The sequence below is a fragment of the Drosophila grimshawi genome, unplaced genomic scaffold (assembly GCF_018153295.1).
Source record: "Drosophila grimshawi isolate 15287-2541.00 unplaced genomic scaffold, ASM1815329v1 contig_1377, whole genome shotgun sequence".
Taxonomy (NCBI): Eukaryota; Metazoa; Arthropoda; class Insecta; order Diptera; family Drosophilidae; genus Drosophila; species Drosophila grimshawi.
Window position 1 is genome coordinate 10,630,473 of NW_025062900.1, and position 124,761 is coordinate 10,755,233.

Sequence of the window (124,761 nt, forward strand, 5' to 3'; positions counted from 1 at the left end):
GTGAGTTTGGGAGTTGGGGTTGGAGAGTGAGTGCTACCCGTTCGCACGGGGCATGAATGAAACGGCATATCCGATCCGCTAGTGGGCTCTGGGCCTGGCCTGGCGTGGCCTGGCCTGACCAACAACTTGGCCATCACTCCTCGAGCGAGCTGTGTAAGCTGTGAGCTCTTGAATGAATTTAATTTGAGATGATTTGTTGATGGTTTCGTTGCGCTGATTTCTTGCTGACTAATTTAATGTGATTTTTAAATTGCCCCAGCCGCACAGAGTGTGTGGTCACAGTGAGAGTGTGTGAAGGGGAGGGAGGCGAAGGGGCTGATCGGCTGCTCACTGAATAGTTGAGACTCATCTGCAGATTGATTTGATCGCCGTTGTTGTGTCGTTAGTCTTGATGAGCAACAAGTCTACAACAACTATTTCTGTTCCATACCCTTAAGCTATCGAGTAAGTTAGTTAGTTGAAGAAAACTAGAAAAGTCGAATCTTGTCTGCATCAACTGCTGATCGATCGATTTAACCATATCTGTTGAAGAAATTCAATTAAAATTCTAAAAGATAGTATTAAAAGCGATGGTTAATTTCTTTTTTAATTTTTCCTGTTATTTATATTATTATTAAACATATACACAAAGATTTTACATAGCTTATAAGAAAATATAATACAAATAATAAAAACTGGGCCCATAAGTCAGATAACTGCTAAACTCAATTATAAAATCCGAGTTATGGTTTGCATTTCTACATTTTATTAATGTTCTCTTAATACTCTAATATTAATATTATTGTTTTCCTAATTACTAAAAACAAAAAAAACATTTTGGTGCGATTTTTTTTGGAGTGTGTTGCGCACAATTAAAATTTTTATTATTGTTTCTGTTGGTCCTTGTCAACGCCTTTCTCCAGCCTTCAAGCTATATTTAGTCAACATTTAGCACTACGAAAAGCAAAAAATAGTTTCGCCCATTAGAAGCTAATCGAAATAACAATCGACGGTTGACCTCTGCTTGCCCCTTTGCAGCACAGCTCCCCGCACTCCGCCCACTACACCCCTCTCTGTTTGCAGCGCTAACGAGTCGCGTTCTCATTCTTCTTTTTCTCTTTGCTCTTTGCTCTTTTCTGTTTTTTTTTTTTATTATGTTGCACGCAGTTTAATTCGCAAATCAAACAGCCGCCGGGCAGCTTCGCAAATTCGCGCATACATAAGTAAATTAAAAATAAATTTATGTTTCAGGCCAAAGGCGAAAAAAAAGGTTCCACTCGGAGAGGGGGGAGAAGGGCGGGGAATAGGAGGAACAGCAGGAGCAGAAGATGTGTGTAAAAAGGGGGCAACGAGCACTGAATGCAAATCCAATTAAAATCGCCTAACTTGCCACAAGAGAGAGGCAGAGATACAGAGAGAGAGAGAGAGAGAGAGAGAGAGAGAGAGTGGAAGGAAGTAGGGGAGAGGGAGCAACTGGCGCTAAGCCGTTAAGCGGCACTGTGCGCTGATTTAAAGCACTGCGGGGCGTGTTTATTGATTAAATACAAATTGCATTCATTCATCATCACGAGGAAGCAGCAGAAAGCAGCAGCAGCAGCAGCCGCAGCAATTAAATTACACTTTGTTGTGGCTTCGTTCCTTTTTCATGCCTGTCATAAAACACAATTAAGCGCACAATGCACAAATTTTAATATTCATTCAAGCTGCGCGCCATTTTCTGCGCGCACAAGTTGGCAGGCTGGCGAAATCTACGCAATCTGGCAACGCTAATGATTGGCAGCACTGTGTTCAATCGTAATTTAAAAATGTTAATATCTTAAGCGTTCAAACGCATACAAAAATATATAGAAATACAGCGCCAGTGCTGTAATTCTCAAAAATTAACAATTAGAATCAAGCATTTAATTTTATACATATTTTATACACATATACGACATTAAGCGACCGCACATAAATGTCAAACAGTTGGCGCGTAATTTAAATACAAACTTCTACAAGCACAGCGCTGTTAAAAGCTCGTACTCAAAACACGCGCCAAGAGCACACCAGTGCTGTAAAACAAGCTCACAATGCGTGCGAGTGGCACCACGAGAGTGACAAAGAGCGAGATGCAAATATCGACAACCTTCCAATGGCAACGCAAAAGTGCGCGCGCAAAGTGCTTGCTGAGTCATGCTGCTCGCCTGTTACTATTCCGGTCTAAATCTAAATGATGCTGCTCATTGCTCTAGTTTATTTATTTGCTGGCTTTTGTGCCCCCTCCCAACCCCATTGGAAGCGCTGGCAATGTGAACTGGCGACGGAACGTGGAGTCAGTCAGAGAAACCCCAAAAACTCGGCTCAACTCTCGAGTCGCATTTGGATGGATTTTAAGCGCCGGTATACACACTCATACAGATGCAATAATTGAACTCGTGAAGCACCCGAAAAATCAAAAGCGTCCCAATTTCAAAGGCCGCCATCTTTTTTTTTTATTTGCTTACTTATTTTTTTTTGTTTTTGGACATGCGTTGGTCGCCGTCATCGTTGCACACAATTTCAATTCATGGACTCTAATGAACAGGCGAACAGTCGAGGCAGCAGGCAGCTTTGAGAGATTTCTCGCCGCGACTATTCACTCGTTCGCCGTTTTCATTTCGAATGAGTGTGAAGAATAGCGCAAGAGTGTGTGTGTGTGTGCGCGCGTACGTGTGTGTGTCTGAGCAGGCAAAAACATTTGACTGGCCAAAGCTTTGCCGTTGCTAGCGCCAATAAAGAAAAAAAAAGCAGTGTAGAGTGGGAGAGTGACTCACATGCAATTTGAGAAGCTAAAACAAAACCACTTGTCGTAACAATGAGCTTTTTTTCGTGTGTGTTGTGGCGCTGAGTGATGTGTAATTTGAGCTTTAATTTTCAGCAAGCGGTTAAGACAGAAATATTATGCTGTTGAAATTTTGAGTTTGGTTTTAGCAGCAAAAAATAGGTATGACACTTTAATGAGTGGCATACATGTGTGTGTAGCGCATTTTTTGTTACTCCTGCTGAGTTTGGGCCACAGGATAACAGCAATTTTAGCGCACATGAGCACAAAACAACCAAAAAAGCCAAATGTGAGAGGCACTCAAAATACAAACACAAATACAAATTTGTGTTCCGCTCATGACTTTTTCAAGCTGCCTGCTGCCAAACTATAAGACACACACGCATTGACACACACAGACAGAGGCTGACTGATAGATAGATAGACTCGCACACAAACACACGAGAGCGAAGTGAGAGTGGCATGCCTGGAAACCTGAAAAAATCCTTGAACATATTGATAAACCAGGAGTGCAGTAGCCGGAGCTGGCTGGCATTGCACTCCAAATGCCATGGCAATAACTGGAATGACTGCTATATGCGACACACTCCCCACTGCCCACTTCCAGTTCGAGTCTGTGTTGAGCAGTGTTGAGCAGCGCAGGTTCAGGGGCCATTAGAGAAGTGCACTCCAAGGTTAAGCAGACAAAGGAGAAGCATACACACACACACTCAAAAACACGCATTCAAACATAACCTCAAAGGTTGACTGACACTTGCAGCATTTGCTGCATTGCTACCAAAGATTCAAGGACGTTCACTTTGCATTAGAGATGAGCGCGTGTTGAGTCGCGGGTGCTTAGAAATACATATACCAACAATTTCTATATATATAATAATTATATTAATATATGTACTCGAATATTTTAAAACTTTTGGACTTTTTTCAGTGCACAGAGCTTATTGAGTTTACTGTTTGAGACACATCTGAAGCAGAAAAATTTAAGAAAAGTCTTTGGATTGGATTGTGTTTGGAAAACCGGAAATTGGAAAATATGTATGTTTTTATTTTTATTTTACATAATACTAATACAAATAATGAATAATGACTAATAAGTGCCAATGTCTTATTAACGAGTACAAGCCTAGGCCTTCGAATTGAGCTGGAAAAAATATAGTTTACTTCAAGTAGATTATGGAGCTAGCAGGAATAATCCTTAAAAATGTTGAAGCGCATATTATACTAATCTTTGTTAATATAGAAATATTCAAAAATGTATGTATATTTTTGAGCCATTATGTTTTTTTTAAAATGATAATTTAGATGCGCTTGCAACCCTGCCAAAACAAGAATGTGGCTCAAAGAAAAATGTCAAAATGAAATAACGAAACAATATACAAATATACAAACATCTACATGCATATGTATGCAACCTATATATATGTGTGTGTGTGTTTGTTTGTTTATGTGTATGTGTGTGAATAAGGAGACGAGCCGACCAGCGACCCTGGGACCACATTGAATGCAATAAAAAAAATAAATGCTGCTCGTATGTAGCTGTGTGTGTGCTGCTTCTCTTGTCTGTCCCAATTGTCCGTATGTCGCTTTGTTGTTGAATTCTGCTTCCTCTTCTTCGTTTTGTGTGGGAAAATTCAGGCCGTGGGAATTACATGTGAAATTTCGATGGTGCGCTCGAACAGGCGAAAAGCAGCAGCAGCAGCTAAAAGAAATCATAAACAGAACCAGTAAGCGAAAACAACAGAACAGAACATAGGACAGACAGAGAGAGAGCGAGAGAGGCGGAGAGAGAGAGAGAGAGAGAGCGCGCGCATAAGGCGGACGACACAACATAGCCGCAGCATATGTACTTATGTATGTGTAAGTTTGTGTGTGTATAAATGTCCCCCTCTCCTTTTTAAGCGAAATGTTGAGCGAGGGAGAGAGGGTGAACGGTGCATGGCCTGCATTGGACTGTTGAATTACTCTCACCTCTCTCTCCCACACACATACACTCCCGCTGTGAAAGGGCTGTCGTGTGGAAGCGAGAAAGCTGTATTGCCCTTTTATGCTGCTGCTGCTGCTGTGCAACATTTTGTGGCAATGTCAACGCACAGCGCACAGATTTTAACAGAACAATTTGGCATGGGCGAACAGCAGTGCGAGCAGCGTCACAAATAATCATGTTGCACGTTGTGTGTTGCATGTTGTGGCACACACACACACACGCACATACAGATGATAATAATTACTTTAGTCCCTGGCATATCTAAAATGGGATCCATGATATTTTAGCTAACAAAGGGCGCTCCGACTAAGCGCCCGTAGGCATCGCTTGGGCAGAAGGTTTCGATTCGATTAGAAACTGCAACAGGCCAGCAGCAAAATGCAGCAAGCAGGCAACAACTGTCGACTCCGCCAGTGAACCAGGCAGCCAACAAGTCAGCCAATTCAGCCATTTCGAAAACCGGGTCGCAGGCCCTTTGCTCTGGCTAAAACAAAGGCGGTAAGGGAATTTTATTTATAGCCCTGGCAAAAGAGGAGAATTGCGCCAAATGGGATAACAGAAATGAGGAACGTGGTTGTGCCTCATAGGATTCTTTCTCCAGTGTATATGCATATGTCTATATATATTTACTTGTATAGTTATTAATCAAAATATTTATGTGGCTGCAATTCGAGAATGCCTTTTATCTATGCGGGATTTTTATTTATTTTCCTATTATTGCTGATATTCGCAGTTATTTTCTTTACGGTATATTTATATATTTTATTGCTATATTTATATTTATTTATTAATATATATATATGTATATTATATTTGTAAAGGGGATGCAATGTATACAGGATTTTTACTTATTCATTTGCTAATTGTTGAGATTCCAAATTATTTACGGTTTCACATCAGTATTCGGGCACGAGGGCCGTCTGGTCAAAATAGTGTACCTGGTGCAATGGATATTTCGGAATAAGGTATTCCATTCGTTGATTACGCCTTAGAGCACATTCCAAATAGTCCCGCCATTGAATATTCTTCTTCACGTGGCACTCTTCGGATCTGCCTCTGTTGTAGAGCTCTTGTCTTAGATCCATATAAATATTGCGACTACTGATAAAATTTGGCACTGTCAGCCGCTTTGTATTGCCAATGATTTCTGGTTTAAGATATCTAATCACTCGGGGAATATTGTATACTGTCGAGCGACCAACGCACACCGTTTCCAAATTCGTCTTGCTATTAATATGTAAATATAAAATCAATTAATAAAATTCGAAAAATCTTTAGATGTGGAATTTATCTAGAGGACAAGCTTTGACCACAAATTGTTTAAATATTTGATAATATTTTAAGTAGCTTTCTCAAATGATAAATGTTAAGAGGGAGAAGAAAATATCAAATTTCCTTAATTTATCTATTTAAATCTACAATATGGTTGGTATTCAGTCTGAAGTACTATTATTCTTCAATTGTGTACTAAATTTCTTAAAGATCTCAAGTTCTTAAGTCCACATGGAATACGAAGACTGCGGGAGTTCTAACTCCTTTGCAATTTCTAACTGCGGTTTTCTTTGAGTGTATATAGAAATATATAAACATATACGTACTCTGGGATGTAATTTGGTACCGTTTGTAATCGCAAGTCATTTCTAAAGTGCCTTGCCCTGAAGTGAATCGGTGGGGATAGACTGATAGCTACTGCTTTGTTTTTCTCATTCAGCTCTGCCCGCTTTTTATCGATTTTCGTTTCCTTACTTTCCTCCTTTATTTGTATGGGTTTCAAATTTGACACTTGTTGTTGCTGTGGATAAAGTTGGTGGCGTTGCTGTAATACATTTAATACCGATTTTGATATCCCTTCTGTTACTGAAGTTTGCTCAGTTTTGACTGCTGCTTGTTGTGTTGGGACTGCATCCGGGTTGCTGTCCAGTGTGGCCAACTGCAAGAAACGAAGAATGTCGTTTTGAAAAAGACAAATTTTCGCTTTGAACCGAAAACCTACAATAATAAGACAGGCGACGCTAAAAGAACTTAATAGTTCACGCTTAGTCATACCTAAAACATTTACCGACAACTAACAATTTGTGTTCGGAAAACTGTTGTTATATGTATGCACTATTGAAGTTTGTGGAAAAGGGATTGGGGTTTGAGATATATCAAGAATGTATCCTTTTTTGTTAATATTATTATTCGAAGTTCCATGTACGTTAAACTCCCATTTGCAATCAGGGCTGTGGACTTTACATAATAAAGTTATTTTAGACTGGCCTGCATGTGAGAAGCAGAACGGTATCTCTAAAGATCCCAAATGTTTTTTGATTAACTTGTCAATGTATTGAAATCTTGATCATCCCACGACATTTCTCTCAATTTTATGATAAACTAACACGCATTTTTGTTTGTTGTATTTGATTTTATTTGTTTTTAATAGCCGTACACAGATATCCAGCTAACTGAACTTTATGACGCAATCTGTAAAATGGTTGGGCTACTTTTTGACCTGCACTCCCATCGTATTATTCACTCTGGTAACAGGGCCAGTTAGCGCTACAGATTTCAATTTGAATTTGGACATCAATGGAGATGGTTTTGAAAATGAGTATCTCGAACATGGGCACGATTTCAAGCCCCTATACAGCGAGTATGTGTCGAACTACAACGGTAGTGATCCTATCAGTTACAGCACCATGGGTCTTGGACCAGCATACGAATTGGTACGCATTGTATTTGATAATCTCTTTAACGATAGCCCAATCGGTAAAGGTAGGTGTTATTGTTATTGTTATAATTATTAATGATGGAATACCCATCCAAAAACCTCTGCTCGCTTCAGGCTATTTATCGGTTGTGAACGGCAGCAACATAGTCCTAGGCAAGAAGACTGTAAAGAATGAATGGTTGGATTTGCTAGACGAAAATAAATTGTTTATAATCGTGCTCCTCCCACTACTCGCACTTATAATTATCAATCCGTTCATTGCGTAAGTAAAAAAACTGTTGTAATTGCTTAAGTATTGACTTATGTAATGATTCATGAACAGGCTCTGTTATTGTTGCTTCTGCTGCTGTCGTTGTCGAGGCCGTTGTCATCCGTGTGCCGAGAAAACAGATTCTAGACGTCGGCTATTCTGCAGTATTTTGCTGATATTCCTAACCCTTGGATTATTGTGAGTGATATATATATATATATATATATATATGCATATGAGATGATGTATACTTAATGTTAATACCCATAGGATTGGCTTACTCATTGCATTTCTGGCCAATAAGCAGATTAATCGAGGAATGTCCGATATAACCACCAGGCTGGAGCGCTCTGGCGAGGAATCTTGCGCCTATCTGCAGGATGTTTCGAGACACATCAACCATTTGCTTGTCATCAACTATGATGAGATGAAGGATCATGTACTTGAACAAGCTTCTGGTGAGGAAATCTTTCTTTTTCCTTTCTTGTTTGAAAAAACTGTCCTTACGTTGATTTATTCGTCAGAGGCACATAAATATTTATTGTTGGATCTTGCTGATGTTTCTGGTAGCAGTAAGTTAGCCGAATTGGAAAGAATCTTGTACAACATGAAGCAGGCTAGTATAAAAATGAAACTAGTGGAAAAGCTGCAGGAAAGATTGCGATTCATTGGCGCCACGCTGCGCGATGGTAAATTATGGTCATTAGCCCGATAAAGAAAACATACTCGAAATGATACTGTTCACCTTTGAAACTAGGCATCCGTGGCTACAAGCGAAATATGATTCGATATTATACAGTCTTATGTGGTATGGAAGATTGTGTAGCAGCTCTCAAAAAATCTGGCCTTCTGTCGTGGGATACTTCAAAGTGCTTGCACTTAGATTTGGTATGTGAAACACATACACTAATATAAAAGTATTGTTGACAATCTCCCAGCAATTTTGAGTTAATCACAAAATACTCAATGCAAGTTTTTGTATTGAAGAACTTATGTCTCATAGAATTGAGATAAGAACTTGGAGTATGATTTAATATGACCACAGTCATAATGATGTTATCCCAAAATATTCTTATGTTCTGAAATTTTGAATCTTTGTTGACAATTTTTAAGAGTACAACATTCTCAATTATCAATTAATTCGATTAATTAATAGAGTATTCTTGCAGTTACCCAACTCCACAGTCTTTTCGGAAACTATGGAAAAGGCATTTGAAGAAAATTTGTACAACATACCCCAAATGGGCATACAGCAATTCTCGGCAATTGGCGAACAACTTAGGCAGATAATGGCTCCGATGATACCACCGCTGAGGGATAAGCTCATGAAAGGCACTTTTCGGATCAAGATTGAAGAGGAACACATACGCAAACATATCAATAAGGCGATTAATGAAATTTATATGAGATCACGCAATGCTTCAAAATCATTTGATGAAATTCATAATATGTTCGGCTCCAATTGGCAGCTTATCAATATTATTGTCTGCTTACTTCTACTAGCGGTAAGTAGATCCATCGACTTGTAAATATTTCAGATATGATTGGTAAATTTTGTTTTGATGTCGACTGCTTTACCATCTTATTGATTAGTTATTGGAATTTTTTGTAAATGTTACCTTATCGTTTCAGATAATTATCTTATTGATTACGGCGATAGTGTGGGGTATGTGTGTGCGTAAGAACAATGTTGGGTACAATGCTCTGTTAGCGTAAGTTCATTTCGCTGACATTCTTCGCCCTCACCTTGAAAATATACCTTGCAGGGCCATCTTATTAATATTTTGCGCATTCTCGTTTATAACGCTCGTTGGAGTGTTCTACTTGATGGTTGGCTTGGTCACGTATCTGGGTGCCTGTCAATCGGATAGCGCCTGGACGAGAATCAATATGCGTGACTGCCTTGAAAATGAAACCATTTTTGAAATGCTCAAAAGAAATAACATATATAATGTGGATGATGTGAAGGGCATCCATATTTTGAAAGAATACGACGACGACGATGAATTGAGTTGGCGCGGTTTTAAAGATGATCTGTCCAAAATTTCGTTTATAAATAACGAAGATGTGACTAGACTTAATCAAGTACTGGAGCCATTATTTCCGTATCACAGTAACCTATATACGAATATTATGTGCAAGCAAGTTGCTGTACCCGATTTACAAAACACAGCGAATAGTCAGTATATAACCGGCCTCAATATTATGTATGGCAAGTACAATGGCAAGCCAAAAAGAATGTGGGGGGGAGTGTCTGGCTTAATATTTTCGAAACAAGACCTCTTGGCATATGCACCTATTGAAAGAGAATTTATCACATTGGTTGATCGAATTCAAGACAAATTACGCGAAATCGATTCACTAATATTGGATAACAGCCACAACTTCAATGAAACCATTCACCCAATGATTACAACCATTCAAACTTCACAGCAGTACATAAGAGAAAATGGCGTGGAGTTTCTAGATACGGCTGGTAAAAATGTAACCGATTCGCTTATCGGTCAGATGGACCTCTATTTAAACATGGTGGTTACTGAGAGCAAACTGAGAGTTGGTCGCTGCAATCCTTTGGCCGATAAGTATCGAGGCGGTGGTGATTTCCTCTGTCGACATCTGATCGATCCCATTGTAAGTAGAGCAATTCATTTTCCGCTCAAACCAAAAAACAAAAGAAACAATAAGAGATTAGTTCAGTTCGAATGTTCAATCTGTAACACAGTTGCATTTTTAAGAACAGTCTAAATATTTCTTAAATCAAGCATGATTAGTCGGCTTAAGATATAAAGTTACTATTTTAAGTGCTTAAAGTGAAACAAAGCCACTTTCAATTTAAAGTGCATGTTATTAGCGTGTTTTACTTTGAGTAAACAAGATACTAAAACATCTCAGCTCCAATGAGTAACTACTACCCAACCAATTACAGAACGCCTTCTGGCTGGGTGTCCTGCTTAGCGCCTTGCTGCTTATTCCGGTTCTGTTTGTCGCTCACCGACTCCTGTGCATGTATAAAGTCTATACGCCTCCAGTTCTACATTTGGTGAGCGATGATGCGTAAGTATCTAACCACATATCAAAATTTTTTATAGTTATATCTAAATCGAAAACAAACTCCTCAGCTGTCCGGTCTGCACAGGCCTTCCATATGTACATAGGCCATTTACTTTAAGCGGTGGTCAAGAAGCTCCCAAACTCGATGTTAAACCAGTGGTCAGTCCCAAGAATAAGAAGGAATAACATTTATTTTATCATATATCAATATATATAGCCGGTTAACGGTCAAATCTAAGTCAGATATTACTTTGTAGGCAAATTAAATGACAACAAACATTAAAGGTTAATCAATGTTCATTTTTATTATAAAATCAACGAATTCAAAATTATGTATAATGAAGTTGTGCAAATGTGTGTGAGTATAAATATGCTTAATCAGTATCAAAATCCGAGCAATTTCCTGACTTCTTATAAACCATATGCATATCGAATTTGTTTAATTTGGTTGATAATTTCCCCGTTTACCGAAACAGTTTTGTCTTAATATTGATCATCAATCCTGGATTCCAATTTCTTATATCAAGTTGAGCATTTCTTCAGGTGAAACTTCAAGTTATTTTTTAATAATTATTTTAAGTATCTGATCAATTGTCTCGTAGCGGGCATGCTCGTATTCCTGGTTATGCTTCTGCCAGTGGTTGCGCACACGCTTCCAACGTTTCATATTGTCGGCCAGCAGCTGCTGCTTGCTGGCTCCTTCTAGGTCCCAGTTCTGAGTGACTGGCAGCGGAATCGGAATGGGCAACATATCCGTTTCACGTGCCTTGGGCATGTGCTTCAACACTTTCAGTTCGCCGCTGCGCTGTTGGGCGAGAACCTTTTCGGCATCATCCTCATGCTCTGGCATGACCATGGGAATGGAGGAGTCTCCGTTGGAGTTGCTGTTCTTCTTGGTAGAAGCGCTTGCATTGAGCGGCAGGTTAGAGACCCAGTCGCGACTCATGGAATACAGAGATCTTTCATTGCCGTGCTGGGACTGATCCAAGCGGCGCTCAAACCAAGGCATCACGCTGTCCGGCCGGGACGAGGATGGGGATGCCTCAGCAATGTCCACGGTTTTTTTGGACAGCAATCGTTTGGCTTTGGAGCGACGTGAACCAGGCGATTGGTCATCGGCTGATGCTGTTGTCGATGAGGCAGCTGATGATGCTGCCGATGATGTTGCACTAAAGCAGGTGGTAGCCTTTTGCTCTGCTCGCACCTTGAAACTCATAAATGTGGACATGAAATCATGGTCGACTTCCAGCTTGAGCTTTGCTTCCTCATTGGACGCTGCCTCGTCTTCGAGCTCTTTTTCTGCGTTGGGCACTCTTTTCTCTTTGGGCTCTGCTTTCACTTTGATCTCTACTTTCTTCTGGGGCAGAGGCTGGGGTGCATCTTCAGCTGCAGAAGCACCAAGTTGTAATTGCTTTGGAGTCACTTTCATGCTGCTTATTAAAAGAATTCTTCACAATTATCTTTTGTAAAATTCCAATTTCAAATGCAAATTTAATTGATGTCAGAAATGGTTATCGATTAAGGTGACAAGCGATTGTTCGATAATTTACAACTGTCTTTGCTCCTATCGATTGCGAACTTATCGTCCTGCTGTTATGCTAAATGTCATCTGTTGCGCATATAAGTAAGTATATACAAATATATATTCTTGATCTCAGAGACTTTATAAGCTAGGGACATCAAATTTGATTTCTCACATGTTTTATAATTGAATTAAACCCCATAAGCACAAAACACAAGTTTCACATAAATTATACTAAAAACACAAAAAATCAAAGGTATAAAAATTATACAAAATGGACGAAGAATATCTTACCTTGGAAACGGAATCTGAGACAGAGCCGAATATCGTAATCGATCCGGATGGCAATAGATCCATAGCATTTCCATTGCCACAGCAGGAGGATCCATCCATTTGTCGCGATGAATTCCTCAAGATCATACTGAAGCCCTACGAGCTTGTCAGCGAAGTGATGTATGATGTATCCACCCGGAGAGAGACGTTTCAAATGGAATCGGGTGTAACAGCCGAGGGAATGGCCATAATGAAAATGTTGAAGACACAACGAAAGGTCGTCCTTGAGGACGCTATCGTTTTCCGACCATCGCTGACATGGGAGGAGAAACAGATGCTATACAAAAAGGTATTGGATCAGTTTCAGAAGTCAGCCATCGAGTTTCTCTCGGTACGGCTGAGAAAGCAAATCGACACCATCATGCACATATGGCCGGGTGAAAGTGAGGAAATACCTCACAAGCTATTTTACTGGTCGCTAGAACATTTTCAGCGACGTCAGAAGGTCAATCAACTCTATCTGGAGGTGCTGCCCATTGAGAGAACCCGAGACGATCTGGACTGTTCGAAATTCTGCACAGATATCAAGGAAATTAAACGACTGCTCGCTGCAATCAAACTGGACTTTTCCAAAGGTAACGATCTGTGCAAGAGTGCCCTTGTATTGCTAGAGTGAGTATTTAGTTTCAACTGTTTAGTTTCATCTGTTTCACTTTACTGTGTTTTCCTCTTGTCATTTAGCGAATCGAACTATGAGTATAACTCAACGTGGGTATCGGAACTAGATCATCTGCGTAACGCTCACCAGGAGTTGGCGCTAAATAAGTATGTGGATATCATGCGAAACAGCTCTGATAGCGGTGCCAGAATGTTGGCCGATAACGATAAGGCTGAAGGTGAGCTATGAGCATGTTTGTATGTGATTCATAATTGAAGTGGTTTCACTTTACTTCAGCTATCATGCACATTGAGACGCGATATCGTATCAAATGGATGCGCTGTGCCGGGGAGCAGCATCTAATGTGGTTGGAGGCCAAGGAGAGCACATTTCAGAACGAGATCGAAGAGCTAAAGCTGAAAGTCAAAAACGATGAAGCCACATTTGCTTTCGTCGACTTCGTATATCAATATCAGATAGACAATTATAGGGCATCGATAGCCATATGGCAGGATCAGCTCGATGCGGATCTTGAGAAAGCCGAACTGGAGTGTAATATAACTCGAAATCATTGGACTAAGGCTAAGGATGATTTGAAATTCTTTAAGGAACAAGTCGAGATGTTCAAAGCGAGAGTGGAGGAGGTCAATGAACTGATTGCCGCAGAGGAACGTGAAAAATTACGATCAAGAATGTCCTCAGTGAGTTTCAACCATTTAATCAGCTGATTTGCGAACTTATATTTTGTCGTTTCTTAAGATAAAGACCGATAGGCGTAAGTCATCGATGAAGAAGAAGGGAACAACGGGCCAAGGCAAAAAGAAGAAAATTAAATTTGAAGTCGCGAACTAATCAACTGTGTGTTGGCAACCAAAACAAACCCATAAAACATACAAATAAACAAGAAATTCATAAACCTCCAACCCCCCATTATCCAAAATTGCCCACTGGCTGACTGAATCAAAATCAAAGTCATTGCTAAGCCAAACAATTCACAACAACTTTGTATGTACAAACATTTACCAAATGCATTTGTCAAAGCCAGACGGCATAAATATAATTGCAGCTGGACGTGCTTATACCCTGTACCCATAGAAAAGTATAACAAACATTGTGTAGCCGCTAGCCAAGAGGGTATCTCGTCATCGATCAGTAAATTCCGACTGTTGCTATGAAATTGGATTTGTAATGGAACAATTTGGAAATAATAGCATATTAAGTGTTGCGCTTCAACTTGAACGGAGAATGGAGAAATAAATCGAGTCGATTTATTCCCTAGTAACGCCCACGTGTTTAGGGGCCCCAATTTGAGTTTTATGTATCGTTATTTATGCGCCTGGCAACTGGTAGTCGCTTAGCTTTTAGCATGTTTAGCCATGTTGCCAGGCTGTTGCCAGGTATTTATGCTTGGCAAATAGCGCGAATCTGTAGTAGACATTTTTCACAGCCCCAAATCGGAGCTAATAAGTGGAAATATTTTCGAGTTATGCCAGCGAATCTGCGGCCCAACACAAATGGCAATTCGCCCGAGGATTGGCATGTCTTTGAGCTCCTATGTGGAAAGGCATCGTTGTCGACATCGTTGCCGTCCTCATTGCCAATGTCACCGGTACCAGCAACAATCGCTGCACGCTCCAATGTTATGGTAAGTCTCGACTGGATATTATAACCTGCCTGCCCAGCCCTGTCCCACCTTTAACGTGTTTGTCTAAAATTAGTGTTTTTTGGCGAGCTGCACTCAAATCGTGTGACAAATTGCCATATTTCAAATTACATATACCATAAGAGACTATTAAAACCATCAGATATATTTATGTGTGTTGTGTGCCTGGATTTTTGAAATGCTTTCCTTTGGCAAATTGAACACTGTATGCATATTTTCGCAGTGTTGCTTATCAGCGAGCAAAACTTTTTGGAAAACGTTTTTCCTTTTTATTCGTTTAGTTGTTTGTTGTTGGTGTGAAATTTATGCGGTTGTTAGGGCTCCAAAGTTGTTGTTTTTGTTTTATGTTCTTTGTGCTGGGGCAACTATTGATGGTTAAATGCGATTTGCATAAAATGTACATGCACAGTGGTTAAAAGTCAATAGGGGTTTGGAGAGTATTTAAAAGTGTTATACTGAAATTTTTGGCAATTGAAGCAAAGCTGTATTAAGTGTATTAAACAGACTAATATCAGACACATATATATATTCAGGAATATATGGTGTAAAGCAAAGTCAAACTTGTGAAAATTGTATTGATTTTCAACAACAGTTTAGCTTAGACAAAGTTAAGGCAGTGGAAAGTTTGGACCTAAAAAAACATTCAACAAGGTTTTTGGCAAAAAGGCCTCTTTTCAAATTTCAATCTATTGTTAAAGAGTGCAAACAACTATCTTAAAGTTATTGCTTGTCCAAATCGCTTGATGAAAGTGCTGAGCTTTGGTTACTTTAATTTCCGGTTTTTCTAAATTCGAGATCATATTTTTTTCCGAGTGTAGCTTTTGAAGTTTCCAATGGCTGTGCGTTAATTAGTCAATTTACAGTTCAGGTTTTACAACTTGCAAGCCTAAGCAAAACTTGCACACCTCATTTTCCGCTTCCGGTAGAAGAATGCAACAAAAAAAAGAAAAAGTAAAACTAAACAATATTGTGGCCTATGGAGCTCTAGACCCATTTCACACTGTGCATGAGGAGGCCTCTATTTGCACCTGTATATCGAAGGGAGTTCTCCATATCATTCCTTGCGTGCGTTCGTTTCAATTGCATTTTGCCATGTGAATGACCCAAATAACAGAAAACAAACTGAGAAAAACTTGGAATGTGTAAACTACCTAATAGAGCTCTTCCCCCACAGAACCCTTCCATCAGCCCCTTTTCACAATGCCATTGAGCTCGTTTTCACTTATGTCGCCGCCCTGCCAACCCACCGTCCACATAAAACAAAAATAAACCCCCCAAACTCTAAACTCGAGCATAAATCAGGAGCCCATTGCGGGTATATAGAGTGTGTATAGAGTTGTGTGGCTTGTGTGATGTTATGTTGAGGTAAATTCCCAGTTGTTAGGGTGTTGTCAATGCCCCATCGCTTGCAGCACGAGACCTGTCCACGCCCCAGGCTTCAGTTGGCTTCGAGCGGTTTTGCTGAGCAGTTCGGTTGGATTACTTTTATTGAAGAAGAGAAATTCATTTGTGCTTAATAATGCCCAGTGATAATCATCTACATCACCATCATCTGGGACTCAGTGGTGGTCTATCGCCACATCATCATCATTTGGTACGCTATGATAATAATTAGCTAATTGGAGTCAGCATTGTTGGGCTGATTAGATCTTTGAATGGAAATTTCAGCTTGATCTCTGCTAATGATTTCAGAATATTTAGGACAATAATTCAATCAATATGACAATAAAATCAAATTTATAATTTAAGTTCTTCCTTTTTGCATTTAACACATTTAAGATTCTTTACAAAATTGTTAGCATAATATAAAATAATTACTCTAGACAATATATATTTGCCCTTGTTCAAGCTGGTACGAGAATATAGCTATTATTTTAGATCCATTCCGGAATCTCTACCGGTTGGACACCTTGCTTTATTTAGTTGTTGCTTCTGTTTACAGCTCGACAACTCATGTGGCAACACAGGGATTACAGTTACAGAGCATCATCACGGCATCGATGTGACGACAACGTTGCGCAGTGAATTGGCTGCGTTGACCTACAAAAAGGAGCGTCTAACCAGCGAGGTGAGCTTTGGTAGACTTTGCCATTTTAATCTATAATTTATCTACTTATATGTATCTCTAACTGCTTCAGCTAGCTGAAACCCGCGGCGCATTGTGTGGTCGCGAATCGGATGTGGAGAATTTGCGAGCACAGGCAGCACGCCAGACGGCGTTGATTGCGTCGCTGCAGAGTCGCCTCCAAACGGCAGAGAATCGGGAGCAGTCGGTGCAGGCGCGTTGCGACAACACGATACACACCGTGCAGCGGGAAAAGCGTTGCTCGGATGAGCGCAACAAGGAGCTGTTGTGCAAAATTCAGCATTTGGAGTCGCATGCCGCCACTGAGGAGGCCCAGAAGGAGCAAGCCAAGGGCCAGCTGCACGATCTGCTGCGCCGCTTGAGCGTCTGCTTGGGGATGGATGTGTGCGAGAGCAATCCGAATAATCATGCGACGCCAGAGTGTGTTGTCTCCCGTACCGAGGAGGTGATGATTGAGTTGCAGCGTGCCAAGGCCAAGGTCACCTCCACCTGCGATACGCTCAGCTCCTGTGAGAACGAGCTACTCAATCTCAAGTCGCTGGCGAACATTGAGAAGCAGCGTCTGAGTGCCCAGCTCGACGGTGCAGGCAATCACAATCATGAGCTGGAGGGGCGTTGCCGACAATACGAACGGGATTTGCAGTTGCAACGGGATCGTCTAACCGAATCGGAAATCAATGGCGAGAAACTGAAGGAGGAGCTGCGTGGATTTGAGTCGCGTTGTCATCGTCTTCAAAACAATCTGGATCGCATTCAGTCGGATCGTCTGCAGTTCCTGCGCACACTCAGCCATCTGCTCAATGTGCCCGAGCCCTGCGAGACTCTGATCAAGGACAAGCTGCGAGAGCTCCTCGGCGAAAATCAGGCAATGCAAGCGGTGAGTTTTTGAACGAAGATAATAATAAGAAACTTATGAGGGAGAAGTAACATACTACGGGGTTTCTGAGTGCAAGCTTGACCAACTAAAATCATTATCACTTTTTCGCTCTTGCAGCAAATGCATTCACTGCGTGATCAGCTGAGCAACGAGCACGAGAAACTGAAGGAGGCACACGAATCGACGGAATGCCGCCTGCGTTCGGGCGAAGCACAGAAATGTGAGCTGTCGGAGAGACTGGAGAAATGCCACGCTGAAATACATACACTGCGCAAGGAACATATGGGTCTGTCGGAGTTCCTGCAGCGACTGGCAGGTGCACTCAACTGGAGCGAGTGCTCGGCACCACCGGCTCTGGGCACCGATACAAATCTCATGGCGGAGAGTCTGTTGGAGCGTGCCGAGCGCCTGGCGTCGCATTGTGAGCATGAGGTGGCTGTTGTTATGGACAAGGGAAGCTGCTGCGATCATCATCATCATCATCAGCATCATTCGGGGCATCATGGTGGTCAGGGCAAGCTGCGTCGCGAAAGATCCTGCCACGATATACCCCTGAAGGAGAGCAGCAGCGTTTACAATTTGCAGCGTCGCGTTCGCGTTTTACGGGAGCAAGTGCAGCGTCGGGATTTGCATTTGGAGCTGCTGCGTCGCAAGCTGGCCATCATTGAGGATGGGGCAAGGGGCAAGTGCATGTTGCAGGGGGAGCGTGATGAGGCTGTTTGTCGAGCCAAAAAGGCCGCCAAACAGGTGGACAAGTTGAGCGCACAGCTTGCCGATGCACGCTCCCAAATCGCTGAGGTCAAGGCCCAGCTGGCGGAGGCCGTTGAGTACAAGATCACATCGTTGGAGCGGGCACGCAAAATCGATGAGTTGACCACACAGATCTGTGATCTGGAGGATGAGAAAACCCGACTGCTCTCCCAGCTGAATGCAATGAAGGAGCGGTTGAAGTCCTCCTGCGAGTCCAATCAAAATCGACGCTGTCGCGACGAGGCCTTAATCAATGTGAGTAGACGAAAAATGGTCTGATAAAGTATCCAAAGGATCAGAGTATCTTCCATATGTCCATATCTTTGCTAATCCTTTATCTATATCTTCTCTTCTCCTCTCTCAGTCCTTGCGTGACGATGTGAGTCGCCTCAGTGCACAGCTTTCGGATGCAAACCAAAGGCTCTCACATTTGCAATCCTTCCGCACTTCGGTTGCTCGCACTCTGCACTTGAGGGATCTGCCCGAAACGGATTTGCTGCATCGTTTGCAGGCACTGTGCTCAGCCCACCAGGAGTTCACGCTGCTCTCGAAGCGCTTTGAGACTGCCTCCCCAGTTGGGGATCATCCATGTCCGCGATTTGATGATCCTGTGCCGCCCTCTAGCCACTGTCGCCCACCGCGTGATCTGAGTCCAAATGCAACGCATCATCATCAGAGTCACGCCCACTCTCATTCGCACTCGCATGGCCACGTCCATGGGCGGCAGCAGCAGCATCAGCAGCACAGGCAGCGCAGCAAGAGTCGCGATAAGCGTCTCCACGACGAATGCTTTGATTCGGATGTGCATCGATTGCATCACGGTTGCAAGGATCAGTTGCTGGGCAATAATTCTGGTGGCAGTTGCGACGAGGATTACGACTTTAAAAGCAAATATTGTTAGTCCGACAGTTTTTCGATCCTTAAATGTATATTCCACATTTTTGATAACCTACTTTAATAAATAATAAATGTATTTTATGCCCAGAAGATCTACAATTCCATTCAGATATAATAGCTTGATTTACAGTGACTAAATCAAAACAATGTTTTTCTCATATCTCCAATTCACAGTGCTTGATTTACGGTGACTACACAAAAAAAAGGGTTTTCCCCTTAATATCTTCAATTTCCAAAATCAATAGTCAAAGTCATTTCGTGGTGTATGTCTTTGCTAAGAGTGTGCAGCCCTCACCGCGCACGCCACAAGGCTGACAGCTATGAAACGCCTTATTTACTGGGTTCAGCGAAATCGCACACCTTAAATGCTTACTACTAATATATATGGGAAACGCATTTTCACAGCTGTTAAATGGGGAAAATAAATCAAATCAGAAACACGCAACACGTTTTTACCACCGGCGCCAGCAAATTTGCAATTAATCAAAAGTGCAGCAAGTTTGCTGTTTTTTTTTTTGTTGTTTCCCCTGTCATATCAGTCGCTGCCAGTCAAGATGCATTATTTTGCATGTTAAGCGAGAGAGGAGCATTTGCTTAAATTGTGCAAATTACACGTGAGTCCGCAGAATGAGCGGCCAGACATCGGTGCAATGAACTTGACTCCACAGATCGACCCGCTTGACTGGCTGGCAGACAGCCAAAGGGCAAGCGGGGCACGGCCAGATTCGATGCACTCAGTCAGAACGCAGTCGCGGCAGAAGAATGTTGGCAAAAAAAAAAAAAAAAAAAACCAAAAAAAAATGAAAGAAATAAGCATAACCAAAACATGCTTTCGGGCTGCAGTCGCCCCATGGCCAAGTCTCATGTGCTTGCCACATATGTGCCTACATATGCTCGGTTACTGATCTTCGCACACACACACACACACTCACACACACACATGTGCAGAACATTCCCAACTTTTGCCCGTTGCCTTCCCACTTCCCAACTTGCCAACAGGTTTGCTCTTTGATCTGCGTCTCCTTTTTTCCCATTACGACTTATGATCTCACACACTGACACACTCACTCATACACACACTCACACACACACACACACATACATAAATTGTGCGGAGATTCGCTCATTAGAGCTAAAGTCACTCAGGTGCGGCAAAAGTCTTTGGGGCAAATAGCTGCTTGCTAGACGACGATGAGCTCATGGCAAATCTTGTGTGAAATTTGATTGCAAGCTCTTGATTACCAAGATTTAATTGTTTTTGTAAATTATAAGTGCTCTTAAATTTTGCCCACTTAGTCTCGAATGAATTCTATAAGTAACTATTTCAAAATGAAGAACTTTCGGTTTCACATGGTTTTATAGATATGCAAATAATAATTTAACTAATTTCATTTCACAATAATTATTTTTTTAAATTAAATACTGTAAAGGACAATAAATTTCGTTTTTTGGAAATTTCCATATTTAAATAAAAATCAGTAATGGTACACCAAACTTTTTATTTATTTATGTAAAGATATAAAGATATTATATATAAAAGCAATTTATTTTAAGATTAAGAATTAACGCTTTATTGAAACCCTCATATTTATATATAAGTGATTCAAATGGAGTTCTTGGAACATCTAGATTTGATAATTACATTTGGCTGTGTATCCGTCTAAAAATACACAAAATCAGAGCAGCAATCGCAAACTTTAAACAGCAATAATCTTGCGTTAATTAAAGTATGTGTTTCTATTTTGAGTTGAAATTGAAATCTTTTGGGGTAAGCAAACTAAACTTAAGCAAACATTTTTCTAATGTAAATTGAACGGCATAGCTCATTTGGTTGTAGACACTGACCGAAAAAGCAATATTTGCTAAACGGAAAATGAGTAATTGGCATTTCATGTACGAAAACTTGTCAATCTGTTTATACAATATATACATATATATCTATATACTATGTGCTTAGATAAGAGCAAAGACACGTTCAATTTGAGTTGGCTTGATTCTGGCTTGCATATTTCAGCATGTATTAAAATGCAAATGCAATGCAATGCAATTTTGCCTGTCCGGTGTCCGGTATTGAATGGGGCAAGATCCAGGTTGTAGTTTCTGTTGCCATTGAATCACTTTCGAACGTGTCAAAACTGCCAGTCGTGGATGAGGTGTGGCACTGAGTCAAACTAGGCCAACGTCCACCGACAAATGGATGTGCTATAGAAATGGAAATGTACCAGCATACATACATACAAACAATACACACACACACACACCCATACATACAAATATGCGTGCATACAGACAAATACATAAAAATGTTTCGTTCAATTTGTCTTTTGAAAAATTCTTGGGCAGGCTTTTAACGCCTTCGCATTTACATTTCTTCCAGTTGGAATACTCTGTAAATTATGTTTCGCTTTGATAGTTGTACAGTTTATGTAAATAAATGGTTAACTACCAATTTATCAGCTAAGTATTATTGCTTTTCGACCTCTTTGCAATAAAAGTTAAAGAAATCTTGAACACAAAATATTTCTCAACCGTCTCAAATAGGAATCGCTTTCAGGGGTATTTGCAGTTAAGTGCCACTGCGATTTCAAGTTGTCCTAGGACTGTGCAAATATGTGTCGACATATGTCTAAGGTTACAGATGTGTTTTTGTTGCCTTTCGGTGTGTTACGTCAAATTGTTGACAGTACCAAAACACGTGTTGGAAAACTGTCGTAAAAAAAAGAGAGCGAAGCCTTACCTTGAAGGCGGCACATTTTCTTAGCTTGGCTTTTCTTTTGCCGATTTAATGGTTTTTCAAACAAAACGCGCAGAGGCAGCGGCAGCAGCAGTCGCCAAAGAAACCCAAACATCATCATTAATAGAACTGAGTGTGGGGGCCAGAGCCTGACTTGCATTTTGATTTCAAGTCAAAAGCTGAAAGATGTTGTTGATGATGTCGATGTCGGTGATGATGGTAACGATGATGATGTTGTTGATAAGGCATGCGACTGCCTGGGTGTGGACAGCAGCAACTTTGACATTTTACTCGCAGATATTTGATTACATGCTTTCGCACGGATTTACTTACGTTAAACGCACAAAGCAACACATTCCCCACGCATCACACTCAGAGAAAATCACTATAGTTGCGTAAATCTACAGTTGCAATAACTTCAATCTGTTTTTTAAAGAACATAATTTGTTAAAGTCATCAATCAGGATTATTCATTTTAATTTTCGGTATATAAACGTTTGAGAAACTTGCTACTTTAAAATATACAATTTTATGAGCAACAAATAGTTCTACCAACTTAAAATATAAAATATTTCGATCAACGTAGAATTAAATAAATTATATTGGTCAACTTTCGTGCATTTTATAGTTATTCTCTCAGTGTAAAACAGCGCACATCAAAGCAATATACCAGCAAACTTCCGTACATTGTTAGTTGCAACAATTAAGCCGCAGTTTTGTAGCAACTTTACTAAATTTATCCAAATGTTTGCGGCTTTGTTGGCAGCACACCCACACATACATATATACATATATGGAAATGACATATTATATGGCATCAACAGTGAGCCACACTCAGTAATGTTGAGTGTAGCAAATGCAAATAAATTGTACAAATTTTCAGATCATCGGGAAGCCAAAAAAAAAAGGAAAAAGAAAAAAGAGTTTGAGCGATAAATTTCCAGTGAAACGGGCCTTTTTGGGGGAGGAGACTAGATTTGGGAATCACTCTTTGTATACTGTAGCTATTATGCATTAAATTTCGATTATTCTGCCTTAACCTTGATGAGATGCAAATTTATATAAAATGTCATACTTGCTTCACACTTAATGTCTGGCTGCAGGCGTGAACCAACATAACTCAATTGCGTTGACGGGAAATGTGAAAAATGTTGAAATTGGTTGAATTTGTCGCAACACGAAAAATGTGTAATAAATGTGCAGAATAATGGCATTAATAAATGACAATATACACAAAAGCATACAACAATAAAACGACCATAAAATGCAAGCACATCCATAATAGCCTTGTGGTTGACCGAGCCACCAATCCAATTCCTCTTCCCTACTCCCCACAGCACTCCTATTCCCCCATTGGCTGAGGTCGCTCCTGAGTGCCATTCGATGTGTCTTAATTAGCATAAATGGTCGGGCACTTATGTACATATTCCACATGACCCCTGCACCTCTCCCCCTTCCTCGATCAGCAAATGGAGCTGCTACATTTGGCGGTGGCAGTGTCACATGATTTAAATACTTTTATTGCACTTGCGGCATTCAATCAACAGCAGCAGCACCAGCAGCAAAGGCCACTTGCAACGATTTTCATAGCACTTGAATAATTATAGGGGCACTTTTTACTCTCTGTCCTTCTCTCTCTGTCAATTGTAATTGTAATTTGTAATTGCTGGCACAATTAAAGGGAAATGATTTGGAAACAACGGATAAAAGTTCAAAGAAAACCATAAAAATATAATAATTATAGCCAACTTCAACAGATAAACTATTCAAATTACAAAGTTTTAACTTTTAACAATTTGCAACTCTTTAAAAAAAATGCCTTCGAACTCTTCTCCAACTCGTTAGCCAATTGGCTAACACACATTTCTTAATAGAAACATTTATACAGACAGATGAATACGTAACCAAAGCAACATGCAACATGATCTACTCACCTGCAGCAGCAACGAACAAATACAAATTATCTTCACTTTATTTTCATTTCTTCAATTTATTTCGCTTTGAAATCGACGCACATTGCAAGGCAGAAAAAGCCAATTATGTTGTAAATCACATTTTGAAAGATGCTTTGCAGTCACTTACAATTTAATTGCTTTATTTTATATTTTATTATTTTTTATTTTATAGATCTCTAAGAATCTGCAGTGGCAAACAACTCCCATAATTAGCATTGATTATTGAGAAACTAACAACAATTTTGCAGTTTTCCTTTGATTGGCTTTGTTTTACTTTTCATGAGCCCAGCCTCTAAAAGATAAAAGACAATTATTTTGTTTTTTTTTTTTTGTTCAGCTTTATTTGTTTTTGACATTTGCAATTAATGCAAGTAATGACGATTAAGAAATACATAAGTTTGATTTGTTGAATGTAATGCTTAGAGCTATTTACATACGATCCGCATGCCTTATAGCATTAGTCATAGAATATATGTAATATATATGCGTAATATATGTATGTATTATATTTGTATGTACTATGTATGCAAAAACAGTTAGTAAAATTTGTTAAGAAACAAGCTTAGTTACAATGTGGTCTTACAAGATGGCCTATAATGATGTATGAACGCAGCAAATGCAAAATAGTACTAACAGACATTTGATAGATACAAACCATATATCATATATGTATATATATATATATATATATATATCAATATATATTTATATAAATTTCATGTATTTTGACGATATTAGAAAACGTTATAAAACTCGCTCGCTTATTGATAATCGTTCGAATTATCTTATAATTATTGATTCTCACTACTTTGTCGTTTATATTTATATTAATGGTATTTTTACGATTTTTTATTTTAATTTTTGCAATAAATCTAGGAATATAGACGCCCAAGTGGTATCACAGATAACACACATACAGCTGTGCGGTAAACACACATATGCATAACTTAGGCCTAAGTGGCGTTTTAACAAATATTAGATACAAATACATTTCAACTTCTTCAACTCGATGCACAATTATTATTATTTTTTTTTTTAAATTTTTCTCTAATTGCTTTGGTTCGAGTTAAAGAAGCTCAACTGTTGAACTAGAACTACATATATATATTATTAATTTTATATTCATTTTGTTAGCTTAGGGGGGACTGGACTTTTGATTTTGTGTATGGGAATTGGTTGGTTGGCTAATTCTGCCACCATAGGGCGCTCGTGTTCCAGATCCACGCGCCCGACCCTGATCAACGATGCTGTTGCTGGGAATTGATGGGACCAAAGGCCTGCATGCTGTAGTATCGCTCACTGTCCTCCTTGACCACGCTGGTCACATGATGGAACTGGCATGGATGCGAGATTTGCGATTTGGGCGGCAATGGTGCCGGCTTCACTCGCTTCTGTTTCTTCTGCTTGCGCCCGGGCGCTGAGAGGGCTATGTTCTCCGGATCGCTGACCAACCGCTCCACATGCTGCCAGAGCTCACGGGCAGCATCCGTCGAGTCGAAACTGAAACCGATCATCTGCTGATGATTGCTGGACAGGCACATCGTGTGGAATGAGGGTCCAGCAATGCGATAATTGGATAGATTATCGACACGATCCGACCACAAGGCAAAGCACGAGCCGCGCTCCGCCAGCACCAGGGTGAGCCTCGGAATAGATCTCGCCCGGGAATTGCCCTTGTCATGGAGTATGACTGGAATGCCTGTGAAAACCAGACGCCAATCGCCATCATTGCCAGTGCCCTCATACAGATTAGCTAGAGCGCCACTGACAAAGATCTCGGTGCCGAGGCCCGCAAAGAAACTCTCCACCTGTCCACGCTCATACTCTGTCAGATTCGTGTTGCTGCTCGTGTCTGTGCTAATGGTGTCCGCATCAATGTCCGAGGCATTGTACAGCGATGTGGTGCCATGTGCGCTGCTCCGCTGTGCCGAGGATTGGGAGTGTGCTGACCAATCCTGGTGTAGGATGAGCTCATCCCGCTGCTCCGAGGAGGCGGTGCCCTCGCTGGACTCTGATGGCGGAGCCGAGTCGCTAACGGAGCCCAAACGGCGACGTGTCTGCTGCTGATGTGACATCTGCGAATGGAAAACAAAAAAACAAGAAGGAATCAGACAACTAAATTAGATTTCAAGTGTAAAAGCTTTTCAATTTCATATGTTGGGGTGCTTCAAGGGTGCATGGTGGGGTTTGGGGATTTACTCTGGCGGTTTTTGCCACTTGGCACATTGCAAAACCCTAATGCAATGGATTTTGTTCTTCTTACACCCTGTAACCATTATGAATTGTTAAGGAGGGTATCATCTAAGTTGAAAAGAAAGCCATCTTAGACCCGCTCTGGTATATATATTGGAAGTTCAATATTCAGATAAAAGCTTAATTTTAATTTTCGATAGTTCGCACATCGATAAATATCGACCTTGAAAAATTAGAATGTCATGTGAAACAAATTGTTACACGAGGGTATCTTCTAGTCAAGCATTCTCCAGTGCAGCAGTCTTACTTGTTATTGTTTCAGTTGTTACTGTTGCTTTTGCAATCAAAGTTGGCTAAAATAAATTCCCCAGCACGCGCTTTTGGTTTTTTGGCTGCACTTTCTGCACTTTAGTTTCAGCTTTGGTTTTTCTGTTTACTTTTTTGTTGTCGTTGCTCTTGTTTTAATGGTCGCTCATCTGGTTAGCTCAACTGGAAATTATACACAATCAATTTCCGCTCCAAAAACCGTAAACAAGCTATAAAATGTGTTCAACAAATAGTTGGCAATCTATTTAAGCCAATTGAAAATTGATTTATAAATTCGCCAGCCAATTTGAGAGCATATCAACAACACGAGGATAAATCAAATTTCTTTGAGCTGGAATGTAGTGTGTAAATTGCTTACGTAACATAAGCAGAATACTATGTTTCTTCTTTAATTTGCGGTACTACGCTGCGTATGTACAATATCAATATCACAAACCAAATTGAGCTGAATAAATTCAATTATAATGGCTGAGACTTGTGTAATGAATTCAAACAATTTGAATACAATTCGTTATAGAGGCACATAAAAAACCCCTCAGAGATTAATTGAAAGCTTGTTTTCATTAAAGCAAGTTATTTTTAAAAAAATGTGACTGGGAAATACCCGTTCAAAATCACTCGATAAAAATGAATTGCAATAAAGGAGATTTGCATTTAAGATAACTGAAATTTTAATTAATAATATGTAAAAGTTCCCCGCTCCAATTTTATAACGAAATATAAATAAATTTAATTTAAAGTTTTAAATTCGTATATGCACAATATATATTTTGTCATTCTGGTCAAATTCAAATTCAAAGTTCGACATCAAATTAGTACATTTTTGGAAACTTGCCTTCTCTGCAAATAATGCAAAAACGCTGGAAATTGAATACCTAATGTTTGTATCAAATTGCCTACGCTCCAAAACCGAATTGCTAATGACTGAAAACGAGAAAATGCAGTCAACCGCAACTCTGCAAACTCTCCCAAGCCCCTCTGCCCACCCTCAACTTCTTTAGCACGTGGACAGTGGCACGTTTTAATTAACGCCACAAATTGCTGGTCACGATGTAATTAAATTATTTAAATTGCTAATTTCCAGCAGAAAGTGGCGATAAACAAAAAAAGCTTTAGCGCTAAAATGGAAAGTGCGAAAAAAAACCAAATAAAAAAACTTTTACTTTAAAAACAAAATTAAAGCCAAGGCATAAATAATAATAAATATGAACCGAGACGAGAAGGCACCAAACAAAAATGCTGTCCAACATTTTTCGACACATTTTCACGGAGCAGGATGCCTGTGGCAAAGGACCCACCGGATACTGTGCGTCGTTGTGTGAATATCTCGCATCCGTTGCGAGTGCCATGGCACACTTTTAGGCCAAGTTGGCGAACACAAAAGTTGGCATAAAGTTTGCCCGAGGAGCTGCAACATTAACGCGGTTATCTATAATTCACACGCACACACTCGATGCCAAGGGGGCGCGAGCGAGAGGATGGGGGTGGACTGAAAACATCTTGCGGTGATTTCTGGATGCACATTTATTGTGCCATTATTTGCCAAGTCTACACTTCGAGCTGCTCCCCAATGTCTTGCTGTCTTCTCTTTTTTTTATGTTAGTTCTTTTCTACCCCTAAAAAAAAAACCGAAAAAGACACACAAAAAATATCTTACGAGCAAAGATTAATTGCCTCGACTTGCGGGTGCTCGGTCCAGGCAAATATATTTAGTGCCGAGATTTATTGTTGCTTCATTACATGCGCCACCCCCCAAAAACCCACCCACGGTCCCCATCCCCATGGGTTGGGAGTAGCGCCTCGGGGCCTTTGTCTGTTGCCAGTTGCAACATTGGGTCTAACAATTAAACAAAGTTCTGTCTGCGCAGGATGAGCTTGACGTTTTTATTGTTGTGGCAGCTATCGACCAAATGAATATTTAATGCCGCCGCCTCTGCCAGCTCAACTCCCAGTGGCCTTCAGAACATTGATATAACAGCAAGTTCAATGTCAACCCATTTAAGCACACACAGAAACGACTACACTCGGTGCCATGTGGCGTATACGCAATATTTGTGCTGCCAACGCTTTTATTTATAGCCAATAATCGAAATTCAACTCAGGGTCTACGTTTGTTATTTATGCTCATTATAACCAAATAACAGCTGCATACAGTACGCTTATATAACTCTTGATTAGCTAGTCGTAATGGCAAGTTGATCATTAGACAGAGAACTGCTTATTAAGTCATTAGTTCTAATTTTAACTTAATGTTGCAATTTGGTGGTAAGCTGGTTTGGATAACATACTTTAAGATTTAAAAAAAAAAATCATTACTTTAATAATAAATACGATTACTGTATCAAAAATTCAAATTATGATATTTTTGAAACACAAACTTTAAAGCTTTAATGCCCTTAAAGTGAGTATTTCAAATCAGTTTCATCGCTTTATTATCCATAACCTAACCAAATGGAAATTCGATTAAATAGGTCGAACTGTCGACTTGTATATAGCTTTGTAATGATTTTGATGAACTGTCAGGCGTTCTTATTCCATTTGACAACATGATTGAAATTGACAGTCCAAGAAGCAACAATAATGCCAGCCAAATCACAATAAGTAAACAATATCAACAGCAAAATTTGAACAAATTTTGATGTGAAAAGCGAATAAACCAAAAGAGAGAAAATAAAAATTGTTTTCTTTTATTATTACTCATGGGGCTTTTAGGGCAGGTCAGTGAAAATGTTGGGCATGTCAGTGCCAGAAAACAGAAAGACAAACAGAAAGCACACACAAATCAAACAAATTGAGTGGGTGCACACACACACACACACACATATATATGTAGCAAATAACATTTTCCAATTAGAAACCGTTGCAAAGGGTGTGTCGCATATATATATATATATATATAAAGAAAACTTGGATCCGAGGTCAGCTGGACAGTTGGCCGCTATGTTAATTTCAGCCTGCTACTTTTCATAGCTCCACATTGGCATTATGAAAAATTGTTCAAGTGCAACATAAATGGCAACAACAGCTACAAAAGGTGGCATAAAAAAAGAAACGTGCTGTGATTTAATTTTTTGTGACGTTACCAAAAGGGGGAAAAAATTCAATTAAAATGCACAAAGCCAACAACGTCTCGCCGAGTGCACACGCCCCAGGTTCACAGAACACCTGTACCCCCCCACCCTGCTGCATTAAATGGTTGGCGGTGTGTGTATATGTGTATATGCTCACGTGTGTATATCAACAAATGCTTAAACTTAAATTGAATTTGTTATTAAACCAATTTCGTTTGGCCATAAAGCAATTTGCATGCAAAGCTGAAGCTGCAGTTATACGTCTCCCACATCTCCCACACCGCCCAACACCTCATCATCAAAATGCTAGTCAAAAGTTGACATATCCGAATCCAAAAACATCTCTATCTGCATCTCTTTCTTCCTCATCACTTTCTCTCTCTCTCTCTCTCTCTCTCTCTCTCTCTCTCTCTCTCTCTCTCTCTGAGAAATGCGCTGAGTTCGCATCACAAATCGCGCTGCTGTCACCGCACAAATTCTAAAAACCGAAACGACGCTCAAGTTGGCAGATAAAAAATTTTGCGACGTTGCTCATACGACGCATTGTACACCCTCTTGCCCACTCAATCTTCCACCCCCCGCGCCGCCTAATCGGTCTGTCTGCTAACCGAAAAATTATTCATAAGAGGCAAACGCAATGTTATTTCGCATAAACATGCAAATTTCGCACCATTGTATTTGCTAGCTGTACCAAAGGCTACATCCCCAGCAACCCCCGTACCTTACCAACTAACCCCTCTCTTACCCCTACGCACTATGCTGCACTTGTGCCAATGAGTAATTTGCATATAAATACTTTTTGCCATTTCGGATGCCCTTTGTTTGGCTCCGAGGAGGGACTTGAGTTTAACATCCCAAAAAAGTTTGTCGACAAATATGCATATCTAAATACAAAACTGGTGGAAAATGAAATGCTTCGATAGTTTTGTGCCTTAAAGTAATATTCTGTAGAAACACCGAGAGACCTTGTATAAAGTAGTTAAACACAAGTTGTATTAATAATATCGAGTTTGCATAACAAAGACTCTGATATTTGTAGTTACAATTATATTGATTTTCTGTCTTTGTAAATTTATAAAGATCTTATAAATATATTTCTTAAATTTTTATTGTATATATATATTATATTTTCTCTATATTTGCATGTCAAAACTTTATATTCAGTTTTAAGTGTATTTAGGCTTTAGCATTGATATTCTTTATATTTTTGTTTTGTTTTCATTTTCATTTGCTTTTGCTGCTGCTGTTTTATATTTTGTTTTCTGTTTATGAACTTCACAACGTTCTGCTGGCATACTAAACAAAAAATGTACACAAAGCGACGCCATTGTTCAAGACGTTGACGATGATGACGAGGTTATAGGTAAGGGTTGGGGGGTTGACAAAGGGGATGAGGGGTTGAAACGTGGCTGTCAAGTAGCTGACTAATATTTTTGTTAACTTGCAAATTGCTGGCATCGCCAGAAACAGCTAACCGTGTGTAGCACTCAGCTCCCATGGCGAGAACGAATACAAATATGAGTGTGAATATGAGTACTTGTGCCGAAGTCATTCATTCAGCTTGCATTTGGGGCCTGTGCCACGTTCTAAGTTATGACAACGTTTTAATAGCGTAAAATTCAACGACATTTTGGAAGAATACGTAATGCAATTCCTCAGAAACAATCAAGAATAACAATACCAGAAAACAAAAACAATCGCATGTTTTCTATGGTTTATTTCCCAGTATGGTAATTATTAATTTTGCGCTTGTGAGAAATCAAACGTAACGAACACCGACAAAAGCTATTTTAATTGAAATATTAAATGACACGTGCATGGAATAATAAACGGAAAACACTCAATCGGTGCGATTGTGGGTGTCTATGAATCACTGCAAGTGTTTAATTAACTTTACTGTTTATTGAATAATCATAAACCCACTGCTGTTGCTACGCTTGGCTATAGAATTGTAAGCAATTAAATGTTATCCCAAATTACGCAGAACTATTTATCACAATTATTATAAGTAATATGCGCAATTCTTGGACGGATAATAATTATTATTTTTAATTATTTTGCTTGTAAATCAAAATGCGTAGTCCATATTTTAAGCAGATCTTTTACGGCGATAAGTGTTGAAGTTTTGAAAAAGTCGCTCGACTAATAAATACCAATGATATTATTTGTTATAGCTTGTATCACATTTTGTCTAAAAAATCGATTTTGGGTGGATTTCAATTTGAAGATTCTTTGCATTAAGCAAATATAAATGTGCAAATCCTGCTCAATCAAAATCACTTATAACTTGGTCAAAACGTAATAAATTTTCTCAAGTAACAATAATATTACATTTAAATTTGATAGCACGATCTACACTCGAAATTTCTCATCTGAGCCTAAGCCTAATATACCCCATAAAAAGCATTTGCCTATCAGCATTAAAGCCACAATAAATTTTGTAAATAAGGAAATGCGATAAGAAAAACTTAAATTGAAATCTTTATAATTTGTCTATAGAAAAGTCGCACAAAGAAAAAAAAATACTTGAAGATTTTTCAAGAGTTTCTTTATATTTGTTGTTATTGTTGTTATTCTATTTTGTTAAGGGCTCTGCAATTTTGAGTAATTGTTTGTACACAACTGCCAAGTCATTGCGATTACATGACTGAATGGATAATAGCTTATCGAGGGATAATAGAAGAGATGGTGGGGACAAAGCTAGAGCTTTGAGGAACTAGCAAGAAGCTTGTGCGAGCATTCAAGAGATGCGATGACTTTGGCAATAGCTGAGTGGGTAAAACTCTAGAGTGTCTTAGCCACAGCAACAGCTGCGGTTGGCCATGAATTGACAGAAGCCAAAAAGGCTGTAGGAATGCTGCCAAAAATGCTTAAAATAAATATGATCAGCGAAATTCAATTTGTGGCCAGGCCAAAACGATTTGGCAGCCATTCAATATATCTCTAAGCTGAGCCTGAGTTCTGGCCACTTTTCCATCCACTTCAACGACCCCATTGCCACCTGTTGCACCCATTTTATTTTACTGTGCGAAATTGTGTGCACATAACTCTTGATATTGGCCATGTAACTTGCTCTAGTTAACTTACAACTATATGTTTATTGAAATCAAATTCCCACTGGCTGCAACAATTAAGGGGAACAGCAACAAGTTGCATGCAAAAAGCTGCACCCGCCACCTGCCCCCCGTTGTGTGTTCCTGTGTTGTCTGAGCTAAATAATTCAGTGCTGTGGAAAATTGCCTCCGGTTGCCGGTAGCGTGCTTGCAACAAACACAATAACAGCAACAAAAACCACTTGTATAAAAAATTTCAATGCATTTTTCCACACACACGATTTGCATTTCTGAGCTGCACATGCAATGGGCGTGATTAACAACTTCCCTTTTGGGATCAGGAATTGGCTTATGCCACAGCTGGTTAGTTTCAAATTGAAGTTGACACTTGAGCTGTAGCTGTTTAATTGCTGGGTAATGTGATACTCTAATAACTAAACGTGTTGCAACACAATGACTTAACCATGTTATTTTTGTTTGTAGTTTGTAGTTAACAGGAAATTTTCTTAGACTGCAAATCTTAAGCAACTGATAACTCTTTTATTCGTCAAAGGAGAAAATTATACAAAAAAAGTTAACACAAATTATGATTTAATCAGAAAATTAATGCATAACTTAAATTATAATTCTTAGATACAAACATTATTAATTAATAATCAAGCCAAGACAGTGTGACTAATTAGTGGATGGAAATATGACTACAAAAATGAAATCATAGATAAAAATATTGTTTTTGCGATGAGACCATAATGAAATCATTCAAAGAAATAATTTGTATTAATATATAATACATCTTTTTTTTTGCACAGCTTAATAGTAATTCATAAAAAGAATAATAAATAGAGCTAAGCTCAACAGCTTATGAAATATAACTCAATATCAATGCGTAGCTTAAGGCATATTCTTATTTATACAACTACTTAGATCTAAACTCAACAGCTAATAAAATCGTGCGGAGCGCTTAAAGATGATTCAAGGCAACAGCTTATTATGTTCGTGATGGATAACTGGATTTATTTTTTGCGTCACGAATCTAACGAATAAATATTGATTGAGACGGCTTGCACTTGACTGAATACACTCAACTGAAAATACTACTATACCAAACACATTAGTTGGTAAGCATAGCTCAACTTTACTCGAGGCAGCTTGGTTGCATAAACGTTTAATTAACGCTGTAAGAGCAATAATTTAGGATACAATTTAAGCGCATAGCCAGTTTGAAGTGGACGTAATTGCTAACTGACTTGCTATTAACTGCTTGGCGCCTTCAGCTGAAAATCAACATCAATCCAAACATCATTTTAAATGTGGAATTTAGCTAAAATTGTGCTTCAGGCTGAGCGCGTGCCGAAGAGCTCAAAATCAAACAACATTTTAACAGAGATTTTGTCAAATTAAACTATTAGTAAGAAACAGTTTATCTAAGGCTTACGATAAATTGTGCCTGGTAAATTGTTCTACTACTTTGCCTACGTAAAGAATACATTGTAAATTTGTAACGGTTTTATTTACCTACGAAAGTGGGAATATACCTGGCCCGAAATATACCTAAGTCTGTCAGAAAGGTCATGAGCCTCAAAAATACCAAAGTGAGCTACAAAAATATAGATATATATAATGGGAAATTTGAAGTACTTTTGGAAAATTTGCTAATAAGGCAGCATATAAATGTGAAACTTCCTTGGGAATAGGTAGCATACTGTGGAAAACCTAATAATAAAAGCGGATGAGAACCTTCTATTTAAATATCGGTACTTTTAATTACCTGAAAAAGCTGTTAATTCAAATGACGTTAACTATTCCTATACATCATAAAATACTATAATGAGTTTAAGAATGTATCTCTAAAAATTCTTAAGCCTCCCCAAATCAATCAACAAATATTGTCTCTAATGTGTTGCAGTATTAGTAAATTGAATTAGAGCGTGTCGAGACAGACAGACATTGTCGAGACAGTTACCAATAAACTTTTCCCTTAATTACATACAACGCAACGTTGCAAGGCCAGCTTCAAGTTAGCCCTGGCCAAAAATAAAAATATATAAAAAAAAACCTGTCAACTTTGGCATAACTCAACCTCAACACGCACAATATCCTGTTTTCCACAAATAAAGCGTTTTAGTTGCTATACACGAAAATATGTATTATTATTTATATATGGACGTAAGTGATTATTCAATTCTTCTTATCACTATGAAAAAAGATGCTGCACTGTGGCAGAATGAGAGAGAGATATGTAAACAAAAATTGTTCAGTCTTGACTGTAGAAACCGGCATTAATACTGATAATAATTATAAGATGAAGATGAGTCTGGTACAGCTGCTGCTGTATATATTACTATCGGGGCCATTATCAGCCAGAGAGCAAAAGACTGACAGTGAGGAGACAGAGAGAGAAAGACAGAGAGGGAGAGAGATAGAGAAAGAGAGATAGAGAGAAGGGCGATAGCAGTTGCCGGGTTTGTTTGTTGTTTTTTTTTTTGTTTTTTTTGTTTTGCATACCCTAACAGAGGGTATTTTGTTTATTTCGTGAAGTTAATCCCATCCTATAAACACACATGTATATTATTTTGTTGATAAGCATAAAAACCCAGTAAATACAGAATGTTCTCTCCATCTTTTTACCAATTATTAACCATATGAACCGTGACAGTTTCCTAGCTATCTTGATAAATTCTTAAAAATCGACTAAATCTGAATCATGTACGTAAAATATAAACTATTAGTTCAAAAATAGTTCTACAAAAAATGTTATACTCCTAACAAAATAAGAAATTATCAATAAGTTCTGAATATATTGATAATATATAGGGTATCTAATCTTCGGCGTTGCGAACACAGTTGTTCTTCTTGTTTTTTCATGCAATTTTGTTTTTTGGCCAGACCGCATTGACTTGTTGCACAGAGGAGAGAGAAAGAGGGAGAGAGAGGGAGGAAGAGAAAGAGAGATGGAGAGAGAGAAAGAGAGGCTAAGACATGACTTTCGAATTCGTTGCGTGCCACAGGCAATTGAGAGGAGAGGCAATGGCAACCTGACATAATTATCTGCGATTCTCAGTCAGTCAGTCCATCAACGTCTGTGTAAGGCTCAAGATGTGGCTGCTGCTGCCGATCCTCGCCTACACGGTGATTTTTGTGTTCGTGCGTCACATCTATAGCTACTGGCGACGCAAGGGATTTCCGAGTGAAAGCCCCTCGCTCTCCTTGCACTTTCTTGCTCAGGTCTATCGCCGTGAGTTCCGGCACGTCGATGCCATTAGCGATGCATATCAGATGGGTCGCGATCGCCTCTTTGGCATCTATTGTTTCTTTCGGCCCGTGCTGCTCGTCCGCAATCTTGAGCTGGCCCGCAGCATTCTGGAGCAGTCGTATGGGCATTTTAGCGAGTGCAAATGGGATTATGTCAAGGGCTACAGACGAATCAACTTGCTGGAACGACTGACGCCAATATTTAATAGCAGTCGCTTATCGGCCATGTTTAACAATGCTCAGCACGTGGCAAACCACATGATGCAGCACCTGTTGGACAAAGCGGAACAGGGACAGGTACAGCTGGATATGCAGCAGTTACTCAGGGTGTAAGTATGTCAAGAGTGAAAATATTATACTATTCTTATCTCTTATTGATCATGCAAACATTTGACTAATATAAGCCTAACGATTCCCTTAGCTTTGCCGTGAATATTATTGGCAATTTAATCTATGGATTGGATGTCAATAACTTTGAGCAATCGGATCACATACTCAATAATTTTGTGAAACGTCCAGTTCAGTGCTGTGGCCTTCAATCATTGTATGTATGCGAGAACTTCAATCACTTCCAGCCAATAAAGACTATGTAATCTAGCACCCTTCGAAATGTGCCACAAAAATCCTCTCTGGCCTATCGCCTTCTGGACATCATCAAGCGCAATGTGGCATTGCGGGAGATGGGCGGCATCATACGCAAGGATATACTTCAGTTGCTGGTACTGTTTCGCAATGGCAATGATCTCAGCGGTGACAAGTGGAGTGCCGAAAATGCATACGGTAAGTTGGGACTACTCTGATAAACCTCGATATCATCCCTTAGTATCTCTTATCTCTTATAGAAGACGATAAACTGCTTTCGATTCAGCGATTGGCAAAAGTAGCTGAGGATTTGCTGCACTCGGCCTTGGATAGCATCGCCTCCACTTTAACACTAACGCTCTACGAGATCGTTCAGCAACCACTGATTGTAGAGAAGCTGCAGGTGGAAATTAAAGAGCTCGATTTGGTACATGGTCAGCTGCAGTTCGAGCAGTTGGAGGAGCTCAGATATATGGACATGTGCTTGAGGGGTAAGCTAGTTTAAGTGGGTGCACTCTATAAATTCATGTATCAGGCTCTTACTTAAAGTAGTACTGTTAGAGTGTGATCAACAAATGTATACCATAGCCTTTTTTTTGGGTTTTTTTTTTGTGATTACAACGAACCATTAAAGTCACACAATTTCTTTATAATTCGCGTACTGGAATAGCTCTTGAAAGCCCTACTTTGACTTTGTAGCTTGCAAACATTTAAAATTAAATTGTTATTATTTCCAATTCTACTCCACAGAAACTTTGCGCAAGTATCCACCATTGCCCATTATTGAACGCATTTGCCGCAAGACTTTCAAATTACCCAACACCAAATTCAGTATTGAAGAGGGTAAAACGCTGATGGTGCCGCTGTTGGCCATTCAGCGGGATGAGAAATACTTTGGGGAACCATTGAAGTATAAACCACTGCGTTTCCTACACGACAAATCCGAGAAAACAAGTGAACAACGCCGTACAGCTCTTGTGGGTTTTGGCCTTGGTAGCGCTCAATGTGTGGGTAAGTTGAAAGAACCACACTGATGAACTTTCCTAAAAATGAGTAAATTAATTGCATACTCCATCTTTACGGTGACAGCACAAAATTTTGCCAAAATGGTCATTAAACTGGCGCTTGTTAAGCTGCTGCACAACTATCATCTGGAATTGGATGCGGATTCCAACGTGGAGGTCTCACATCTACCAGCACCGTTTATAACCTCAAAAGATGGACTCAAAATGCAATTAAAAGCGCGAGAAATTGTAACACAGAGCAATTATCGCAAAAATTCATTTTGAAACGAATTTAAGCAACGATTTTAATTTAAGCAACAATTTGTTGAATATATATATATATATATTTAAAAACCGCTTCGCAACACTTTATATTTAAGTATGGTGGACTCCTAAAAATATGCCATAAATAAAATCAGTAAAAAATGGCCTGAAATTGGGTTGTTGTCGTTGTCGTTATTGTTGTTGTTCATGTTATTGTTGTTGTCTGTTCATTTCGCTTCGTTAGCAACGTGAAAAATGCCAGAGGCCCTTGGTCCTTGAATATAAAACGCGCGCACACTCGACGTATACGCAACGATGTTAAATTAGACATTCTATGTGCTTGTTGTTGTTATTGTTGTTGTTCTTGTTGTTTCTGTGCTATGGGAAAACTCATCGGGCGGAAAAGACATGTTCAAGCACATGAGCTTATCATTAAATTTGATTTGCTTTATTGCCAATACACATGACATGTGGCATTGTCTGATTTCTTACTGAAATGGAAATCTGCAAAAGTCACATAAAACAGACACCAACAAACCTCCCCCCATCCATACACACATACACACAAGTTCACACCATCCGATTTTCGATTTGGTCAACAGAAGTTTGTTGGGATGCCACAATTAGGCTGCATTATGAACTCATTTATCAAGCTCAGCAATTGTGGAGTGTGAAACAAGAGCGGGTGACAGAAGCAGAGACATTTTTGGCAGATCACAGCTCCTATTAAAGACAATTGCAATCAGTGTAAAGCATTCTGCAAAATTAACAACCAGCCCCCAAGAGTTGTGGCCAAAACATCAAATTAATAGAGCTCTGTGGGTGACCAGAATTGAAATCAAGACACTGAAATTGACTTTAGACACTGCGGGGGATGAGGTATCTCGATTTGAGCCGGAAATTGTGTTTGCTGTCAAGTCAGAGCAAGAGTTTTGGTTTCAACATTACAATGCAGAATTTACTCAAAGGGTATATAAGGCATAAATATACAAATTAATTTTCAATGAACAAAACAAATTTAGGATATGCTTTTCGGAATTCAAGAAGTAAGATTTCTGATAGTTTCAAGCACACTTGAAGTGTTTCATTTCTGATTTTCAGCAATTTATCACCTAAGAGCAAGCGTTAGAAATTCTTCTCTATAAAAAAAATATATTTCAGGTTTGAAATATATACATATACAAGATAATTTAAAATTGAAGGTATATTATTTTTGAGTGTAGCTATGGTGCAGTCGCTGCTAATGGCAACGAAATGATTAATTACGTATACGCCTCGGTTGACTCAACTGGAATTCAAGTCGTAATTGAATTGTTTGATGTCACTGAAAGATACGAGCAATTTAAAGAGCGCACAGAAAATACGTGTGCTTTCAACAGTTGCAACAGTTACAATAACAAAATACAGCAGAGCTCTTCAGAGGCACTGACCCAGTTGCAACACGTCGAGGCACCGAATATAAATTGCTGTGGAGATTCACAACAAGATTTCCTCGTAGATTTGCGACAGCCCCCTGGCTGAGTGTGAAAAGCAGCGCTTTCCCCTGCTCCCTTGCCTGGCATTGTCCTGGTTACATTTAAACATTACACATTGCATATTAAGTGGTCAAAATGGTAGTCCTCTACCAACCCCTCCATCCACTTCCACTCCTACTTGTTATGTTTTAAAGCGCGTGAAAAATGTGAACGCATAAAATATTGCCCAGTGGCATAAATTAAGAAATATTTTCCCCTTGGCGACATTTGACATAGAGAAATTACTTAAGTGTTTGCTAATTTGTTATGTACATTTCTTTTTTCTTTTCCTCTATTTTTTTTTTTGGCGTGTGAAATATGCGGCAAAAAGAGAACCCCAATTAGCAGCTGTATTTACTTACCATAACTTAAGTTTTTTGCTGCAACGAATGGAAGCTGAAAATGGCAAAAAAGAGAGAAAATTATACAAAATATAATTACAATTTGCATTTCTAATGAGTTTTGTTCATTAAATGTTACGATATTTATGTAGTTTATGTTGACAGATTCATTACAAACAGTTTGTTATTGAATAACAAATTGTAAAAGTTCATTACTGCAGCTTGTTATTGAACTGTTGGGATTTAATCTAAAGTAAACTAACAAACTATCAAACAGTGCAGTCAATGCCAAAAACTTGAACTGCATTTGACAAAAATAACAAGCGACTAAAAAGAAAGAGATAAAAAAATATAAAATGAAATAAGGCATGACAAAAAAATACAAAGAAAAAATACACGAAACTGACATAAAAGGTTATCAACGTCGTCTATTTTAATTAACCAATTGACATATGACTTTTGTCTGCCAATTGTTTGTTTTTTAACTTTTTTCTTCTGTGATGGACGCTATTGTTGCTATTTTTATTCGGATTGTTTTGTGATAAATGTTGTGTAAAACGTTGGAAACTTGTAAAGCCTGAGGCTAGACAAAGTGACTTCAATATTATATAATAAGAGAGATTAATCGCTTGCATATTTATATTAAAAATTTCTCCAATATATCAAAAGAATTTTAAGCAGTTGCCTAACTTGAGAAAACTCCCGAAATATTATGTCATTATAAATATATAGATTAAATACCCTCTTAAGCATAATAAATGATTGCCATTTACTTGGAATGTTCTGGCAATTAGTCACTTTGGCTGGATATGCGAGCTGTTTTTATAGACTAAGAATGGGCAAAATACATAGAATGATGTTGTAACAGGCAGAAGGAAGCACCTCTGACACTATGAGGCATATATGTATGTATATCTAATTAGGATGAGCCAAAAACCTTATATTCAGAATTACTAAGATGCATAGCAACAACCCCAAGCCATTTCTTCAAATAGTAAGACATATGATGGGTAAGGACTTGGGATCAGAGTATCTCCTAGTCGAGCTCTCTTAACTCGTGCATTCTTACTTGATTTTATAAGAACAAATTGTTGAAAATTCTTCTGAAACAAATGACATAATTTGGCTTAAGCATGCACTTAACTTAAACTGCAAAGGTTGCGGTGCCAGTTAAACTCAGAATCATCCTTACTCCTGTCGTCTTTGAAGTACATTCTTCTTATCACTTCTGTTAACTCGACACTTGAGCTAACAGTACTCGGACTTCAAAGGCGTCCAAGTAAACGACCTAAGTGACCTCAATGTGACACAGTAATAAAAATAAATAAGCGTCAACCATTCTTTACTCATGTGCATTTAGTATATGCGTACATAGTCATATATGTTTTTTTTTCTTTTCATTATTTGTACAACAATTAAATTTTGGATTGTTTGTGTACAACGTAATTATCATGTTGATCTTGATGAGTAACTGCTAAGCAGACAAACAGACTGACAAATTGTGAGGGACAATTATTTCAGTTGTTGGTGTTGCAGTTGCATTCTCACTTCTGTAGTATGCATATAGGCATACTTATGTAGAATGTACACTTAGAGAAAACAACAAAATTAAAAAGGATTTCTTGTGACTTATTTATGTTAATATTTTTTCTTACTTATCTCAAAACAGTCTTAACGTTTGGAATAATATCTTTGTCCGTCTCCGGATTTTAACAATTTTACCATTTGATTTTCGCTGAGTGTATATGAGTAAGCAAAATTATCAACGTCATCGTCATGCACTGACTGTGGCCTGTTGGTAGTTGGTTGTTGGTTCTTGGTTAGCTACTCTGGTTGGTTGGTTGGGGTGGCGGAGATTGGGGCAATGGATGGGGTTGACTTTTTCAATTTGTGTGTCTGGTGTTGTATTCACATACATACATGCCGCAATGTTGTACGAGTAACGTGCAACAAGCAACATGCAGCAAAAGACGACGCGGCTGCTTCTTTTGATGCTGATGTCGCTGCCTGTCGGCGTTGTGCGTGCAGCTGTTTGTTGTTTATTTTTTTGTTTGTTTACTCGTCTTCTTTTTTTTTGTGAATGTCACAATTGTTGTTATTGTTGTTGCTGCTGCTGTTGCTGCCGGTGTCTGTGCACAGTTGCCTTAATTATTGTCGCTCCGGTCGCCAGCATGTGTAATTTGTGTGTGCATAAAAGTGTGTTCTTATATATTTATATTTATGTATATTTATATCTGTTTACGACTTTTAATTAATTTATGAGTGTGTATTTGTAGCTTGCTTTTCCCAAGGCGCTTAAGCAGTGCATTAAATTCAACCAACAAGCAAGACTGCATTGGAACTTCACTTTAATAATATAAATCACTCGAAAACATAGTGTCAGTGTGTGTGTAAGTATCCAAGTACTACCAAGAAAGAAAATCGACTCGGCTAGTAATATTGCTCAAGAATATGTATACTCTGAGGGGTCATTCAAACTACACCATAAAATGAAAATACCCCCTCATTTATTGATTTGTACTTTTTACTAAAGTTAAAGAACTCGATAACATCATTTGGACCTGTTTGTGCCACATTTGCACAATTACAGAGCATTGTATAATAATTTGTTATAAATTTTGATTTATTCCTGCCACAGATTCAGCAACTGTTTGAGCAAAATGTGCACCGAAGCCTCAATTTGGAAAACTTTGGTTTGAGTTATGGCGAAGCAGACTGTTGAAATGCGATTATAATGATTATTAATTATGCATTCAAATTAATTAAATTAGCACACGCACAAATTATAGCGGATTGTGGATTTAACATTATATGCAGCTAATGCTGCCACAAATTCAATTGTACATATATATCCAGCTGGCCAATAATGCTCTTAGTTGGCACTGTTGTTGTTGGTTTTGCAGCTGATTATTGGATGGTAGTTGTAGCGCATAATAATAATTAATAAATATAATTTACACCTGTGTGTGTGTGTATATGTGAGTGTACAAACTATGATTTTCAATTTTCAACTAATTTGCAATTTCACGCCCATGGCCAAAATGTATATAATTCTTTTTCCGTTGCGCAAAAATATAAACGCCCCAAAATGGCAAGCGTTGTGTTTTGGTTGTTACTGTTGTGGTTATGGTTTTATTCTTATATGGCCTTTCATGTGACAAACTCGGGCAATTTCCGCTGCACGGAAATGTGCACAATTTAATTCCTTGCTTTCATCTATTCGGATGCCCTTGACAGAGTGTATTTTATTTTTGTCACCATATGTGAAACATATTAAAGCCAGGTCTTTTTAAACCAAATATGTTAGCAACTGTGAAAACATGTTAATAAAACTTGCAGATAAGTATTCAAAAACTGTGTTCAAAAGCTGACTAATTAATCATTACAGTTTATTATTTTAACATAATTAAAATATAAATAAATATACCTAATTATGAAATAATTTTATGATTTTTTGTGTTGGATTATTGTTGATAAGCTGAAACTGATTATAATCAAAATAATAAATATGATTTTAATAATTTTTTTTGCAGAGTATTAAATCTTTCATATGTTTGTGAAAAACAAGCTTTTCTCTTCTCCAGCTCTGCACAAATTAAGACATTCTCGGGACATCTTTTCGGCTGCCAAGCCAAGAAGAAGTTGTTTGGCTGCTATTTAGATGTCTTACTGTATTTGATGCTTGAATTTGAGTGCTCACTTCTCCCCACTGAGTTGATAATTTTCCGCTTGAGTTGGGCTCTGGTCTCTGCCTTACTTACAACTTCACTTACTGTTGCTTTTAATTAGAGTCAGCAACTTGCCACAAAAGCATGAGAGAGATTTCGTTCGCAATGCGAACGTTCCGCACTCGGCTAAAGATAATTTTTTGCCGTGAAAACATAAATTCAACTTGCTCTCATGCACAAACACCCTAACATTTATATACGTTACAGGCACGCACTTATTGGGGAGACCTTCTTCCATTTTGGGAGCAATAACCACCTCACACCCTGACGCATTAAGGTTTCCTTGGAAAATTAACAGCACTCGTGGCTTTGATTTATCGCGATAAGCGGATGTATATGTGTCGTACATTGTTCCCATTGTTCTTGTTCTTGTTGAGTCGCACAATGTGTATTCTGAATAGGGGGGAAACGAGACTTGTTTGGGGCATACAGATTTTGGCAGCACGTTGTCTGCCTCCCATAAGCATATGCATGCAGATTGATTTTAGCTTTAATTCAGTTATTTCGGCATTAATGGGAAAAGTGCTGACATCTAACGGATATCCTTACCCAAAATGAATGCCTAAACTAAACTAATTCAAAAAGAAAAATACATTTTAGCTACAGATCGATTCAAAGATGGTTCTTTTTACTTTACAAAAATGTTGAGCAGTAAAGTTGCCAACTTTATTGCAAATTATCTCACTCGACTTTGATAATTTAAAACTTTTATAAAACTGAATTCAAAGTTTTAATTTCTGCATGTTGGCTAAAATTAACACTAAATTTCGGTTTTTATTGGTGTGTACAATTTCTAAAACTAAACCACATTTTTTGTGATTGCTTATACTTCAGGTAATCCCACTAACGCTGAACTAAACGATATATTTAGGTTGAACGCACCTTCGTGCAACGTAGTTGAAGTACATGCAGCATATATGTATTGTATAAGTTTTGAAAATAAACTCAAGTTTTCAGCTTTGACCAAACACAACAAACAAGAATGAAAAGTTTTCTCTGCTTCTTGCCAAGCACACACATCGCTGCACCTGAGATGCAGTCAAACTTTAAGTTTCGGCACACTCCAAAACACCAGCACAACATTGGGGTGTGTTGTTGTTGTTGTTGTTGCTGTGGCAAAATTGTCGTTTATTAACCGAACAAACGCTACACGATGCTGATTGCTCCGAGTGCATCTGTGGTTATGTAAGTAATCTGCGAGCCAAGTTAGCTTCAAACTTAATTGCCACCGCCCACGAAGTGCCCTGAGTGGCAATACTGCAGTATACAACCTGCAGTACCCTACTGCGCACCCCTTAACTTACTTTTACCCATTGTTATCTTGGTTTACAGCAAAGCAGAAGGTAACTACTAGCTAGATAGCTAGCGGGCAACCGCCCCTTTCACAACCTAATCAAATGTTACATACAGCTAGCAATTTTTATTGTAGTTGCCGACGGGCAAAGAGCATAGACTATATTTATACTCTTGAGAGTTACATATACACGCATTCTTCGTAGGGAGGTTGTAGTGAGAGCTAACTGCATATGTTAAGATATACACGGCAAGAAAAACAAGTAGAATCGAGAATTTCTACTTGAAAACGTAATAGGCATCTATTTATTTATTTTTCTATAACATCTATGTTCACTTTACATGATTTATTATTATATTTAAAACAAAACCTTTGTTAATAACTCAAGTCTATGACTACGTATCTGCTTTCTTGTTACCAAAGAATTCTTCTCTCTGTGCAAATATCGGGCACATGTGCTGACGTAGTTGAATGTTGTCATTTGGTCGCTTTTGTTGGGCCCTGCTGTGCTCTGGAGCTGGTATGTAGGTGAGTTTGCCCATTGATTTGCTGTCGCAACCGGAGGCAATCGAGCTGTGAGGGCTTTTGCGCTATTTGTGTATGGCTCCATGTATCAACTTTAACTTTATTTACGTGCTTGATTAAAAGCTCGCCGACAGGCAGGCAAGCAAATGGGCAACCGTTTCGGTTTACCCTGTGCTATGTGTCTATGACGCTATCAATCCAACTGACGACCCCGCCCTTCCCTAGTTAGGTTGCCCCTTTCACACCACGGGCCTGTCTATTGTTATGATGGGGATTATGCGATCCCAGGCTCTTATCATTGTGCAAGCGCCAAACTTAATTGAACGACATTTGACACAATTTAAGAGTTGATTTTGCTGCCAGTTTCAGGTTTTTGTTTCCCGGCCTCAAATTAGTTTCACTTGTCTTTTGGGCTTGCTCGCGGTTACAAATCCCACGCGAAATTGCGCATCATGGCGACGGGGGTTAAACTGTGAGAAAGGGGCAAAAAGGGAAATTTAGATAGTACGACAGTTACGAGACTGTCTCTAGTCTAGTCATCTTGCCGTGTGACATGAAAACCCAAAAAAACGAGGCCCTTTTCAGGCCTCACTAGATTAGTTGCATATAAAGATGGGCGTAGACGGTTTGGGGTTTAGAACATCTACAACTTATATATAGAAGAAATTGAATCAATTAACTAAAAATCAAGTTTGTGTTTAGAACTCAAATGAAGTGTTTTGTTAGTTTCAAAAATGCATGTTTTGGTCAATCCCCCCAGCTAATAACCTGACGACGCCCATGCTTGTGCTAGAAGATGAGCCGCGTGGAAGGCAATGTCATGCAACCAAAAACCCATGCGATTGCCTAAGCTGGCGTTGGTTGCTTTCCAGAGATTGCGAAACATGTCCCATGCTGACAGTTGCAAAGAAGAGCTTTCAGTTGCCACTCGAGCAGCGGCAAGTAGCAGCTGGCGCTGTTGTTTGGAGTGTTGCAGCTGCAACTCGAATTCATCAGCTCTTAAGCTTGCCATTTGCAACGTGCTGCATGCAGCAGCCAATCTGAAATGTTGTCAATGTAACTCTCAGCTGGCAAAAAGGGATCACAGCCATCTTTGCCAACTTCCTGGACCTACTCAGGACTTGAGTTATAAGCTAAAAGGGTTGGTGGTGTGTTTGTGTGTGGGGGGGGGTCATGTAAAATAAATGAGCTGCAGATGACATAACAACAGGATTGGCAAAGCAGCTACAAGGGTTAGGTGCAAAAGTTATCCATTCCAAAATGAGTTATCAGATTATTATTTTGCCTGGAACAGCAGTTCAGCGCTTGGCTTCAGGCAAATGAAAACAAACAAAGTTGGAATACAGCTTTGGTATCTGATAAAGCCGTAGCACATTTTGTGATTGCTTGTTGCTTTGTTTAAACATTTTAAGAAATATGATTATGAAATTCTAGTTTGTAAATATTTAGCGTCCGCCTGTTAAACATTTGTAAGTGCAGGCAATCTATAGACAACTCTATTTGTATCATCTAAAATGATGAAATATGCTTTTCTTGCAATACGTCAACTACAATTATGCAAAAATTTGTTGAAGACAAACATGATTGTTTTCAGGTCATCAAACATAAATTTAAAAAAATATTGTTTATAAAAATTTCCGGGTTTTTGTATTACTCACAATTTACTTTTCACCAAATGCTATACAAACCAGGAGCTCCTTAACTTCCTAGGTCTGTGATTGGAAACAATATTCATAAAATCAATGCCACATCCAAGCCCTGCAACACAACACCTTGCTCCTTCCCCCTCCATCTTAGTTGACTTTCTGTCACTTCACCATAGCCAGGCGGCTTAACTTTTCACGTGAATAACGTCATCACGGGGAAAAGTTATTGTCTTACTTGGTGAACTGCGCTTCTGCTGCTCCCAGTGCCCCTTCCTGGCCTCACCACTCTGTTCCTGGTTCATGTTGCATGTGCTACTGCTGCTGCTGCTTTTTTGAGCGCATCATCAGCGACAACGTCGTCGACTTTATTATGCAACGCCAAAAATTTAGTGCCATTTGTTGTCAACACGATGAATGCAAGAAAAACAGCAACAACAACAACAACAACAACAACATTAGCAGCAGAAGGAGCATTGCCAACAATAACAAAATAAGCAGCAAAGTTTTACGACAACAATGACTGAGTTAGCTATGGCATTAGGGGCAAGAAGTGCTGTATGAGGGAGGCGGTGTCAAGAGAATTGCGCTGCATTTGCGCAGTCATTGTAATGAGTTTGGCGGCAGCAACTCAACAACTGCAGCAACATCGAATGTTGCAATATGTAAAATTAACAGCCCAGCTGCGTCTGAAGAAGCTGCAGAAGTTTTTCAAAAAAAAAAAGACTCAAAACCCGTGGATTTTTTTTTTTGGATTTGGAAACAGAGGCAGATTTTATTTTGCTTTTTTTATGCTTTTGAAAAAAGTCAGGAAATGGATATTGTGTTTGAATAAGTATCTCTATCATGTACACATGTCAGAATCAGCCGAATGAATTCACTATATCGCACAACTACTATGGAAACTATCGGTCAAAAATTGTGTTCTTTTACGAACATGGAATTTTATGCTTGGTATATTTCTTTCTGGTTTGCCTTTTTGTCTAATTTATTCAACTTGCAACGGAAGAGACTCGTTTTTGGCATGCAAATTGTGGCTTCAGTGTGCAGCAAGCTGCATGGCATTGAGCAGACTCCCATTACCTATCCACCCGGTACCCCTTCCATCCACTGCTCCAGGCTCTTTTTCGTTTCACATACCGGTTGCAGATTGTCGTTAATTGCAGTTCGCACGAGTGTCAAAAACCTCATAAAAAATGACGTGCAAATGTTCAGAGCATGCGAAGTTTGTACGACAATGTCATGGTAATGATTGATTGATTGATTGACTGACTGATGAACTGACCAAATTGCCATACAGATATTTATGTCGTCCAATTAATGCCTTAATAACAATCAAATTTATGCTAATCAAAGTCATAAGCTGACACACACACGCAGCAAACAATTTTATAATCATTCAAATCATACCAAAAACAATTTCGAATTAATATCGAAAAAAAAAAGTGAAATTCCATCGGAATCTGGCCAGACTCAGTTGTGGTTTTTTGGCTTCTGAGCATTGGGGCAACATCCATCAATCTCGAACACTGCACACACCAAATGCTCTGCGAGATCAATGCTCGGCTTGCCTGTCCAAAGAAAATGACCAAACAACAACAAAAAAAAGAGTGAAAGTCCATTATGTGTATTTTGTGGTCAGGCGAGAGCGTCATAAAAATGCCAGCGACATCTGCAACAGATCTTTGGACACAAACACACCAAACACCTCTAAGTTTTGTGCATGTTTTTTTTTTTATTTATTTATTTTTTCTCTACCCATGTCGAATTATTTACAAGACTCAGTGTGTGTGGCAGCCAGCGATTAATTGGCCACGCCCACTGGAATGAACTGACTCAAATCCATGTATGTCTATTAATAGTACTCGAGTCAAGACAATAGACAAGTGATTTGATTGCTTTGATTGATTGATTGATGAAGCACAGTTTTCGAAGACTTAAAGGAACAGAAAACCATACAGTGAGTCAAAATTATAAGAGCCTATTATTATGTGGTTAACCCTTCAGAATGAGAAGAAAAAGTAGATGATGTATGTTCTGACAGTAATTTGAATGCCCATATAATAAAATAAATAAGTTGTGGCACTCTCCGTTCTATACAGCATATCTGTAAGTTGTGTTAGAAAATATTCATATATATTCTGCCTTTTACCAACTTTATTTGAATATTTGAATTTATTTTTTAAAAGTATATTAACATTCCCTTCGTAGCTATTGCTTACAGAGTATTTCAACTTTCTTTTGACACCCTCAACCTCAATAAGCACATATTGTGCGGCCTTTTCTGTCACAGCAAAGGCCAGCAAAAAAAAAAAAACGAAATTAAAAACATATAAGACACAATGCAAAAGCCACACACAACAATACAAAACAGTACCAAAAAAGAAGTAAATTTTCTGCCTTCTTTCTACTTATTTTTCTTTTATTCACATATTTTTTTGGACAAGACCTTCAAATGCTGAAAGCGAAAACTTTGCAATTGCTGAAGATTTGTGAAGACAATGGACAACCCCACGCACATACCCAAATACCCGCTGTGGGTGTGAATTATAAATGTAATGCCAACAATTGTAAGCCTTTTGAGCTGCCCATCAATCCACACATAAATCAATCGCTCACTCAGTCGCTCAATCGACTAATTAGCATGCAATTCAACAATCGAAAACATCGACTTTAATGTCAGACTTGCACTTTTTTCAATACTTCAAGCCCGTTGAAAATGACTTAAGGAGTATAACGATATTAGTCAAAAGTATATATTTTCGTACTTCAAAAAGAATATATATTCTTGATCAGCATCGCCAGACGAATCGATCGAACCATGACCATCTGTGTGTCTGTTAGTCAGTGTGAACGTGCCCATCTCAGAAACTATAAGAGCTAAAGACTTCATATTTGAACTGTAAGTTGTCATATATCATACGCATATCGAGTTGATAATTTTTCACAATATCGATAAAAATCGATTACGTATAACAATAAAAGCCACAAACTTAGATCAATAGTTTTCTAATCCAGAATGTAAACCAAAAAACATGGATGAAAATCGTATATTTAAATTTACCAAAATGCACAGCAACAATCATAAACATTTTCTGTAAAATTTAAGTCTTATGATAGCTAAAGAATCGCATACAGGGTAATTCCTAGTTGAGCACTCACGACTAGAGTATTTTTGTTGTTTGTTGTCCCCGTTGTTTATGGCACAAACATGTGTAGTATATACGCCTTGTCATACCTCAATTGCCTCTATTCAAGGGCCTTGCAAACGTGACGCGCTTTTCAAATGGCAAACAAAAATTTCTTGATGACTTGCAAAGGTCACGTGGAGTTAACGCGCTTTTGTTATAAATAAAATTTTTTACAGTATATTCAATACATTTTGTGTTGTATTTTGCGATCTGCCAGGTTTACATTATATTTATCAAATCCGCGTTAATTTTCACACAGAGAAGCAAGGAAGAGAACAAGTTCTGGATGTTAAAAAAAAACCAAAATTGAAATGCCAATAAAAGTCTCAAAAGAAAAAAAAAGAAAAACCGGCTTCAAATACGCGTGTTTCCTGTTCATATATGCAACCTGTTTTATTATGACTTTTTTTTCGAGGTATCGCATAACCTAAAGGCATTTTTACTGTGCTCAGCAATCGTCGCACTGCGCTCTCCCGAAAACTAATTAAAAACTCTTGTTCCAGCCACTATCGGGTGAAAAACCAAACTGGCTACATTCCAGTTTGATGTGTATTTTTTGATAAGCAACATTTTGGTTCGATTTTTCTTTCTTTTTTTTTTTGTCTGGCAAAACCAAGCCTCAATTTTATTGATGTGCTGTCCAGATATTGATGACAATAGTACAGGACACAAAACAAAAATCAAATATAACAGTAAATATACCAAAAATATATATTGGGAGAGAGATATATAGACAAAAACATTTCGTGTCAACTGCACATGAGGCGAAATTGGGGCAGAAAAAAAATAGAGTCGACTTTCAGCGTCACGTGACATATTGAATGCGAAAACCAAAACAAAAACGAATACAAAACAAATTTATTTTGGCACATAAAAAATGCCAATCTATGCAAATAAGTGGCACACATCCATATTACCGGGATAGAAGGGGAGGAGCTGTCCCCCACTCACAGACACAGACACAGACACAATACTTGCTCAATATTCTATGTGCCACGCACAACATAAAGATTTATGCGTGTTTCACATTGACAGCGTTTAAACAATGAACTTCCAGCAGCTTTTTGTATATATCAATATATAAATACATGAGCATTACTTTTGTTTTTGTCATGACAACTGCTATATTGTATTATAATAAATATATAATATATTTTGATTCAATTCTAGATAGTGCTTTGAAGAGCACTCAAAGTTCATTTGACGATAAAATTATGATTTTTTAATATACACACAATTGTTTAAAAATGCTCCATTTGAGAGCCGACTATGCGATACCCTGATCCAAATTGTTAAATACTTTGCAGTTTCCTGTTAAGCAAATTTGTGTTTCTTATCCGAGTTATCAATCAAATGACATCACCTTGATCTGTGTATGGCATTTTAAGCCTCTAGCTCTTAAACTTTCTAAATGGCAGGGCTAAGTCAACTCTGCCGATACAAAAATATATTTACCTCATGAGCTCGTAAATTTTTCTTCTACCTGCTAAAAAATTTTGCACAACTTCTATTTTACACTATTTAATAGTTTAAGGGCATACATTGTTTTGAATTTGCAAATGGAAATTGATTGTTTACATTGTACAACAAATTCAATTTAAAAATATTGACTGAAAATGTGCATTTGTTGATCTTTTGTTATCGCGTAAAAAATTGTTTGTTTTTTTTACGTACACTTTTGTTATTTCTTTCTCATGTTATTGTTATTTCTTCTTTCACTGTGGTGGCGCAACGTATTTTAATCAAATGCCAAAATCTATGTATTATGATTGGTGCCAACTGGGAACTTGGGCCGGTTAATGATAGACATGCTCAGCAATGTGACTCGAACGCCCCTCATAGCTGGAAATCGAAATCGTGCTGGAGTGCAATCACTTTAATTAGAGTTGCTCTTAAAGTTCCATTGCCCGCATTAGAGCTGTGTGGCTGGGACAACGCCTAAAAGCAACAACAGGAACTACAACATAAAAAAAAAAAACCACCCAAATTAAGCCAACGACTTTCGCCCGGGCAACCGCAGAAATTGTTCAAGTAATTTGTACATAAAAAAAAATATATTAAGATACAAAAAATCTGAAAAAGTGAATATTGCCAATAAATCGGTAAAGAAATACCAAAACTGGTTGGGGTAGAAAGCACAGACTCGGAAGCTGCTCGGTTCAGCTGAACAGAAGTGATGCGATGGGAAGCGTTGTAATAAACACGAAAAAAAAAGAAACATATACACAAGAAGATGAAAAAAAACAGCAAACAGGTTAATCTTAAAGCCAATAAACAAACATACATAGATCAGGTTGGTGGTATGTCCATGTAGTCATGTTTTTGAGGCAAACCAAACTATTGCGTGAATCAATGGCTTCCGACAGCTTGTCATGCAAATCAGTTTTCACCACAACTCTCCCACGTAATCCTTGGGGGGAAAAGTTGTTAACAACATTGGCAGATATAAAATGTTGGAATGTTTTTACAACACTTGTTTGACGCACATTCATTTAGAGTGTTGAGCAGAGACAAGAAAGAAGCAGAAAATACTTTCTCGACGCCAAAAACTCCAAAGTCTACACTCAGCAGCAACATAGAGCAGTTCAAACATTGTCGAATCAAACCTAGAAAGCAAAATTGTTTACAGAGTATTTCTCTGGGTGCATTCGAGTTGAACTCTCTCTCTCTGACTCTAAAGTTCACAACTCGACTCAGACGCACAAAGCGGTTCACTGATTACACCATCGGCGAGAACCCAAACTTTAACGACATTAGATATTTTATATACAAAAGATTATGAAAGCGATGAGGTAAAATAAACAAAATTTGTTTGTTTTAATGAGCAGTTGACATTTTGTTTATGTCTGGCAATTGCAGTTAGCCGGAAAGTCAGTCAGTCTGACTGCCTGTGAGTTTTCTTTCAGCTCTGTTTTCACTTTCACGAAGCGGCGAAAATCTTTTGGCCCACATGGTAACTGTGACAGATACAGAGACAGCGACTTGTATTCTGATTTACGAGAGACCTGCTTTCATTTTCATTCAACAAAAACAACTGAGACACCAAATGCGGCGACACCAAAAAACCATAACATCACCTGACGCCTAACCTGGCCAAATTGCTTAACCCAATTTCGATATCATTTGGCTCGTGGGCTACGCAACTCTGGGCAAAAAAAAAAAACAACTGTTGCCAATGCAGCCATGCGGCTTAAGTGCATTTTTTGCGTGGCTATATTACGAATTGCACCTGTTTGTGGGCTGCACCAGTTCAGGAATGCCAGCTGGGGCACGTCTCAATTTCTGATCATACACTAAAAAAAACAAAATATGTCTTGGATTTCAGATAATCGCTAATGACGCTTACCCTAGTTTATAGTGTAGATTTCTTTTTTAAACGAACTGTTTTTGTTCTCAGAAACCAGGGACAGTTAAAACTACAAGCACGATGCTTAAGCTGTGAAATTGATAGCACAAATGCCGAAGCCGACCTGAGCGGACCACTATAACATATAGCTGCCAAAATAACAATCGATCGAAAGATGAGTTCTAGTTCAAAAATAAAACCACAATAGTTATGTTCATAGGCTGCTAACAAAATAAATATATACTAAAAATATTCTTTCGCAGTTTACTGGATTCAATAGCCCGCTTTTTAAAGTGTACAATTCAGATAACTGGCTCAATATTTGCTTCAGCTCGTGTGTTTACATAGCTGGAATGAAATAAATAATTGGCTTGCTATTTGATGTTGTTTTTATGTAGTCATTTCAGCTTACTTTACTCAGCTTTAAAAAATACATTTATAAGAGCAAATTTATGTTTATAGAATAAGCATTAAGCTCAAAGATGTTCAAGAAAAGAAGCTTGCGGCTTTATTTCAACTCAAATGTCCAAGTGCGTACAGAAAAACATAATTAAATTAAAGCTGAATCTTTTAATCTCACCCTGCGCTAAAAATATACAAATATAAATTGTTTTAAACAATGCAAAATGGATGGCAAATAAATGTAATTTAGTTTTATCACAAAACAAACACAACTATAGTAATAACAAAACTGCACGTTTAAAAGCTTAAACAAATGAATTGTTTTGGAAACTGTAAATAAATGTACATTTTATGTTTATTTTAAAATTAATTGGTTTAGGTTAATATATGCTGATTGATCAAATACAAGTTGTCAAACGCAATTTTGCTATAAATATGCATTATGTAAAAATTCTCATTTATTTAACACCCAAAGCTTTAAAAATGGCATTGAACTGAAAACGAAATACAAAAGCAAATACATCCAATTTCCAACACCGCTGGGCTTTTGACCACCCAAAGCTGTAGCTCAATAAATCAAAAACGAAAAATTTTAATTAATCTTGCAACAAAAATATAAAAAAAAATTCGAACAAAAAAACCAAAAAAATGGCATAAAGATTAAATTAAAGGCTCAAAGCAGAAAGTGGAAAAAACATAATAAATGATCTTGTTATGACTAATACAAAAAAGTGCATTGCATTTAGCTGGATGATGTCAGTTGAAATTTTAAAGTGCGAACACAGTTAAAAATACATCAGTTTCTTACAACGAGACAACCAAACATTTATATATTCATAAAGACTGTAGCATCAACATAATAAAAACCATTAAGCATAATTATTTATTTTATTTATTTTTAATATCAATGCGAGTTTTTTTGGTTCCCATCACGACCAGACGGACATCAGTACGACTTCAGTAGAAGGTCACATGTGTGCCGCATTTGAGTCTGTCGTTGAGTTACTGAGAATCTCACAGCCCGTGTCTCAGATACAAAGCCACCTCAGTCCCTGCCCCAGTCCCTGCCACGGACCCAGCCATACCCCTATCACTTCTCATCATTCACATTATTCTGAACTTGACGCTAAAAGCTTCATTTACGGTTATTTGCAAACACTTATACATACAAGTGTATTCATGTTATGTATTCATATTCGTGCACTCGGGAAAACTCATTAAGTATTTCCATAGAGCTGGTCAACAGCACTTATAGTTAATATCTTACCTCACATCCCTTACCCCTTCGAATGACACGTTGATATTAATATTATTGTAGATGTGTGTTTATTATTTGTAATGGGCATTACGAGAATTACATGTGCAGCAAGGCGGCATGTTCATGTTAACTTTATATAAATATTATAGAAATATACAAAGTTATATGTCAAACATTTACTCTTAGCTCTCTTCTCAGTCTAAAATTTACACATTTGATATGTCTTAGGCACTTGATTAAAATTTATTCATTTTCACTTCAAACTGCTAAATTGGTCGTATTTTATTCTTGTGAAAATTGTGCTGAAGTCTTAGAAATCCATTTAAAATCAAATTCTAGCTTCCATTCTCTTGTTATGTTACCCTTTTAATTACCTACACATATCGACCAGGCAAACCCTTATCAGTTTCGGCCTAATCTCATGAAAGATATGTATTTTAAATAAAATGTCACATAAATAATGATAAAATAGTTATCTTACCCCGACAAACTGTTATGCTGTTCAAACTATAAATCAATAGAACAAACTGCCTCCTCCTCTGCTTATTTTTTGCAAATCTGCTATTCAGAATGCAATTTAAAGATTCTCAGAATTTTGAGAGAACAAGAAGAAGGAGAGTTGAGCAGGTAGACAACAAGAAAGAGAGAAACAAAAAAATATTTACCAAACTTCAAAACCAGCTAAAGAGTCATAAATTATGCCAGAAAGTTAAACTACAATTAGAAGCAACACGAAGTGAAACTTGAGGAGGGTGAGGACTGAGGTTTCAGTGGCGGTAAACCAATGTTGACTCGGACAAGGGGGCGGTAGAGGGGGCCGACAAAAGCACACATCTCAAGACTTTAGCAAGGCAGCTCAACGTCATAAAGACTAATTATTACAAGTTCACCCGTGAAATGGAAGTTCACAAAGATTTGGATCATGTGAGATACTTGGTTAAAATTAATGGATAAGTCAAGTGAGTCATGTTTGTCACTTAAAATCACAACAATTTTAAGCTCGTCACGTAAAATGCACAACTTAATTAAAGAGACCGAAATAAGAACAGTTGAATGTTTAACTGAGCAAATAACTTACATTTCCGCAAGCGCACAAAAATCCCAGACAAAAGTCGTCGTTGTTAAAACTGGAAAAGATGAGGGGAAAGAACATTTAGCATAAATTAAATACGCAAAACACAATCTAAAACAATTTGCTAAAAAAAAATATAATAAAGAAATACTCAAGCAACAAGATTTATCTGAGAGAAATTGCGCATTGTGTCCGCGAGACGAACGGAAGCGGCTACACAAAGAGCTATACTCAATACCAGACAAAGAACATATGTACTAGATCATAATATATAAATATATATATATATATATATATATATATATAAAGTCATATAAATGTATTAAATGTATTTGTGTATGCACAAGTTAGTCTAACGATGCGATGCGGCTTGTGTAATCTTTTTATTTTTATTTTTTTGAGGCGGAACTCAAGTTCAAGGTGAGTGGAAAAACGAATGTAGAGTCTATTAAAACTAATTTAAAGTCTGGCTGAGCTACGTAACTCTCAGTTCGCTACTAACTTAGACAATCAGTCAGTCAGAGTCAGTCAGTCGCTCTGCCAGTTGTTCATTAAGTTTGTCTTTTGACTGCTCATTAATCTTTCAATTAAATGCAAATTTAAAATTATTAAAAAAGCACACTGCAAAATGAATTGTGTGAGCCTGGGAGCGGGACCTACCGCAGTTGGTAGTCGAATTTAAGTGAATCCTTTCCCATCCCCTCTCTCCCAACACATCCCCTTATCCCTTTTGCAATCTACTGGCTGGCTGGGTATTAAATTTCCAACTCATTAAAATGTTGCGCACTGTGTGCGAAAGTGCCTGTAGAATGAGAATTAAGGAGCAGTCGAGTCGAGTGGATGTACCCTATGGAAGTAGTACTTTATGTAGAATAGGGGAGACTATACGAAGTGTTTGCACTTGCGCTTTTAACCTGCCAAGTGTAAAAAGGGATAGAGAAGCGGCAGCTTGTCATTCAGAAATGAAGTCCAAAAAGAAACAGACAGAACTTGTAGTTTTGAGCTGCCAAAGATTAAGTACTCTACGGAATTCCGTATCCACATTTCTATGATAATCGCTATGAACGACGAGCTTATCACTAATAAAATAACAGCATTTTAACTAAAAATATATATCAAACCAGGATTAAAAAGCAATGGTTTTTGAAAATCTGATCACTTTTGACAAAGTTATGACTGGGTAAATATGGTCCCATTTCATTTAAATGTTAACCATCAAAGAAAAAATACCCAACAAAACTCATGAGAAGTTATGTGAAGTACATGCTGAGCAAGCAGAGAAAGATAATTTAATACAGTGCAATGCCGACTCAATCGACTGCTCAGTTATTCGTATGAGTTCAATTGAACTTTTGACTTAAGTTAATAAATGATTCACTTGAAATTCTGTGCATGTTGATAACAAAAATTTGCGAACGGAAATGCCACAAACGGAAGATAGTATTGTATTGTATAAATATAACTTCAATGTTAGAGTCAGCATTTAGTAAGTACAATCTAATCGGAGGAAATTATTACGTCACTAAGTTGTCATAAACAAATGGAGGTATACTTTACTTTACTATACCATAATATACTATATGTTACTGTATAATGTCAGCAATAAAATTGGAAAGTAATATATATAATTGGACGCTTGCGTCAGTCAATCGAAAACCCACACAAACTCTGCCAAAAAATAAAAAAACACAAAAAAACGCAAAAATAAAAAAACACAAAACAAATAAAAAATTGCGGCAAATAAAGCGTCAGGTTTCAAGCTATCTCTATCTTTTTTTCTCGCTCTTTCTCTGTCTCGCTTAGCTGCAGCTTGTTGCTCGTCGGTGCCGCGTCACAATTAGAGAAGTGCTTACAAAAGGTCAGCCACAACCGAATTGACAAAGCACTCGAGACAAAAGCGAACCGAAGCAAAAACATAAAATAAAATAAAATAAAGCTAATAAGAAAACGTAGCAATAATAGAAAAATTAGAAGCTTGTGGCAAAATTAAACGGTTTCATGTTCCCTTTAGCGTTGTTGGCTAATGGCCATACTCAATCAAGCGGGAAGTTTAAAAAAACTTCCTAAGAAACCAATATAATTTTAGTCTAATATATATATATATATATATCTCATTTATTGCTTTATAAAAATAATAAAATAAATTTCGCAGAATTACTAAAAGATATCAAAATTTGTAGTATTTAAACGTTTACAGGGCATTTTAGAGTTAGTTACAAAGCTAACTCAGCTGACTTGCTTGATTTCTTGGTATGCTTTTGGCAACTTGGACGACGGCAAGCCCTTATTTTTTTCCACAGCTGTCTGATGGGAAACAAATGCTGGCAAAAGAGTCGACCACGAAGACACGACGACGACGATGATGGGTCGTTTAGCTGCTCTAAAAGCAGAATTAGTGCGATGTATGGGGCGTGTACTGTCAACAGAGAAGGAGAGAAAGAGAGAGGGAGACAGAGAGAGAGCGAGACTGAGACTACGACGACTACGACAATGTCCTAGGGGAAGTGGGCAATTAATTTTTTAATGGCTTAGACGAAATGAGTGAGTTTGGGTTATTGGAAAAGTTCGTTTTTATGGCAAGAAATTGTCAATTAGCAAAGTGCTGAGCCAAGACAAAAATAAGGAAAATCGAAATAAGCAACAAGAGCAACAACAACAGCAACAACAACAACAACAACAGCAAAGAAAGCGAAAATCCGCTAAGAATCGGCTAACTTGGTTTGGTCTTCTGTTTATGGCCGGGACTATAGACTATAGATGGCAACAGTTTGCTTTCTTGACCATCTAATTGAGTACGACTTACATTTTTATGATGTTTAATCTAATTTTTTATGTGCTGGCCACATTTTACGGCCATTTGCCTAACGAGCGGACAACTGGAAACTCGTTACACGAAATTTTTGCTTTGGTACCCCCAAGCGGTTACGCTATTTATTTATTTATTTAAAGCCAGCCAGCCTGGCAGCTATTTGTTTTGATTCAATGAAATATCAAAAACGTGACCCAAGTGCACTCCACAAAAAAACAAAAAGAAACCCTCAAAAAAAAGGCAAATGAACCTGGGCAATATTTTAGAGTCTTCCAGCTTTGGGGGTCTCTTGGGGGCTCTAAGGTGGGGTACCGTTCAAGTAGAAGTCTCTGAGCTCTGTGGGCAATCGAGATCTAAGTGTATGCAAATTGCATTTAGCCAAATTGAGCGTTAACGTTAACCCAAGCACGTGCGAATGATTGAGCCAAGCCACGCAACGCAGACAGTTTCAGATACACAGATAGTGCTTCTTATCTGCGAAAACGTAGCTGATTGATGGATGGCTAGCATTCACTGATAGCCAATCATGATTAGAAGCGGCTGCTGCTGCTGTTTCTGGCTGCTGGCTGCTGACTCAACTGATTAACAGCCATATGCGGAAGACTTACAAGCATATGTAACTGATTCCACGTGACTAAGAGGGCGTGAAATATGTGGAGAGAAAGAGCGGGAGTGTCAGCTACTTCACTCGGTTTTAATCGTGTTCAAGTGGCCAGTTAATCCTGTCACTTCCGTTGAAAGGAGTAGCGACCATTAAGTAAAACTTTTGAATACTGCATCAAGCATTGCACTTCCGTGTGAATGTCCTCCAAGTGTCTGCCTTTAACGAGGGCTTTTCAAAATGTTTTTTTTTAAATACACAGATACTTCAACCTATATACTATATAATCTCACATCTCAACAGCTCAGAATCCGCTAATAGTCATGATCTTTATGTTATGTTATTATGTTTTATCTTAGGTTAAGCTTGACAAGCAATCTAATCACGTATAACAAATTTAAGTGTCTGCTCAAAATTTTGCATTAATCGCGAGATTAACAACAAATTCAGCAAACTGCCAAACAACGTTCACCTTTCTCTTCTGATTCAACTTTAATGACCTAATGAACAGTGTAATCAAAATTTTCTCATATCATTATCTAATCAAGTGGAGAGCTCTGTTATAATTTGGCTTAGAAAACCTGACTTAACTGTAATCGACAATCAACTCATAGATTATAACATAGACACATGTGTGTGTGTGTGTGTATTGGTTGATTTCCTTGGCTCGTCCAATTTCAAGCACAATTCTTCATAACTTCAAAAGCCTCCCACATGACAGTTAACATGCTCATTGCTTTTGGCCATCACACGCTGCACTCTGGAATGCCTTCTCCAACTCCATAACTCCCAAACACACAGATACACACACACACACACACACACACACTGTCTCCATTTTTATGAGCTAACCATAAAACACAAATTCAACTCTTTTTTCTATAATTTTTTTTCTTTCTTGTCCACAAGTTTCAGCTGTGGTCCTAAAAATATATAAAAAACATCTAAGAGTGCTCTTGCCTGGAGTACTGAATTAAAAGATACCCTGTAGAGTATAAGAATGACATTCAAGTGTGTCGATATTATAAATATAAAAATATTAATAAATACAATAAGATCGATATTTATCGATATGAGCTATTGAGCAATTATCAGCACTTAAAGCTTTCGCGACCAGACAGAAGGTGTGCCAGTTACACTCTCATGATGCCCCTTAAAATGATTACAGGGTATACATAAAAATCTTCAGCTCAATTGGCAGATGTTAGGTAGCGGAGTTTTTTAGGATTTGGCTTTGGAGTTTGGGTAGAGGCCACTTGGTCGCGACCACAGAAGTGACTTAACTCGATTTAAGTCGACTTATATGTGATGCCTCCTCCCTCCTTGATACTCCTACATCCCCGGCTATGTCGCATCTCTATTTCATTTCAAACTCCAGTACACATGCCACGTCTAGATGACACTTGACTGAATATTTATGACCAGAAATGGAGCGAAAATAAAATCGCCAAGTCACGGGCGGAGGCAAACGCGAATGCGACCAACAACAGCAACAGCAACAACAACTAAAGCAACAAAAACAACAAATGCGAGCGGACACACATGGCGATGGCGATTGTGATGGCAATGTCTGTCGATGGATGCCTTTGTCTGGAGACTGGTCCGGATCGGACCGGGCTGGACTGCGGATTGAACGTTTGTGGCCACATGGAAGACATGCCCTTTTTTGGGCGTACTGTACTCGTAACTGTGCCCCAGCTGCGACTTTGTTGCTTTTGTGGCACACAAAGCACAACCTCACAATACCGTTAGACTGACCGAGCCCACAAAAAAAAAGGAAAAAAAACCTGATGAATGCCTTTGGTTTTTTTTTTTGGATTTTTTTTTCAGTTTGTGGCTTATTTTTGTTGTTGTGGCTTTTTGGTTCGTGATCTTTATCTTTATCTGTGCACTTGGCTTTTGTAGGCACATGGAAAAATTCACAAATATTTGCGCTAAATTTATGTTGCTATTGTTTTATCAGTTTGTTTATTCAACGATTATGGTCCACAAACATACACAGCTCAAGCAAAGTTCTCCTCAGTTCCCCGCTTAAAGACTCTGTCTGCAGTGATTTGGTACCACTGTACTGGGCCCGAGCCCGGGCCCGGCAAATATGTAATGAAGCATAAGCAATTATGATAATGTCGTTTGTGTTTACGTTCCGTTCGGTTCAATGTTGTTTTTGCTGTTGTTAAGCCTTATCAGCGCGGCAAACAGCCCGAGTGAACAGAGCATCTTCCAAATTGTTGACTACAGTCAAAAAAGAATGAGAACCATTTCTATAATAAAAAAAAGCGAACTTTTAAAGCTCTAAAGAGCTCGGACAAGTTCCAAGAAGTTTCATTACAATAATATCAAAGCAAATTCTGAATAAGTCGTAAATTGAAAGCAAGTTCTGAATAAGTCGTAAATTGAGTATTTTTTTTTTTCATTAAATGCATAACATTAGATTTCCGAATAAACATAAATATTAAGAAGTGCATTTTTTTACGAATTACAAAAGTTTGGCACTCAATTTTAAAAAGGCAGAACATATAAAAATAAATAACAAAAACCATAAAATGTAATAAAAATTGCCTTTAAAGCTACAAAATACTAAATGCAAAACACAATACGAGTATATATATATAGATTTTGAACTTATTATTTGTTTTTGGCGACCTCAGCTTAATCAGCTAGCTGACAAAAGCAAATTTACGAACAATGTTGAGCTTTTGATTATAATAACCTCTGAACCGCAGCACAATCAGTTCGATTGCAAAAGTATTTCTACACAACAAATTGCAAATTTTCAATTTATATTTTACTTTTTGTTTTGCGGCTCAACTTTTGTGAATATCACGTAAAACACGCGCTGAATGGCAAAAAAAATGTAGCAACATTTTTGTATTTTTCCACCACCCTTTTTTTGTGTGTGGCAAAATGCTATCTGGCCACGCCTCCAACAGGTAGCGCCAATTTGGGAGTTTTTCAACAAGTTTTGTGGCTTGTCAGGTAAAAAGTTCATGGGGTGGAGGGGGGCTTGGGAGGCCGACAAATATTGACGCCCATTGGCAATTTATGCAAATCAAAGTCGAAAAACTCAACCTCTTTCAACCTTAACCACATTGGGCTCGAGTTTGGCTTTGGCTTTGGCATCAGTCTTGGCCTGGCACCCAATGGCACCACTTAAATTGGGCAGCACTTGAGTTAAGCCATTTAGCCTGCAGGCACCACCCACTCGAACTAAATTAAAATTGACAAAAAGTAATGCAGGCAGTCGAGTGAAATGCGTTGTGTCTCTTTCTCCAAGCATTTGTTCGCCTAGAGGTTCTCTATCCTCACCAATTCACACCATTTCTCTACTTGGACACTTGAAAAGTCGACTCGAGTCGACGACTGAAGCATTTATCTAAAGTTCAACAACTTATGCAAATGTGTGTGTGTGTGTGTGTGTGTAGATGAGTCTGTGTGTGAGTGTGCTTCAATCAATGCCGTGCTGACAAATCACACACACACACTCAGAAATACACAGACACATATGCATAATACCATTCAGATGTGCAGGAATGCATCTCTTTCTTGTATTACACTTGTCAGAAAGCATTCCGTATTTTTCATTAAATGTGACACACAGCAGCTTGTAAGCTATGCACTGAGAGAAATATAAGCAGAAAATCTTACTCTATCCTTAATTTTTTTTTAAATTATAAAGCTTGAAATAAGCTCTACATTTTTAAGAGTCTGTCGGATAAGATATAATTATGTATAAACGACTAGTTAAACGGTTAATAGAAAACGTTGCCGGTGATACAAAAGAAACTATTGGTTATATAATTGTCTACACCATATTTGATTACTTTATGTTCAACAAATGCTGGTGAATATCATAATAATCTATCATATATAGAGAATCAATTAAATTATCATGCATGCAAGGGTATTTAACCTTCGCCTGGTCGACGATAGCTGTTCTATCTTTTATTTCCTTTTATAAACCTCAATTGTATTTCTTTTTTTAATAAGCTATCTTGAATCTTGTATTCATACAGACATAATCTTTATGTTGTAGTACTTGTTGTTCTTTTGATGATTAATGTTGTGTTCGTGTGTGTGTGTGTGTGTGTATGCGTGTGTGTGTATGTGTGCCTGATGTGTGTCCAGTGCATAATAAACCGATTAGTCACGAGTGTTTTTGTTGTTGCTGGCTACGCTCTTGAAATTGTCGGACAAGCGTTTCAATGTTGACTGACCGAATAAGCGGCTTAGGCACTGACAAAAGTGCAAAGGTTAACTCAATTGAAGTGGAAAAGCCAAACAGAAGGGTAACGCACAACCAAAAACAAAAGAGAGCAAAGAGAAGACATTTTTTCCACATGGAAAAATGTTGACAATTGTTATCAAATTGTCACATGAGTTTTAGTTGATTGAGTGCCTGCAGAGAAGTGAAAACTATGGAAGCTTTTTTGAAGAGATTTTACTTACAAAGAATTTATTTAGAAGCAGTTTGGGAAAAGAATATGAACTTGATATGACTTGAATTATTTCATTGAGAGTCGTGGTGGTTTCAGCAAGAATATAATATCATATTTTGAATACATTTTTGATATTTGTGTGGCCAGAGCTGTTTTTTGTCCAGTTAATCTAAATGTGATTAAAGCATACGCACACAATATACCCGGAATAAATACCATAAACATCAACGGTATTTCCTTTTTTGTGTGTTCTAAAAAAAACCATGAACAATTTATTATCGCAACACTTCAAGTTAATCCATATACAACAAAAAAAATGTTTTTGAAATTGGATTATAAAACAGCTGCAGTATCAATTGATAAATATAACTTGAATAGCTTGTGGCACCCAACGTGTTCATTTAAGTCGATCGCAATTATCAGTCTCGAACGAGCTAATTAAAAACCACTTGTTTAAATAAGTTAATTATAGAAACAACCTGTTAACGAGAAACAGACACAACAAACAAATGGCCCACAGGCATTGTTTTTATAGAGCATCGCCTAGTAAATCATACTTGAAGAACACTGATATTTACTTGAAACTTTATGCCAGTGTCTCAAGTGCGGCTTTTGAACAATTATAAAACGATTAAGTTGGCTTTAGCAAGTAGAAAACTTTGAGATTTGCTGATTTGAGCCGTTTGTGTGTTGAACTTGACCTTTTTCTAGGCATGGCCGCACCAGAATGCACTTAACCCAATGCACAGTTTGTGACCGTTGCTGCTTTTAGCATCATCAGCATTATTGTCGACGTCTTTCATCATTACCATTAACGTCATTATTGTCGTCATGCAACCAGCCCCATTGTCTGGCGGTAAGTAGCTGCCTCTAAGCAGCTTACCACAGGGCAGAGCGGAGAGTACTCAGCGAACAGAGAGAACTATGAGAACAGTGACAGCTGATTCGCGGTCTCGTGCATCATTCGCCTGACCCAATTAAGTCTGGCCGCACGTTTTCTCTGTATGCCACATATGAGTACACTCAAAAAATTAAAGCAAGTTAGAATGCTCGATAGCTCGACTTTGAAACATATTGTAGACTTGCTGAAATTAGTTTGTTCAATATGAAAATTCAAACGGAATTAAAGAAATTCTCTTTCAGCACAACATTTTTCTCTCAGTGTACAGACTGTGAGTCTTGTGAAATAAAACAAGTGAGTGCCTGCCTTGTGACTGTTCTTTTGTTACTAATTGGATTAATAATTACAGAAACAATGGGGCAGCATGTTCCAGAAATATGTGTGGGGATTATGTAAGGCAATCGACTGTCTGCAAATATGTGCCGGTCTCTAGCATCTACCATCGGCCATTTATGGCATACTGAGAGCTGTCAAAATGCTAGTTGGCAGAGTAAAAATTAAAGTCCAGCAGTTTGGACACAACAAACTCCACAGAAACTCTAAATGGAGCAAATCTCGAACTTTTTTCTGTTATATATGGTAATGAGAAATGCTTACGCAAGCAGATAAAAAGTAACTAGTTGTTGTAGTTGATAGTTACAAATTTCTAACAGTCATTCGTTCACTTAGCTCCGTAGCAAATTGAAAAAGTGTTTTAATCACATTTTACCACCTGATTCGTAATACACATATTTGCTCTTTGGTCTAGACTTGACGGCTCCCACCACAGTTACAGCTGAGACCTAAGCGCTAGCTTATTACTTATTGTGACCCATTTTTCGGCATAATTTTCAATTACCAAATTACTGACCTCATAAATTATTACACATACGAGCAGCTAATACCAATCGTCTTATATCATTCTACAAACGAGGCAAGGCGATGAGGCGAAAACTTGCTTTATCAGCAGCCAAACAGTTAAAATAGTCAACACACAAATACTCTATCAATATGAATAGAGCGGTTCGCTGTGCGTGTGTATATATATATATATGTATGTGTGTGCTTACTTTGTTTGTATTTGTGTGTTTGTCATAGATACGCTATCAAAACACCGCCGTTTGCTGTCCCCAATATATAAATATTATGAGCAATACCAATTCACCGAATGAAAACCAATTGAGATAAGCGTAGAACTTGATTTAAAGAACATTTGAATTCGAGCGTCTTGGATTTGATTAATTCTAAACAAAAGATGAGCTAACTAATGAAACGGCACAATGATAGAGGTAGGCGTGCTTTGTTAAATATTTTCTTGATTTGTGCACGCTTATTTATATTGGATTCATAAGTAAAAAGCAAAAAATAAAGCTATTCTTTTGTTTTTGTCTTTTAATTCTTGGCCAATTTGTTGAGGCAGTCGGTTCCGGCTGCGGTGAGGTGGGTTCAGATAGAGGGTGAGGTGGGTTCAGGTTGAGGGTGAGTTGGGTTCAGTTTGAGGTTGAGTTTCTTGTTGTTTCTCTTATTGATGTCTGTTCTGTTCTACATGAGTCACTTGATTCTTTGTCACCGTCTTTTTATGCCTTGGCCTTCTGCCCGAGTTTTATTATGTTTAAAGCATCTAGCGGTAAAAAAAAACCGCTTACGGTTTTATTTTCGCCGCTCTCATTGGCATTTAATTTATTTTTGTTGGTTGTTGTTGTGCATTTAATATTTGATATTGCTGTTATTTTTCAGCTGGCAGTTCAAAAAGTTTCTAACGGCAGCTGTCCTCATAAATTTAATTAAAAATCGTTTAAAATCCTTTTGGAAATTGCTTAAGCACAACTTGTGCTTCCACTGCCAAAAAGGTGACTGAGTGTCAACACGTGCCACAGTGTTGGTAGATGTCTCTGTGTATTTGCCTCTGTGCGTCTATGTGTGTGTGTCCATTTGTCTGTCAAATTGCAAAAGTTTTCGGGCCAAAAAACAACAACATTCAGAAAAGTGCTGCACAAAGTTTTTTGTTCGCTGCAGAACAAAACAAAGTGCACGCCAAGTATCTGCAAGATAAAAAATTGTGCTGTAGATACATATATATATAAGCACATATATATATATACATATTTATATATATTCAGATATATGAAACAGTAGATAAAAGTGGAAGTTTTATGCGCATGCAGATGTTTTATCATGTTTCACTCGAACTTCTCATTGTTGTTGTTGCGTGTCGCTACGCTGCATTAACGTAAACAAATAGAGACAAATTCATAATTGGCCACGCACAAAACCCCTCAGCCCCAAAGCTATTCGTAAGTGTAGTCAGGGTGGGGCGGGTGTTGTTCTTATTGTTGTTATTGTTGTTGTTATTCAGGGTGCGTCGCCATGGCGTATGATGAATATAGCGCACGTGCATGTCACACGTTTCCATTGCGGTTGTTATTGTCATTGTTGCTGTTGTTTGCTTTTGTTGCTGTTGCTGCTGCTGCTGCTGTTGCTGTCGTCTTGTAACTGCTGTTGTTAAGCTTCTCTGCCCTGACCTGAACCTTCAACCGAGCATTATGGCTTAGTAAAGTTGTTTGTTTTGAATATTTCATTCATATATTTCAGTAGTTTACAGCTGCCAGAAATCTATATTATTTCAAATGAAATTTGAACAGTCCTCAAGTAACAAGTTACAAGTTAGTCTCAAAGTTACAGCTATAAAATATTTTGAAAAAATTTCTGCCTAAGCAAATGAATTATTAAAAATGCAATCAAAATATTTCAGCTTACTTTATATCGATCGAAAAACGAAGTTTTTCTTTATTTATCTTTGCATTTTATTAGGTTCTTGTATCATATAGCTTTCATATGAACAATCGGTCGACTTATTACATTTATAGGAGAATAAGAAGACTTATATGTGGGCAGGTTGAAGGGTATGTAATCTTCAGCGTGCCTAAAGTGGCCGTTCTTTCATGTTTTTAAATTATATTTGTATTATATGCATTATTAAAGTCCTTGGAAATGCATATAAATATTCGATTTTCACATATTCGCATCATGAATACTTATTTTTTGACATTATTTGCCGTACAAGTTACAATCAATTTTTGAAGCCACCAAACGCTCATACGCAATGTTGACCCAATTTTTAAGCCAAGCCGAAAACACCCTTGAAACAGACAATCCCACATGCAGAGCGCACTGGGGAAAAAACAGTCACACAAAACAGTCAGTACAAAACAGAGCTAAAGACAGAGATAGACATAAAGATAGGGAGTGCTCAAGAAGAGAGAGTGGGGGGCACTGCAAAGACAGTAAGTAATAAGCGTGGAGGGTTGCAATTTTTTACCGTATATATTTTGGGGCGCGATTCTCATTTGCGTCCCCTGCATTGTATTATATACGTATGCATCTGGTAAATTAGGTCAGCCGCGGCACGTGCCACTATGCAGCTCTATTCTACATACATATCTCTATATCTATATCATTATGGAAGGCCATTAGTTTCAGATTTTAATATAAGTTGCGCCCCGCAGCATTCGGCGGGCCTCATTAAAAGGATTCTTCCACGCCTTCTTCATTGCACTTCCTTTCGGCCCCACTTTAGCTTATTATGCGAATAAATGCAATTGCAGTGGCTGTTGGCCAACTGTCGCAGCTCAAGGATGCTTAGTTCTCATTTAGTGCGAGAAAACAACGCAGAACAGCACAGAATAAGTGGCCCAAAGTCCAATTGGCCGCCAGCTACTGTTGACCAAGTTTCGCACTCATTACAATTGTTTTCAAAAGCTGCAATTGCTTTGTTTTGCTGGCTTTATTTTTCCAGTTAAGTAAATATTTTTTCTGGTACATCCAAAAAGACTTAAAGTCTCTAAAGACTCAGTCGTATCTGTCTAGGTGTTAAGCAATAGTTGTAAATTTATAAAATAGCTTATGTTCCAAAATGGTTTAAGCATTTTAATGCCACCACATTATTAAAACAAGCAAATACTCTGATAACAGTGATACCAGCTGACAGTTGACAAAAAAGTGCTTGTAGGGAATATAACTCATAAGAACGTGGCCAAGAACAATCTAGCTTTCCGGCTTACTGACTTTAGCCTTACACTTTTCTCTATCTGGTTTATCGGAATTTGGGAGCGGATGACGGGTAACGAGTCACCAGCAATGAAAGCACCTCAAATTTGGTGAATCTTTTTCATTTTTAATAGTTTTTTTATACACATAAAAAAGATGCAAACATTTTTATCACTCCTCATCATAATCTCTAGCTTCTATTAAAAAACCATTAAGTTGCAAATGAAGTGAAAGACAGCTTAATTATGAGATGACCAAGCTGAAAATACAATATTATCTTCGTATGTGTTTCCGACACCTCGAAACAAATCGGCTCAGTGTAGGCAAAAGATTATGGGCCTCTTAATTTAACATTAATGGACATTTGTTTGGTCAACACCTGAGACTGAGACTGTGTCTCGTTCGAGGCGCCACTTGGCCGATAAAGTATTTGTTTCCTTTCAACGCTTGCGGAACAATCAATCTCATTGACAACGCGCTCAACGAACCCCAACCTATTTCCCTCTCTCTCTCTCTCTCTCTCTCTCTCTGTCTCTGTCTGTCTCTGCATTTGATAGCTTCACTGGCAGCTCTTGTCATATGCATAACATTTCATTTTAGGTTTTCTCGCCTCGCCTGCCTTTCCATGTAAATTTTGATAAATGATACAACATTTTTTCCCCCTCAATGCGACAGATCACTGATGAGTGTTTTTGTTAGCAGGTTTTCTCTGTGATGGGAGTTTGTTTGTTGTTGTTAGGTGTGGCATCTTCCGCTATGGGAAAAGTTGTTTTTTCTTTCTGCCATAAGCGACAGTTGTTGGAAAGGTTAAATATTTGCTCAAGTTAGGAGTTTAACTGACTAGACTAACTAGGCATAGCTTTAGGTTGGCTCATTTAGTAATATAGTTTCTTTTTCTAATTTACTTGTAACAATAGAGCAAATAATAAATATATATAACTTATTTACACAATTTTGAATTCTTGCTAAAACACTATTTGCATTTTACTTAGCGAGAACGCATGGCGTAATATGAAAAATAACAACATATATATTATTTATATATATTTTTTTTTGCTAGCCTAAGTACTTATAAAAAAAAATAAAAACTCGTTTCGCATGAAAAAAAATCATAATCATAACAACGAAACATTGAGAACTGATATTTTCATATCCGAACAAGCGATTATTTGCAATTTGTCATCGATAGGTGACACTGAAATTCGAGTCTCAAAGTCGGCGAACTGAAGTTGATCTTGATTATTTGTTTAAGGCAAACAAAGACGCTTGACGGGATATCATATAGCTGACGAAACTTTCAAGGAACTCTATCAAACACATGGACAACATACAACAGCTGACACAGCATTAAACCAAGAATAATAAATGGAATTATATATAGCGGAATAAACGACCAAGTAATGCTCTATAGTGTTTTTGAAGAATAGTTGCAAATGTATTTATAATATTAATTGGATAGATTGTGGGGCGTGCTGAATCAAAAACTACTTCATAAATTACAATTTCTATATGAATAGATACACTTTAAATTGGCTCATAAGTTTGGCAGCCATACAAAAAATGTTATTGCTTAATCGGCCAGATCTAAAGTGAAATTTAATAACCTAATATGAAGTCACAGTTCATCTAAAAATACTTTATATACCCTTTTTTCTACATGCAAACTTTTTTGTTTTGCAAATCTCAGCAGAAAAAAAACTGAAAATCAATTTGTTTTTTTTCTTTCTGTTTTTCTGCATAAACTTGTTTTAACACTTCAGCGAGCACACAAGGGGTTGGGGCTGAGGCGGGGTAATAGGAGAAGGAGGGGCTTGTATTCTAGGCCTACAACATGTATTTGAAACTAATTTAAATAAAAACCAATCTGGCTGAAAATGTCAAACATAATTCGAGCCTACTGCTCGGCATCTTATCGCTTTATGTGTTGTGACGGGTCTGGAAAACTTTTGTCGTTTTTGTTTGCTGTTCTTGTTGTGCGTGTGTGTATGTGTGTGCGAGTGTGTGTTCAGCCTAGCGTGACTGTGACTGCAACTCAAATCAAATTGCCAAACGAACTTTCCACTCGGCACAAACAATTTTTATTTTTATAGCCAAGTCCCACACCCGAGCCGATACCACCAAGTTGCCCTAAAGCCTCAACACTATCGAAGCAAAACCAAAAAACCCAAACCAAAAACCCGACACGTTTCACTTTCGCTGAACTTGAAACGACAACGACGAACTTGAGAACATGTCCGCGCATGCTGATGATTATCCATGCAGGCACCAGCTAACAGCTAACAGCCAACAGGCACCAGGCACCAGGACACCGAGCAGTCAACATCCAGCATCTAGCTTACTTAAGCCTACACACGCCCAAACCAAGCAAAACTTCGACCAGCAAAACAGAGACAAAAGCCGAACAAACATAGCCAGAAAGAATAGTTAAGTTCGATATGCCGCAGACTGAATACTCTTTCCACATTTGTTAGTGATTATGTGATATAACAGTTCATTTAAAATATTTATCTATTTTTTAAATATTATTATTATTATTACTGAAGCTGACAACTATCAATACTTCATTTAGCTGGAACTAATGTGTAGTTTCTTTATGTGCTGCAGCTACAGCTTTAACTAATTATGCTAAACATGATAATTAATAATAATAATAATTCAATGTCCTCTTCAATGACGTTACACATTTCATGTAAAAGTGGCAATACCCTCGACAAAGGTCAATAAAAAATGGTAGGCAAAAGCGAACGACTGCGATAAGAACAGACAATAGAAAAAGGAAAAGTAAACAGCAAGTGCTGCTCGCTTTCAGGCGCTAAATCGCCTTCCCTTTCCTCTCAACAACCACAGAATCTTACTGTATATATATGTATATATATATGTCTGTATATAGGTCGCCCAAGTTATGAGAATTAGAGCAAAACATTTGGACATTGCACCATAAAAGATTACAATAAAACAGACCGCAAATACAAATAAAAGCGTCCACAAGCAATGACATTTATATTGGTCATTTTGAAGAAACCAAGCTGCCCCTCTGCTTCCCCCTACACTTTGTCTCCCTCTACCAACCTCTTCTCGTCTCTTTCTCTACAGATATGTATCGTAGTAAGTATGAACTTGAATGGAAATTAATTAGCTGCTCATCAAATGTGGCAAAGCGAGTGGCCAGCATTTGAAATGAATGCCAAATGTGAGTGTGAATAACCCCAGTAAATTGAATTTATTCTGTAATTAAACTGATACGCAGCTATCAATATCAAAGGTAAATACATATCGCATGGATTGCTCAATCTATTTGGCATTTGTGATTGTGGGTAAGGTTCGCTTGATAAATAGCCATAATTATTTTGAGTGTCTAGAACAATTTCCATTTATGGTATAGTATAGATATCGCTATGTGAATAACTTAATTAATTCCAAAGATGTTGTACATACGATTATTATTCCAGAATATAATATATCAAAATGTTCATATATATTTGCGATATTATGTTAATAATTTTTCACTTCACTAGCAAAAGAAAGCGACTCAAGAACTTGGAATTCCCCATACGACATAAATTCTATATTGAGAAGTTATAAAAGTCATAAGCATAACATAAAACGGTCAAGTTATTTTTAACATTAATTATAGTGATGATAATTACAAAAATTCATTAATAAAAATGACAAATTATTAATTGTTGTTGTATTTTTTAATATTAAGTTCTTATAAGAGACCATAAGTATTATAACTGGTATTTCTCAATAAAAGTTTGAGGTTCTTTTACATATCATTAAAATGTTTAAGATTGCCAAATAAATTTCATTAGCTTTCCAAATTAATTTTGATTATGTGTTGATTCTATAAAAAAAAAAACTATGAGTGATAACTAAATTATGTAAATCTAGCGAATTCCAAATAAAGCCAAGAACTAGTTAGGAAGAAATTAAAATAATGAAATAAATAATACATTTTTGGCGCTTGTAAAGACTATCTTTGGCATCGTTTTTACGATGTTATAATGAATTGATATCCGATTCTATAAGCTGAGATTCATATTTGAATTTCTTTTTATGGTAATATGACAATTTGTAATCTTTTCTATTTGTCGCAGACATCATACAAATCAACCACATACATGCTTATACTACATAATAAAAGAATTTATCCCAACCAAGTGCTAATCAAGTCGAGCCTGTTATTTTTTTAAGTGCACTGACCCCAGTTTCAGTGTATTTGCATTTAAGTGCATGCCAAACCCAAAGCCATAAAAACTGTTATCAAACTCGAAGTGACTGAACCCAAACTATATACATATATATAAATGTATATCTGAGTCGAAAAGTATATGTGCACACTCTCAATTGATAAGCTCTGACAATAAAGTTGCCAACGAATTTGCAGCAGTCCCTTTTTTGCTCTGATAAAAAAGAAAAGAAAAAAAATGAAAAGAGTTTGCAGCAATCAAAAACCGCAACATGTTAACTGTTAATGCCCCAGACACCTATTTGGGGGTTCAGTGGAAACTCTCCATATGTGCGTCGACCCCAAACAATGAGCATTGCCAGCGCCAAATATAAATTATATTAAAAAGAGAATAAGAGCGTAAAAAAAGGGCTTCCAAGTTTCGGATCTCAATAATTCAAAACAATTTCATTTTATTGCGCAAGTTTTAAGGATACGCTTTTGGGGGCCCACAAAGCACAGTTTAAGCTAACAATACGGCCTGAACACTCTTTTTTTGACACCGGCTACTTCTGTGTTGGGGGGTAGGAGTAGTGGTAAGGGTGTAGCTACAGGGGTTAACCCTTTTTAAATGGTCGCGAAACATATAAAACATTTTGTTATAGGGACGTTGTAGGGGTGGGCAGTATGACGGGGGGATTATATTCGTAAGGTAGGCGTGAAAGTCAAACACGTAAGGCGAGACAAGCGAGGGGAACTTAAGAGAGAAGCACACTGAAAAAAATGTATGAGGTCGATGACGTACTTTTTACACAACTACAGCGATGTTTTTCTTACGATTGGAAGTATGATTTCAGATTAAGCTTGGAAGTGGAAGGCATAATACTTAAGATAACAAAACAATTATTAAATACTAGTTAATATAAGTTTGTTGCTGCTCTTTATTAATTTCTTTTTAATTTATTTTTGATTGCATTAAGCAGCTTGTTTAATTTTTTTTCAGTGTACAGTTTCAACTTACCGTTCGCAAATATTTGGCTCGGTTTGAGGATGCTGATGAAGATGAACGGGTTCGTAATCCTTTTAGCGTCTGATAATAAATATTCTGGCCAAAATACACACACACACACACACACACACACACACACACACAGATATTGGCACACGCAAAACACAGTTTAACCAGCTTCACAGCTATTAATGAAGTCTAGTGGAGTGCGGGAGATGGAATGATATTAATTAACTTCAGTGTATTATACAAAATATTTGTGGAGTTGCACAAGATTTAATGCAAATAAAAAAATTATTAACCGCGTGGTTAAAGCAATCGACCAGCTTAATTAGCGTCAATTTAAATAAATTTGCCTTTTAATTTGCAAAACTCTCTGAACTATTTCTCTCTCCGGTGCACTGGGTGTGTTTGTTATGACTTGTTGGAGCTGCACGTAATTCTGATTCAATCACACACAGTTTGTTTTTAATTAGATACTTTTGTTGTTGCTGTTGTTGTTATTGCTGCGATCGCGTTATTGAAAACACCGAAAGACGAAACTCAAGCGGACTGCTTTTTTTTGGATTTTGCTTTGAAGCAACAAACACACACGTAACATCCGCAACGAAATGCTCAGCACAAGATGCCAATACCGAATGAAATTTGTTGTGTTTTCATATTCTGCTTGTCGCGTTCAAACACATCGAACCAAAGCATCGAACCGCAACGTGCTCGAGCGTAGGTTGCAAAGCAGTGGCGGCGTTTGCTTAGCTACAATAAAGATTAGAAGTTAAATAAAGAATAACTGCTTAAGTAAAGTACTAGTAAATTACTATATATATTATACATACACCTTAAAGAGTTAGCTGCTAAAATATCCATCGATTTAGCCAGTATCTAACAGGTAAAGTTACTTCTTAACTAAAACTTGCAGTTTTTAAAATTTGCCAATAAATCTTGTACTGAAAAGTTTAACAATAATTTGGATCAAGTAAACAGTCGGATAAATGAAACAATTATGAAATTAGCAAGCTTTTCGTGTAAAATTCTTTAATTAGTATTAAAATCGTTCTGTACTCTAATTTTTATAATATTTCGAGTGAATAATGCATAACTTTGGCCAAGTTTTGTTTGAAACAAAACTCGGTTCTTTCTACCTAATTACAATCGATGTGGACATTAACCTATTAGGAGCAGCTAAAATAGGCGCCAGCTGCAATTATCCCTTTCGCTGCACAAAATCTTCAACGCAAATTGCTCATCCATAAAAACTCATTTAGAGGCCTGAAAAATGGTTCATTAATAAAAACACGCCATAAAATCGACTCGCCCAAAGGCCTTAAACCAAATTGGCCCACAGACGGTAGCCGATTTCATTTCATTTCAATGATTTCACTCTCTAAACTCAATTCCGAATATTCAAAGTAGCAGACAATGTACAGTGAGTGTTGCATAAATGGAAAACAAGTGAAGCTTGGCTGGATGGAAAGGGTATGGAAAATCAGATGTAATTAAAACCAAACAACCGCTCAATTCGCCAGAAAAACGGATAAGTAAGCCGGGCCAAAAACAAAACAGCTACAGCAACAGCAACAAGAACAACACAAACAAGCAGCCAACGTTGTTGCCAAGACAACCAACGAGGCCAAAACAATTGACAGTTTTCTCCCTTTCTTGCAGGTAAAAGCAATACGCGCAGAAAGGAAACACAGACACGGATTCCACAGACAAGAAAAGACAGCCAGCCACCTGCAGGACGCTTGCCAGCAGCCAGCAAGTGTATCTCAAGGATTCAAGGACGGTAACCTGAGCGGAAGTGCGCAAAAATAGAAATTCGCAGCGTGCGAGCTGCTCAAAAAAATCATTATAAAAGAAACCAACAACAACAGCAACAACGAGTGGCGCAAGGTGCCACGCCCACGTGTCAACACTTGAGTTACAACGATGAATTACTACGATGAGGAGATCCAAATCAGTGGACCACCGGATGGCAAACATCATCTGAGCAGCGTTCAAATGGAGCGATTGTCCAGCCGAGGTGAGGCCCGTGCCAATAGCCGGACACCGGGCGGACGGGAGCGGGCAGCAGCCAGGCAACGTAATATGGTAACTACACCGGACAGAGAAAGAGAGAGTGATAGATGGAGATGGAAGTGAGACGATAAATATAAATGAGAAGAGAAGCGAAAAAATAAGCTGTGCTTGTTTGTGTCACCAAATAGAGCACGAATAATTGGTATGCTTGATAAATTATGATAGGTGATAAACAGAATTATTATCAAATATAATGCAAATAGTTAGGATATTCGTGAATCGTGCTAAATATGTAGCTAAAGATGTGTGCGATGAATGTTCTCAAAATTACTTGTCTCACGAAAATGGATATTATAGATACATAAACAGGGACTTTCACAATAACAGCTTAGACAATTTTAATTTTCCAAAGTTCTTAAAAGAAAACCCAACAAAGGAGACAGAAACATAAAAGTCTACAGCCCAAAACTTAACACTTAAAAAATGTTAATAATAATTAAACACAAATATATTTTCCATTAAATTCACACAGCAACTTCAGGGCAGCTCCGCCGATGATGATGGTCTGCTGCAGGACATCATAGACCATGATGATGAGGCCGATGACAGCGACGACGATGATGATGATAGTGAGCTGCAGCTGGGTGGTGCCACTGGCTCCGCCGCTGGTGTTTCTGCGACGGTGCCACGACCACAAACGCGCCCGGGTAGCACACGGAATGCGACGGGTCCAACAGTGAGGCCTCACGATGATGACCAACTGAGCTTTGGCAGTTCTGATGAGGCAGCCGGCGAGCAGATGCCAAGCGGCAAGTTGGCGCATCAAAAGTTGCCGCTGCCAACGCAGCAGCGAGGCAGCGCTGGCCGGGCACAGGAGACGTCCTCGTTCAATCTGACGCCAGATAAATGGGAACAGCTGCCGTTGCAGGCGGAACTCAAGGAGATCTTTCCCTACATACTCAAGTATACGCCACAGGGCATAGAAACACCATATCATCTGCAACCGTTCATACCCGAATATGTGCCAGCCGTTGGCGATGTGGATGCCATGCTGAAAGTGCAGCCGCCAGCGCTGTTGCAACCACAGCGACAGCGGGAGCTGGACGAACAGCTGCAGCGTTTGGGCTTAATGCTTCTGGATGAGCCGTCGGGTGCACAAAGCGAACCCAGTCTACTGAATATGAAACTGCGCTCCGTGCTCAGCGGCAATCGGGGTGGGAATCCCCGGAATGCCTCCTACTCGGCAACGCTGGTGCCCACCGCAAAGTCAGCTAAGGACATTGAGAAGTGGATTGGTGAGGTGGAACAGGTGCATATGACGCAATCCATGTTCGATTCGCAGCCACGCAAAGATATCGATGCCCTGGTGGAGGATTGGCCACGTTCGTTTGCAATGGCCACAACAAAGAATGCCCTGGATGAGGCCTATCGCTCCTGCCTCCAGCAGCAAATCTCACTGGCCGATTATGTGCGCGTGCTTTGCGAACACTTTGGAGTCGATGGCCCGATGGAGACACAATCGGATTACATCCATAGCATACAGACGCTGTTTGCTCTCTACCTGGCCGCAAGTCAGGCCTGGGAATAGGCGAAGCATGAGCAAGTGCAGATTAGAGATGAGAGCGCCTACTTGCAATTTATTATTATTTCTTTCGTATTATTTTACAGATTTATTTATTTATCAAATAAAAATCGCTTTGAATGTACAAGTATTAAAATTATTAAATTAATAAATGAGAAGATTTAATTGATTATTTCTTACTAATTTATTGCATATTTAAATCGTGTCACGAGAGCAAGCACGATACGCTGTCAACTCTAAGTCGGCTGTGAGGGAATAGGATCAGGAGTAGGAAGTTGGCTGCATCACTAATAACGCTAATGGCTTCGATTAAGTGACAGCCAGACGCCCGTTTGTTTGCCTTTGTGCAGCTGTGTGGCATACCCCACCCCCACCCCACCCCCCCTTCCCACTCCACAACTCGATTCGACTGGGCCATTAAATCGCCAGGAAACCCCCTTTACTCCTTACTCCTTACTCAAGCATAATTTGTGCGTTTGAATTTGAGCGGGTGGCGAGGGGTCACTTGTGGCCAGTAGTTCTGGATCTACTACACTCTATAAAAAGGATTCCCTTCTGGTTTTTTACCTCCATTTTGAGGAACTCCGCATGCAATGGCAGTGGCGACAACTTGTGAAATTGCCCCCGTTTTCGCTTTGTCTGCCGCATCAGGAGCTCCAAGCGACAAAAATGAAATTTGGTTCGCCATTTTTTATGCGCTTTACAATATTTACTTATGCAAATGGGGTATATTAGAGTGCCCATCAAAAATGTAAAAAGCATTTTCAGATGTGCCAACACCATTTTATATTGGTAAAGACATGTATTTGATTTTGATCACAAAGCATTGTCAGATAAGTAATTATTTAAGTAATCTAATGAAAACCCAATCTTCAAAATGACCTCAGGCTCGAAATTCAGTTCCAATATAAAATAGTTATGAAAGTTTTTTGAATTTTTAGAATCTTAGACCTTCAGCTATATCTACTATACTATATATCTACTTTACCATACATATGAGCATATTTTTAGCAGGATATTTAGCTGTCGAGCATGTCCGCCATAGGGCCATTTGTATTCCCAATTCTTTTGTTGCTGTTCTTGTGTCTCTTTCGCAGTGCCAAAAGGCATAACCAGGCACAATAGCCGAATGAAAATGAAAAAGTGCTGAAAGCAGTTGACTGAAAAATGCAACAACAACAAAAAGAAGAAAAGCAAATAGCAACAGTTGCAGAGAATGAAAAACAACAGAAAAAACCGGACTCAAATAAATAGTCGCAAAAGTAGAAATTCAATTTTGTAATGCATGCTTTTTGGGGCAGAGACTAAGCGACACTCTGCCACAGTTAAACCAATCATCCACTTGAGCAAACTGGCCAACAGCAACAAATGCCTAATTAGAGCCGCTTAAGACAACATTGACCAGGCCGTAAGCCCGACACAGTTGACGACCTTAATTATGCGTGAACCTCGTAAAGAGCCATTAATGACATTTGCGTTACACCGCCTGCAGCAGACAGCAGCATGAGTATGTGAATGGGTATGGGTACTCACATATACGCAGTTTGAGTATTCACACTATTCAGTGTGGTGGGTGGCTGAATGGCTGTCAATCAAAATCGGATGTCAGATGCAAAACGCATTACGCTGCAGTTCATTTTCGTCGCCTCTTGTGCGGCTGCCTCTGATTGACTCGTTGCAAGTTGCAAGGAAACTCATTAACAATGGTGCCAAGAAAAATAATGACCAGCAAGGCTAACTCCTTGTCATAAGCATGCAGCTGATTAGCAATATTTTGGTGGCTTTACCACTCGATTCTATTAGACTGATTCATTTAATTGGATTTCCAGTGGATCAAAAATGCATTGAATTTCAAATGCGATTCAGCTTCGACTTGCTTGTGGCAATGTGAAAAATTTTTGGGATAGATTTTATACATGAACTTTGAGTGAAAGTCGTGTTTTCAACTGTAAATGTAGTAATCGTCTAGAGGTCTTAAGCTTTAAATATAGTATAAATACAGAGGTCAACCCACGATTGAAAAGTACTGGTTTTTGAAAATCGAATTGCTTTTGACAAACTTCTTTACTATCATTTTTTTAATGTTGTAAGTTGAACATTAAAAGCGAGCCAGAATAGCGCTATAAAATGTAAATGTAGTATTATTCTATAGATCAAACCATAATCAAGAGGACCTGGTTTTTGCTTAAATCTGATCACTTTCGACAAAGTTATGATCAAAGTCTTGATCCGTCCCTACATAAATGGTGTAATTTTAGCATGAAATTCGAGCCAAAAAGGAAACACTTCAACGCTAACCAATCTTATTATTCTATTTATTTAACATTGATAGACCTTATTAAACGACTTCATAACACAAAATGCCTCAAATACGCAATTTTGCACACAACAACGCAAAATGAGCTGCGTACTAAGCACCAGGCGTTGCCATAAGCAGCAATCTTGGTATTTTTAGCGATGTGGCAACACCGCGTACCATTTCAAGGCAAGCGGCGGAACAACAGATTGTTCTTGTCAACAACAAGTTTTGCTTGTTTTTAATAGTTCGAAATGCGTGGCAATGCGCTTGGGAAACAAGCAACCACATGCGACTATTGCCACACAACCGTCGAGGATGACAACTATCTGGATTGCCGCATTTGTGAGCAGATTGTGCACATCAAATGCTTGCCACATGCGAGCACCCCAGGCGATTTACTCGGCGACGTTTTCTTCGATTTTACGTGCATCAAATGTGTGCGCAAAGAGCCACAATCCGGAGTGGAGCCGCCCAAGGAGCGGCTTGTTCGCCAGCGCATACCCTGGCTGCTGGTGCTGACGCTGACCCTATACAATTTGTCCATCAAGTCGAAGGGGCTAAGTCATCATGGCTATTTCCATTGGCGGACGCACATCATCAGTTTCGTGAACAAGAACTGGAACTACATATTCGAGCCGCGAGCGTGAGTTGCAGCTGAGATTAACCCAAGTAGCAGGAATAATAGAAATGCAAATTTCGTTTCAGTCGCCGTCGCAAGCAATGGGCTGGTTCCGTTTCGGGCGCACTTTCGCACAACAGCCCGGAATACTTTCAGTCTGGGGTCAGTGTATGCACCGAGACTGGCTGGTGGAAACTGGCCAAACCCCATTTAACGCCGCGCAGCGTACGTGCTGAGTGTGAGTAATCGTATAAAAAGAGACAAAGAGTAAAGTATATAATTTAAATCCCTTGCAGACGAGCAACGTTTGCTGGAGCGCCAACTGTTGCGCACAGATCGACGCTTGCCGGTGGTGGACGAGAACAGCTGTGACAGCGATTTATCAGTCACAGATCATCTGAGCGATGCACAGGCGACAGCCACGACGGAGGAAGCTGTGGAGCGCCTTCTGCCAGTCAGCGAAGGCTGTGCGCGAGCCATGTAAGCGAATCAGATTTTAATGTGATAATTTACAACATGTATAAAGCAAAATATAATTCACAGTCCCTACATGGGTCGCCCGCCGCCAGCAGTTGAGCAGCCAGCGGAGCTACACAACAGCAAGAGCAGGAGGAGGGGGATGAGCAGGAGCAAGAGCATGTAAAGCAGGAGGAGGCAACGGAAGAGGCCTCACAGCAGCAGCCGTTGAGCAGCGTGCAGGCGAGTCTAATGGATTTTTTAGCGGAAAGCTTGGGAGGCGATGACCTGAGCATGTTTATGCCACCGCCCCTAATTGGAGCAGGCAAAACAGATTTCTTTATGTCCGAGGCACTGTTGGAAGCGCCCGGAAACAGTGCCAGCCTGTTCGAGCTGGAGCATAACTTTGACAGCGAGCCGCCAGCGATGAATGAGAAAAAAATGGAAGAAACTCCACCTAGCCCAAAAGTAGAGCAACCAATGTCCGAAAGCGAAAAGGAACAGCCCATGGAAACAGAGCCACAGACGGAGGAGAATCCCGACTATCAGCCGCGCATTGTGCAGGTTACCAACTTTCAAGTGCAGGAGCAGCAAACACCACAAAGTAAAGAAGAGCCACCGGAGACAGCTAAGGAAAATGAACTCACAGAGATGGAGCAGGCAGAGAGTAGCAGCATAAGTTTAGAGCGCTGCAAGCCGAGTGGATTTCTTCGCCAGCCCCGACGCAATTGGCCCTGGCTGCAGGAGACCGACGAGCAAGAGCCACAGGAGCAACATCTTCGACCAATGAGCGTCTATGAGGAGCAAAAGTTGCATCAGCAGCTTCACAAGATCTTTCAACACGGCGCGAGCAATATACCCGGCCATGTGAGGCGATTCTATCGCAAGCTGTGCCTGCGCAAATGGAAGCGGGATCACAATCGCCGCATATTTAATCTGGACGAGCATATTGATCACACGGCGCGTGCACGTCTCCAGCTATCAAAGCAGCAACAGACCCAGATACTCGATCGCTATCAGCTGTTAGAGTTGGGTAATCCGGACAATCGCAATTCATTTTATGCTCGCATTGTGGGCAGCACGGAATACGAACTCTTCGAGTCGCCGTACACACAACGCGTCCTGCATCCGTTCATCTATCGCAGCCAGAATATGTCGCCAACTTGTACGCTTGATGTGCGAGCTGCAGCATCGGGTGAATCGTTGCCACCCCAGCCGATCCACGATAGACTTCTGCTATGTGCGTCCACAGCATATACCGGCAGTGAATGCGCTGCTCCAAAGCGTTTTCTGGCCCGGCATTGATGGTGAGTTAGCCAACATATAATTCCATCTTTAATATTATGCTTAAGCTACTTTTTTTCTTTCAGTGAGCGACTGTCTCAGCTATCCGGATTATAGTGTTGTGGCGCTTTATAAGAAGCTCGTTGTTGGCTGTGGCTTCCTCGTGCCCGATGTGGGCTACAATGAGGCATACATCTCCTTCATGGCGGTGCGTCACAATTGGCAACGTTCCGGCATTGCTAGCTTTATGCTCTATCATCTCATCCAGACCTGCATGTCTAAGGATATAACGCTGCATGTGTCCGCTAGCAATTCGGCGGTGATGCTCTATCAAAAATTTGGCTTTAAAATTGAGGAGGTCATCCTTGATTTCTATGACAAATATTTACCGCTTGACTCCAAGCAGAGTCGCAATGCATTCTTTTTACGCCTATTGCGATGAGGAATCTGCGAAATGTTAATCGAATTACAGCCGAAATGAGTTGCTAATAAAAATTAGAATTAAAAGACAAATGTACTGATAACTGAATATTCTTGCAGGACGTATTTTGATTCTGTAATTTAAGTTTTCTTTAATTTGAATCTCGATTGGTTCTTCAACTTTCATAAAGACATCTTCACTGAGAACTTAGTTCAGATAGGTTCTTAAGATACTCTGATCATATTTCTCCCCAAGAAGTAGTTTGGCAGAAAGTTGGAAAAACATACTTATATCTGGAATATTTTATCGAAAATTGTTTGTATTTTATTATTGCCGAAAGGACTACGAAATTTTGGGTCTAAGCAAATATTTTCTCCTCTCGTCGCTTTTTGGTGACCACTGTGCCCGGTTTGTGTTGCGCCTCCGGATGATTGGTGAGCTCTGGCGGGCAGGTGGACACCGGGCTGGCTGTGACGCACTGTTTTAGATCGTAGAAGAGGCCGCTGTCGTCCTTGGTCACAAAGGAGATGGCGACACCCGTTTTGCCGGCACGACCCGTACGACCAATACGATGCGTATAATCCTCAATGGACTTGGCCATGTCATAGTTGATGACCAGCGAGACATCCTTGATGTCTATGCCACGACCAGCGACATCGGTGGCCACCAATATATCCTTGGCACCCGATTTGAGTGCGGCGAGCGCATATTCACGCTGTTCCTGTCCCTTGCCACCGTGCAATGTGCACGAATTGTAGCCGAGCTTCTCCAGACCCTTGGCCAGGACATCGGCACCCTTCTTCTGGTTGACAAAGATAATCACGGGCGGCTCAATGCCCGCCGATAGGATCTGCATGAGTTTCTTGCGTTTGTCGTTCTCGCCCATCATGTACACGATTTGGTTGGTGCGCTCCGTGGGTTTGCCCACAGATCCGATGTAGACGGTAGCCGGACGACGCAGATAGGTGCGCGCCAGACGCTCCACAGCCGGTGGCATCGTAGCCGTAAACATCACCGTTTGCCTGTACTTCTTCTTGGTGTAGAAGTTCTCCATCAGCTTCTTCTCATCCTCGGCCTCCTCCGTGTCCGGTTTGAGATTTGTCACGGGCATATACTCAAGGATCTTTTGCACATCCGGCTCGAAACCCATGTCAATCATACGATCTGCCTCATCGAGGACGATGTAGGTGCACTGATTCAGCACCAGATACCGGTTCTCCAGCACATCAATGAGACGACCCGGTGTGGCAATGACAATCTCACAACCCAAACGCAATCGGAAACCTTGCTCCTCTCGGGACAAACCGCCGACGACGACAACAGTCCGTATGCCCAGTGGTTGACCAAATTTAATCGTTTCCTCCTCGATTTGCTGGGCAAGCTCACGTGTGGGTGCCATAATAATCGCATACGGACCCTGATCCACATCCTCCAAGCGCTCAATTTTCGGCAACGATTGAATCCACGAAAGCAAGGGGATAAGGAAAGCTAAAGTTTTGCCGGAACCGGTTTCGGCAACGCCAATAATATCCCGATTCTGCAGGCCAATAGGTATCGCCTGGCGTTGAATGGGTGTCGGCTCCTTGTAGCCAACCGTATCGATGATTTCGATGATCTCTGGCGGAAATCCAGATTCGTTCCAGCTGCGTATGGGATTAGGTATTTTGCCGCCCTTGATGGTGATGTTGTAATCCTCGCGAAAGATGCGCCAATCGCGTTCCGTCATCTCATCGTTGTCCTTCTCAGACCAATGGCGATCGTCCCACTTCTGTTTGTCCTCCTTGCGCTTCATCTTCTTCAGGCGTACCTTCTCCTGCTCCTTCTCCGCCTCGGTGCGCCGTTTTTCCAACAGATCACCATAGAATTTGCTCTGTGTACGCTTCTGTTCCTTGATGTCGATGCCGGCGACATTGCCACGTCCAAAGAACTGCACATGATGACGCTCCTTGTACAAATTGTTATAGTCGATGGAGGTGTCTTCGCCAGCATCCCAATCGAATACGAATTTGCGATCGTTGAGGCGTCGAACGCGTCGCTTCTTCTTCACAATGCCCAAATAACGTTCACGTATCGCCTCCAGTTCCTTTTCTTTGTCCTTGTGTGTCAGATCCTCGACACGTTTGCTATCCCTATCACGATCTCCGCCGCCGCCTCCACGATCTCCGCCGCCGCCACGGTCTCCGCCGCCTCCACGATCTCCACCGCCGCCACCCCGATCTCCGCCACGATCCCCTCCTCCTCCTCCGCGACGATCGCGTTGTTCGCTCTTCATGGGCTGTGCGGGGGGAGGCATGGATATGGGCGGCGCTGCTGAGGCTGTGGCTATGCCGCCGCTACTGTTTGGCTTGCTATGCGCAGCCTGAATTTGTTCCCTGGCAGCATCGCGAGCGGCACGCATGCGTTCGCCTTCCTCCTGGCGACGCTTCAGCGCCTCAGCAGCACGTTGCTCCTTCGTTAGGAATACGGGTTTGCTGCGCGCCTCCTCCTCACGCTTCTTCTTGTCCAGCAGCTCTTCAAGGGACAGCGGTTCCTTCTTCAACTTGACATCGTCCTTCTGCTCCAACTTCTCATCTTCGACCTTTAAACCTGTGCCTGTTGCAGATTCACCCTTAACGCCCGCATCCAATTTGGGCTTCTTTTCCGGCTCGCCATTGCGTCCTCCCCGCTCCCGAGAACGTTCGCGTATGGGACGCTGACGCTCGGGAGAGCGACCGCCACGTCTAGCGCGATCCTCTCTGCAGAGATAAAAAAAACATTTAAATTAAATCTCATCTCGGTATTAATTCGGTTTTACTTACCTGGAGCGAGAGCGTCGCTGACGTCGATCCTTCTCTCTGTCCACTTGTCGCTCCCTCGCATCTCGCTCCCTGTGCCTGGCGCCATCTCTGTCTCTTTGTCGCTCTCGTTCTCGTTCCCGTTCCCGTTCCCGTTCGCGATCTCTGTCGGCTGCGTTTGCAACGCGATCATCTCTGAAACGCTCTCGTGATCGCGAACGTCGCTTTTTATCATTCACCATTTTCCAATTGAACAGCGGAGAAATTGAAAATCTTTCCGCAGTCAAACGTTTTGTGAAAACAAAACAGATGTGTGTTCATCAGAGATGAGCGGCACCGGCTTTTAGGTGACTTGAAGTACAAGTAACTGTGACTCAGTCACTGTGACTGGTCAAATATTCAAACAGAGACACTTTCAGTTAGCATTATACAAATTAAGAAAAAAGAAAATAAAAAAGCTACAAAAAAAAATTACAAGGAATACTTTCAATTATGTAATTAGTAATTTTCTATAATCATTTATGTCTCAAAAATAAATCATAGTCAGATCTGCTCACCTATTCACAATCTGTAGTGCAATGTGCGAAAATTCCGACTTTCAGTATTTTAAATGATGCTAAAAAATACTGCAAAATACCAATGACTTCAGCTGCCAGCTGAGTTCTTTTGGAGCCCCGACCCTTTTGGGGTTTTGTGGGAACTTAGTTTTGCGTGATTTCTCCGTGCCAGCAGACAACTAGAAAAAAGAAAACGGTGACGCGTTGAACTAGAAAACAAGAAAACCGAGGAAGAGCACAAGAAAACGCAACGCATCGCAAACAAAAGAATCAAACGCTGTGAAGCGGCCTAAATAACAAAATACACACATAGAAAAAATAAATAAATTTCCCTAATTTGCTGCAATTGTGGGCGTCATTACAAGCGCTCATTTATTTGTTAGTGCGTTATTGTGTGTGTGCTTGTGTGGGTGTGGGTGACTTAATACTTTAAGCAGTTGTCATTTGGACAGCTGAATGCGATGAGCATCAGCACAGATCAGGAGACCGCTCCAATAGCGGCCCCGCGAAATGGCAGCACCTCGAATATGTTTCGCAGCTTTGGTTCGCTCTTCGGCGCTGGCGGCGGATCAGAAGTCGCCCGACCACCGACGCCACAATCGAGCGATGGTTATGTAGAGTTTGGCATGCAGGATCCGGAACGCAGCGGACGCACTCTGGGCACATTTGCGGGCGTCTTCAGTCCGGTGGCGCTGTCCATGTTCAGTGGCCTTGTCTTCATACGTGTCGGTGAGTGTCGGTGACGTCACAAGAGTAAACACTTGTTGGTTCGCCGATTTTCTAATCTCTCTCTCTCTCGCCTCTCTTTCTCCCGTTCTAGGTTATATCATTGGCAATGCGGGTCTATATGTGACCCTGCTGCAGTTTATCATCGCCTATGCAATTCTGCTGTTTACGGTTGCTTCGGTTTGTGCCATTTCCACCAATGGCGCAATTGAAGGCGGCGGCGTCTATTGTGAGTAATCCCTTGCGAAATGTTCTTTTTACTCAAATTTTACAATTGTTCCCCTCTCCATTTCAGTCATGATAAGTCGCACATTGGGCCTGGAATTTGGTGGCTCCATTGGCACGCTCTTCTTTTTTGCAAATGTAGTGGGCAGTGCCATGGCCATCTCGGGCTGCACGGAAGGCATCATGGATGACTTTGGACCGGGTGGCCTGTTTGCGAGCACAGACGGTCTGCCGGATGGGAAGTGGTTTCGGTTTTTCGTTAGCAGCATGATCAATACGTCCATGTTGTTGGTCTGTTTGGTGGGTGCCGCCCTCTTTGCCAAGACGTCAGTGCTTATTTTGGGAACTGTGACCGTTTGTCTATTGGCAACGTTTATCAGCTTTTTGGCAGTTGGCGCCACCGATCATACGGTAAGAAAACCAATGCCCTCCATACAAGTCAGCAAAGGGGGATTCCAATCAATCATGCAACTAAATCCGCGACAGCCTTATCAATCTATATATAAATATATATATATATATATATATATAGTATATGCCCCATGAAATAGATTCACTAACTTTTAGCAACGGTTTCGTTTCATTTCATTAATTTTCGATAATTTTCTGTGTTCTCTAGATAACATTTTATGGCATTATTTTAGGTCTCGGTCACTTTTGTTTTGCTGCCCCACAGAAATCCCCACTGTGGTTGTTAAGCACAGTTTTTAGTTTTAGAATCACATCGAAATATTTTATTAATATGAAAGTTTATCTGTTATTTTATTAATTATGACTCAAACCTTCAAAACAACTTTCGAGCATTTTCAGTAATTTACTTACTAATTTTGCTAGTTTTTAAGCCTTTGTTTTTATTTAATTTCAATGCAATATCCACTGTACTTGTGCACTTAGTTGATAATTTAAGCCGCACAGGCGACGCAATACTGACTCATTAAGTTCACTGCTGATAAGCAAACTAAAATGCTCGAATGTCGGACAAAAAATTGAGAATATAATCATCAACTAAATGCAATAATCTCTCTGTTATCTCCACTAAAAATACATATACAGTGTCTCGCAGTTCAACTGGAACAGCGCCTAGCAAAAAAGTTAATTGCCTGCCATAAACAAATTATTCAATATTTTTCAAAAATTCCAAAGAACTATGGCAGGTACATATATTGACTACCTAAATGACTATATGACCCCCATAAACTGGGGTTTTCCCACCGGCTAGGTCGGGTTATGTAAAAAAGTACCTTAATTTGTGGTCACATATTATGTGGAACAATGGCGTTATGGACACCTGGGTGCCATAAAACCCAGATTTTTTACGTCAGGTTGATTATTTTTGGTATAAATAGACCAATCCTTCGTAGTCAGATTAGTTATATCCTGCATCTCGAGTGCAACCAGCCAACAAGGACTATGTGCAAGCGGACTACCATTGAACAACGGAAACTGATCCTGGAACACTTCAGGATTGGATATTCATTTCGCCAAATAGCTAAAATGGTAAATCTGAGTACCACAACTGTATTCAATATCATTCGGCGCTTCGTCGACGAAAATCGGATAGAGGACAAGGGCAGAAAGGCACCACACAAGATTTTCACCGAACAGGAGGAGCGGAGGATCATCAGGAAAATAAGGGAAAATCCCAAGCTATCGGCTCCAAAACTGACTCAACAGGTGCAGGATGAAATGGGGAAAAAGTGCAGTGTGGAAACTGTGCGCCGGGTTCTGCGCAAACATGACTTTAATGCCCGAGTACCACGGAAGAAGCCCTTTATAAGCGCAAAAAATAAAGGGATTAGGATGACGTTCGCCAAAACCCACTTGGACAAGGATTTGGAGTTCTGGGACACAGTCATATTTGCAGATGAGTCCAAATTCAACATTTTTGGCTCGGACGGACGGAATTATGTGTGGCGACAGTCCAAAACTGAGCTGAGTCCCAAAATCCTAAAGGCAACAGTCAAGCACGACGGAGGAAGTGTCATGGTATGGGCATCTATCTCGGAAGCCGGCGTCGGAAATTTGGTGTTTTTTGAAACAACAATGGAAAAGAGTGTGTATTTCAATATATTAAAGGAAAATTTACTCCAAAGTGCCGAGAAGCTAGGAATCCGGAGTACTTTCCAGATCTACCACGACAACAACCAAGAATAAGTCCGGATTAGTACGGTCTTGGCATATCTGGAACTGCCTCCACATGATAATTCCACAGGCCCAGTCTCCAGATTTAAATGTTATTTAAAATTTGTGGGCTCTGCTCGAAAATAACATCCGGAATCACAGATCCGATCTCAAGAATGCTCTGCTGGATGAGTGGAGCAAAATCAGTCCAGAAACGACCCGGAAGCTGGTATCTTCCATGAATAATAGGTTAAGGGACTTTATTAGGGGTAAAGGATATCATACTAAGTATTAACATCCTTATTTAAGTTTTTATACGCCTAATATGTTACTTTTCTAAGACTGTTCCAAAAAAACTTTGACATGTATTTTGGATATGTTTTCAGTTTTTGACTAATTTCAGTTAATTATTTAATATTTTAATAAAAACTGAAGCTTCCTTTTCAAACGTGATATAACATAAAACAAATTGGCATTTAAACATTTTGCGTTTATTGTTTTGTTTAAAAGTTATTGCACTTTAAATATTTTGCTAGGCGCTGTTCCAGTTGAACTGCGAGACACTGTATACATTTTCGGTATTCAACAGATCCTTGTGCCGTTAGCGAACACAATCTACAATAAAAGCAATGATTCAGTGATTGCATATCTACCTTATACGGGACTCAATGCGACAACCTTGAGAGATAACCTGGGCTCCCACTACGGACCGGATTATACAGCAAATGGCAAATTTGCGGACTTCTCAACCACATTTGGTGTGCTATTCGCGGGCGTTACGGGCATTATGGCCGGTGCGAATATGTCCGGTGAGCTGAAGAGCCCCTCGAAGAGTATACCATGGGGTACACTGTCCGCCGTCGGCTTCACCTTTGTCGCCTACGTCATATTGTCGTTCCTGATGAGCTGCACGACGCCGTCGGTGACGATGCGCAATAGTTATCTATTCCTGATGCCCGTCAATCTCTGGCCACCATTTACCGCTATTGGCATTTTGACGGCCACCTTTTCAACGGGCTTGAGCAATCTGATTGGCTCCAGTCGTATTTTGGAGGCTCTCAGCAAGGATCAGGTCTTTGGTCCACTGCTTAACTTTGTGCTTCGTGGCACCTGGAAGGGTAATCCCATTTGTGCTGTCGTCATCAGTTGGGTGCTCGTCGAGTGTATTTTGTTGATTGGCTCGTTCAATCTCATTGCCCAGATCAATTCGGTGCTGTTTATGCTCTCCTATTTGGCCACTAATCTTGCGTGTTTGGGCATTGAGCTGACGGGTGCTCCCAATTTTCGGCCACTGTTCAAATACTTCACGTGGCACACGTGTCTCATTGGTCTGCTGGGCACGCTTATCATGATGTTTGTCATCAATCCAATCTACGCATCCTCAAGCATTATATTGTGCCTGATCCTGGTCATTGCACTGCACCTCTTCTCTCCAGCTACGCATTCGGCGCAGTGGGGCTCCATTTCCCAGGCGTTGATGTTTCATCAGGTGAGTAGACAAATTTATATACACCCACAAAAAAATAAAGTCACTCATTTCCTACACTATTTTTAGGTGCGCAAATACTTGCTTATGTTGGATCCACGCAAGGATCACGTCAAATTTTGGCGTCCACAAATTCTGCTATTGGTCTCCTCGCCACGTTCCTGCTGTCCACTGGTCGACTTTGTCAACGATCTGAAGAAGAGCGGCCTCTACATCATTGGCCACGTCAAGCTGGGCGACTTCAGTGGCGCCGAGGATGCCGTCGATACCCAGCCGTGGTGGTTATTCCTCGATCACATGCGTGTCAAGGCTTTCACCGAGGTTACCATCAGTCGCAGCATACGCGAGGGTGTTCATCATTTGATTCGTTTGTCTGGTATCGGTGCGATGAAGCCAAACACGATTATTTTGGGCTTCTATGATAACGAGGCGCCCAAGGATTTCTTTCAAAAGTGAGTGATTTGGAAATTTCAATTTAATTATAATTTGTAATAATTTCAAACAAATTTTTAGTGGCACATCGCCCTATAAAACGGATGGCTTTAACGAGGGTGAAACCCATAACTTTCCCATACGTCACGATGGCGAAACGAAACATTTTGAGGTGCAGGAATATGTGCATATCCTTTGCGATACGCTGCGCATGAAGAAGAATCTGTGCCTGTGCCGCAACTTCCAGCGCCTGGACAAGAACTTTATAGCCATGTGCGTAAAAATGATTGAATCATTTAAAATTCACAATCAACATTTACGAACTACATTTCCAAATTTACAGAAGCAAGCATGTAAAGTATATTGATGTTTGGCCCATCAACGTATTCAATCCCACGTCGGGTGATCCCTTCGATGTGGTCTCCTTGTTCATGATGCAATTGGCTGTGATTATGTTGGCCAAATGGAAACACTTGCGTGTGCGCATCTTTCTGTGCGAGACAAATGAGTCGCGCACCATAAGGTAAATAATGAAATTAAATCGCTTATTGATTCAACTGCAGCTTATGATTTGATTTGCCAACGCAGCACCTTCGATACGCATGCACCACAAATGGACGTGTTCTCCAAGTTGAAGCTGGAGCAATCGCTAAAGGAGCTGCGCATCAAGGCGGACATTTTGGAGATACAGGAATGGAGTCGAGATACGGAATTCACGCAACAAGCACGCATACTCAAACAGTTTACGGCCCAAGCGGACGATGCGTTGCTGGACGATGGCGATGAAATCGCTGAGGATAAATTCAATCGTTCGCTGCTCTACATGCAGCGTGTGAATCAAATAATACGCGATCGTTCCGATCAAACGGCCTTATCCTTCATCTATTTGGCGGCGCCACCGAAACCCACATTGCCGGACTTTAACGATCGCAGCGCCAACTATGTGGAGCTACTTACCGAATTAACCGCCGATCTGCCGCCAACGATTCTGGTGCATGGCGTTAGCACAGTGACGTCGACAACGCTTTAAGCACCCAACTTCCCATGCACCCTCCGTCTCTTGTGACTTTTCTCGCTGTTGAGATTGTAGGCGCACAGTGATATCAAAATGCATTGCATACTCCCAACATATACAAACATATACAAAATGAAGCCGACTATATATAAAAACCGGATTCAATCAAATTTAGCTCGTTAGTTCGTTCGTCCGTTTGCTCTCTATCTTTCCATCTGTTAAGTGCCTTAGGGCCTATATATAGATATGTATGTCTATAATTTATAATTATTATGTAGTTGTGTGTGTTGTGAGTAGGCTGAAAGCTGTGTAGTAAAGCATATTTGTACAACCACTTGTAACTTATTTTAAATTGCTTAGTACACAACGACGACAACAACAACAATCACAACAACTCTAATATCATCGAAACACTTTGTACCAATTATCATATCAGTAATTCTCAAATTAACACATACTTTTATATCAATATACATAATATTACACTCCATTTAACACCAAACAGATATGCGGACCAAATTGTTCTCAGTTCGATATTAAAACGATTTGTGATTCGAGAACCTATCTCTTTTTATGACAAGAAAAGAAGAAGAAAGTATTATAAAAACCTTTAATTTTGGTTACGCTAAAACATAGATATCATGTAGCTTTTAGTTTTATATTTATTTGGTGCAATTCACAGTCGGTTGATTACTGTTGCAGACTTTTAACAATAATATAATATAATATATATAAATATATACATATTTATTTATATTATGTAGTGAATGTGAATAACCAATCCCGTATGTTAACGTATACACTTACATCAATGTATTCATTTCTTTTCAAGTATAATAAAATTAGCGTTATGACTTTACTATGACATTACTTTAATTTCTGTATGCAGTTAGATTTGTGATTTTCTAGAAAGTAAATTCCCCAAAAAAATATATATTTTAGGAATTCCCCTTGTCGCATAGTGTACAAAAAGATGATAATATTTCCGATGTTTTTTTTTAGCTTTTATGACTAAAACAGTTGAGCTAGTGAATAAAACAAAAAGACAAAGATCGTAATAGAGTTGCGATACTCGAGAAAATGCATATCATGCAGTTGATGCAATTCTCGGCTTGAAGCCATCCATTATGCACCACATTCCATTTGTGAGTGATCCTGGAGCACACTTTCAAGAAGCCGCAACGAAAGGTTAATTAACTCCACACTGAAAATCAATTCAAACACTTGGCTGCATTTCTAAAGAAAATGGCCAAAACAATTCCAAAACAGAGGACGCGTCTAGCGCCGAGCATGGCTAAAATGTACAAATGATGCAGAGTATTTCACACAAAGATCAGATCGCAGCCATGCCGACAAAAGGACATCAAGAATCGTGACGTTTGATCTTGACGCTCGCTGGCTTCTGATCCTGACCATGATGATGATGATGATGACCCACTGATCGATGTGCCACGCGACCGCAGAAAAACTTGATATTATGCTGCAATTTCTAGCGAAAGGACTGGCTTAATTATTGGGTTTGCCTAACCTGAGCTCAGCTAAAGATCGACAACGCCTTCTATTTTTGTTTGGTTGGCTGCAGGGAAATTTCCAATTAGCATGTCCTGCTTACCTGCGCCCAACACTTGCCCCAGTTGCATGTCCTTGTCAAAATAGCAACAATAGCTAAGTAGGCGGTGCTTGGTTGAAAGTCAAACCCATGGGCATCCATCAGATCAACAATAGGCCAACTGATGATAATCCCATGCGTGTTCGCTCTCTCCTCATTCTGGCTTCCCTTAGATTAATCGTTTTCGTTGTGCGGATTATGCGTTGGCGCTAAATTGCGAAAATGCGATTAGACCACAAGTATTGTTCTATCAGTCCACAAGTATTGTGTTCGAGTATTGCGTGAGATTGTTTCTTTGTCACTCATTCGACTCATTGGGACTCCGAGTCTTTTGTCCCTGGGAAACTGCCAAGTGCAATTGCCAATTGCACTTGTCTGGCGAGGGCCTAAATAACATAGCTCTTTTGTTTGCACAGACAATGCCCTGAGAAGTGATCTTTATTCTATTGTTCTATTGTGTTGTGAGAAGAACTTCAACTAAGATCTGAGCCAAATTACCATGTAATATTCGAGCATTATGACTTAAATATACCATATATATAATATTTTGGTTATGTTTTCCGTGTAAATTTGTTTTGCTTTCTGTGGACCAGCTGTGCCTGAACCATTCCCAGACAGCGTGTCGCGTTTTGGATTAACATTTTCTAAGGATTAACTTAAATTAAATCTGAATGTAAACGTTTTTATGGAATTTAAATTGTCATTTAATTTCTAGAGCGTGCTCAAAGAATGCGCCTTGCTTCTCTGGAACTGAAACTGATGCCATAACTTAAGGCAAACGTCCCATTTAGTAACCCCAACTCCACTCGCTGCTCTTCATATCAGCATATCCGTTAGGCTCCTTGATAGGCCCAAGGAATGTGTCAGGCAATTGCAACGTTTATGAGAATTTATTGACACTTAACAGTGATTTGGAAAACAAACACGAGACAAGAGAAAAAACCCCTTGAAAGGTCCTTCGGCTGACGGCAGGTAGCTCCTTGAGCGGCAACCCTATTTGATGAGTATCATAAATAGTCATCGCATAAATAGAGCGTCCTGTGACATTTATGACTCTATTGCGACTGCCGTTGGGTAATCTTTTTGTCCTTTTACACTTACGCGAGCCCAACACTGCACAAACTTATCTTAATAAGCATTTAATGGTAGCGGTAAATGGGCGCCCAAAACACACAGTTCCACGATCCATTTCATTCTTCGGCTCGAGTGGAAATCGAAGTGTTAAGTGGGCAACTGATAAGCTTAACAAGTTGCAACAGCAACGGGGTGCCAAATATTGGATTCCTTTGGGATTCACAAATTCATTCAGCTAAATTTTTGAAGCGATCGTTTCATTGCCAAACTGTAAAAAGCTGATTAAGTCTTAACAGGAAACGTACTTAAATGAAATCAAAAATGAACTCCTTTTTTTTAATTGTGTTAAATGATTGGTTACAACAATGTTCACATTTTCCGATTTGTTTACACAAATTCAATCATTTTTCATATGTGCTCCCAGGTAATTGTATTATGTTGAGTTTTGATCTTATGAAGATCACTTCAGTTTGTTCTTTCTCAGTAAATATTTATTTGTGACCCAATAAAATACAATGGCTAAAATCGAAAGTAGTGCAACAATAATACCACACTTGAATGCAAATTCGCATAAATGGAGAAATTTAGCGCAAAGCACTTACTGAAGGATCCCTTCGATCGGGTGACCACAGACATGCAAAGTAATTTGGATACTGGCTAAAACTGATGGCCCACAATGCGGTTATGGGACCATATTACCAAAAAAAAGCAGCAATAAACATATAAGTAATACTTGTATTCGCATAACAAAAGAAAATAAGGCGTCTTTTATCTTTTGTTGAGCCATGATTGACCTTGGCAACAATTGTTTGACATATAACATTAAATAAATTCATATGCATTATAAAAAGCCAATTGGAGCTGCAATACAAAAGAAGTTTGCAGCATACAACAAAAATGCATCACTGTCATTAATATTTACAAGAAAGTAATCATTTTCTAGTAACAAATATATATTATATTTCACAAAAGTTGTCCACATAAATCGTGTAAAATATTATGATTGAAGTTTTGGAAAAATGTTCACATTTTATTATGATTGATTATGATTGTTGACTTTCTCCAGATGGTAAAAATGAGTTTCGTAATCTTAGGAAAATTGCACACTGTTACTTTTAAGTATCTTTTCAAGTGTCATTTTGATGCTGTTTTTTTTTAGTGTAATTATGGGACGGTAGCAAATGTCAGGTCAAACAAAGGAGAGCTGCTGCCTTGTGGCAGAATCTACCCGAAGTGGCAATTAAACGTTTTGACCGCAAGCCAATTTTAGGGCACGGGCTGTCGTAGGTAGCCAGGCAACAAACAAGGAACAAGAAAACAAGATCAGTTGGGAGACAGAAGCCGCTCAGCGAATCAGGTAAGAGCATTTCTTGGCTGTAAGCCAATCAACGTTGATCACTGCCTGCTGCTGACTATTTAAAGGCCTTCTGCTGTCGGAGCCTGCGTCAGTTATCCTTTAACTAACATACTTGCAACATGTTGACGAACAACGAGCTCATCGAACACTTTTACTACAGTGCGGAAAGTCACGCAACGGAGATGGATGCAGATGATTTGCTTCTTGGCAATGGGAATCTGTTGCACCAGCAGCTGGAGCAGCTCATGTGTCAGGAGCAGGATAAGGACTTTAGTGGCAGTGCTGATAGTCTCTCCGATGGCACCAATAGTTGCTCCCTGGAGCTGTACTACGAGATGCCAGCGGTGCTGGAATTGGAGCAAATGCTCAGCACACAAACTCAGCAGCAGCAATTGCAACAGCAACAGCAGCAAATGGCCTCCAGTGGCGCCTCCAAATTCCAAACGAAGGCAGCGAAATACTGGCAGAGAACCTCACGTAGCATGCCCTACGAAAGAAATGCCTATCAAAAGGCATCCTCGCAAGAATATTTAGAGCTTGAAGATCAGGAGCTAGGTGGTGGCAAGGAGGTCGTGAAGAAGCGCCGCCTGGCTGCCAATGCACGCGAACGTCGCCGCATGAACAGCCTGAATGATGCCTTCGATAAGCTGAGGGATGTGGTTCCGTCACTGGGTCACGATCGACGGCTCTCCAAGTACGAAACATTGCAAATGGCCCAGGCGTATATTGGGGATCTGCTAACGCTTCTCTCACGAGACTATTGAAGGCGACTGAAGCAGACTGACGGAGGGGGAGGGCAACGCAACCAGGAAGCATGTTGTAGCAACACTTGAACCTAGTGTCAACTTTTAAAGGCTGTTAGTTTTAACGTTTAGTTTGTATATACTTATCTTAAGTAATAATTTTAATATATTCTTAAATGAAAAATAAAAATAATTAATGCATTCTTTATACTGCAATGGTTTTTATTATATAAGAAATCTATAAATAATTGTGTAAATCAATAATAATATATAATTCCAGATGAATGCAAATTTCACTTTCAATAGCTGCAAGTATTTTTCTGAATTTATAAAATGTTTTGTGGCACACAAAAGGTTTATTTAAAAAATGTTGCATTATTTAAAGAAAAACATAAATCAAATGGTAAAAGTCAAGAATTTGAACAGGCCCAGAGAAGTTATAAAATTATTAAGTTTTGATAACCAAATTTGAACCCAATGAGAAGTTTAATAATAGTCTTTTACATTGAACATTTTTCACAATAAAATAAAAATTCTTTCTTAGTTCTATAGAAATGTATAAATGCATAAAGTATTTTAATAAAGTTCTGTAGTTAAATCTTATTTGATTTACGGGTTAGATTTTAGATTTAATATAAATAATTTGTTCGTGTTAAATGTTATAACAAAAGTTCAATATTATGTGTTAAACAGTGCAAATATTACAATATCTGTCGAGTATATTTTAAAGTCTACTCAGCCAGTTGGCTCATTAATTCACAATTTCCACAACGCTCAACTCATTTGACGTTTTATATTTGTTACGGCTGTTTCGGTTATCCTTGGGAACTTACAAACAAACTCCTTGAGCTGGCTAAGTAGAGGGCGTAACGCCCACAAATGCAACGAACAGTCAAAACAGCAGTTTGCCGACACGATTGATGAGTTCCGACTTCCGACACAAAACCAAAACCAAAACTCTAAATAGGAGGTGATTGAGTGCCGTGCAAACCGTCAACAGGTAAACAGCACTTGGCGCTGTCTTAGATCCTTCGCTGAGCGGGATACGAAGATGATGATTTAAACATAGTCATTTGTAAATATATTGCATGGGTGGTTGATCCGAAATTCCAAGTTCCAAATTAAAGACAACATTTTCAATTTTAAATATCACATTACGGTTTGTATTTATACAACTAAATGTTAACTAATTTTACATATATAATAAATATACTATGATTAAGATACTAACTAGGGCACTAAGTAAAGCTACACATATGGCTCTTGGCTCCGCTGACTATGCATTATATAAATTCATTTTAGAATATTATTTTTGATTTTAATTTCTTCACAAATGTATCTTTTTTGTATTCTTTCTTTTTTTTTTTTGGCATGAGGTGATATGATATTTTGATGGCAGTTTTGTACTAAGAGATGACATAAAGTCGTGTTTGTGGTTTCTACGAATGGAAGTTCCCCCTGTGTTTAAAAGTCCGATTGGGAAATAAATATGGAATTCAGAATTAGATTAAAACGGGAATCAGTCTTTGAGTTCGTTTTGGAAAAAGTCAAATGGGGCTATCATTCCAAATAAGGTAAGTCCATATAATATGGCCAATGATCAGTAAAAATAACTTTGCCCAAGTCTCCCATAGCAGTCGTTTAGTTTGTTCGGGCATGTTTCAAGTAAATATTTTAAAGAAATCAATCTTTATTTAATTTGAAATTCTTTTAACGAGATTTTTTTTTTTAACTTTTTTTTTTTACCGAACAGAGGGTTATTATTTAATCTGGTATGTGTTGACATTTAGTGAAGAACATTAAACTTTGGCTTAACCGAAGTTCGTAAAGATATAATTTAGTTTCTATAATAATTACATTTATATTTACATTATACTTTTTCTTAAAAACTAGTGCTGAGAATTAAAAGCAATGTGTGGAAATTAATTGTTAAGTGTATAATATATATATATTATATGTAGAAGATCTAGAGGCTAAGGCAACTTTAAACTTAAACGAAATTTGTTTGATATATTTTGTTACTAAATGAGTCTTTGAAAGTTTTATAAAAATAAGCATTTGGATTGTTGACTAAAAAAAACTATATATCACAATGGAGATAAACTAAACTGTTTGGCGACATAAGAAATGATAAAAACCAGTCAGCAACTTAATTGGGTAAACCCCGGAGAAACCCATAAATTCACTCAATGGAGCTTGTAGATGAATTTTATTGTGCTAAAAAAAATGCACTTTTTATGGCATTTGATAAATAAACGAAATTTGAGCCTCTTTAAATAACTCATCTAATATTGCATTTATGAAAACATTGATATATTTATAATTAGCATTAGCTCAAAACAAACATTTAGTGAGGAGAACTGTCGTTATATGAATATAATAATTAATATTGTATTTATCAGGAAAATTGTAAAACGTTATTGCTTAAGCATAGTTTATAGACAGTTCCGAGTTTGGGGTGCATCCAAAATATGTTTCTGTTTATAAGTATATAGTTTATTTAATAGCCAACGATCCGCAGCTTGCCAGGATGTCAATTAAAATTATGTGTGTATATGGTCAATATATGCGTCCATAAGTTAAATCCAAATGAGATAAAGACGTCTAATAACTAAAAACTTTGCAATTGCGTATGTGTATGCGTTTATGTATGTGTGTATCTGTGTGTGAGTGTGTGTTGAGTTGTGTGTCTATGTGTATAAATATAGAATCTATAATACGTAATTACATCCAAGGTTTACCACGCATGCGCCTGCGCCCACCGCCACCGCGCATGGGACCGCCACCGCCGCGTGGAAAGAATTGACGCGGTCCACCAGGTCCACCTGGTCCTGGCCCACCATCGAAGGGTCCGGGCATGCGCTGATAATTCGGTCTATACGGTCTATAATTCGGTCTATCCGGACTATTGCTAAATGGCTGAAAGGGCTGCTGATAGGGCCCCCCAGCAAATGGCGACCTGGGCAATGGCGGCACACCAGCTGATCCATTGTTGCCCTCGTTGCCATTCCATGGCATCGGTGATTGCATTTGATTCCACGGCTGCTGCTGCTGTTGTTGCTGTGGTGGCAATGGCGGCTGCTGTTGTTGTTGTGCATCGGCCTGCATGTCTTGAATGTTGCCGGTGTTGGCAGCTGCAAGAAAATTGTTGCTGGCATCCCATTGAAACTCCTGCGGCGTTTCCAGCAGCACTGGACGCGGCGTTAAAGCGCCATTTGCATCCGTTTCACCATCCACATTATTCAGCTCCACATTCGCATTGAGTTCTGTGTGAAAATTATTATATTTAACAACGCCAACTATAGCTATGAAATTACTGAATGCCTTCCGCTATCCTTTACCTAGCTGCAACTCATCCAAATCCTCGTCGGACATGTCCATGTCAATGACCATATCGGCGGGATCATAACGCGCCGAGCCATCCACACGATCAGATTCGGAAGAGGAGCCTGCAATTGTTTCGATTTACTTAATGCAAAATATACTTTAAAAAAGCACGTTTATTATTTACTCTTACTCGCATTGGATTTCTGCGGCGAGCTGGTCTTCTTCACAAAGCTGCCCGGCGGCGCCATCATCGGTGAATTGTTGCCCAGACTCCGTATGGCGCTGCCCGTTTCCTCGCCCTTCGCGGTGGTCGCTGTGCGATAGTCCACATCGCCACCACCAAACTCCTGCAAAGCAATGGGACGAAGGGGTTTTTATTTTATAAAGTAAAATTCATTACACGTTGAGAGATGTTAACTATTCGATAAATAATAAATTCCTTTTCAATTTATACATTTCCCTTTTAGTTGAGTGGTAAGTAATTTCGAAATCGCACCTTTTCTGCACCACTCGGGGAACCCGTTAGCGATATCAAATTTCTATGATCAATGTCGACCAGTTGCCGCGTTTGCTCTTCGCTCAGCGCAGACTTGGGTCGAAAATTGAATGCCGGCGGCAATTGGATTGTACGATGATCCACATCCTGTGCACCAAGGCCAGCCACATTGTGGTGCTCACTGTACTCGATCGGTGCACCGCTGCCCTTGCGCTCGAAATGCGGCGGCGAGTGCGGCGTCGCTTGCGATGATGTCGTATAGCTGGAACTGGCGCCACTGCTATTTAGACTATTGTCGAGCGGCGTCCACGTCATGTTCATGTCCCAGGTGCTATTGAAATCATCGACGCTGCCACCCGATGCCGGCATCGGCGGCGGTGGTGCCATCGGATTGCTGCTGTTCAGTGGCGCGGGCGTATATTGAGTCTCCGTCTGGCCATAGCCGATATGCGGCGGCGGGGGCGGCGGCAGAACGCCACCATAAACCGACTGCACTTGACTGGGATTATATTCTTCGCTGGCGCTGCTAACGGCTCCACCTCCGCCGAGTCCTGGTATGGCACCGCCACCATTTCCATTGGCATTATTATTGGTATAGCTGCTGCTGTTCAGTGTCTCGGGCTTATAGAAACTGGCGCCGGGCGTATAACTCTCATCATCCGAACGCGACCCAATAACCTCAATGGCGCTGCCCCTATCCTTGCCACTCGACTCACGCTTGAAGTCGTTTATATCGAACGGCAGTTGACCACCGTCCAAATAGCTGGCAAAACCATTGAGACCGCTGCCGCTGAATATGTTCTGCAGGCAAGAGAAATCAGAAGAATTGTTTTATAGGAGACAACCAAAGATCTCAACATTAATCGTAGAAGAAATATAGAGTATAAATAAGCTGAGGACAGATTTCAATTTAATTTCAATATTTACTAAAGTTAAGGTTAAAAACTTAATGAATTTTGATAGTAGTAGTTTTGTTCTCTTATTCTTTCTTAAAATTTAACAATAACTAAACGAAAAAAAAATGAAATCCAATACAGGAAGGCTCATAAACTATAATACATATTTTTTAACCGCTTTTGGATTTAAGCTTACCACGCCCAGCGGTGAATTATTCTCATCCGGCAGCTGCAAATCCGCATCACGTTCTGGCGATGGTGCATTTATGTCCGGTGAGGGTATGGGACTGGCCAGCGTGGGTATTACCTCGTCCAGCTTGCGTTTCACAATTTTTATGCGTGTGCCAAAACTTTTATAGGCCTACAACAAAAGCGAATGTTAAAATCAATCTATCTATTTTTTCATGAATTTCTCTACTACTCACACTGGCAACCACTTTGACTTCTCGTCCCTGATGCTCGTAGAACTTTTTAGCCGCATCGATGGACTCCAGCACCGATTTGCGACATTTGATCTCGTTCTGCAGATTCTTATTGTAGGCATTGATGAAAGCCACACAGCGTTCGAGTTCCTTTTCAATGTCACCCGAATGGCTTTTGTCCTTTAGCTGCTGTTTAATCGCCTCCAATTCAAATGTCGGCGGCTTCGGTAGCTTCTTCATGCTCTTGTCCGTCGTATCAGCGAGCTCGACACATTCTCTCACCTGGGCAATTAGTGTTGCATTCTGATACTCACTGCTCGGATCGGTGCTAGGTGGGGCTTTCTTTGGCGGAGCTATATTAAGCAGACCGCTCAGATCACTGAGGAATTCTTCATTGTAGATTTCGCGTTGCTCCCAAATTTTAAAGATGCGCAATATTTTACCCTTTACCCGTTCATCACTGGGGGAAAGACAGGAGTTGTATTAGTCGATATTTGATTTATATATAGTTAATCAAAGAGTTTAGTATTGATAAATGTATGTCACTATATTATTTAAACAAAATTTATAGATATAATTTTGATTTAGGTGAAGAACACATTAAATCTATTTATTTGGGCTGATCAGAAACATATATCACGTTTGGCATAAATTCATATAAAACTCAAAATATAGTTAAATATGTTGCTTCTTATTTGTTTGTGTACAAAAATTCAACTCAAGCCCACTTTTAGTTACAGGGTATTTACTAGTCGAGCACTTTCGTAGTTACTTACCGCACCATTGTCGTTGCTCTCTGCAGAGCTGTTGCCCAGCACTCGACGAATTCGTAGTGCTTGCGCTTGCTGTACTGAATGACATCGTTGGCTAGGTAGAACAGCACCAGGCGATGATCGACGCGAACTGGACAAAGGATTGGCAGGGAGCAAGAGAAACGCTTTATTGCTAACCAGTGAGAGAATGGAAAACGGATTGTACACACCTCGCTTGAAGACGTTCAACCAGCACTGAATGATCTTCTTGTGATTGAAGCGATGCTGCAGGCACCAGTTGGACATATGCTGTATGCACTCCTGTGTATCCTTAAGCGCTTCGAGGCGCGTCTCAAACAGCTCCTCGTCGAAGTCTTCGATTGTTTTGGACATTGTTTTTGTTAACGTTGCTGTTGTTGTTGTTTCTTGTGATTGCCTCAACGCATTACAGTGGCGCCAATTTGGTTGACTGGCACTGCTCGTTGTTTTTCTCTGTGTATTTTGCGCCCAGTTACCCTCGGCGGCGACTTTTTTTCACTACTCTTTTTTTTGTACGAGGCACACAAACACGCGCACTTTTTTCGCCCGCAATTAGAGAGTTGGGCGAGAGACTTGAGATACTTGCATGGTGTTTAGTTGCTGCCGCGTAGCTGGGCTTAGGTGTTGAATATATTTATTACACGGATTGCACGCGGTTTTTTGCCAATTTTGTTGTTTTTCTTGGGAGTTATTTCTTAAGCGAACATGCTACCTAAGTGAGCAAAATAAACGTTTTTTCCAACACTAAATACATCTGCGGGCACCCAGAAATTTTAACATTTGCTCGACTGTTATTAACACGAAGTTTTGGTAATCTCTATTTGTATTGCAATGCGTTTTTAAACTATTTTGGTTAATTAACTTTGATGCAAAATGATAATAGCAATTGCTTAAGATGAGTAACTGAATAGCTTCTAGTTTAACAGAAATATGGCAAACGACTCCCGAAATTGAATATAACAGCTGCCGAACTACAACTTGAGCAGAGCAATAACAGATCCATTACAGAACAGCTGTTGCCTAACATACGATAGTTGCGTTCATTGAGCAGCAGAGTGACCGGCTTTTTAGTATTAAATATAATATTTAAACAGCGGCCGAATAACAGTGTTATGACAGAAAACTGAATGAAAAACAAATGGGAAAATACGAGTTCAATTTATTTAAAACAAAATTTGTGAAATATATCACAGCAACTTAATGCATTTCGATATGATAGTGTGTGATTTGAACTTCGCGCGCAAATGTCCAGCTGCCAGTACCGCACAGGATACACGTTTAGTACTTTTCGGCATTTTTTGGAGCTTCTTTGACGTGGGGGAACAGTGCACTGCAGCAGGTGGCGCCGTTTTGGCGTCAGTTTCATTTGATAAACGGTTACAGTACGTAGCGCTCGCTACGGCTTTGCCCAAGTTATCGCGCGTAAAATTTCACGTGTATATTTGCCATAATCTTCTTCTCCTTGCCGGTGTAAGTGATAACAATAGTAATGCCGCTGATAACGTATGCGTGGGTGCAACGGGTTATACTGTTGCTGCACTTCTCTTTCATATAGGCTCTCTTTTCTATTCGTGTTTCTGTTGTTGTTGTTGTGCTTGTTCTTCTTTTGCCGGCATATGGCGTCTGCTTGAATGTTGTTGTTGTTGGTTCTTGTTATTGTAGGCGATAGCGAGAGGGAGAGAGAGAGAGAGCTCTAAATGATTAAAATTAAAATGTTAAGGCATAATTGTGCGTAATTTGCAAAAAAAAATGCGCATTACATGTTTTGTTTTTGGTTTTTGTCGCTCTCAAGTGCTTTTCCAACTGTAAAGTCCTTAAATTGGGTTTTTGCACGTCCTTCGGGCCCATTAAGGCCCACGTAATTATTCCTGATTACTTGGCTTAGACCAAAGCATACCAACAACAACAACAGCAACAAAAGGAACATCAACAGCCACAGTGAAAGTAAATAATACCCATGCTGCGCTAGTGACCCAGTGCCACAGTCGCCATTTGATTGTTGGCGACGTCACAGGGGAAATGCGCCGCAGCAACTAAGCAAGCGAGCAACAAAGCAGAAATAATTACGCTTCAATTTGATGCTCCCTTTAGGATTCCACTTGATTGACCCGACAGCATTAGAAAATAAAATAGAACAGCGCCAAAGTGATTTCTGCTTTAAGAAAGGCGGGCGCGATAAAAAAAAAGAGCGAAACCAAAAAAATAATAAAGTAATTGCAAGAGGTAAGTTTTCATGCTGATATCAATTTATTTAATGTTTCTTAACCGAAATACAATATTTATTTAACTTTAATTATTGGCAAAACATTTATATTTAATGTATATTCAACTTAAATGTTTAAATATTCATAACCGAATTATTCAGAAATTAGAAAGTACAGTTTCTTTTTGAATAACTTGAAGGACGAGTAAAGCTAGAATGAAGTAAAAATATTAAGCAGACTTAATCAAAGCAAAAATTACAAATATAGAGATTTGATGCAAAATTGTATTTTATCCGTTTTATTTATTTGTTGAGAGAAAATATTTCCTCTCTTTAAGTGGTTAACAATGACAATCATTTCAAATTAAGATTGAGTGACGTCAATGACGCCTGCACAAATGGCCAAACTTATGGTGATTGTCTTAACTGACCCCACTCACACACACACATACTTACACACAAACTTATCCACACACACACATATCCTGTATATTCTTGCGCCCACACACCTTTGACCCGGCTAAGACAATAAAATCTAATTAGAAGCTAATTTGACTGACTTCGCTGATGTTTCAACAGCTTTTCCGCAGCTCGCTGGGCAAAACTGGTTTGCTTGATTTTGGAGCTGCTGTTGATGTTGCTCACAGCCAGTTTCACGCACACATTTATCAATTAACTGTTAATTTGCAGGCAATATTTTTCTCAAGTGCTTCTCCCCACATTATTTTATCCCCAAAAAACACAAAAAATAATAAATCCTTCAACTGCGTCGCAATTTCATGAAGCCCTTGGGACTTAAGCTGCCTGGAATTTGTATTTAAGCCAGGGGCACGTCGTGATTACACTGTTCATCCATAATTTCTAGCAACTGCGTTAATTGGATACTTTCGCTTTTAATATTATCGGATTATGTTATTATAATGTAATATCATTTAAAATCAGTGTAAAACTTGCTTAACTTCTGCTGCTCTGCTGCTTTTGTTGAGATTACATTTTCATTTCCCGTGCCGTCCCACATTTGATTTGTTTGCCAGCCAATACAAATATGTAGCACACTTTTCAGCGCGCATTCATGCAATTTTTCCAGGCAAATATGTCGCTGTCTGATGCGAGTACAAATGTCACTACAAAATAAATATAACTGTCGCATATTATCAAGGAATACGAGGGCAGTTCTCAAATATTGCATTTGGTTTTTTGGCATTTTACAGAATAGAGAATTTCAAGTTTATATAATTTTATTATTTAGAAAATGGGAAAAGCATTCATTCAAAATGATTAAAGAAGACTTATTTCCAAGAAGACAATGAACTTTAGATTTTGAATTAATATGTAATCCAAACTTAATTAAAAAATCCATAAGTTAAAGTAAACTTAATGCTATCGGAAGACAAATTGAACCATTGATAACTGATCAATAAAATCCGTACACTGCAGTAGCAGCCCGCGAATATGCCAAGCAGCCCGCAAGTGGAATAGAATCCGATAAACATGTACGTCATTCCGGTTCAATCGAACGAGGTAAACAAGTTCACATCGTTGACATTGACAGCAGGTGGGATTAGGTTATTTTTTTTATAGAATAAATGGATGCATGCCAATTGCTGTTTGCTCCTTGCATCCGCCGAAAGCTGTTGTCATGATGGATGCGCTGGAAATAAACAAACGATTATTATGTAAAATATTGTGTATCTCGTTTATTGGCTGGGTGCATTTTTATTTAGCATACATTAGTGAGGACATTCACTATGTCAAAGGATCCGCGAGTAGATACTTAATAAGTCACCATGGTGGCGCCAGTTATCGTTTATTACGCTGGTGGCAAACAAAACCGCAGGGAACATTTTCATTCCATAAAGTGACTATTTGCAGCTTAGTACGCAGCTTATCCTTTGTCCTGCCCAGTCATCATTTATTATTATTTTTGCCATTAATGCGCTTATTGCGCTGCGCTTGCATAATTTGCTAATTGAACCGCATAATGATTACGCTATCAAAAAAATAACTCTAGAAACTTATCTCTGGAAACAGTATTCCTTCTAGAGGGTATTATAGTTTCGTCGTGAAGCCTGTAACGCATTGAAAGAGACACTTTTTTATATAATCCTTATCAGTTATCAGTGCTGGAAACATACATGAACAAAATAATATTTCGAACTCCAGACTAACATTTAAATGCCAGCAGATTAACTCCGTTTTATAAGGGTATTTAATCTTTTGTATTATTTTCTCCCTAGCTAATAAACGGTAAGCGTCCCATGTGGCGAATACGCAACTTGCACCCAAATGTCTGCTACGTGATTTTTGTGTTTGCCACACGCATCAAATGCTTCGTTTGAGCGCTCACTTTTTGCCAAATTGTCTTCTAGCTATTGTTGCTGTTTGCTGTTATCCTCGCCTCTGTTTGCTCAGCTCGTTGATGTCCTTGCAAACCACTTGCCCATTGTTGTCGCGCCGTTTACAAGCTTGAGATATTGTTGGGTATATTAACTGTGCTAAACAACTTTGAGTGCATCTACAAATTTGAAGCCGGTTGTCAAATTGGAAGCACAACTTTACCGATTGAAATTCAATATCAAATTCCAAATTCAAGAACCATTTACGAGTCGAGGCGATTATTAATCCATATGGTAAATTTACGAAACTGAAAATCGATAAAAAGGTTGAGTCAACTCAAACCCTTTGCCGGAACCTTTAACCCAATATTTATTTATGATTTAGCAAATTTATTTATAACTTTTTCTGAATTGTTTCTTCATTCATAAATATTTCTGCTATTTGTATCTATCATAGGAAATTGTACAGTCATGTACTTCCCTTACATCATTTATTTTTGTATGTTTTGTTGTTAAGTTTCGAGTGCATAGACTTTGTCGCGTAGTTTGGCTCCTAGATCATCCTTGCTTTCAGTTAGCATCTCATATTCCAACTGAGGCCACACGTCAGCACTTTGAGCACGTTTTATTTTAATGACACTTTTATAGCGCATTTCCTTTCGCCTGGAAAATAGCTTATCTCCGGGTTGGAGTTGCTTAGAACTCGACTTCAATTGTGCTTGGAGTTACTTAACAATGTCGGAATACTTGTACTTTGTTTGACTACATGGCGAAAATCTTGTATTTCGATACGGTTTGTCTGTGCTTACATTTTATTTCACTGCATGTGCATAATGAGCTTAAACTCTTTGTTGGCCTTGTGCTTGCCACAGAATGAAACTGTTTTTCGTCTATGCAAATTACAATTAGAACTTTTAGGTATGTGAAGTGGTATGTGGTATGTTAAGTGCTATTTTTAGTGGATGGTTTGCACCTAAAACGATTTGCATCTATATGTATATACATATATGGTATTTTAAAATAAAGAGTGCACCAGCTAAGGAAATTTAACACCAGATGAACATTGTTGAAATTGTTCTATAAATTCACATCAATTCAATTTATTAAAATGCTTTGAGTTTCTGTTCTACAATAGATATTTCTCAGTTATTTATTCCACTTTCTAATATAATCTTTCACATTGCTTTCACTCTCCTCCCCTCTCTCTCTCTCTATCTATTGTCCCTCGGCATCTTGCAGTTTTCTGCATCAGAATATTTTTCTAGGCAGAAAATATGTTGTGATTTGCATGCAAAATGCAAAATTCAGCCAACAAATTGCCAGTTAGATAAACTATTGCAATATCTCTCCTGTTTGTTTCCTGCCACGCTGGAATGCAATTGAAAAATGCCTTGCCCCATCTACATATTTTATTATACACTGAATCCATTGATTCAGAGACAAGCATCTGCGACCCTTGAAGAACATTTATTATTATTGTTATTATATCTAAGACTTATGTTAGGTTAAGGCTTGAGTTGAAACTATCTCGATTAGAGCATTCTTACTTGTTTCCCTTGCTGCTGTTGCTCATCATTAATCATACTCTCGGGATATCATCCTTCATTTCACGCTGCATTAAGTGAACATTTTAATATTCCAAGCACAACGGCATGTTTCGGGGCCATTGGCAAGAATTGGCAATTGAACTGTTCGATGACACCAATGTCCGCTGACCACACTTTAAAAAGCAAGCAAGGACACATTGCAATTGTCCCTGCTGGCAGCGAACTTCATCCATTTATTCGTATCAATTTCAATTGGTTTTGACTTGAATACGATGGTGCCGCTGCAGCTTACCACAACACAATTTTCTATGTGTATTTTTTGTTGTGTCCTTGAGCTACTTTTATATGACAGTTGCTGAGTTTTTTGGCCCGAAAATCACTTCAACCAATTAGAGCTGTTAATCTATTTTCGACAGCTCTTTTTCCCTCTGCTAGCTTTTTTTTTTGCTTTTTTATCGCTAACAAAAACACTTTTTGTGTTTATTTACTCTACTGGCGATAAACCGCAGAGTGCGTGTGTATGTTGTGTGTGTGTGTGTGTATGTGCGTGTATTTTGTTTGTGTGTGTGTGTGTTATTATCGCATTAAACACTCGGCCCATTTCCTGTGAGTAGACTTTGAGTGCTTGGGGTTTTTTTGTGTGCGTGTGCTTGTGCTTGTTGTGTGGGAAATGTGTTGCCTGTTATAATTAATCATGGCAACAAAAACAACATCAAGTCAGGTGACAAGCTGAAGAATTTCTTAACTCATCTTGACGCATAATTTAACTTTATTGCAAATTGTGCTGCATACTTCGTGGGGGCTGGCAAATGGAACCCGAAGACGTTTGTCATTTACATTAGTGACATTTGGAAACATTTAAATCATTTGTCTTGTGCTTCATGCCTCATTATACCATTTTATGGCGCAACAGAGCGTAGCATTTTATGATTTGGCTGGGGCTGACAACCTTTAACTGTCCTGGGAGTTGGCAGCAAAAGCTCAGACGTGTGTGCTACGCATTGTGTTTTGTGTTTAAGCCTTAAGGTCTTCTTTTGACAGGCGGGCAAATACATGTATTATACGGCCAAATGAACAACACACAATAAGTATCTATACTTGGATGAACTTTTTCAAACAATAATAAAATTCGAACCCTTATTGTAAGTAGACACGGGTACAAATATTTCCACATTCTTAAAACCGAATTGACTTTCAAAAGCAATCGTTTTTTGTTCATTGTATATTCAGTTATATTCAGAGTTTTTTATCCATATCAATTCTACATTAAAACTTCAAAATACATTTTATGATACATTTCGAGAAAATCGCGTTTTAATAATTGTTATAGATAGAAAAAAATATAGATAAAAAAATTATAAATAGAAAATGCTTATTCCCACATATTCGGCAAATTTGAACAGATTTTCGAGTTATATTAAATGCAGTATTTTTTAGATTAAACATTTATTTGAATGCATATGTGCAAAAATAAAGATTTAAATTAGTTGTGTGTCCCAAACTTTTAGTCCACAACTATTTAATTCTAAACTAGTTTTTTTTTTTTTTTAATTTTGGATTGCTCTTAAGCTCAAACACATATGCATTAATTTTCCGCTCAGTAAATTAATTCCTTAAATTTAAAATTGGAGAAACTTATCGTCTTGTTATTTATCATTCGAACTTTGCTGACCAACTTAATGATGTGATTGGGGCAAACACATTTGCAGGCTGTCAAAATGCAATTAGGCGAAGATGGCTTATGGGCTTCTTACGGCCACTTCACATGATGATTTGTGTCATTAGGCAACTTTTTGAGATTATACTTGCGGCAGAAAGTTCCAGTTCAGAAATGATGAATGTAATTAGTCCACCAGCGACAGATTTCAAATTCTTAATGCTAATTGGCTTTTAATCCCACACATGTGAAAGTTTTTGTGGCAGCATCGTTATACGCATGTACGAGCATCTACTATATACTATAGAGATCTGGATGAGGCGGATGCTGAGGCTGATGCAGAAATTCCTCCCGGGGGGATTACTTGTAAGTAATGCGAGCAATCCTTTTAAGCTGTCACTTTTTTATATTGTGTATAATATTGTGTTAAAATCAAAATTGCGCACACGCGCCGCAGGATGGCAAGAAAACCGGACAGGCAGGAAGTGAAGGGGAATGAAAAGGGGGAAGGAACAGGAAACAAAAGGCATTGAGAAATTGAGAGGAAAAATGCTTGAGACAATTGCTTTTGCATTTGTCCCCAAAAATCGTTACCAAACGTAAGCCTATAAAGCTTTACCCTTTAGGCCTCAAATGCCATTCACGAGATTTGCATGCGATACACACACATACACACACAAAACACACACACAAAACACACACGCTTGAGCAGAGACCTGTTATTCCTGACATGTGCCCTGCAAACCAAATACAAAGCTTGTCCCAGTTGAAGCTCTGCTGAAAGTACTTTAACATTTGTATAAGTTATGTGACGATTTAGATAAGAAATATATATATAGAGAGAGAGAGGGAGTTGGAGAGAGAGAGAGTGAAAGACAGCGATCGGACTGAGTGAGAGAGGTAGAGTAAGCGAGATAGATGAAAAGAATGAATGAGGGAGTCAGCCATAGAGGGATAGACAGAGTGTTAGAGACACCGAGAGAGAAAAAGACAGAGAGTGAGTGATTGAGAGAGGAAGAGAGAGAGGGAGAGAGTAGTGAGAGAATGAAAGATAGAGACAGTTAAAGACAGAGACAGTACTTGAGACCCAGAAAGGTGGAGAAAGAGAGTTTAATAGCGAAAGATGAGAGAGACAGAGGAGGGAGTTAGAGTTTAAAATGAGAAGCAGAGCGAAAGAGGTGAATGAGAAAAGGAGAGTGAGCGGGAGAGAGCAAGAAAGACCGAGGGTGTCATAGATAGAAATATAGCGAGTTTAAGACACATAGCGAGAGAAAGAGAGAGAGAGAGAGAGATAGAGAGACGCTAGTGAGGTAGAGAACTAAAGGAACAGTGGCAGAGAGAGAGAGCTAACGCGAAAGAGAAAGTTAGAGAGTTGGAGATGGAAATGGAGATACAATAAGTTAAAGCAAGAAAGAGATTAAGAGAGAGAAAGAGCGATATAAAGAAAGAGAGAGAGAGAAAGCGTTTATTTTGGGACTTCTTTTCATATCTAACAAAAAACACAAAGCTATAGCAAAGCGATGTCACCAGCGTCAAGCAATATCTACTAGATATATCGAGTTCTTATCAGACGCGATAAAAAAATCGAATTATCTTCATTTCAAATGAGAAAGGACACAAACACGTCGTAGATCTGATTTCACATTTTACGTTGATTCGCTGCCAGCAGCAGTTTTCAATTTCATTGATGTGTGTGTGTGCGTACGTGTGTGAAAGAGAGAGATGGAGAGAGAGAGGGTGTGTGTGTGTGTGTGTAACATTCTGGCACAGTGCATGCTATAAGTTTGACTGCCCCGTACTCAGATTCGAGTTTGTAATGAAATTGTGTTGCCTTTTTTTCCACTCAAATATACATCTACATATGAAAGTGTATTTGTGTGTGTTTGTGTGTGTGTGTCGGGTGTGTGTGTGTGTGTTCTTGTGCTTATGTTGGGCTTGTCGCTTTGTCGGTTTGCGGCGCGTGTGTTTATTTATTTTGGTTTGAATTTCATTTTGTGGCTGGCTCGAGCACCCGATTCATTCTCCATACAAGTCTATTTATTTTGGCCCATACCCCGCCCCGCATCGCACCGCCCCGCACCACTTCGCACCACCCGCAAGTCATGCCAAGTTGGCGTGTTATTTTAACGCATTTTGGACAACTTTGCATTACAAATTTTTCTACGGGGCGGGTCGCACAAAATGACGTGCGAAATTTGCCACCGCCTCTTTTGCTTTGAAGTGCTAAAAATTAACGTCGACTGCCTTTTGACGTTCTTTTTTTTTGCGTATACCCTGTAGTTTAGTGAATGGAGTCGTTTGGCTATGCTTTGAAGCATATGTATTGCTGGTCAGCATAAAAAACGAGTTGATTGTGTTATTTCTGACTTTTAATTTCGAGGATAATACGCTTAAAGTAGATCTAAATAGAAGAGAAAAATCCTCCAGTGAACCATATTTGGCTCATTGTGTCATATGCTTAATGTAATGCAGTCGTAGCTTCAGTTTTGGTAATAGGGTATCCCCTAGTCAAGCACTTATATTGCTTAACAGTTGTTAAATTGCTGACTCGTTTGGCCATTTGCATGGGAAACCGATTAGAAGTGCGGGAAAAAAATGAATTGCGTTTTGTTGTATTTGGCAAACGTTTTGGCAATAAGTAACTCCAGAATAAGATGAAAACTCACACGTTATGACAAGTGTCAGAGTGGACAGTCAGAGGGCTTATTTAAAGCGTTGCTAAAGTCAGACAAGTTAGTTAGTATGATAAAGAATGGCTATTAAGATATACGTAGAGGGATGTAAAACGATGATAAATTATAGCAATTAAATAAATAATAGCGTTACTAAATTCAGATTAGCCAATACAAAGCTAAAGTTGGATGGAGAATCATAAATAATGGCGATACAGATAAAGATGGAGAGCAATAAGTAACTCTAGAAAATGATGAATACCCTCACGTTAGTTAAGTGGCAGAGTGAAAAGTTTGTATATTAAGATAAGTTAATATGAAGCTATATGTAAGGATGGAGCTGAAAGGGCGATAAATTATAACAAATATCTAGATAAGGGCAATAATAAGTAATCATTGTCAATCGAAGTGAATCCCTCAAAACACACATAACACAAGGCTGCACTTAAAGTTCCCAAATGATTCAAGTGTCGACATGATAAAATGTAGCCGAGATAAGATTATAATGATTGTAATTATATAAAAGCGCACATTTGTTTTTACAACCATATTTTGATTAGCCAATCTAACTAACTAAATTGTTAGCCTGGCAACCACCAAACTGTACAAGAATTCGCCAGAATCAGTTGATTTTACAGTATTTTACACACTCGAAAATATGTTTCACTTAATGCATAAATTGGGAGGTCCTGTGGTCCTCTGCTCTTCTGGTCTAGGACCAACTCATCTGATTTATGCACAGAGTCATGACTTTATCAACGCTGCATTTACATAACAATGTTTATTCTAGTTGCTGTTGTTGCTGTTGTCGCTGTTGTTTTTGCTGGATGTGTGTATTGCTGGTAATTTATTGATAAGGCTGCCTTGTGTGCCATGTGTCTCTGCCACACGCCCTCTCAACTCTGTGTGCACTCAATATGCTTGCGATTAAGGTGCCTCTGGACATGCAAAAAAAAAGAATAATAAAAAAAAAGAATAATAAAAAAATACAAAATTAGGAACGTATAGAAAAAATGGGTATTTTCATGGCCCAATGATGCCGATATAATGTGCCACAAACTCAAACCTCAGCCACAGTCTCAGTCTCAGCACACAGCCTCAACCTAGCAGCAGGTTGCTCTTGCTGATGATGATGATGCGGATGATGATGATTTGTTGCGCCTGAGAATGAAGCTGAAGCTGAAGCTGAGGCTGAAGCTGGTTTTAATTTATGGGCGCCCGTGACGGCTGGTCGTTAGCATTGTGCCCTACCATTTATGAGGCACTCAAAGTGTTTTCAATAAATTTTAGCAGGTGTAATTGGGCTCCTAAGTGAATTTTCATGTCGGCAAACAAAAAAGTCTATATAATTTGTTAGTCGTAGGTATGTTTTACTTTTTACCCTTGTATAATTGCTGACATAAAGACAGCTTTGAATGTAAGTTTCCATCCAGTTTCGCAAATCAATTACAATATCAGCGGATACACTCAACAAAAACGTGGCATGTAAAAAATTTACCCAACTCTGAAACTTTATAAGAAATGGCATAATTTAAATTATTTTTAAATTGTTTTTTTTTTTAATGCAAATATACTTTAATTTTAAGAAATGAATGTCATAAATTACTATACGAAATCTATGTGATAAATTTCCCGTGGATTTTTCTGAATTCAATTAATTTTTCATGCCAAACAAGTAGAAAACTTTGCACTTTTACATTGAAGATATGGATGTCATAAATTTAATATACAAAATCTATGCGAGAATTGCCAGAGAGGCTTTCTTAATTCAATGAATTTTTCATGCGTAGGAAACTTTTTTGCTTTTGCCATTTTGCATATCTTTCGTACCTTTTCCACTTTTCTGTCTTGTTTAAATTTCACGAGTTTATTATAAATCCACAAAGCGCAAATTAAGTGAAATGGAGTAGAAATGCAACAGGGGAAAATGACAAAATGAACAGAAATTTAAACGGAAGTAGTCCCATCGCAATCGGTTGAAATTATGACAGCCTTCTCCTCAAGGTCGCCTATAACCCAACATCCGATGACATTTCGTTTATTGGACGTCCGCCGCTTCACCGATCAATTAATTTAAGCGCTTTTGTTATGAGCGAAAGGGGGGTGAGGTGAAGAGGTTGGGGGAGTGGAGGTCAGTCGGTCAGAAGGGTGTTCTATTTGTCAAGGTCTTTTGTGCTGTGTTCACTTTTCTGTCATTTGCATGCTTCATGACTCTTTTGTCTTATTTTCAATTTCTGAAAGTGAAGCAAAAAATGTGGGCAATTATTGTAATTGAAATTTGGCTCAAGATGACATCATTTTACAATCATTTCGTTGAATTATGAAAGTGATAAGCAATGATTAATCATTTACTTGATTGCATATGCATAATTGAGTGAACTTTAAGAAAAAAAAAGAAAAACAAACAACAACTGAGTTAAGCAGATTCAAACATCAATTATGAAGTTCTTTCATCTAAATTATTTTTGTGCACATTTCACTGTTGTATGTGCTTGGCATTTAAACTTCAACAATGAAAGAAAAACACAAAATTAATTACATTACTTAAACATCAATAAATTTTTTATGGCCCCTTCAGCTCTTCAGACCGCAAATTAATTCTAAGACTCGAACAACTTTTTTAAAAGTTTGTAACCCACTTAAAAGAAACGCCAACTCATTATGCCATAATAATATGCCAAGAACAGAGCCAAAAAATTTGCCAAACAATTTTTTCGATGACTCAGTGATTTGATTTTCAATTTAGCGGCCAATGAACTCTCGATGTGAGCAGCCATATTATTATTATTATTATTGTTAATGTTGTCTCAAGCTCTTCTCGCTATTTATTTGTAAATAGTGCACGATATCCACTCGCTCATTAGATACCCATTGATGTGAAGACATCTTTTATGTTTGTTCTTTTTTTTTTTGTTTTTTTTTTTGTTTAAAGCACCACAAAACAGGACAATGCCATAAAGATGAGCATTCATCGTCCTTTAAGCCGATGCCACATCCGAGAAAACACTCTCCACTCTGTCTCTTTGGGGTTTTTAGTGATTTATGACTCTGCTGTCTTCGGTCTGTGGAACTTTCAAATGTCCGCTTGTCATTTGTCGCTGTCTGTTGTCCTTGCTATGAACGCATCGAGGCGCTTCCAACTAAGTCCAGTGTTCAGTGTCTATTGTCCACTCTCCAAAATTACGGACTCCTTCTCGCCACGCCTCATCGTCGTAGTTAGCCGTAAAAGTTTTTTGATGTCGTCCGGCTGCCAAATGCCAAAGCGAACAAATGCAATAACTTTTAATGAGAATTTATGCTTTTTATTTTATCAGCTTGTTTCTATGAATTATCCATGTGCTTACAACGCTTCTGTCTTGAATATCACACAAACACATTGAAAACAGATGAAAATAAAAAGAAAACAAATGCCGCTTAACATAACCTAATTAGAAATATGTAGATCTTTTGCTTTTAAACAAAAAATGTTATTTTATTCTCCTTACACAAAACAGAAAACACAATTTAAAATATTTTGCTGCGCATTTGTAATTAAATAAAGTGGCTTTTACCATAGCTCTTCATGCCCGTCCACAGATTTGACATTTATTGTATTAAATCCAGTTCGCTTCCATTAATGGCTTTTAGTGCTGGCCATATATCAGGCCATATTCGCACTTAAAGTTTAATTGAATGGCGGCCACAGTGGTCAAAATGGTTTTGCAGAACTTTTTGGCCAAAGTCCGCGGGGCATTGAATTGAATTAGTTGCAAGCTAATTGGCCTGGCTAAATTACTGCACAACAAACAACCACCAGCGACCAGGCAAAGCGAGGGCAAAGCAACAACCAAAGCAACTAAATTGCGTGATGCACAACATAACAGAACTTTCCGCAAGATACTTTAATGAGAGTTTATAAAGTTCGTGTGCTTATATAAAAGAAACTAGCAGGGAATGCCGATTATCCCAGCAGTTAGACCTATAACAAAAATATTGTTCTCTTCATATTTCAGTCCATAATTTTTCGAAATTAAAGAGAAACCAGCAAGTAAGAAATATCTAAGCGTGTTTATCAAAATATCTTTGAAAGTCTTCAAACCTTCAAGTTCAGAACACTCGATTTATATCCAATTATCTGTAAGCCTCGCTAGATAATTCCTTTTTAAAGTGCCTTGTGCCAAGCGACATAAGCAAAATCGATAACAATTTAATATTTATGCTAAGTATGTGCGTAGATAGGCAACCTTTTAATAATCTCTTTGTTTCGCATTTGTGGCCCACACCAATCCATAAACAAGGCAGACAGTTTTCTCATATATTGCCTACTTATGAGGGCCACATACAGGGTGCTCAGGGACTAAGCATAATTTAATTGTCTGGCAATCGAAGTACATCAACAACAATAATACCAACAAACAACGACAACAACAACAACAACACAAAAAGAACTAACTACTCAGCAGTAGCCTGAACAATTATCGCTAGCCAGAACTTTGGTAATGAGGTTTTTGCGAGTACACCGAGAAAAATGCAATACATTCATAAAACAGATATGTTTTATTTCAATATGAATATTTTGTATACTTTTTTATTGAAATGGTATGAAAAGGCATAAAGTATATATGATCGATATACATATATATACGATCTAATACATCAGTCTGTACAATTGTCTCGTATGCCCAACGCGGCTCAAGTTTATCTATTTTATGGAGAGATAAGATAAGTTCTCCCCATATCCTTAAGAATCGATTTCCGATAGCAACATTTTTAAAGATATATATTTCTTATCGGGCATATGCATATGTATCTTAACATCTGTACAACTTGTACACCGAGTTTCTTAAACACTTTTAGCAGGTGTACACATTTTCTGCATTTCATTGAATGCATTATTTTTCAGTGTATTTTTGCTACAAGGCCAGCAGCTGATGGCAAAGATTTCAGGCGCTTAATTAGCCACACGTCGAGGAGCAAACTTGCTGAGCTTTAACATGCTCTAATTGAAATTATGAGCGTGTTTCTATGTGTGCGTATGCGTGTGTGTGTTTGTGTGATTGTGTGTGTGTGTGTGTATGTTTGCTGGGTAACTTGATGATAGTATTAAAATTGCGCCACATGCACAGACACGCACGCTTAGATCCTTTCGCACCTACATTTCGCACGCCTGCAGCTCTCCCTCCCTCTCTCTCTCTCTCTCTGCCTTGCTCTTTCTCTCTCTCTCTCTCTCTCTCTGCTTCTCTCTTACTCTCTTTGGCTATTATCCATTCTATACACTTGGCATATACATGTGCGTCGGTCAACGGCTTTATTGAATTGGCTGCTGCTGCTGCTACTGCTGCAGCTGTTGCCATAGCATTAAATGCCATTGTTGTTGTTGTTCTTCTTGTTGGCAACGCTTATTGTATTAATATTACACACACACACAGAGTGTGTGCTTTGTGTGTGTGTGTGTGTATGTGTGTGTGCTTTGTGTGTGCACATTTGCGATAGAGCGCAAAAAAGTTTCAGCAACTCAAAGAGGAAAGCTGCTTAAAGAATTCTAGTTTCCACTGCTGCAGTTGCTTTTTCTGCCACTTCCGTTAACAGAACAGACAAATAGTTATAGCTAAAAAAAAGCACAGCTATCTGAATACCCTGTCAAGAAATACAGAGTAGTCAAAACAAGCTTATAGTTCAAGGCAAAAACTTGAATGTGATTTTAGAACTTTTAGCTTGAGCTTAAAATTCATTTAACTCATTTCCCTTGTTGTGAACAAGGATTCAAACAGGTCCTGCATACTCTGTTCGGCTTAAAAGCATTCATAAAATGTTTCATACTCACTGTAATTTATGTGCATTAGGACAGTAAAAACAACGTCGACTGCTGGACTCTGAAGCCTTTTTATTTTCTTTTTTCCATTTGCGGCCAACACAGCTCTCAACTTTTAATGACAACTTAAGAATAATGTAAAAATAAACTTTTACCGCACACAAATTAAAATTTGAGTTTCAGTTCGGTGCGTGGAAAGTCCTGTATAATGCTAGAAATGCATTAAGCAAAATTAGCGTATAAATTATGCTAATTTCTAGCTGCTGTCATCATTAGGGACTCGCCCGCTTCTTCATTTAGTTAAGTGGCCTAATTTAAAATATGCATATTACTTAATTGGCGTAAAATGCGAACTATTTGCAAGGCAGCTGGAAAATAATCAGGTTGAACTGTGAAATGCCAGTTCAGGGACACCGAAAGTGCCCTTTATTTATAATTAAATAACAAATAAATTTAAATCCACAAATTTAAGTTGTACACAATATTCCTGAGTTGCTTAACTTCATATTTTAGCGAAAATATACTTACAAAATCATATTTGCAAAGTAAAATAGGAAAATTCTTAATATAAAAACTAGTACAAAATTCATATTTCATTATTTGTACTTCTGCAGCCATCTTTTTTGGAATTGCTTTTAAAAGGGACATTTCTTGTCATTCAGAGCCCTCAATAAATATGTGTCCCTTTTTATCACATTAACGAATACATCTGCAAATGTATTGAGTTTTTAAGGTAATTCTTTATTTTTATGAAGTTTGTTTATGTTTGCGCATTTGTCTGCTTCGCAGTCTGTTTTTGAGTGCAGTGTCCTTAAGTACGTTTGGTGGCAGCTGCGGTTTTGTGCCCCACTTCAAGATGGCTCAAGTGCCTCGTTAAAGGTGCAAAACGATTGGCCATTTAAATTTTTACAGTTACAACAGCAACAACATAAATTGCTGTAATGAAATTTTCAACAGACACAAATTTGTAGGTGTTTAATTTTATGTACTCTTGTTTTTCCATTTTTTTTTTTCAATCTTTTTGTTGCCATTTTTATGGGCATTTTGTGTGGGAGTTTTGAATGGCCAAGCCACAGGTGGTTTTTGTTGCACGTTCTTCGCTTCGGTCACTTTGCCTGAGGTCAATTTGCAGTCACGTACACTTAGCGATACGGAGTTGAATGACACCTCGAAGGATCCCGCACAAAGGAGCTTAAATGAGACATTTGAATAGATTTGCCAAGTGGAAGCATCAAAATTTGTCGTAAATTGCATATGTTTGCGGGTTTGTTTTTAATTTTATTTTATTTCAAGATTTGTGGCATGTTTAACATTATTTTCTGTATTTTGTTCCTCCTAATAACTTATTCTTTGCGCAGTTTTCTACTCAACTGCCTAAAAAGCTTTTGGCTTTACGTGATTCGCTACGTTGTGGTTTGTGTCTCGACTACAAAAAGCTTTGCGAAACGTAAGCTGTGTATTCGCTGTCAGCGTCGCAAAGTTAACGTTGCGTATGAGTAATTCTTTTTAGCAAAATAAATATTTGAGATAAGCTACAAGTTGAGTAATAAGTTTTCAAATATGTGTGACAATTTCATAATGTATTTAAATATGTGCTTTTTAGATGTTTAGGATTTTGTCACAGATAAACTTTCATTTCTTTGCCAAATAACAAGCAACAAATTATTATAATTCAAGAATAAATGAATTTCTTCACAATGTTGAAGCATCAAAGCTAGAATTCCTTTTGATAATTACATTGTATAACTTAAGATCAATCATTACTCATTACTCACTAACATATAAAATTCAACCACTTATAATTTTAATTGGATTTGAATACTTTACAAAAATGACAAATGCCTTAAACTATTGATTAATAATTTAATTTCCTTAGACAAACTACTCGACACACACATTTTTAGCATTCTCAGCAGTATATTCAAAGTTTGACAAGCCTCCTTTTTGTATGTATGTCAAACGAAGTCAATTTGTCGTTAACTTATTATAATGATACCTTGTGAAGTTGTCAGCCATTTGAATGTTGCAGTTTGCCTTCTATGGTGCAAATGAATTGAGAATTGTTAGCGGTTTTTAGCGCTTTCAATGCATTTTACACATCACTTCCGTAATTTATTACTCAATTAAAATGCTCGATTGCAGTTTGCGTTTGCAATTTGCATCTTTCGACATGGGCGAGTTTCTCAGCGGTTTCTCAGTCAGTCAGAGCCAATCACCCGGTGTTCGGTCATTCGCTGTAATATACATAAATACATATGTATGTATATGTATATACTATATAGACATTATGCGGTTCTCAGTTGCGACTCCTGACCCTGAAGTTGTCGCCATAATGTCGATGATTTGTTTACCCATCTGATTGAAACTCAGAGTTATTGTCTAACAATAGGGTATATTCATTGATAACTGAGATATGATATGAAGTTGAGATTGAGAAGATCATCGAGATTGCTGCGTACAGTCTATCAAATAAGTTAAAAGTTATAGTCCAAGCTTAATGAATATTGAAATATTGAAGATTATTAAACAAAAACATATATTGACTAAGCTTAATACTTGAAATAAATTATTTAACTGTACAAAATTTTAACTATTGAAAACTGTGCAAAGTGAAATGATAAATGATAGTTGCTTAATTATTTGCTTTACTGTTTGCTGTCTTTTCCTTCTGCGTTGCATCCTCTGCCTCTGCTTTGACTTGCAGATCTCTCGTCTCTTGTTTGTTGCTCGTGTTCTTCTGGTTTTTCTTTCTTTTTTTGTTTTTGTTGTCATTTGTGTCGCACGGTGTGCATTCGATTAACACCTCGCATTGTTTCTTGTTTTTGCTTTCTGTTTTCTTTTTTTTTTGTGCATTGCTGTTTATCTCATTCTCAACAACCGTTTTGCATTACAAATTCCCGTTGCTGTTTGCTATTGATATTTTTTGCTACTTGTGGTTGTTATTGTTTTTTGGTTTGTTGCGTTGATTATCTTGGCTTTAATTTGTGCGACTTGAATGTTTTTCTCGTTGTTGTTGCTGCTGCTGCTGTTTATTCTCAGTCTGTGTCTCGGTTTCAGTTGCTGTTTCTGTTTGCGTTGTGACTTGGACAATTGTCAGAGCTGTTGATATAACACATAGATAGCAGACGCCACAACAATGCATTTGTTTGCATCGCCACAAAACGTGACCGTTATAAGCGCTGGTTTGTTTAAAAAAAAAAAACACAAATTATTTTGTTATTTTTATTTTCTTCTTTTTTTTTGCAATGCAAATTAAACAGAGTTATTTCATCGCTCAAAGTGTTACTTTATGCATAAAAAATGTTTGCCATCTATTTAAACGCCTACAATTTGTTGTCTTGCTGAAAATAATTAATGAATACTTATTCTGGAATTTTTTCTAACAGAGAGTGAGAAAGAGAGAGTGAAAGGTAGAGAGAGAGAGAGAGAGAGAGATATTGATATTCCATTTCTTTTTGTACCATTTCCTTTAAAGACTTTGAGCTGGTCTTTCATTCACCTTTGTATTGATCAGTTTTCCTTCAAAATTTAAAGAGAGAGTTATTGGAATATAATTTTCTCTTCAACTTAAATGTGACTGATTTTTGCCCAAAATGTAAGACAATATTTTCCATTGGCAAACCTCACACACCCTTTACTGATTGAATTATGCAACTATTTTGCAACTGGAACTGCAACTGCAAATGTTCATTTGACTTCATTGAGTAAAATTAATTCAATTTCGTTTGAGCTTTTGCTAGTGCTTCCTCTTCTATCCCGCAGTGTTTCACTCGCTCTCCCTCTCTCTCTCTCTCTCCTCTCTCTCTCTCTCCCTCTCTCTCTCTCTCTCTATTTTATCTTTTTTGGCATGCATATGCAAATCAATGGGAGTGATTGAGGGATAGCAGGGGGATGGGGGGCTGGCAAACAACTTGCCACCAAAAACCTAATTGAATCAAATACGAGCGCCAATCAAAAGCAAAAGATTTTCCCACACAATTGGCGCACGTTGCCGTTCAATGTGTGTTTTATTTTGAATGGTGATTGGAATCACGATGATGATGATAGTGATAATGATGATGATAATGATGATGATGATGATAATGATGGAAATGTAATGCAATTTTTACATTTCGAAATATACAATTGAATATAAAGCGATAGCAAGCAAAAATATTATTATCAATAACAACACGTTGTATTGATTTCAATAGAAACTAAGTGATGTATTCGTTCGTTGCTTGCTAATTTCTATTTAAACTTATTTTTTTCACAAAAAATAATAGAAATTAGTTTGTGCTTGACTTGCCCGCTGTCAAAAGCCAGCAGATCTGTTCTTTTGTTCTGTCTGGCATCGTTTCTGGCCGTGTAGAACATCAACTATGTCGTCAGTCTTTGTCTGCCATTATAAAGAATATAAATACATTTATAAATATATATATATATATACATCTGTACGTGTGGATGTATTGTATGTTTTCTTCAGTCAATTGACACGTGTTTGACGTGTCACCTGGAACAATATTTTGCGTGTCTATCTTAAACTATGCGTGTCGGAAACTTATACTAAACTAAACCGATTCTAAAGAGCGACGATTTTATTTTGTCGTTTAGTTTGTTATATTATTTAATCGTCAACTAGCCTTAGATAAATTTGTCTTTAATAGTTAACCTTGTTATTGTTGTACTACAAATGAAACGAAAGTTCTTCGATTCTAGAATGTGTCTGGTTTTGTTTATTGGCAGCTAATTGGCTTATTGTGGGTGACTAATGGCCAACGCTTCTGAAGCTGCTAATTGTTTTAATCAGTTGTACAATTGAAAACTATACTATACTATACTCTATGTGACTGCCCCTTGAAGACGTTGCCAACACCATGCAAATTGTTTGTGTCTCTGTTTTTTTGTTATGTTTCTCTGATGATGCATGCGGTTCGTGGCATTTTTAACAAACTGCACTTTGTTGTGCGGTTTGGCAAAATCTCTTTCGCAATTGCATTTGCAATCTTTGTTTTGTTTTATGGCAACCACAGCAAAAGAATACAAACACAAACGACGAAATAAACATAAAAAGATCGCCACGAATTTTGTATACACTATCGATTTTTGGTTCAGTGAGGAAGAGGAAAGCAAAACAATTCAACCATTTGTAAGATTCAAAATGAGCAGCATTTTTAAAATTATTATTTGGAATTTTTTGAGATTTCAGTTGGGTTTGTCATATTATTCATTGCTTATTCCATATACATTTGTATCTGTCATTTGTTCAATTTTGTTGGGAATTGCATTACTCAACATTTTTGGCCAGATTTATTTCAACATTCCTCAGTTCTGGCAACTGGCATAATAAAAACAGTACATTTATTTACAACGTTTCCGGGTTCGAAGCCGTCGACGTCTTTGTCTGACAGCTGCTTAATAGTTATGAATGTAAATGTGTAAAATATGCATGCCTATTCATTATTATTAGCCATTTAGTAGTTAAACGCTTATTTATGCCTAATATGGTTCTCTGAGTATTACAAGGGCATGAAAATGAGAATATATGTTTTTTTTAGCACCTCTCAAACAGTAATGGAACCAACCAAACCAAAACCAAAAATTCCTTTAAGCGTGCAAATTTGCTTTCCTCAAAGGTGAAAACGAAAA

General features: G+C 38.8%; 13 protein-coding genes across 17 annotated transcripts; 8 read left to right on the plus strand and 5 right to left on the minus strand.

Annotated features, from left to right (window-relative positions):
* Window positions 1-5,538: 5,538 nt before the first annotated feature.
* On the minus strand, window positions 5,539-6,841 carry LOC116805288. Its single transcript, XM_032736350.2, has 3 exons — window positions 6,757-6,841; window positions 6,362-6,693; window positions 5,539-5,990 (listed from the first exon to the last, which is right to left on the minus strand). Exons 1-3 carry the CDS (start codon window positions 6,805-6,807, stop codon window positions 5,660-5,662), a joined length of 714 nt encoding a protein of 237 aa, XP_032592241.2. The 5' UTR covers window positions 6,808-6,841; the 3' UTR covers window positions 5,539-5,659.
* A 347-nt stretch (window positions 6,842-7,188) lies between these two features.
* Window positions 7,189-11,053, plus strand: LOC116806308 (prominin-like protein). Its single transcript, XM_043214614.1, has 11 exons — window positions 7,189-7,517; window positions 7,588-7,735; window positions 7,796-7,921; window positions 7,994-8,181; window positions 8,248-8,412; window positions 8,481-8,611; window positions 8,893-9,228; window positions 9,356-9,435; window positions 9,490-10,354; window positions 10,650-10,777; window positions 10,843-11,053. The coding sequence occupies exons 1-11, from the start codon at window positions 7,217-7,219 to the stop codon at window positions 10,958-10,960; spliced, it is 2,586 nt and encodes an 861-aa protein (XP_043070549.1). The 5' UTR covers window positions 7,189-7,216; the 3' UTR covers window positions 10,961-11,053.
* A 277-nt stretch (window positions 11,054-11,330) lies between these two features.
* On the minus strand, window positions 11,331-12,203 carry LOC6562060 (protein lin-37 homolog). Its single transcript, XM_001988501.1, has one exon. The coding sequence runs from the start codon at window positions 12,201-12,203 to the stop codon at window positions 11,331-11,333; it is 873 nt and encodes a 290-aa protein (XP_001988537.1).
* Window positions 12,204-12,525: 322 nt separating this feature from the next.
* On the plus strand, window positions 12,526-14,406 carry LOC6562257. Of its 3 annotated transcripts, XR_004365126.2 has the most exons (5): window positions 12,529-13,241; window positions 13,311-13,465; window positions 13,525-13,928; window positions 13,987-14,232; window positions 14,294-14,406. XR_004365126.2 is itself a non-coding variant. In XM_001988500.3 (4 exons), the coding sequence occupies exons 1-4, from the start codon at window positions 12,571-12,573 to the stop codon at window positions 14,077-14,079; spliced, it is 1,323 nt and encodes a 440-aa protein (XP_001988536.2). In that variant the 5' UTR covers window positions 12,529-12,570; the 3' UTR covers window positions 14,080-14,315. The 3 variants fall into 3 exon arrangements, 2 of the variants coding, with proteins under 2 accessions (XP_032592410.1, XP_001988536.2); XM_001988500.3 differs by having other exon boundaries at window positions 13,987-14,315; XM_032736519.2 differs by lacking the exons at window positions 13,525-13,928; window positions 13,987-14,232; window positions 14,294-14,406 and having other exon boundaries at window positions 12,526-13,204; window positions 13,311-13,426.
* A 191-nt stretch (window positions 14,407-14,597) lies between these two features.
* On the plus strand, window positions 14,598-19,581 carry LOC6562256 (coiled-coil domain-containing protein 170). The gene is made up of 5 exons (XM_032736517.1): window positions 14,598-14,872; window positions 16,833-16,958; window positions 17,029-17,853; window positions 17,971-18,858; window positions 18,968-19,581. The coding sequence occupies exons 1-5, from the start codon at window positions 14,714-14,716 to the stop codon at window positions 19,502-19,504; spliced, it is 2,535 nt and encodes an 844-aa protein (XP_032592408.1). The 5' UTR covers window positions 14,598-14,713; the 3' UTR covers window positions 19,505-19,581.
* Window positions 19,582-25,215: 5,634 nt separating this feature from the next.
* LOC6562255 lies at window positions 25,216-74,832 on the minus strand. Of its 2 annotated transcripts, XM_032736223.2 has the most exons (4): window positions 74,212-74,832; window positions 56,256-56,304; window positions 39,812-39,845; window positions 25,216-26,264 (listed from the first exon to the last, which is right to left on the minus strand). In XM_032736223.2, the coding sequence occupies exons 3-4, from the start codon at window positions 39,812-39,814 to the stop codon at window positions 25,428-25,430; spliced, it is 840 nt and encodes a 279-aa protein (XP_032592114.1). In that variant the 5' UTR covers window positions 39,815-39,845; window positions 56,256-56,304; window positions 74,212-74,832; the 3' UTR covers window positions 25,216-25,427. The 2 variants fall into 2 exon arrangements, with proteins under 2 accessions (XP_032592114.1, XP_001988534.2); XM_001988498.3 differs by lacking the exon at window positions 56,256-56,304 and having other exon boundaries at window positions 74,212-74,798.
* On the plus strand, window positions 35,917-37,982 carry LOC6562254 (probable cytochrome P450 310a1). Its single transcript, XM_001988497.2, has 6 exons — window positions 35,917-36,414; window positions 36,507-36,629; window positions 36,684-36,865; window positions 36,928-37,158; window positions 37,418-37,678; window positions 37,757-37,982. Exons 1-6 carry the CDS (start codon window positions 35,930-35,932, stop codon window positions 37,954-37,956), a joined length of 1,482 nt encoding a protein of 493 aa, XP_001988533.1. The 5' UTR covers window positions 35,917-35,929; the 3' UTR covers window positions 37,957-37,982.
* Window positions 74,833-75,891: 1,059 nt separating the features above from the next.
* On the plus strand, window positions 75,892-77,965 carry LOC6571468 (intraflagellar transport protein 46). The gene is made up of 2 exons (XM_001997631.3): window positions 75,892-76,287; window positions 76,748-77,965. The coding sequence occupies exons 1-2, from the start codon at window positions 76,126-76,128 to the stop codon at window positions 77,801-77,803; spliced, it is 1,218 nt and encodes a 405-aa protein (XP_001997667.2). The 5' UTR covers window positions 75,892-76,125; the 3' UTR covers window positions 77,804-77,965.
* Window positions 77,966-80,294: 2,329 nt separating this feature from the next.
* On the plus strand, window positions 80,295-82,968 carry LOC6562252 (cysteine-rich protein 2-binding protein). The gene is given in 7 exon segments (XM_001988495.3): window positions 80,295-80,739; window positions 80,802-80,953; window positions 81,012-81,195; window positions 81,259-81,307; window positions 81,310-82,334; window positions 82,336-82,478; window positions 82,542-82,968. Coding segments are annotated over 7 exon segments (2,301 nt in total). The 5' UTR covers window positions 80,295-80,347; the 3' UTR covers window positions 82,898-82,968.
* Window positions 82,969-83,172: 204 nt separating this feature from the next.
* Window positions 83,173-85,960, minus strand: LOC6562486 (probable ATP-dependent RNA helicase DDX23). The gene is made up of 2 exons (XM_001988493.2): window positions 85,675-85,960; window positions 83,173-85,611 (listed from the first exon to the last, which is right to left on the minus strand). The coding sequence occupies exons 1-2, from the start codon at window positions 85,890-85,892 to the stop codon at window positions 83,235-83,237; spliced, it is 2,595 nt and encodes an 864-aa protein (XP_001988529.1). The 5' UTR covers window positions 85,893-85,960; the 3' UTR covers window positions 83,173-83,234.
* Window positions 85,961-86,362: 402 nt separating this feature from the next.
* Window positions 86,363-93,074, plus strand: LOC6562485 (solute carrier family 12 member 9). Its single transcript, XM_001988492.3, has 8 exons — window positions 86,363-86,936; window positions 87,028-87,162; window positions 87,229-87,569; window positions 89,869-90,768; window positions 90,835-91,217; window positions 91,279-91,470; window positions 91,541-91,720; window positions 91,786-93,074. The coding sequence occupies exons 1-8, from the start codon at window positions 86,669-86,671 to the stop codon at window positions 92,225-92,227; spliced, it is 2,841 nt and encodes a 946-aa protein (XP_001988528.1). The 5' UTR covers window positions 86,363-86,668; the 3' UTR covers window positions 92,228-93,074.
* Window positions 93,075-96,371: 3,297 nt separating this feature from the next.
* Window positions 96,372-97,016, plus strand: LOC6562484 (basic helix-loop-helix transcription factor amos). Its single transcript, XM_001988491.1, has one exon. It carries the CDS (start codon window positions 96,372-96,374, stop codon window positions 97,014-97,016), a length of 645 nt encoding a protein of 214 aa, XP_001988527.1.
* Window positions 97,017-98,719: 1,703 nt separating this feature from the next.
* LOC6562345 (regulation of nuclear pre-mRNA domain-containing protein 2) lies at window positions 98,720-103,623 on the minus strand. 2 transcript variants are annotated; one of them, XM_032736339.1, is made up of 8 exons: window positions 103,119-103,623; window positions 102,913-103,039; window positions 102,140-102,596; window positions 101,911-102,075; window positions 100,819-101,619; window positions 100,507-100,669; window positions 100,337-100,444; window positions 98,720-100,261 (listed from the first exon to the last, which is right to left on the minus strand). In XM_032736339.1, exons 1-8 carry the CDS (start codon window positions 103,279-103,281, stop codon window positions 99,720-99,722), a joined length of 2,526 nt encoding a protein of 841 aa, XP_032592230.1. In that variant the 5' UTR covers window positions 103,282-103,623; the 3' UTR covers window positions 98,720-99,719. The 2 variants fall into 2 exon arrangements, with proteins under 2 accessions (XP_032592230.1, XP_001988526.1); XM_001988490.3 differs by having other exon boundaries at window positions 100,513-100,669; window positions 103,119-103,622.
* Between the last annotated feature and the right edge of the window lie 21,138 nt (window positions 103,624-124,761).

Bases quoted from the DNA above. Each gene is read 5' to 3' on its own strand.
- LOC6562485 (XM_001988492.3), top strand. From the start codon at position 86,669: ATGAGCATCAGCACAGATCAGGAGACCGCTCCAATAGCGGCCCCGCGA. The intron at 86,937-87,027 runs GTGAGTGTCGGT...CTCCCGTTCTAG, and splicing joins CCTTGTCTTCATACGTGTCG to GTTATATCATTGGCAATGCG. The intron at 91,218-91,278 runs GTGAGTGATTTG...ACAAATTTTTAG, and splicing joins CCCAAGGATTTCTTTCAAAA to TGGCACATCGCCCTATAAAA.
- LOC6562256 (XM_032736517.1), top strand. From the start codon at position 14,714: ATGCCAGCGAATCTGCGGCCCAACACAAATGGCAATTCGCCCGAGGAT. The intron at 16,959-17,028 runs GTGAGCTTTGGT...TAACTGCTTCAG, and splicing joins AGGAGCGTCTAACCAGCGAG to CTAGCTGAAACCCGCGGCGC. The intron at 17,854-17,970 runs GTGAGTTTTTGA...TCGCTCTTGCAG, and splicing joins AAAATCAGGCAATGCAAGCG to CAAATGCATTCACTGCGTGA.
- LOC6562060 (XM_001988501.1), bottom strand. From the start codon at position 12,203: ATGAAAGTGACTCCAAAGCAATTACAACTTGGTGCTTCTGCAGCTGAA.
- LOC6562484 (XM_001988491.1), top strand. From the start codon at position 96,372: ATGTTGACGAACAACGAGCTCATCGAACACTTTTACTACAGTGCGGAA.
- LOC116806308 (XM_043214614.1), top strand. From the start codon at position 7,217: ATGACGCAATCTGTAAAATGGTTGGGCTACTTTTTGACCTGCACTCCC. The intron at 8,413-8,480 runs GTAAATTATGGT...CTTTGAAACTAG, and splicing joins TGGCGCCACGCTGCGCGATG to GCATCCGTGGCTACAAGCGA. The intron at 10,355-10,649 runs GTAAGTAGAGCA...AACCAATTACAG, and splicing joins GACATCTGATCGATCCCATT to AACGCCTTCTGGCTGGGTGT.
- LOC6571468 (XM_001997631.3), top strand. From the start codon at position 76,126: ATGAATTACTACGATGAGGAGATCCAAATCAGTGGACCACCGGATGGC. The intron at 76,288-76,747 runs GTAACTACACCG...AAATTCACACAG, and splicing joins CAGCCAGGCAACGTAATATG to CAACTTCAGGGCAGCTCCGC.
- LOC6562486 (XM_001988493.2), bottom strand. From the start codon at position 85,892: ATGGTGAATGATAAAAAGCGACGTTCGCGATCACGAGAGCGTTTCAGA. The intron at 85,612-85,674 runs GTAAGTAAAACC...TTATCTCTGCAG, and splicing joins CAGCGACGCTCTCGCTCCAG to AGAGGATCGCGCTAGACGTG.
- LOC6562345 (XM_032736339.1), bottom strand. From the start codon at position 103,281: ATGTCCAAAACAATCGAAGACTTCGACGAGGAGCTGTTTGAGACGCGC. The intron at 102,076-102,139 runs GTGAGTAGTAGA...CTTTTGTTGTAG, and splicing joins AAGTCAAAGTGGTTGCCAGT to GCCTATAAAAGTTTTGGCAC. The intron at 100,262-100,336 runs GTAAAGGATAGC...ATTTTCACACAG, and splicing joins TTTGGATGAGTTGCAGCTAG to AACTCAATGCGAATGTGGAG.
- LOC6562257 (XM_001988500.3), top strand. From the start codon at position 12,571: ATGGACGAAGAATATCTTACCTTGGAAACGGAATCTGAGACAGAGCCG. The intron at 13,242-13,310 runs GTGAGTATTTAG...CTTGTCATTTAG, and splicing joins AGTGCCCTTGTATTGCTAGA to CGAATCGAACTATGAGTATA. The intron at 13,466-13,524 runs GTGAGCTATGAG...ACTTTACTTCAG, and splicing joins CGATAACGATAAGGCTGAAG to CTATCATGCACATTGAGACG.
- LOC6562254 (XM_001988497.2), top strand. From the start codon at position 35,930: ATGTGGCTGCTGCTGCCGATCCTCGCCTACACGGTGATTTTTGTGTTC. The intron at 36,866-36,927 runs GTAAGTTGGGAC...TATCTCTTATAG, and splicing joins GAGTGCCGAAAATGCATACG to AAGACGATAAACTGCTTTCG. The intron at 37,679-37,756 runs GTAAGTTGAAAG...TTACGGTGACAG, and splicing joins TGGTAGCGCTCAATGTGTGG to CACAAAATTTTGCCAAAATG.
- LOC116805288 (XM_032736350.2), bottom strand. From the start codon at position 6,807: ATGACTAAGCGTGAACTATTAAGTTCTTTTAGCGTCGCCTGTCTTATT. The intron at 6,694-6,756 runs GTAGGTTTTCGG...CGTTTCTTGCAG, and splicing joins GCGTCGCCTGTCTTATTATT to TTGGCCACACTGGACAGCAA. The intron at 5,991-6,361 runs GTACGTATATGT...ACATATTAATAG, and splicing joins GTACCAAATTACATCCCAGA to CAAGACGAATTTGGAAACGG.